Raw genomic sequence first — 143526 nt, 5'->3', positions numbered from 1 at the left:
AATGTACTGTTCACTATTATGCAAGTGGCTGAAACACACTACAAAGTGCAAAGAATGTAAGAAGGAAAGTGAGGATGAAAGAACACAGGAGCCAAGTATGATGTCATATTTGCGTCTCAATACTATGCTTGCAATGGCACACAAGACATTTTTTTTTGGAAGCATACCAATTTTAATTTGTAGAGAAATTATTATGCAATGGACACTTTGAGAAAATGTATGGTGTGCTCAATAAATGCATTTGATTGTTTGCTATTATTAAAATGTTAGTCTCTATCTAGCTATCTTTGCAGGTACAGGTTCAATGTAGTTAGCTGATGGATTGTCAACAAATAAGCAGTAGCTTCTAAAGCTAGCGGGCTAACTTGATAAACAGTAGTTCCTGTTTATTTATTAATGAATACTAACCACCTCGTAGCATACTTTTAAATGCCTTGCCCACTAGCTTACTTATTTATCTAGCAGAGTAGCAGAGTAAAACCAAGGGACAGATGTTATTATTGTGTGCTTACGTAGATACTCGAACAGCAAAGACACAGTTATTGAGCACAGAATAGATTTTTGTTTGCACAAATTAAATTACTGATAGTGTGATAATAATTTCTCCACAACATAACAGCTTATGTGCTTCAAAAATATTGTTTTGTTTTCTCTGATAAAAACTGTAAAGATTGAGGCACAAATGTATCACCATATAAGGGACTGAAAAACATAAGCAACCTGAAACAACCTGGCTCAAAATAGAAAGGATAAGATGAGGACGTGGACACACTTTGCACTTTGGTCTCCATATTTGCCAGCTCACTGTGGTCAGTAGTTTCACATTGTTCCCTGGAGCTGCACATATCTCAATACCAACACCACCCAGCTTGGCTCTGTAGAAACAACATCCATCTAAAATGGATGCAAGTGGGAATACTGTAGAACCACTGTATTGTTAACTGTTGACACATCTGTATACCTATTGTCAGCTCTTAAATGTTAGATGGCAAATGACTGTATTAAGGCAATAATAATATATAATTGAGTGTAAATGTATATTAACATAAATCAGATGCTGCACTGTCTGGATGAATGTTAGATTTTATTGTTTTAATTTTATGTAGATTTGTGCCTTTAAACCGTGATAAGCCTTCAGTTCTCTGATGTGTTCTTATGTATGACCTCTGAGTTCGTTGTTGCCAAATTTCTACAGGACATTTTCTTTTTTTGTGTGTAGCACAGTGCCACTGAATATAGCCTGATGTACTTAACTGTCTCTATGTTGGTATATGTTCCAGGTATTGACAAGATCCAGATATTTCTTTCTGCTATTTTTGTGAACAAATTATTGAGTATGGATCTCTCTGTCTGGGGCCTTTTCAATTGTTCGATATGCACAGTCTTTACTGATCTGAAAGTAGCACCCAAAGATGGTCATAATCATATTTTCATGGTGACATCAAGCTTGACTGGACTTTGTAGATGACATATTTGCAAACCATGATTTGCTATTGAAATAAAATACTGACATGTAAGTCACCATTGCTGTATTGTGAAGGAAATTGAATAGCAGTGTGTCAAGTATCAGGACTGCTGCCTTCAACACTTCTAAACATTAATAACTCCAGTATTCAAATCAATAAACAAATTCTTGTTGAAATGCATTTATTTGAAAATTGTGAGAGAAACTATATCTATTTTGGTTTGTCTGACTTTGTAGAGTCCAAAATAACATAATAAATTAAGACAATATCATAGTTACACAAAAATCTCTTCCTACAGCACAAAATAAACAGTCACAGTTACAAAAGTTGTCATTGTCTGCAGGGGTAAAAAAAAAAGGCCCATGTTCAAAGGCACATACGTTTGGAGACATTCACTGTCTAAATAAGATTTTAATACTTTAATTGTTCTTCTGCACCTTGAAGAGATTACATCTGTCGTGCAGCAGACAACAACCAAAATTAACCCAAAGGTTGAATGACATTTCACACATTCAAAGGCAGTGTTGACATCCACTTATCACTGTTTACAGCAAAATATCAGTTACCTTCTTTAGGCAAAAATTTTGTGATGAAATGTCCTCTCTTACTTTTTACTCTATTCTTTGTGTGCACAAGTTCTGCGGCCTGATGTTCAGTTTGTAAAAATAATTCGTTTAACGTCGAACTCTAATCAGGAAACACATTCAACAGGATTCGCAGTGCCTGGAAGGCCTACAGCAAGAGAAACATCCCAAAAAAAACTGCACGTTTACAAGAGTCCAGGCTCCACAAGTTCAAGTCGAGTCCATGGATGTGGATGAGTGACGTCCCAGCCTCATCTAAACTTGAGGTAGGCTGGTATAGAGTAGTTGAAGAGCAGGAAGTCCATTCGATAGAGGTTGTACAGCTTCTTCTGGTAGAAGGGACTGATGTTGTGGAAGAACTGGGCTGCCATGTCTCCTGTAGTCCTGGTGCTCTTGGATGAGGACGGGAAGCTGACCTGGTCCTCCACCCCTGCCAGCTGTAGCACGTAGCGGGAGTCCTGCTCCAGCGTCTCGTATTTACCCACCACATCGTAGTGGATGAGGCAGGGGTGGCACAGCGAGTGCACCCGCTCCCAGTGCTCATTGAAGGGCTCCTCTCGCTGGGTGGCTGGGTCCACGAGGTAATACACAAACTCCTCAAAGGAGACATCGTTTCCTCTCTCCAGGGCTTCCGGCTGTGGGTCCATTCTGTGCCGCCGCACTATCTTTGTGCCATATCGTTTATGAAAAGCTGTGTTGTAGCTCCGTGTAAATTTATTGCGGTATGCAGACACCAGCCGCTCGAAGGGCTCACGTACAAAGACAAACTTCAGGTAGGAGCGCAAGCGCTGGTTAATTTGGGAGGTGGAGTATTCTGACAGAGTGCGGAGGTTTCCTGGGACATGGGCCTCATTAGCGGGGATTGCCAGTGGGTCTCGGAGGGACCCGGCGACCCCTGTGAGAACCATGAGCACCCTCTTCCAGTTGGTGCAGGCCACTTTGGGCACGTAACAGTACAGCAAGCTGTGCTGATCGTCCACGATTACATGTTTGAGGTCCTCAGGGATGAGGACTCTGCGTTTGCGGGTGTAGGAGTGGCAGGCTTCTTCTAACACCTCCCGTCGGCCCTGATGGATTGCCTGGACTGGTGACTCAACCTGCACCAAAAAGGAAAAGAGGAATTAACAAGAGGAACTATTGATCAGAAATAAAACCTAGAGCTTAAAATTTTGGCCATTATTAATAAGGTTACATGAACATCGTACTCTCCATGTTTAGTTTCTGAGATTTGGGAGCACGGCATGGAAGAGGAAGTCAGATTAAGCAAGAACCACCCGCAGGCAGCAGCGTCAGCAAGGTTTTAAACAAACCCCTTGGTTAGTGAAAGAAAACAATGATGAATGGTAAGACTATCAGCCAAAGTGCCCGTAAACATCCCTCTGACTTCCTGTCTAATCTTTGAACTACCACACTTGTGTGCACAAGGCCATACAGCTGCATTTTAGTAGTCATCAACTACTCCCAAAAAGTAGTTGACTCATCAATTGATCAATTGTTGTCAAAGAGGGGTCAAATACAGTGAGTACAGGGTTAACTAATGTAGGCAGGACCAACCTGGTGGTAAGGTAAAATAGCAGTCCTTGATTGGCTCTAAGAGGCTGCTTACAATCTGATTGGACTAAACCCCTGTTCACTTGTCCGAGCTGGCAATACTGTCTGACTGCAGTAACAACACGACTGCTTTCTTGTACTGACAGCAGGAGTCCTTTTCTTTAGATACCTTAAAAATCTATTTATTTAGCACGCCATTAAACATAGAAAGTAATTGAAAGCTTATGTCATTTCTGTGTCAGCCATACTGGGGCCATACCGAGAAAATCAGAAAATAGAAAACAGAATGTATAAAATAAAAGTTTACCAAGTGGAGCCAATATCCTGTGCCAAGATCTACTAAGTTCTCTGTGTGCGAGAAAGTAGATATTTCTCCTCAGGAGGTCTTAATCATGGTCAGATACTGCCTTGATAAAATCACGGGTCAGCCAGTTCAGCTTGGCCTCCGCGTGGCACAAATGCCTTATTTACTTCTTTCATTTACTCAGCCTGGCTCACCAATGCAGCGGTTGGAGCCTCGAGTCTCTCGGTTTGACTCGGTGCCTGACACTATGTGTGGCTCTCTGTGTTTACTGGCAGACACATTAAGGATACACCGGACTGGCCAAAGACTCTTGAGCCAACACTGACCCTTCTCTCAGCAGAAGTTTGTGTACTATGTGTGTACAACACTGTCTTTCCACCTCAGATTTGAATCCCTTCATGTGAGCCATAAGCACCATTTAGTAGCATTTTCTGAGGATCTTTAAAAAGCAACCAGTATGCGCACATATACATTTCAGCCAAGATTCAGTGGGTAACCAAATCCATGCATTGCACTTTCCACCAAGCCTAAGGCAACCTTATCTATGCAAGATCTTTTTGAAAGCAGTGTAAAAACAGAAGCCCCCCCCCCCCAAAAAAAAACAAAAAAAACAACCTCAAATGATAATGTGAACACGGGGTTTGTAGTACAGAACCACAGGGAAGTTTCACCCAACTCTGTAATTCCCCTCAGCTCTGTGCGCCACATTATAGAGTCTTTCAACACATTTTTTTCCTTTTTTTTAGATTTATGGCTCCAGATTTTTCTATTTTGGTTCTTTTTCATTACTCTCATGATCATTTTCAGGTGCAGCAGGTACGTGTAATAAACCTGCCCAGCACCAAACAGCACACAGACATATTTAGCGACTTGCTGGTGAACACAGTAGAACATGTAGCAGCCAAAGAGTCAGATATTTTCCTCAGGAGTTGGAGATTACAACCAAGGACAGCGAACATTGGACTTAATGTAATTTCTTCAGGTGGCCGGAAACACGACTCCAAATGAATGCTAATGTTGCTTCCTGTCCACCTGAAGTAGAAATAGGCAGGTTGCTGACATGACCTATAAGGTGAGGTGAGTGTGGTATTTACAGCTTGTTCCACTGCCCCAAAGTAGCCAAAAATAAAAAGTGAAAATGAATAGATGTCTGACTGTATATGGTCTTCTTACTGTGTGTCAGATGGTTTAGGCTGCAGGTCTAAATTATCTTTAAGAAGCCAATCACTTTTGACATTTCTTCATCACGCTGTAATCCTTAGAGGTTAAAGCAATGATATAGATGTGTTCAGTGGTCTATACAGCTGGATTTATTCTGTCATCTGCACAGGATGCTGGTCTGCAGGCCATTATCCTTTTCCTTTCACGTAATTTCCTGCTGCACATCAGAAAAATGCAACAAGCATAAAGAAATGAAGATGAAAGCATTCACATACTGTCTTTACGTATGTCAATACAACAAGCAATTTTGAATTGATCCTCCTCACTTCCCGTTTCCATTCTGACAGCTTAGCGGCTTCCTCTCACCGGGGAAGCGTTTAAGTGGAAAGGAACAAAGGAAATATCACAAGCAATTAAAAGTAAATGATGTCCGCTGGAGCTGCTTTATTTTCTGGCATGTACACATTCCTCTTCCTCACAGGGAGATTTAACTGGAAGCAGCTGCTACAGAGCCGCTTTTACTGCACTGAGTCTCCAAGAGCAGCTCTGACATAGATGCATATGTGAAAATATGTATGGATTTATAGAGAGATGAAATGGCTGTTAAGAGCCCCACTCAGGGGTGTTTATATTAGAGAAAATCCTCTTTTTTAAAAAGGCATGTTGAGTTTTCTGTGTAATCAATATGACATTTTTTTCCAAAACACAACAGGGGCTGACTAGGGAAATTTAACATCCAAATACAGCGTGTCATCACCCAGTGATGCATCCATCCATCCATCTATTGTTGCTGTTATTAAAGGGAGAAATGCAGGCGCGCAGAAATGAAGTGAAATGGGATAATAAATTCAGGCTGGAGAAACTCCCGACAACAATGGATATAAAGACTGCTTGTGGTCAGATATCAGTGTAATTATAAGCTCCAAACACATCTCACACTTTTCACTGCTTTTCCCTCGAGCATTCAGTGCACATCCACTGGTAGACGCCGGGTAAGCTGGACTAATAATTAAAGAACGCTCTCATATATTGCATTACCTCACAGATAAGTGTAATGTCTAGTGCCATGGAGGACAGCTGTTCAACATCAGCACTCAGACATGAGGTACTAAAAGAAGATCGGAGGCTACAAATGATGGAAGAAAGGCTTTTCATAAAAAACATTTTGTTGTTGCATAAGATATGTTATCGTGATAAAAAAAAATACAATGAAATAATGTGTAGTGTACCATGTTTACTGTCTTAGTTTAGCATGTTAGCTTGCTAATAATTACTAATTAGCACAAGCAAACACAAGTAGCTGAGGCTTGGATAAATGGACAAATTGAAATATTGACTTTTACAGCATACAAAGTTGAAGAATGACCAACATTATCACAATTCATCCTGAAGGGAACATGAAATGAAAATCCATTCAATAGCTCTTGAGACATTTCACTAAAAAAGTTAACGTCATGCTGGTGCTAGCAGAAAGTCAGTGGGATTTATCCTCTGAGGACCTTAAGTGTCTGTACAAAATGTCACAGCAACCCATCTGACAGCTGCTGAGATTCCAGACTGAACCACAGCGATGGTCTGATCAACACTGCCATCCCAGAGTCCTGTTAGGAGCTTGGATAAAAAGCAGTTGTGATAGCACTAGCGTCCCTCACACAGCCAAAACAAATCTAAATTTTATGCAGTTGTAATGCCCGCTGAGTTCGCTAGTTAATTCACTCCTTATGTGCCTACAGTAGACAAATTGTTCATGTGTTTTTATGATACTGCCTCATATTGTATGTAATCAACACATGGGAAAAAAAAAAAAAGTCAAATGCCTGCGTACACATACTGTTTCTCTCGCTCTCATCAAATGCAGCTCTACAGTTAATGAGCTCTTACTTGTCAGCAGTCTGACAGTGCTGGTACAAAGCCATGAATCCTCCTCAATAAATGTCACTGGCGTAATTCAAGAAAGATGGCTGACCTTCTCTGCAAGGTTAAAACAAAGTCAAAGCAGCTGCACCTGAAAAGTATCATCAAGACTTCACAAGGATAAGAGGCTATGTGAACTGTGCATCAGCCGCTTAGTTACTCAGAACAGGAGACACTTCCCTGAAGGTTCAATGAGACAGGTCTATAAGGGCTGCTGCAAGACAGATGGAAGTCACAGGACTGGATTTAAGAGGCTGATGGCTGGAAGTTATGCATTTATTCCTCTTACATGCCTCTGTGCAGTCTGACTGAGGTTCCTACATGAAGACTGAGCTTATTCTACACACAGTGACCTGGACAGACGTTTAAAGACCAGTGGCTTGATGACTCACATCATCATGCTTACATGCTCACAATGACATGTTTAGTAATTGTAATATTTACCATCTTATCTTAGTGTGTTAACTTGCTGACATTTGCTAATCACCACTAAACACAAAGCACAGCTGAGGCTGACGGGAATGTCAACTGATGACCTGATGATGGCGCCAAATGAAATGTCAGGGGATCAATGTTTTTTAACAATTCATCCCCTGGGGACCATGAATGAGTGTACCACATTTTACAGCAATTGAATGGGGACTGCTAATGGGGACAAGAGGAAAAGTCAGGGGATCGCCACAGAATACACAAGAACACATCCAAGGGAACCAGCTCACAGCAATCTGTCCCATCATTGCCGAGATGCTTCAGTCTGGAACAAAGCAGCACACTGTCATCTCTGTAAAACACATCCCATCATTTGACTTGTTATACTGTCCACTGCCCTTAATGGCAAAAATGATCACTACAGCAAAAATACACATATTCCACAAACTATAGTCACACTAGAATGAGTCACTTTTAACCAAAGACCAGAGTTTGAGTGTGTCACCTGGTTTCTGGACATTTCATTCATGATTCACCTGCTTTAATGACCACTTTTTTACAGTTCCTCCTCAGCAGCTTCTTCTCTCGCTCTCCCTCTGCTATTCCTACTCTCTTTAGACTGTAAATGCGGTGTAACACCCGAAACCTCATAAAAGCCGTTTCAATGTCAGCTTACCGCACTCACCAGTTAGCGATTAAATGTTTAGACAAACATGAAGGAACCATCAAGAAGTCTGAATAAAACCACAAAATAACATTTCCACAGCAACAAGCTTGTGAACTGACCTTCTAAAGAAATTATGTATATGCAGAAAATTTCTCTAAACCATAAAGGTTTGGTTCAAATTACACCTTGTGTACTCTGCCATTTTTTTTTTTCTGCTTTTTCAGGTGAGATTTTTACATATCCGTCTCAAACCTCTGCTGAAAGCTTGTCTCAGTAACATCGATGGTAATGGAAGTTCTGGTAATGGAATATGGGAAAATTCCATCTGAAAAACACAACAGCAATGTGTTTTTCCAGAAAAAAAGTCCCAGCTACAAAAAGATAATGCACAGACCTCACTGTGAACAGCTTTTATTGCTCTGCACTAAACTCTACCCAGAGATCAGTCCCGATGCGAACCGTCCACAGACATGATGTCATCACTCGTTAAACAGGACCATGGTGGGCTTTCTCACAATACCAATTACCAGAATAACAGCAAGCAGTAATAATACACGTAATAATTATAGTAGGCATGGATTTATTTGGCCCTAAAACTACATTTAAATGTCAATTAGGGCTATAAAAAAATCACTTTACACAACTGGACATTGTTCATTGGAATACTTTGTTTTTAATACTGCGTTCATAGTTCACCCCATGCAATTTAAATTTGTTTTAAATTACTTTTTCACAAATATTGAACGGATACAAGGTCGTGCTGCCAGGAGCGAAAGGTGCATGGGATAAGCTGGAGGTGCTGCAGCGACTGCTACACACTGTGTGCCCTTTCTACCCACCTCAGCCTCTACCGGCACCGATACATCCACTGTGAAACTGAAACACTTGAAGTGACTGCATTAACAGCTGCTGCAGCCATCAGCCCGTCACACTTCCTTTGGTTTCTAACCCTGCTGCTGTTCCTCCCAACTGAAAAATATGTACACCAATATTCATGAGGGCTTTGCATTGATGCTTGATTGTGGGAGTGTCGTGGAATATGACACTCAGACACTCAGACACCATTTCTGTCTTCAAAAACCTTTGGTACAGATCCTGAAGCCCAAGGACCCCCCGTGGTAAAGGGAAGATGTCATCAGGCTGGGAAAAAAAACTGCAGGAACAGCTAGAAATTAACCCAGTCGTGCACACACTAATGATAGCAAACAGTGTGTGTTTGTTCATGAGCTGACAGCAAAGAAATATTTCCAGTTTCTCCACAGATGTTAGCCTCGGTGTCTCTTGTGAGTTGATCACACTGTAGATGGAATGTTATGGGCTGTTAAACACTCAAACAAGTCTTATAATGCAGACACAGTATCCAGCAGGTAGGCTGGGAAACAATGACACACTTGGCCGTGAATGCAACATAGAGGATTGACAAAACAATGTAGGGCTCATGAAAAAGGGAGAAAACTTCATTAATTTTAAAATAACTTTGAAAGAAGTCCCACAAAGAAGGGTTACATTTGTGTTCATGGCGGTTAGCAGCATTTATCACCCACCTGTGCACTGAAACCTGAGCTCATTCGGCCTCTTTTATGTTTTAAATCATGGCAACATCTGATAAAGCTGATATGGTATTAGAGATTTGAAATATGATCTGAATCAGGATTTAAAGCATCTGTTTGTCTGTCATCATTAAGTCACTGTGTCAGCTTATTGAATATGACAAAAAAAAACAGTAAAAAGTATGTTTTAGTTCATGACATGTTCTGAAGTGAGCTCAACCTGGAAGGTCACCTGATGCAGCTGGTTATGACTGAATTTTTGCCTCTATACACTGCAGCAATCTAATCTCAGTTTTTGCATTCATGTATCTGTTAATGTGTGCTATATTTGAGGAAACAGAATGATTTTCATACAGGCTGACATGAATGTAATATCCAGAATAAGGGAGGTTCTGTGGTCTTGTGCAGCACACAACACACTTTAGTGCTGTTGATCCGGGCAGCCAGTTGATGTTTTGGGCCACTCACAATTAAATTCTCACTACCCGTAGACCTAATTTTGTGTGTCTGTTAGCATTAACATTGCTATGACATATGATGCCGGCTGTGAACATTTATTAAAACCTCTGTGAAGGGATGAAAGGACGGCATTGTAGGTGGGAGGTAAGTGCTGTCATAGACCTCCTCTGTCGAGGGACGGCTTCTCGATTTTTACGAAAAAAGCCTCTGTGGCCAAAATATGTACGTTCTTGTGGCTCCAATTAGGGTGTCCACAAGCTTTAAGAGTATCCCTCAGATGCTTGTGCTCTGTCTCTTGGGCTTGGGCACCCAGAGAAGCAAATTACTCTTGTGGGGTCTGTCCAAGATCGTACAATGGACGACAATCATGTAAAATCTGCATCAGACTCTTCTATACTATTAAACATATGGGGATGCTTGCCTGTGGTTAGTGCTGTCTGCCAGTTATGGTCTGGCCTCTCCAAGCACCGTCCTTAGATACCAGAGACCAGTGCCAGGAATACATATGGAGTCAGGATCATAAACTGTCCATCCATCATTTCCTTTGCCAAGAGTGCTTGTCTGAATTTATCAATCCCAGCTCAAATTGAGTTTGTATTCCAAAATATGTACAGAAAGTGTTTTACCAAAAAATGTTTGACAAGCCTGAATCAATACTTATAAATAAATATTTAACATTTGCAAAAAGAGTCCAGGCTAGGCTTTAATAAGGAGTCACACTGCGGTGTGTTTGCAGTAAAGCTGGGGGTCGTGGTAGGAGAGGACTGACCTGGTCGCCATCATAAAGCGTCTGCAGAGGACTCCTCCTCGTCTTCTGCCCACTGCTTCTTTCACTGACCGGCTCCGAGGCTGAGGAAGAACAACACATTTGTCATGAAATCTGACTGAAAGAGTCTCCAGAGCACAGATGTGTTCAGTCACAGCAGCGATTAGATGAGTGCATATTCAACAACAATAATTATTTGTGGCATATCCTCGAGTACAAATCAGCCCTTTTGTCTGTCATAGAAAATATATAAAAGTACAGTTTTTGAATTAAAAAAAAAAAGACTAATTTGTTCTTCACAAGTTTTCTTCCATCTCTTGAGTATCTGACACGCCTGTAGGTTTGAAAGATGACTGTAATAAGCGTGCGCCTATTAATACTAAACACGACAGGGTCACATGTGAAGAAGCAAGTTGCTCATTTCGCCTTGTTTCAGTACAATCATGACTGGAACATATTGATCATAGATGAACAGTGGAGAATGAGCAGTGGTTACGCTACTTTTTTCCACAGTAAATGTAGGTCATGACAAGAATCCAAGTGACAAGCGTCCAAAGTGACCACAGCCTCTGTTCTTTAAAAAGGAGAAAACCTTTTTGTATCCACTAATCAGTCCGAAGGCCTCAAAGATAGATACTGTGTGGTGTTCCACTTTAAAGACTAGAAAAGACTATGTTATAGATGTAAAACAGTAGAAACTGTAACAATACAAAAGAAAAGGTTGTGTCTGAACAAGAATGTTCATTTTCTTGGTCTGTTATTGCAGAAGTCCAAAATACAGTGCGGGTAGCTAAGGTGCATTGTTGAGTACAAGCTTGAGCTCTTGTTTGCCAGCATGAGCTTTCACCTCAGCATCAGATTACACAGCTACACAGAGTTAGAGCCACAGTACAGTTTCACTAAAAGAGCCTTGGATTTCAATTAGGCAAACACGTCTAAGAGGCCTCTAAGGAGAAATGTGGCACTTCAGCTGTGTAATCTAAAGTTAGGTTCACCTCAAACCTGCAGAATAGATCTTTTGTCTCCCTGCTGCAGATGTGCTTATGACTTCACAGGCTCCACTACACTCCTAGCTGCTATAACTTGCCTCATCACTATGGTCTCTGGTAAACCAGTCATTTCGGGTTGACAGTAAATCCATTGATAGCACTCTCATATGGGCCAATTAAATATGGAGCTACAGCCAGGAGACGGTTATCTTAGCTTAGCATAAAGACTGGAAAGAGGGGAAAACAACAAAATCATGTTGCAAGCACCTCTAAAGCTCAGTAACTATCACTTCACACCTTGTTTGTTTAATCTGTACAAAAATTACAATCTAAAATTACAATTTATGCATTTTAGAGGGAGTTATGTGACACACATCCTGGAATATTGATGCTGAGCTCAGCTAACTGTCTCCTGGCTGTAGATTCATATTTGGTAGACAGATATGAGAGTGGTACCAGTCTTAAGATGTAACCTCCTCTGCAAGGAAGCACATAAGCATATTTCTCAAAATGTTGAACTATTCCTTTGTGAGACAGAAATGGTTATTATTTCTACTGATTCTCTGATATTTCCTCGCTTTCCTCTCAAATATTCTGCAGTAACACTTGGAGCTGTCACTCTAACTGCAGATGAGCACAGGCAGCAGGTACTGACTGGTCCTGATACACTGATTTTCAAACATTGCCAAGACACTATGAACATCTCCACTCCTCCATGTCTTTTTTCTTTAAACAATTCCTCATCCTTAAAGGCATCACATTGTGGGCATGCCAGCCACATGTGATCTATGTGATGCTGAATCAGCACACACAGGAAGCTGTGTTGTTCAGAGAGAGGCTTGCAGCAGATCTGTGCCACGTGATGTAGCCCTGTGGATACGGCTGGTTTTCAGCTCTAGATACTATGTGTGATAACTGAATGATAAAAGCAGGCTGGCAGCCTATATCACATGGCAATAATTGCATTCAACATAGTTATGGTCCCTGACTAAAAGGACTTAATAGAGAAAAAAATTAAAAAGATCCAAATATGCTGGTGCTGGTTAGTTTAGCTTGAAAGTTCAATATTTTTAGGAATGTGCTTGTTCTTTTTCTTGCCCAGAGTTAGGTGAGAAGATCTAAACCACTCTCAAAACTGTCTGTTAAACATGAAGCTAATGCAGTGGACAGCTTAGGTTAGCTAAAAGACTAGTAACAGTTAGCCTGGATTGGATCTGAATGAACACCCAAGGACAAGATGGTAACTTGTCAATTGCAAGGCAGCCACGCCCTAAAGCATACCCTGTTTTATCATCTATTTTACTCTAAATTTACAACATGAACATCATGCTGAATTTAAGAAGACTTGAGCTTTAGTAGTGACTGAGACCATAAATTCATTAGGAAAATGTCTACTGAGGTAATAAATCAAGAGAGAAGTAGGATCAATTTCTTATACGCTTACACGCAATCAGACCTCTTTTTGCAGCCAGTGGAGTCGCCCCCTGCTGGCCATTCCAAAGAACACAGGTTTAAGGCACTCCCACATTGGCTTCACTACTCAGACCTGCAAGCTTCATCCACTTGCATGTCTGGCACAATGCCCGCTTCAGCACTTTGTTCTGTATTAAAAACATCCATTTAAAGCAAAATCCACAGAGAGTAAAAACATACAAGTTCCTCCTGTATGTCTTGCCAATGCTTAAACAATAAAACAACACCTGCTTCCTCACTGAGAGGAAAAGCTAGTTTTCACTGGAGTAAACATCTGTAGACAGAGGCTGCGAGCCCGACATCAGCAATCCAACTCAGTGTGGTGTCAAAGACGTGTGCACTCTACAGATCTTCTGACCGCTGCTCTGCATTGCCATCATTCAAACTAATGTAAAAGTACCATTAATTTCAGCACGTTTTATTGCTTTCAAAGAGCATTATTAAATAATCCATATCTTCCCTGCAAGCAGTCATTAAGCTCCAGAGTTGCTGAGACAGCAATAACATTTGTCATCTGTATAACTCAATTTACAAGAACACAGGATTTGATGCTATTTAGCGCCATTCACACAAGAGCCCAATTATGCCAAGAGAATGATGCACTGACAGTTTTGAGACTGCAGGGAGACTCAGCTGACTGACCGGGTATGTGTGTGTGTGTGTGTGTGTGTGTGTGTGTGTGTGTGTGTGTGTGTGTGTGTGTGTGTGTGTGTGTGTGTGTGTGTGTGTGTGTGTGTGTGTGTGTGTGTGTGTGTGTGTGTGTGTGTGTGTGTGTGTGTGCCTCTTTCCACACTGTGGTGTGATTGGGCCGGTCACGGGTGCCAAGCAGCTTATGAGCTGTAAAGCCACCGACACACTCGAGGTGTAGACAGCCAGTGAGACATGTACAGTACTGAATGTGTAGTTATGACAAAACTACGACAATGAATCGAGGATACAGGGTTCTCAGTGTTACAGGACTGGACCTGTATCTTGTAAACATTAGCCACCAACTACAGATCACATACTGTGGCCAGCTCAAAACTACTGCCAACTGCTTTCCATCCATCACAGTGAACTTGGTGTCAAGGGAACTCTGTCTTGGCAGCTGAACTGCAATCAGCTTTATGCACAAAACAACAAAAGTCGCAGTATTGAATCCTTTTTAGAGTCTGTGCTCATTGCTTTTATTCCAGGCTGAGTTTCTGACACCACAGCTTGTGAATGCAAAGTTTTTCAGCTGTCCACTCTCACTCTTTCAAGTTCAGTGTTTCCTGAAACCAACAGAGGGATGCCTTTCAAAAGCATTTCAGCATGCAACTGCATTACCAAGAGACGACAAAGTAACAACAAAGGGTTTAAGTGTAAACGAGTGTACTGAATTAAAATGACACCAACAAGTGTTTCGAATGTAAGACATGAATAAAAAACTGTGAGGTGTATTACAATAAAGGCCTGGTCCCACCAGAAAAAGGCTCAGTGAAATTAATCCATGCAAGACTTTGCAAAATATTTCCTCCGAGAAGTCTGGTGATGTAGTGACTGTAGTAGCATGTGCAGGGCTGGGCAGTGCGACACATAAGTCACACATGCTGTTAAAAAAACTGGTCTGTGCAATGAATGAAATAGCCACAGTAGTAGTTGGGAGACAGTCTGAGGTGGTGCTTTAACACTTGTCAGGACGAAGCTCAGTTTGAGTGTGGTTGTTGCCAAAGCCCAAACAAGTGGCTGTGAGGTGAATCAGTGGAGCATCGCTATTCTGCTCGGTAGTTGTAGTCAACTGTGCACTTAAAAATGATATCCCCGGCTGTGCAGAGTACAGGGAGGCTGCAGCTGCCAATGCACCTACTCAGTCCTTTTAATAAGCGACATCTACTCACAGATGTTAGTCATGGCCAGTGATGTGCATCTGCTGTATTCTGTTAAAAACACAAAAATCTTTTGGATTCTAGTTTTGAGTCATTACACTACTTCCTGTGTTTATACTGAATAATCAATATGAATTTAATATAAAATGATATTGCATGTATGTTGATAGAGATTAACTGAGATTTATACTACTTTTTTGAAGCCTTATACATTGTTGTTTTGCAAAGAAAGAGGTGTTACGTTGCTGCAATTTACTGTACGGGCAAATGAAGAAGACGCCTGTGTCTGCTTGCTAAGGCTTGGATGGTGCCCTCTATGCATCATAAATGTCCTCCAGTCACATGCCTGTTTGAGTGATGAACTGTGCTACTTGCAGTGTGTTGTTATTTGTGTTAGAGATGGTAACAATGTTTTATACTTGTGCTATAATTTGTGGTTTGTGCTACAAAACTTTTAACCTCTGTAGCATCAGTGCTGGGTGCAAAAGAAAGTTAACATACAGGCCTGATGGTCACGAGCTGGATAACAAGTTCACACACTTTATTCAACACGTATTCCACTGAAATAAGGTTAAATAAACATGAATGGCGCAGCACAGCTGATAAGCTACCAAACTTCCTCTATGTTGGACCCTTCTGCTCTCTGTCCCCTCAAACTTCAGCACTGTTCGGACAGCTTGCTATTGGTCAGTGTCACAAATTTGCAGGTGAAAGTTCACAGATCTTTAATTGGATGTGGAAAAAAACAGCCCCGAAAGCTGGTGTGTCCAGGCCTTCATGTTAATCATTGCACATTTTGGTGAAATTAATCAATAACTTACTTACTGAGTAAATACTTGAACCACGGTAAAATGTCTATTATGATAAGAAGAAAACATGACAGCATGGTCATTTGCTGCCAGACAGCTGCTCAACTGTCTATCCTACACAGAAAGAGCCAGTTTCATTGTAATCAAAGCTAATTCTTGAAACACATCCATAATCCCCACTCAGTGGACTCACTTCTGCCACAATGCCAAGCTATGGCTCCTTACTGGATGCTGCTGATGCTGCTGAAGGAAGATTTTGTCCTTTGTGTTGAGTGACTCAGGTGAGCTGTGCACTCTGCTTCCTAACACCACTTCCTTATGGAAAGTACCAGCGACTGAGGAACACACTTCCAACATGACCGCACCCAAAGCCTTCTTTCTGAGCACACTTAAATGAAACACCAGTCAGAAGAGGTAACATCAAGCTGAGATGGCACTGACTGGGCTGAAAGGGCGCATTGTGTGGCATCACTGCTAATGTAGCATTAATCAGCAAGAGAGGAAATCCACAATCCACATTTTGTCAGGAGGTATTTCACAAAGAGCCAGATAAAGACGTCAGGGTATTAAGTGACTGAATTGTTCGAGCTGAGCAGCTGGATATCAGGTGAAGCAGATAATGGGAAACTGTGCACATTGTCAAGAAGAAGACTTTTTTAAAATGAGTCTGGAAAAGTGAAAAATACTCCAAAGACATGCACAGCTTCTCAAGCTATGCACTCAATCCATATGCTATGCTAACTAAACACTGTCTCAGCAGTCAGCTGAAATTCCACCCCTGAGGAGATTCACCAACCCCACCTAAGGCCTATTCAAAGAAAGGAGCCGTCCTGTTGGTTTAACCCTGTCTGGACCCAACGCTGCAGCATTCCTCCTGGCTCGTATTGAAGTGAGCGAGGGCTCAGGAAATGCAAAATATAGAAAGGCTGATGTGTGTTCCTCCTGTCCAGGCCATAAACGGAGCTCTGTGTTTAGGTTCCACTGGGAAAACTGGGGCCCCCTCCCCCCTCCTGGGCCTCTCCTGCCAAAGAGCAGCTTTTACTGAGAGACACACTGTCCCAGGGAAAGCCTGATCCTTTAGGCCACAAATGTGTGTGTAAAGGGTGTTAGTGCAAAAACAGAGGGATGTGGGTGGTGTAGTGTCTGTTTATTTAGCCTTAGAAGAATGTATGCAGATGTGTGATATGAGTCTTTCTGATCCGAGGGTCCATGGGGCCAAAAGGGTCTGATGTGCACTTGTGGGCTGGCACGTTAGTTGGTGTGCTGGTTATCCAGTTGCCTGTTGCAGCACACTGAACACTGCATTCAAACAGTTACAAGTGCAAAAGTCTGCAAATTAATAGGGTGATGAGGAGAATCACATGTTGTGCTCTGACACATGGAGCTGTTGCATAAGCAGATGTCACAAGTAGGGTTGGGCTTCTTTCCCACACCGATGCTAAAACAATACCTTTAAAACAGTATTGGTGAGTAAGCCTGAGCTGATAGTGATTTAGAAAAATGCCTAAATCTGCAGATAAAGAATGGCTTTATGTTATCGCAAAAGCAAATTTGAACTTGAAATTGAACAACATATTAAGATTAGCAAAATCAGCGTTACATTACTAACCTGAGGAATGGCTGCTATGATCGTCATCAATGGTCCCCTCACGCTGCATCCCATTTATCCCATCTGTCACAACATGCTTCATGACGTTTGATGGGTTTCCTCCTTTACATGCAATTGTTCTTAAACATTTGTTGCACAAAACAATGTTTGAATCCTTTCGAGTGAAATAAAGTCACGGTAGACCATTTGGCTTCAGGCATTTTAACCGTGTTTAAGCTAGCTACTAGCTAACAGTAGATACCTGCAACCAGGAGGGAGTGCACCAGTGCAACTACTCCTATAGACAGCACAAAAATGAGAAATGTGCATTGTGAGTTGGTCCAGTGAAGATCTGCAGCAAATTTTGTGCCAATGCATTAAGTAGACATAGAAATATTTGGCTGGATAATTGAGTACTTTGACCTGATTATGTGGCTACAATGAAAGGTCAGTGGGATTCATCCCCTCGGGACGTCGACTGTCTGTACCAAATGGCAATCCATCCAACACTGACATTATTGTCAAAATATTTCAGGCTAGACCAAAGTGGTGGACTGACAGCTAAAAACTTTTTCGGTGCCACACAGCAGCCCTTCAGTAAAACAATAGAATTACATAGAGTGAAGGTCTTATTGAGCGATATCAACGCTGAGAGAACAAACGTGCATATCGAATCACTTGAGGACTCCGGCTCTGAAAGCAGATGGTCTTAATGGAATAAAGAAACACGCTCCAGAGTACTCGCTGAATCATCGGCTCCTGCGGCTCTGTGTCATGAATACGCAGCTGGCTGGAGCAGAACAGGCTGGAACAGCAGGGCCACCCTGACCTGTCGTAAGATGGGCCCGGGTGGCCAGGAATCTGACAGCAGCCGGAATGATTTCCACTGGCAACTGCGGGACATCACATGAAGATTAGGTCATGCACTGTTCCGTTGTGGATGTTTTGTTCTGCTTTTAATTGGATAGTGTCACATCAATAGGTCTTCACAAGGCTTAGGTCCAAAGCAGCCCTGGAGCAACGTAGTTTCTTGTGCTGCAGGTGTTCCAATGAAACTGGAGTGCAGAGCAGTTCATCTTTACGACTGTCATGGCCTCAAGTCAAGCCCAGACAAGGAAGGTATGCGGTGGGGTACCTCTCCAGTGATAACGACAGCAGCCCCAAGCCCCGAGCCATCATCTCAGGATCTCCTTGTAATTAAATAGCTAGAACCAGCACCTGATAACCATCAACTCACATCTGTATCTGCAAATGTTGCTGGTAACATATAGATCAGAGTTCCTGAGTTTTATTTGCAGGGGGACGTACAGAACAAGACACTGACTATAAAACTCAACATACTGCATTCCAGGGCATGCTGCACCACAGACTTCCACCTCAGTCCTTGTTTCTGTGCAGACTTTGTGGAGAATCCACAGCTGCGCTTGTCGTAAAGCCCCACACTCCTGAAGAAATGCCCATCTAAATGCTTCATTTCTTCAGGAACAAAGTCAGAATTTCCTGTAATCCTCAAAAGATTGACAAAAATCTGCCAGAGCTGAGACAGCTTGAGATTTGTAAAACACAGTTTTCTCGCAAGAAATATCTAAATATCAAGGTGCATCGCCTGGAGTGAAGATAATGCATAAAACATGTTGATCTGTATTGGAAAGGAGTGACATAATGTCAGACCAGCAGGCCCAGTTTTCACTTTTTAAGAAAAACTGAGATGTGGGGTAAAAAAACAGATGTCATGACTGACTAAAATGGTCCATTTTTCCATGTGGGAGGTAATTCATGTTCAGCAAAACTACTATTTCCATCCTCTGTGTCTATAAGAGTGCAGCATACACGACATGTACAGTAAACGCACTCTGCAACTATGTTATTATCCTAAATTTAGATGAGTGCTGTGAATCCTGTCTGCAAGCAGAAGCCAATTTAAAAACAAGGCAACGTTATAGCGTGGAACTCTGACTTGGCAGCTCATTGCTTTGTTATGTGGCTGCTCTCTTGCAGCTTTATATAGTCTTTGAACAAACACTATGACCTTTACCCCAGATGGAGCAAGAGAAGGCAGGTGAAGGTGTTTGAAATGCAAATAGGACAGAGCGGCTGCATAATTAAAACCAATTTAAACTGATTTAAAGCTGACAGACAGAAAAAAAATTACCCAGATGATTCACCATTCATTGACACAGTGCTGGTAGACCTGCTTTTATCTATGCATTTGATGACTATGATGACTTCCTCATGCGTCTGGTTTTGCTCATCGTCAAAAATGTACCCCCAAAGTCTGTAAAATGCAATTAAGCACATGAAGAGAGTGCGGGCAGTGTATCTGGATGTGAAGCAAAGTCAGCAGGAGACCAAGCAAACGTGGCTGAACGTTTTAAACAGAAACTAACAGAGGCTGCCACTTCTGTTGATTTTAGTATTAACAATAACCTCCTCATGTGTTGTGCTGTTGTTCAATCACAGCTTCTCCAGGAAGAAACTCTGCTGTCAGTCAGGGGTGATTTGGCCCTAGTTTCCCCCTCGGTGGACACACTCTTTTATCCTCCAGGTACATCTAAAGAACAACTTATCTTGAGAGTGTTAAACTGTGATGTGCATCACAATTTGCATCAACAGTCAAAGTCAGTTTTTACTGCTTTGAATTATCGCGTTTCTCCGTCACAGTCAAAGGGAAAGTGATGCAGAGGAGGGCAATTCAGGGGGACAAGGCACATCAAAGCTCCTGAAAATGAAGCATCACCACAGAAAGAACTCCTGGAATGCATCAAACATCAAACTGATGCGCCGTGCACAACCATCCAAGGAACTCAAGGTATTTTCTTTAACCTTGACTGCTTCAAATAGCCACAAAACTTCACTCACAAGTGGTGTAACAGAACACGTCAAGTGGACTTTTCAGGAGTATGATGGTGTGGAATCCTTCTGGCCTCCTCAATAGGCCGTTTTTCACGGATTCCTAATAACCCCGAACAGCCTTCGCCCCATGCCACACATCACACACATCCAGAACTGACTGACCTCTCTCTTAAAAGCCCTGGGTCCTCACAGTATGGCCTATACATGCTTATTTGGTCCATGATATAGCTGGGCATGTCTGAATGAGGCCATTGTATGTGGCAGAGTGGGACCTGGAAGAGGAGGAAACCGATCTCAGCGAGGGCCAACGCCGCTCCCAGCCAGCTGCAGCTTCACCCAGCCTTCCTCCACGTAGCAGAGGAAGCAAACCACTAATCAGTATTGCAATGAGACTGTTCCTCAACCGAGATCTGGGGTTCTCAGGGAAATCCAGACACTGGGAGGGATGAACATCATGTTAGGGAGGGAGGACACAGTGGAACAGGTCAAAGACACACACACACACACACACACACACACACACACACACACACACACACACACACACACACACACACACACACACACACACACACACACACACACACACACACACACACTGGAGAGGTGGAAATGAAGAGACAGAATGGGACCACAGCTGAGATCAAACCAGAAGCCCATCCTGTTAGACAAGCTAGACATCACATAAAAAACATATTTCTAATGACCATAATGTTTTAAATGCATGAAATCTACGTGCAAATATATATGAACTGTTGAGGAACAAAAAATTCTGTCTTACGGGACTTTCATTTTCTAGATCCAACTACATTTTTTAAATACTTTCATAGTTTCCAGTTTTAGTGTTGCTGAGATCAGTCCAGTGTGAACACGTCTCTACATCCTGAGACACAGATCTTATCAGTAAATTCTCATATTGTTGAATGTATTTTGTTGCCAATAGATGGGAAAACTTAGACTTAAAGACTGAATCTTATTGGCAGAGGAGTGGTGAGGAACTGATTGAATCAGCTGTGATATCTGACATACTTGAATGTATTTTGGTGGAGGCGTGCTTTCCTTTTCTTCACTACTACTGAGGCATTGTTATTATTATTATTAGTGATACAGTGCTGAGCACTGAACACTATTGTTCTTCTGTGCGCTTCTTCTTCTTCTTATTATTTTTTTTCATCTTCCGTACTTTTTTTGCCGCGCTACTAGTCTAAAACGATAGCGAGCACCCAGGCGAATTATATATCAAAACGTGCGGCTCGATCGGGAATGGTGTGCTATTATTTTTCTCTACAGAATACGCGTTTTTCGCGTCGTAAGACGCGAAAAACGCACGAAAAAATCCCATAAGAAATGAATGGGACGAGCCGAAAAATGCGAAAAAATCTCCCCCTTTTTCAAAGGGTTACTGCTCGGGCATACTTTTACCTAGAGACGCCGTTCCAACTTTAAAACGTAGACACAAGTCTCGTGTATGGGTGTAGTAATTCTCGTTTGGATGGGTCATATAGTTTTCGAGCAGTCGCAGTTCAATGACCATGAGCGTTTTGGGAGAAATTCTGAGTTTATAATGGGTGTGTATTGCACGGAATGTTCGCGCTAGAGTGGAGGGGATTAACTGCCAGAGTGGAGAGAAGCACTGAAAATTGTGTGAAACTTTTGTCTTTCCACGCTCCCCCAAAGCACAAATTTCGCTCTACGTGCGCGAAACTTTCCAAGTTTGTAGTGCCACTTGCGCTGATTCTCACGATGTGCCTGGCTAAGCGACAGGACTTACGGTTTTTGAGTTGTGAGCCTCTGAGCGAGGAGAGCGCCTCTAACCTCGCCCATAAGGTCCAATACAAATGAAAAATGGGAGAGACAGAAACCAGCCGTTTTTTAACTCGCTCTAAAATCCGCATTTTTCAGCCCAGCGAAAAAAGAAAGTGATCAGAGTGTACAGCAAAGCCTTGTGGCTCTCACGGTGAAGAAATTTCGGCAATAGGAGTTTCGGTGTCGGCGTGAGAAGCGTTTGTTCGGAGGGTGCGCAGAGGCCAAATTCAGACGTTTCTCAGAGTCTCGCAGACCCGCAGGTGGCCTGATCTCAAGTTGCCATGGCAACCTCTGAGCCTAATTGCCTCTCCCACACACACACATATGTAGCATGAGCTGCAGCTGTGCAGCTCAGTCAAATGATCAGTTCTCCATTAAGCTCTATAGTGACATGCTAACCAGCCACAGCCAAGCTACCTACTGGTGAGTTGTATGTGTTAGTGATGTAATGAGTGATGTTGGCCTGTTAGCGTTAGCCACAATGCTAACATGCTAATGCTAACATGAGGTCCTATGAACTTGTTGGTGCCTGGAGGTATACCTGTTGATGTCGGTTTGGCGTGCTAACATGCTAATGTTAGCATGCTAATGCTAATATGCTAACATACGTTAAAATGAATGTTCATCGCATTCTAATGGGGGTTCAGAGGTTTTTAATGTGATATTTGACATGCTAATTTTAGCATGCTAATGCTAACATGCTAACCTTGGCTAAAATGATTGGTAAGGCATTATAATGATGTTTGAGACCTTCTCAATGTGTTTTTTGATATGCTAATGTTAGCTTTGCGTTGTGTTTTTAGTACTGGACACTGACCTCTGTCAGCAACACGGCCCGGCGTTTGCGCACTGTATCACTCTCCAAATTTCCCGCCGAGGGGAATTTGTCTAGTTGGCATTATTATTGTGATGAGTAAATATTTGTAATTGAGGCTGAGTATATTTGTCGTGAGGTCATAAATGACAGAAAAAATGGATTTTGAATGACTCGTAGACTTTCAGCTCACCTGGCCTCAGACTGCAGTTGAAGTAGAGGATGACCATGATGAAACATCCCAGACACAAGGCAAAAACCATCCGAGTGACTTTGGGTTTCCTCATCCTGAGTCTCTGGAGACGACCCACAAACCGCGCAGCTCATGCGAAGAAGACGCTCTATTTGTTCTCGCGGCGGTGTCTACTTTATCCCCGATAAAAGCATCGATCCGGCGCGCTGACCTTTGCTGCTCCTTTTCTTCCTGTACATCCTCGGATGTCCAGTGAGGGAGACGCAGCGGTGATGGAGGACAGGACGGAAGCAAACGGGCCAGGCTGCTGTGATGGCTGCTCTGTCTCCCGGTCAGTGTCACATAGTGTGCTGCTTCACGCAGACCAGAGCAGACTGCAGGTCTGTCCGCGGGCAGAGGCCACCGCTCTGTTTGTGTAAGGGGTGACTGTTAACCCCCCTCTCCCACTGCAGCGCCTCAACGAATCAGAGAGGAGCTCGAGACAGCAGCTTGTTACTACACCGTTTCCGCTTCGACCTTTCAAAGTAAAATTCCTCCCCAGCAGAACAGTGTTAGCCTAAGACAAGTGAATTAGATATGTTTGTGAGGATGTGCCACTAAATGACACTATTAATACAAACGTGGCCATTTAAAGATGTTCTGCATCACTTCCTGTGTTTTCATATTTTCAGTATATTCCACTGTATTGTGCTCACTCAGTGAATATCTCTGTATCTGCTTCATTTGCTTTGAGAAGGCAGACTACACATGATGAAAGAGGTGTAGTGGTGGGATTCATAAGAGTCATAACAAATTTACCAGAACTAGCTGTGAGGAACCAATGAACCCTCTGTTTATTGTTTACTGGCCTTAAAACAGTACAGATTAGTAAGTAGAAAATACGTAACTAAAATGACTCAAAAGCTGTTTAAAATGAGAGAAACCAAACTCCAGAGGAATATAGGCCAACGTGTTAAACAAACAAGCAGATTCATGTAAATGAAATTGTATTAAAGTTAAAGATGAGCTGAAGATGTGTAGTAAAAAGTACGAATGTTTGAAACTAATTTGATGAACAAATTTTTTACGTAATGTTAAAAGGCCCAGTAAGCTGCAGATTGAAAAGCTTTATGTCATTATATCATTTTACTACAGGCTGGATGGAATTTTTTTCTCTCTTTTGTCCCAAATTGTTTGTGTGATTATAGTATTCATGGACTGAAATAGATAAACTTAAAATCTGATGATCGTTGGGACGGTATCACTGAGATCTACATCTCCAGCAGATTAACACAGTCATGGCCATAGACCTCTGTGGGGGCGTGACTCCCGTCCTCTGTTTGTGGGTATTTTATTTTATGAATTAAATCAAGCATTGGACAGTTGTGTACATTGGCACAGGTAGTGTGGTTGTGAACTTGTGCATTTTCCTGCTTTTATTTTGAAGCCAAAATGAGCACATTTCCGCCGTCATTCTGTTTGACTCTGGCTGTCTTTATACAGCTTTAGTGTTGCAGACATGCACTTTAGTCCAACATATGACAAACTGATGGATTGTTCTGTTATGAGTCATCTGTTGTTGATTTCTCCACTCATCTTCTTAACATCACTTCATCACTCACCATTAAATCAATGTCTCAGATTAATTGCTTTATTATTATTTTTGTATATCTAATCATTTATATTTCGTCCTCCTGAGTTTAATTATAGGCTGGATTATCCAATAAAAGTATGACAGTGGTTCACTCAACACAACCAAAAACAAAAGGTCAGACAGTGGTCAGGTCACTATAACCCATCATTAGCCACACTGACCTGAACTGTCAGTCCAGGAAAACACAGCAAATCCTGGTCGTTCACTCTTGCCAGAGTAAAGAAAGAGGATCATTTCATGGGGTAAGTCAAATGGAACAAATGTCATCCAAACCTTAATCTCTTGATACACTTGTGAGCTTTGACTCTTGCAACATAGTCGAGCAACAGTAAATATGAGTCTAAGATGAAAAAAGTAACTCATAAAATGCAGCCATGTGTTTGACAAGCAACCTGTCTGATGGAGGCATCTTTGGCAGCTTAACCTCCACAGGAGAGAGCACATGACTGCAGCAAGTGTGACTTTAATCTGACGTGTGATACGACTGCTCCCATTCTGAACCTTCAGGCTTACGGCACCTTGTAGCTCCATCCACTGCAGGGCAGGAACTCGAGCTTAGCTTATTAGAACAGGGAGGACGTCGTGCAGAGCTGCTTTTGACCTCTGATCTTTACCACATTCCTCATGTCCATCTTTCCAGACATCATGGATCAAATCCCCGGGAGAAGTCAGGATGGGTTAGGAACCACACGACTGATCAAACCCCAGACCTGACGGTACGACAGTGTGAAGCCTGTCAGTGTTTACTGTCCGAGAATGGAATGATGAATGTGGGTTACGGCTGGTCAGGCGTCAGCACACATCCCCTCAGCAGCGGACCAATCAGACAAGAGGTGTCGAGCAGAATCAATACATGGTCAAAGGTTACAGAGGCGCTGGCTGTAGGCTTAGAGGAAAGTCATAAATGAGGGGAACCGACTTTCTCTCCCTCTAAGCATGGATGAATTACAAATGGGCTCACAGGGGTCAGGAGGCCCCCTGGTATTACCTGCAAAATGTTACTCAAAGAGAGGCAAAATGACTACAAAGAAATGCAAATTGATCATAAATAGATTAAAAAAACACACAAAAAAACACACAGAGATGTGAAACAACTAAAAAGAAAAGCAAAACAACCACAAAGAGATGCAAAACAACTAAAAAGAAACGCAAAACAGCCAAAAAAAGATGCAAAACAGGCAAAGAGACACAAAACAACAACAATTGGCCTCAAAATGACCACCAAGAGAGGCAAAACAACCACCACAGATATGCAAAACAACTGCAAAAAGATGCAAAGGAACCGTAAAAAGATGAAAAGTGACTACAAAGAGATGAAAAATGATCCAGAGATGTAAAACAACCACAAAGCGCTGCAAAATGGCAACAAAAAGATGCAAAGTGACCATAAGGAGGTGCAAAATGATGAGATGCAGAACAACCAGGGACATGGGATATAAAATGACTACAAAGGGGAACATAATGACCACAAAGAAAAGCAAAAAGAGATGCAAAATGAGTGCAGAACGATGCTTTTACATGTCTGTGCCCAGCTGCCATTATCTAATAATCCATCCATATCTCCAAAGCTACTGTTAATGAGAAACACAACACAGTCCTAACTGCTTATCAGGGGAACAGAGCGTGGAGCTCAGCTCATATTCTCCTGACAGTTAATGAGGGCGTAAAATTTTATGACACTCAACATAATCCTCCATTTGACCAAGTCATGAAATGTTGCTTGTATTTGGGAAACAAAAGTAGTACCCGAGTTCATTCAGCTTCATCAGTAGTAACTGGACTCAGGAAGCAGCAGAATGATTTCTGAATACAATAATTCTCCCTCAAATTTGTTTGACTACTGCATTATAGTTTATTAAGATATTAGTATTGGCTGCTTTGTGTTCCTGCTCTGTGTATTTTAGCCACACGTGGCTCTCTGGATGACAGTGTCAGTCAGCTGGTCCTTCAGACTGAAATACAGGGGTTTTATTTACCTTGAACTGGTGGTGCTGGTAGTTTTGAAGCTACTTTGACACTCACTGTGTTGACGCTCTGCGATTTTTTCCGCCAAATAGGAGATATCACAGCACTCAAAAATTCCCAACATCTTCAACCCAGAGTTGGAAGTGGAAAGTTGACATTTTGTCCCACCTGGGTTCTTCTATTGTGCATTGTGTTTATACACCTCTGCAGAAGTAATGATGTTCCCATCATTTTAAACTGTACTGTATGTTATGTGCTAATTAGCAAATGCTAGCATGCTAACATGCTTTACTGGTGGTGAATGTGGTCGACATCAGCCTGTTAGATTTGTCAGCATGCTGACGTTAGCATTTAGCTCAACAAACTGCTCCAAAGTACAGCCTTCCAGACCCAATAGCAGGACTGTGAACTCTTTCAGCCTCCTTTTATCTATGCCTGTACGCATGTGTCATTTGCTTTACCGCGTCGTCTTATCTACTGTTCTAAAGTTAGGATTCTACATGTCAGTGTGCTGCAGATCTGCTCAGCTCACTTCTTTCGAAATCCACACATCCAGATTTTTTTCTCTGTCAGACTTGTAGTCTTCACACCCAACCAACGCTGACATCACTTGAATGCATTTATCAGACTGTGCTCAGGTCCCTGTGGAGCCACAAAGGGCGTTACACAAGTTTTTTTTCACATACAGCAGAACCACAGGACCACAGACTTTGATGTGAAAAATGGATGCAGTTCTCCTTTAATATGCACAGTCCCTGATCAATAAACACTCACTGTAGATAAAGTAAAAGTAAGTAGCAGTAAATAACAGAGCAGCACTGAGAATATAAGAACACAGGAGTACTGTCTGTCCATCAGTGTGCTGGTGTGTGTGTGAGTTGAGAATCCAGTGACATAATGCAGAGAGAGTCGAGGTGTGTTCCCTCTGTCAGTGTCTGACGAGTCCACGGCTCAGCTCACAGGTGGAGAGACACCCCACAGTACATGCTGAAAGTCATCCTCTCCCTCTGTTAAGCCTACCCTGAAGATTCATTACACATTTTCTGCAGCAGAGGAGGAGGAGGAGGCACAGGAGGAGGAGGAGGCACACACTAGTTAATGGGGAACATCATGTACAAAAGGAGCAGAGTGTAGCAATGCAAAAGAAAAGAGACTCTAAAATAATTGATGATGTCTTGTTCGTGTGCAATGTGTGTGAAAGAATAGAATAATATGTACTTTACTCATTTAAAGTCATTGTGATGTAAATAAGTTCATGACAGCAGAAAGCATTTCTACTGTCTCCATTGTTAGGTGTCTCACTGTTTGAGGTCATAATGGACTTGGGCAAATTATGGTGTAAAGTCTAACATGCTGTAATGTATATAGCAGTATAATATATGTAGTACATATAAATATGGTGTTCAGCCCAGAGAAAGGCGCCCTCTAAAGGCTTGCAAGGTCACAAGAAGATGCAGACATTTGTGAGACTGGGCTGCCCCCTACAGGCCAATGACTGCACGGCCACAGTGTGTCAATCAAAGCAGCTGTAGATCATCTACATCAGTCACAAGTGAACCTGAAATCAGACTTAGTTTGTCTAATCTGCCTTTTGTTAAATGAACACAATGCATCATCTTAAATTGCAGGAGCCCATGTCGACCACAAGGAGAGGAGGCGTGTACTTGTTCAGGGATTGTTTTCTAAGGGTCAGATTCAAAGTGGATCACACAGATCTTGTTTCCAGTGAAGTAACACGCCACAGTTTGTAACTCCTGGAGCTCATACCCTTTGTTCCTGTGTTAAATGATACTAAAGTGTTGATCAAAATGAATGACCCAGCTATGTCATCCACCTTTGACATGATGGAACTCAATATTTAATTTTTTTTTAATTGTGATTGCTTAAATGCTTAATGGATCCAGAATTGAACCGTGGACCATCTGTCTTTACAAAGCTGTCTGTGATTTAGATTTATTTATTTTTGCCCTGTAATTGTGTGAAAGGCAGAGAGCCTCCAGCTCTGTAGACTTATCTGATTCTTACAGGAAATTAACACAGAAATGTTTCCAGGTAAAACCACGACTGGCTGCATGACTCCTTTTCAGATAAGTTCATATCTTATCAGTCAATAACATTACACAGCTGTTAAACTAGTAGAGCAGAAACTGTCAGCCCAACTTGAACTAATTTCATTTCACTGGGTTAATCATTTCAATCAAACACAACAACAATGATTTATGTATCCACAGTTGTAATGGATGTGGGATTTCATTACAATTGCTCCTGCTGGCAACTGATGATAAGGAGTGTGTTGTGAAAATAGCAAGTCATTGTGAGACAGGGATGGCTTTTGACTCCTGAGTGATCACACGGCGTCGCAGAGTGAGCAAAGGGTTGAGTTTCCTTCTGGCAACTACAAGCTTTTCCAGGACACTTTATCCCGAACTACATCTGCAGCAGGAGCCAAAGGGAGCTGCCTGCTCGCTCAAATGAGGCTTACATTAGTGTCAATTTAAAACAGCATTACAAAGCTCTTTCTACAGACAGATAATATCTGCCCCGAGGCCAGAATGGAGTCCACTGTGTGCTTCAGTGCCAACATGAGCTGTTGCAAATGTCACTTCCTTATTGGAGGGTGGTTGAGTAAAAAATGTAGTTTTTGCAACAGTAGCAGGTTGATTGTTGCGAGATATTCAATCCATCCCACTGCACGATTCCTGCTGCTTCTTTGCAATGTTACTCATCTCAGACAAAAAACAAACTTACCTGAAACACACGCACAGATGTTGTGTTTTTATCACTTGTGGGGACATTACACAGACTTACATTCATTTCCTGGAGCCTTACCCTGACCCTAACCATAACCACTATTTACCTATTCCTAACCCTGTACCCAACCTAACCTTACCTAACCCTGCACCCAGGTCTCTCTCTCTCTCTCTCTCTCTCTCTCTCTCACACACACACACACACACACACACACACACACACACACACACACACACACACACACACACACACACACACACACACACAGTCTCGATATGAACAACAGCGCCATCACATGCTTGTCCTCACAATAGCAAATAACAGAGACAAGCGTAAAAAGGACTACATCTGTATGTTTCTGTGTCGTGCTGGCTGTGAAAACAAATCTCCCTCTGAGACAATGAATCTGAATCTTCCTATAGTCTAAGAAATAGAGTCAAAGAGTACTAACTGGGCTACAAGGCAAATAACTTTGAAGAACATTGTCACCGCAAGAGGCACAAAACAACCAGACACAGTATTTGTGTTCATTAGTTTGACACTGAAACCTGGGAATAAAAAGAACACAAAAGAAGCCCAGATACACTGATGATGCACTACTGAGGCCATGAGGGGACAGTGAGACCCCATAGCATTTGCTCTTTTTGATTACACCAGAGTGGAAAAAAACTGTTCTGCACAACTGATTTTGCTTTACGAAAGGGAGCCAAATGAACTGTGGCTGTAAATTCATTGTAAGTGTAGGTCACATGGACGCATAAGTTGCTGTTAAACCGAGTGGTTGTAGAGACGTGCAATAAATTCAGTGGTTGATATCTGTCTTTAAAAACCAGCGTTGTCATGATCAGTTGGCAAAATGAGTTACTTCTTCCTAATTCCTTTGGTTGTGTGAGGATGTAATGAAACTTTACATAAAGTGAGTTGAACAAGCGTTACATAAGTGGCCGGAGCTCGGGCGCCTCTCAGCTTTGAACCCCTCAGCGCAGCCTCACAAATGTTTAAACAGGCCTCTGCTTTGTGTGCTCATCGAATAACAAACACCAGTGAATCAATTAGCTTATATCACTGATAGAAAATGGGTTTCCGCTAAAAAAAACCCCCCATCAAAGCCTGAGTTGTCATGGCAGCCTGTGCAGGTGACAGTGTTTTCAGATGCGAGCTGTTGAATCCAACAAAGGCTTCACACCAGTCCAGACGCTATTGATCAAAACCGCCACTTGTGGAGGCTGAATAGTCCGACGGAAACAAAGACACCCAGAGGAAATGATGCTATTATTTCCCAACAGCACTCTGATGTACAGGACATGAATAGGCGACGGGATGATTTTGATCCACTGTACCTGTGAACGAATGTCCAAACGCCTTGTCTCTTTGTTACTTCTTACTTTGCACACAGACATCAGTAGCGTACGGCCTAAAGTGTTTAATATGAAATAAATAAAACGTTATGGGGTAAACAATGTCAAAAATCCAATGAACCAACTATTTAGTGGATTCATCATAGCGACAGTTCATTTCTTTAAACTATGGCATTCCTTCATTCTTATGACCTCTTTTCAGTACATTAGTGATGTCGAGCTGTCAAACAGGCTCACAGCCAGCTGGACAGGAGCAAGCACTCAGACTGTCCTTTGGTTCTTCTTTCTCTAAGAAACATCTTTAATCATCGTAACAATGCTGCCAAAATACCTCAATCACCCAGATAGCTGCTGCCAAAAACACTGGCTCTTCACTTTGATCAGCAGTAATGATGGAGGTTCGGCCAGCTAAGTGGTGTTTTCTAGCATGGAAACAGCCTTTAGACACTAGGAGAGGTCAGGAGTGGTGTGTAGAGAGTGAATCCACAATCATTTTAATATTGCTGTTGCTTTAGCTAAAAGGAGCTAGGTAGCAGTTGCTGAGCCTGCCACTGGAGGCAGGAGCATGTGATGGGCTGAAAGGTGAGAGCCAGTGACTAGTGATGCCTTCACTGTCACAGAAAGTAATGCTATGAAATAAAACATTTTGAAATAACAGGGAAAATGCCTAAAGGAAATTAAAAGAGGGCATTTTGAAGCTTTGTGTCAGTAAATTTAAATAATTTCTTAAATCATTTCACAACATATTGGTTTATTGATATATTTTCCACAAAGCATTAGTCTTATTATCAAACACTTCAATATTAGGCTACATACCGGACAATACAGACAACGGGGGGGGGGGGGGGGGGGGGGGGGGGAATGTAAATTTAAATATTTGTAATGTAAAAATATATTAAAAACTTACCATATAACCAGTTTATACAAATAGTCCCAAATTAAATGTCTCAAAACCCACAGTTACAGAAATCTTTGTTGTTGTAAATCAGAAAATTTTAGCCGCGCAGGTGGTGCAATAAAACCCACAGAGCAACACAGGTTCCATTATAAAAACGAGATAACCTCTATAGCTAAATGGAATACGTATGGCTCGTTTAAATCCATGGATCCACCTTTTGTACTGTTGCACTTGCAGAACAGGACACATTTCACTGATTGTATCAGTTTTTATTGAGGAAAGTGGTGAGTCGGTTTCTAAGAACAATGACTCAGCAGAAAATGTATGAAAGGAAAGTCAGAGTTTATGGCTTCAGGTCAATCTGAAAGTGAAAAAATCTGACAAAACCGATGGTGAACTCATCCTTTATTAAATCTTGAGAGAGAAGTAATCTACAGTGGTTTGACACCAACAGAGTCCTTTATACAGATGACCAATGCCACTCACTGACAGCAGCCAGAAGAATGATACATTTTACATACACATAATGCAGAGGCAAACAGCAAGATCCAACAAACAAGCATTAAATTAACTGAATAAAAGCTTGGGATGTTCTTTAATAAAAGACAACATCCAGTACAATTCTGGCTGTATTTTCCATTCAACTCTATCCTATAGTGTTGCAGCACATCAGGGTTTGAAAGGCATGCGTCTGTCGGCTCCATATCTCTGCAGACTTGTTTGGATGAACGCTTTGGTAGAGAGTTCTCTTTAAGGCAGAAAACTCTGATGCCTCTACACAGCAAAGACAAATATTGACAGTAACATGTATACACCTGTTTCACCGTAAAGACCTGGTACGAGAAATGTGTGGATGAGGAAGGCTCAACAGAGGAGACATGATGGCATTTAATCCACACACACACGCACACACACACCAGATTAAATAATGTTTCCATCACAAGCTGGATCAGAGTTCAGAGCCATGCGGCCAATCAAACCCTGACTGTGTGCCTACTTAAATCCATCAATTTCAGTCTGTATGTCGTCTGTACACTTGGGGAGAATAAGAAGTGTTTGAAGTTGGGGGCTGGACGAAAAATTAGGACCACCACCGGGTACTTCTGCAGAGGGACATCGATCCTAGCCCACCTCAGTATTTCAGGTTACGGGCCAGGACGTCACAAACAGCCCAAACACACACGCGTACTCAACGGCAGCGTGCGTGTGTTGGTGCTCCTCTGAGAAGGACACACAGGTGGAGCCCGGAAAAAAATATCAGCAGAGTAACCCCGCTGTTCAGCAGGCTGCGCTCATATCAAACCACCTCAGCCAGAGCCGGACTCACATCCTCTGCTCTGGCTTCAGTCAGTCACCTCTCAGCTCCCAGCCAGCCTCAACAAGGGTCTTCGCCGGCCATGTTCAGACGCCGGCCATGGTGTTAGCTTTGTCCTGAGAAACGACTGCCCTGAAGAATGAGCGGGTGGAGGTGAGGCTGAGCTTAAAGACTGACTGGGAACTGAGATGACAGGGGATGGTAGGACAGTCTAACATGAGAGCAGCCCGCTAAACGAGCAGGGTTTAACCTCAGCAGCCGGCCTGAGTGATGTTTCCACCGGAGCTCTTGGTCACGCCCAAAGTGGTAAAGATCTGAAGGATAAAGGGGAGAACGCACATCAGGCAGTGCAGCTTTTACAGGTTTTAGGAGTTTTTAAGGCTGACAGGAATTTCACAATTCAAAAATACACAACTCACTGGTTGAAATGAGGTAGTTTCTAGGTGAAAAATGCTGTTTGGTGTTTATGGTTCAATAAAGGAATCTCAAACTTGGCCTAGGGCATAACCTGGTTAAATTAAGTGTCCTGCATTAATATGAAAAGATGATATGCGACCACACTTTGCTCAAAAATGGAAATTCATGTGAACATCAAACAAGAGGCAATTGAGCAGCTTAACGTGCTGCAATTATCTACCACTACATTAACATAATGAATGTATAATGCTGAGATCTTTAATTAAGCTAATTAATGCAAAGCACAGAGAGAAGATATCCATGATGATTCATCTTAAGATCAGCAAAAAAACAAACATGAGTAACACACCCTTCTTCAACATGACAAAAAGAAACTCAGGCCTGTTGAGACTGTGGCTGCCATGTTTTAGGTTTTATGTTCGCCAAAACAAAGGTTTGTTTTGGACAACATGCTAAATATTTAAAGCGAAAAATCTACACACACAGTTCTCTGTTTGAGTTCGAGCTGCATTCTGCTACTGCCAAAATCTATTTTGCTGTGCAGAATTTGGCAATTTCCTGCTCGTTCTTCCTGGTTACGCAACAGGACACTAATGCAACATGCTGAAAAATTTGAATTACCTCTCTTGCTCTTAGATTACTATTTTAAGGCTAAAAGTTAGCCATGCTAACCTCAGGCAAACAAATGAACTAGGAGCCCTGTTTCCATGGCAACAAGCAGTGAGTGTTTACATGCAGACTAGTATCCACGTTTCAAGCCTGATCTGGATCATATTCAGGATATGATGTTTATACAGAGCATAAGACACCAGGCTAGTTATCTCCCTGTGAACGTGACAGTTAGATGCTTACATTTGCAACACATAACCAGGATATGCCAAAATCATAGTAACCAAGATACTAATGTGCATGTCAGCACAGTCAGGGATACCTGTTGATCAGGCAAAAAAAGGAAAGAAACAAGTAATTTGTGGTTTTCTAACAATATTGTGGAGCAAGTAATGAGGAGAGTTTTAGAGAGTGCAGTGACCTGCTGGAAATACAGAGGAGTGAGGACGTCCTCAGTCATTTTGGTTTGCAAAAAGAAACCATTCAGAGCCTGATGAGTTAGCACAAGAAATTAGTACTGCCACATTCAGAAGCACTGATTTTATGCTTCTGTCCTTATATCCTTATAAATAATTGTGGAATTCTCATAGTAAAATGTCCCAGAAGGCAAACATTTTCCAGTCAGCCACAGCCAAAGCCTCACAACTTAATTGGACTCATTTTACTGTACACTAGAATTTGACAGAAATCTACATCAGATCTGGCACGTAATGACAGAGTTGACTTCTTACCTCAGCACAGGTTGGGTGGATGCCGATGGTGCTGTCAAACTGCTCCTTGGTGGCACCACATTTCATTGCTGCACCAAAGCCCTGCGTCACCTCTCCAGCATTTGGACCCAGATAGTGGAACCCGATGACTCGATCCTAGAGGGCGGCCGTAACAACACAACACCATCATGCATGGGACGTTCAGAGCTGATGAAACACTGTAAAAATAGAACTAATCTTACGCTGTCCAGTTTATTGCAGATGAGCTTGGCGTAGCACTTGTTGTTGTCTCTGCCGGGCACAGTGAACTCCAGAGGCCACAGCAGACTGTGGAACACCTGAACATAGAGACCACACATACGCATTACATACGCAATGAATAATATTGATAATAACTACTAAGTACTTATGCAGGTTTTTTAATATTTCCTAATGAAACGTCCAATAACACACACACACAAAAAAAAGACAAGTTTTGCTGTTCAACTACATCTGCAGCTTAAGTCTGTCTGGACATACTGACGAGCTCAGATTACTGTAAAATTGGCACGCTGACCTTGCCTGCACAAACAAGTAGAAGTGACGATGGCTAAACTGTAACAGGCACATTCAAGCTGCAAGCAGCAACTAGACGGAAACCGCAGACAGAAACTAATCTGATTGGACAAATTCTTTAACCGTTCAAAGGCAAACTCAGATAAATCCAACAAGAAGACAATCATTTGTTGCAGTCCCATACAAAACAGTTTAAAATTTGTTCCACCGCAACCAACTATAAACAGTAAAATCTTGCTTTTACATGCATGGGTAAAAATAATGATAATAATAATAAAACAAAGGGTACATTTTCTTGATTATTTATATAATTTTACTTAGGTAATATTTTCAATGCAGGACTTTTAATTACAAATTTGAATACTTTTTGATCATTGAACACACCCCAGCTTGCATGACAGCTTAAAGGTTTACAAACACGACCAGCTGAGTCAGCGAAGTGAGAAGTTTTATATTAAAGAGAAATACTGCAACCATCTTTCTAGGCTACTCGTGTATTACGGTATTACAATGTATAACTCTCGAGCCAGTCACAAGGTTCGCAGTCAGCTGAACCGGATGGTCAATAAATTATTTAGATGACTGTGTCCCTGTGTGTGTGTGTGTGTGTGTGTGTGTGTGTGTGTGTGTGTGCGCGCGTGTGTGTGTGTGTTACCTCGATGTTGTCCTGCCCATAGAGCTCAGTGGCTCTCTCCTCCGACAGACCGCAGGCTCCGTACTCCAGTGGGGTGAAGACAGTGGTGGGAACGTTGATGTAGTCACACTGCACAAACACAGAATATTAATTCCCGTTTGGTATATGAAGCCGCCTGCTGTCACAGGTCACACAAAAGTTCCAACTTTTCCGAACACTACTGCCTATAAATTTAACATCACATCAGAATTTGAGACTCCACGCCAGAAACAGAGTCATTTCAAACTAAAAAACTAATTCTACAATCTAAATTAAGTACAAATAAAAGCCACAACCATGGTAAGATATTCACCTCTTTTACTGTGACAATCCTACATCATCACTAATGCAGCCAATTGTTTTTAAACGGAGAACGACTGTGTGACAAGTTGGACCGGGAATTTCTCTGTGCTTCACTATTTAAACTTATATTCAGGATGCAACAATTCCATTTTACACATCAACTCTCCATCTACTTTGATGCACCATTTTTTTTTTTTTTCATTTCCACACATTTTATCACTGGATGACCATATTGTGTGTTTTGCTGTTAATGCAAAGTGTCATTGTGATGGTTTGTTGTACAGAGTACACAGCTCTAAGTTTCAAGTTTCCTCTTATTGTTATTATGTTTAAAATGGAACATGCTAACAGCAAATCAGAGAATTTGCAGGTCTAAAGCGTTTAGTGTCCATCCATCCATCCATTTTCTATGCCGCTTATCCCTTTCGGGGTCGCGGGGGGGCCAAAGCCTATCTCGGCTGTCAACGGGCGGGAGGCAGGGTACACCCTGGACCCTCACACTCACACCTAGGGGCAATTTAGAGTCACCAATTAACCTAATGAGCATGTTTTTGGTCTGTGGGAGGAAGCCGGAGCACCCGGAGAGAACCCACGCATGCACGGGAAGAACATGCAAACTTCACACAGAAAGGCCTGACCCGGGAATTGAACCTGCTGCGCCACCGTGCAGCGTGTTAAGTGTCTTTTATGCCAATGTACCTTTAATTTTGAGCCCCCGAAGAGGCGTCTAGCCAGCAGCTTGCCAGCCTGGATGGCTACAGGTGTCAGCTCCCACTTGCCCTCCAGAATGTCTCCAATGGCGTAGATGTGGGACACATTGGTCTGCTCCTCATCGTTCACGGGAACTTTTCCATTCCTGGAGGATGGCACAGAGAGGTCAGTGAGGAAGGAACAACGCAAACTTCATTTCAATTTTAATGCCTTGTTGGGAGAGTGAAATTACATCCTTTTCCACTACTAAATAAAAAAACATTTGGATTCTCATTATTTTTATTCACTATCTATTCCAATTTATTCTAATTATTTTGGGCAATTAAATGATATTTGGCACAACACAGCACCTCTATCAGTACACCTCCTATCACAGGGCAGAAATCAAATTAATTAAATGAATTGGGTCTGAAGTCACGTCAGCCAGAATGGGCAAACACAACTGTAGTAGTATTTTTATAAGTCACGCTATATTCTAGTGCACAGAAGCACAACAATCAACCCTGCTATCGGCCCCTGAACCCAGTGGTCCTCTGACTGTGTGTCGACTTTAGCTGAATACTACTTAGGTCATAAGACTGGGGCATATGACTCACCCAGTGCTCTTTTAAGCTGGCCTCATGCAGTCTTAATCTCTGTCGGCCTCATAGGCTGAGCCATTCAGTCATTCACAAAATAGTGGAAAGACAACGCCCTCAGAGAAAAGGCTACACTTTCTAGGTGCTTATGATTGGAATAAATAATCAATAATCAAAACATACAAATTAAAAAGATTGTTTTAACTCTAGTTTTCTAACTTTACATCTGAAATTAAAAATGGGCAGGAAAAAGGAACAACAAGAAATGCATTGGGGGTTGACATTAACCCGACTGAGTCTAATCAAAATCAGAGCATATAACACAACATGACAACACCAGCGTGAGAAGTTCTTACACTGAGATAACTGACTTTACGCGTCCGATACACTGTACAGAGACAAACAAGACACCCCTCCTCTCCCTCTACCAAATCCCCAAACGCACTCACACACCACCCCTGCAGAGAGCCATGGGGTGGCAAGAACTGCTGAATCACCATGACTGTACTGCGAGTCTTAAAGGCACAGGCCGCCCCATCTAGTGGGACAAAACTTACTGAGTGGGGAAAAAAAAAACAGACAATATCAGACAATAAACTATAAACTTACTTGGGGTTGACTTTGACCCCTGCCTTGTCCAGGCCAATCTTGTCTGTGCATGCGTCTCGGCCCACCGCTATCAGCACCTGAAAAACAAAGAAATGGGTGGTTGCGTTTAAAGGAAGTCCGCAGGTCATTTCCCACAGGGAAGCTGCTGGTGTGTTATTTACACAGGAATGGCTAAATGTAGGCTGGGGACAAAAAACAAGGAGTGGAAACATGAGAAAAGAAAAAGCTACGGGAAGATATCAATTTCTAAATTGATTAAAAAGGATAATTCCACTCTTAAATCCTTTCACACTGTTTGGTAATAACCCCATGTGGCAGCTGAACATTAGAACATAGCAGCTCACTTGCTTTTTGATACTGGCACCAAAACCTGGTGCTTAACTTTTATAACTTTTATTTTTAAAGATCAAATTACATCAAAGTCCAAATCAAAATCAAATCATGAACCAACAAAAATCAACTCATTATTATTAAACATTATTTCATCACTTATCCTCACAGTAATATAGTTTTCTAAAAGTTAATTGGTGTTTCATATTACAAGCTTCGATTTCAAAAGACCCTTTCTTCAAAAGTCTGTTTTCACATCAGCATTTTCCCAAAGACACTTTTGTCATGCTACTTTCGATATCATAGTGTCACTTTTCAGTCAATCATACTGCCTCTGAAGCATGCAAGCTCGACAAAATGCTACCAAATTTAGCCAGTTAGCTCCTGTCAGCTAGAACAACAATGGCAAAGTAGTTCTGAGTCAACCAAACTGGCTAACTAGGTCGGCAGGGAAGAGACCACATTAACCTTTATGATACTTTTTATAATGGCCAGCAATGACTGGTCTGTCAGCAAAGTGGGGAGCAACCGTAGCGATGGAGTAGACGACATGGAGAGCCTATGGTGGAAAAACATAAGAAGCATACAAGAAAAGTTTCTGATGCTCCAGATAACAAAGAAAGAGGAAGATTGGGAGAATTCGCTCCAGCAGGTGTGGGAGATGAGGGCGAGCTCACCTGTAGGCATGCGTCATAATCGCATGTCCACAGTGTTTGTAGAGGGGGCAGACAAAAGTAATGAACTGCAGGTTTAAGAGAGCCAGGGGGGAAATGTGATTGGCTGAAAGGTGAGAGGGCAGTGACAACGGCATCATCAAGAAAAGTGACATGAAATAAAAAGTGACATTATGATATCGACCATTATGAAATAAAAACTTATATAATGAAAGCACAGCTATTAAAAAATCTGAAACATTCCCAAATATTTTTTCAGTTATTTCAAAATTTGTTGGCCAATATATCGATGATTATTTACATCATGTCTTTTTCTATTTATTTAATATTGAACATCATAGAAAGCTGGCCCACAGCATCACAGACAGGAGAATGACAGGAAGAACAAACTGATCAGTACATACCGTGTTGTACTCTCCCTCGATGATCTCATCAGTTTCTGTTGACTTGGCTGTCACCTTCAGCCTGCCAGGAGTGCCTGCCTCCAGCTCCTCCACCTGACACACACAGACGCAGGGACGTCACAGAAAAGAAAATTTTTGTGCTTCTGTCACATGTCTATCTGATAATGCCAGGTACAACAACAAATCTGATAGCGTGCAATGACACACATATCAAAAAGCCTGCTGACAACATATTGCCTGAGCACAATGTGGTTTAATTCTGCATCAGTTAAAAGGCTGTGAGACAGAGAGTCACTGGGAGCATATTTACTCCATGACCAAAGTGCGCATGTTGTGGTTGTATCTCAGAAACTGAATGTGTTGGTCATCAACCATAGAGTTTCTCTGTGAGGTGACCAGGTTGCCTCTCTGACCAAAGACACGCTGGACAGGGGCTGTGGACTGCAGGGTGGTGCTGTATTTCTTTAAATTGTCCAATTAAAAAATTTGAAACAACGCATATGCTGTAATTTTGAAGGGCCACACCCACTGCACTCCACTGCAGCTCAACATATTGAAATGAGCACCACACAGGACTTGAGTCAACACTCACCTTTATAGGGACATATTTGCGGAGGAACTTTACACCGTGCTCCTCCATGTGCTCTCCAGCACGGTTGGCCATGTCCTGGTCGAAGCCCCTGAGCAGGATGGACCGGACCATGATGGTGACATCGAGACCCAGGCCAGCTAGGAAACCCCCGCACTCCAGAGCCACGTACGACGCCCCGATCACCAGGGTCTTTCCCGGACAGTAAGACAACGAGAAGAGGTCGTCACTGGTGGACAAACACAGACAGACACACAGGGGATCAAAGAGAGCAAGGGTAAAACATGAAGCCTGAGTGCTCTCCAGTTACTGACGTCTCAAATGGCCATTTGCCTCTCGGCGATTATGGCAAGCTAAGATTAATAACATCGTCCACATAATTCCACAACGGCATTCCCCTTTCCAGACTAGATGGCCTATCCTGAAAACAGCTAACATGCCTACATACAGTACACTGTGAGTACGTATGTACTATTAAGTGCTCAGGCTGGGGTTCTGCCTTGTGTCACACAACAACCTTTGGTTTGAGGCTTTGAGCAGTATGAAACCATGTGTGGGTTGCCAAAACAGCATCGTAATCACCAAAGACACCTGAGGATAATCTTACACAACATTTATACAGCTGGGAGATTAGTGCATGTCCTGAGGCACAGCCACCTGCGGAGGATACAAGCAGCCAGATCATTAAAGGGTGTGTTTGTGCTTTCAGACATCAAACACTATGGCATGAGACACCTCTTTAGACACCTGCTGAACCCATTTTCTGGTCTAAAAATGAGCTCTGGACGGGGCTTCCACTAACACAGCATGTCATTAGGTGGGGCTCGTGGTGTCCGAGCCACCGTGCAGCTGGCACTGTGCTCTCACCTGGTGATGCAGTACTCCTTGTCTCCAGGAATGCCCAGGTAGCGAGGCCTCTCGCCTGTGGCTAAGACAAACTTAGCTGATGTGTAAAATGTCTCTTTCCCACGTTTGTTTGTTGCCTGTAAAAAAAACAAAACCAAAAACTTGATGTATCAGGCGCTACAAGGAACACACAGCTAACAATATGCATTTTGACTGACTCTTATCATTCATCAGTCATGTGCAGCATGTTTTTAAACATCTCCCATTTGCTTTGGTTGCGGCTAGATCTATTGATAAGTAAAAAAGCTGACAACAACAATGACAAAACAAAGAAAACAAAAAGATCAGCTGCCTAAACAGGCTAGACACCATTTGAGAGCAGAGAGCTTATCAAGATTAGTGACGAGTAGATACAGAAAACAGTCTGTTAAGTCTCCTAAAACTGGATCCAAACAAAGCAATCCCAATTCAAGATCTGTACAAGTACACTGAAGGTCCCTTGACATCATAAACACTCACCTTGATTTTGTGTGGTTCAATGAACTCTGCATAGGCATTGACATATGTGACATTCTTGTCTCTCAGTGCCACCCGGTAGCCCCAGTTCAGTGAGCCAATGTAGTTGTTCACTGCCGTCTTCATCGTGTCCCAGTTGTGTTTCACTGTGTGTAGACAGATGGCCATCAGTGGAATCAGTGAAAAGAAAGCAAGTGACTAGCGACAAAGCTTGCCTCTGATTTACCACAGCAAGCTGGTCCGATGTCCCCCCTTCGTGACCTTCTGGGTCTGTGCCCGGAGCCCTCACCTGTCTCTTCAAACTCCCAGCCGAACTTGCGTGCGTCTTGCATGGCTGTACCCAGCAAGGCAGTCTGGTGCATCAGCTTCTTGGGAATGCAGCCCACATTCACACATGTTCCACCGAGACCTGATCACCACAGCAGAACTCATTAACGACTGAATGAGATTCAAATAAATACTGCATCACAGGTATCTGAAAGTGGAGGATTCATACCCCAGGAGGTTCCCTTTGGTGTAGGCACCACATAGTCCAGCACCATGACCTTCTTCCCCAACACAGCAGCTTCCTATTGTCAACAGAGCCAACGTCATTGCAACATTACACAAATCTGTACTTTACCAATAAGTGTCTGAAGTCTGTAAGCAAGTGGAAACGGTTAATGGCTCAAACATAACTGCAGTTACTGATTACAGTATTTCGACATTTACTTTAGTTTCACTCTGATTCTGTTCAAACCACACAATTGCACAACAGAGCAGCATCCACTGCAATTAAGTTTCAAAAGGTAACGCTGTGAATGTGTTACTTGATTCTGTCACCTTTGAGCAGGCGAGACCTCCAGATCCTCCTCCAATGACGATCAGGTCATAGTCATAGGCTTCATTTTCTCCACTTAATAGCTGCTGCAGGCTGCCGTCTTTATGAGCCTGACAGAAACATTAACACAACGATGCATCAATATAACACTTCTATACGTTGATTGTGTAGTGAGTGTCTCAGGTGTGGCCACAGTCACACTTTCTGCTTTTGTTTGCACAGTATTCAGCCAACTCTGAACCCACGTTTCAGCACTTCTAAGGATGTCGTACTAAATCCAAGTTCCAGCCACTTTCAGGGGAAGGAATGACACAGCTCATTTGCAACACAGCAAACAGCACAATTATGAACACAGGACAAGTGTTTGGATAAACAATGAAGTTTGCTTCATCACAGGAAAGTTCCCAATAACTTTCAAGTAGTGTTGGCATTTTCAAAATAACACTTGCAGTAGTGAGCTATTTTTTTACTCTTTGTAGCTGGAGAGCTGGTCAGTGGTGTGGAAGTGCCTCTGGTGCCGGCTCATACACACTATTTTTGCTCAGAATTTGTCCCAGTGTTCTGGTTTATAAAACACAATGGAAAACTAAGCAAAACCTAAAACCCAGACCTTAAGGGTTCTACAGATTCAGGTTATGAAAGCTCTAGACTACGGATTGGGAAGTTCTCGTAATGGAAAAGAGCCAATAGCTTGCAACGGATAAGTTCAAATGAAAAAGTTACTGTACTGTCCCCATCAACACTTCAACTCTGTGAAAAGGTGAAACTACAATTGACCACAGTGCACGCGGGAACTGCTGATATTTGATTGATTTTAATTGATTTGATTTGATGAGTTCCCTGCATTATAATTAAGTCATTTTTAAGCAAATTAAACACTAGTGGGCTGAGCTTCAAATGTGACATGAACCAAACAGGCTCTTTTGTACAGTCTCTGGCCTCTGACCAAGCCACTTGATTGAGTAATAATCGTGTAATGAGGAGATTGGCAACATTTACAATGATGTATAACACAAAACCTTGAGCACCAAAGAATAAAATCCCTTGAAAACAGTCTCTTGACACAAATTTGTTCCTCACCTGCATTGTTTTGTCACAGCCTCCAATGTGCATCTTGTTGATGAAGACATTAGGAACAGTTTTCTGTCCACTCATCTCGAGCAGCATCTCCTGGTAGTTACTTCCATCCTCTGGACAGAAGGGATAATGTGTTATGTATAATACATGATGTACATGTATTTGTTTTGAATGCTTGCCCATTGTAACACCTTACTGACAAACTGAAAATGACATATGCAAATAAAAGGGAAGCATGGCATGAGATGAAATATTCAGACATCACTCATCATTTTCAGTATCAGCAAATCTCAAAGTCTGTCTCTGTGCTAATACCACAGACACTTACAGTACAAGCACAGAGGTCGTGTTCAAACAGTCGGCTACTTTTCAAAAGGTCATATGAAGTCAGTTTAACCAGTAGGAGTTTATTAATAATGCAAAGCTGCTGCTATGTTTACTTGCAGTTTAATAGTCCCACTAATTAAGTGGATCTTTGCTCGAGGTGTCTGGTTATATGATTTTAGTGGACATCAGCCAATCAATTTTCCACAGCTGTGGTGTAAATCAAGACTATTATCTGTAGTAATAACAGGAAGTGTGATATTGTATCAGTTCTGGCCACCAGCTGTGATGCAACAGGTTGGTCAAAATCATACACTGCACAGTGGAAATACTCTTTTCTGTCTTAGCAGCAAGCCATAACCGTCTTAAAGATGATTAATCCTAAACATCCCTCCATACTCCCTTCAACATACAGCTGAGACTCTGAAAGAAAGAAAGCTGGAGCACAGAGGTTGGAGTTTGCTGAGATATGGCACAAGGCCAAGATATCTTCGGTGAGTGACTCAGCAGGTTTTGTGTTGCTGCAAAGGAAGCCTGCTGCACAGTCTGGGATAAAACAACATCCCCGCTACGCCATGCAGGACGATCATCTTAAATGTGTTTGCAGAAAATTGTGTGTGGTTTATACCACACTATAATTAAGTTGTAAGTAGATACGAGGACGTTTCTGTTTGTTGATGTACAGTATTCATCAACTTGCTCTATAAAATCAAGAAAACTGTACCAAAGACGAAATCTTGTACAACATACGGACAGTACACCATTGGGTGCACAGCCCAGTTTCTGAGTTTGAAAGTGCTGACCTGCTTCTCCAAGAAAGCTGTATCTCCAACCTGCCACTGAACTTGAGAAAGCAACATGACCTGTAGCTTTGTACTGATCACCTCCATCTTACCTAAGAGGTCCAGCTCCACCACGTTACACTCGACTTTCAGCTCTTTGAACAAGTCTTTCACCTACAAAAGACACAGATTGGACAAAGGTTTCCTCAGTTAGGGGGTGCATATACTCCTAATACACAAGACACCAATTTAAGCCGAAAAACCTCCCGTTAGCAAAAAGTCACTTAAAATTCGCAGAGATACTCCATATTCATAATTTACATTAGTTACGTTTACATTAGTTGTTTCAGTAAAATCCTGTAACCACGTTGTTACCTAAGCTCCTCTGTGCGTAACATATGCTGGCGATAGATAGACTTGAGTAACAAGAAACCAAATTATAAAAGCGATAACTTTCCAGAAACAAGTGCTGCTTTGTAAACATCGCGCGTGCCGACAGAGCGTCGTGTAACTTTATTACGTATGGATGTAACCACCTGTAAGGACGTGCGTGCACATTAATCGGGTAAAACGTTTCTGATTTAACGTGATATAACGTGTCAACCTACTAAGGTGAATTCTGCTGAAAGGCTCGCCGTTAAATGTTTTGTGTGATTTGGCTAACGTAAAACCTTGTACAGTATTCAGCCGCTGACCGACTTCACACTGCAAGGGCAGACCAGCAATTAGACCAAGCCCGTGTACTTGGCGATGGAAGATGGAAGTTTTCGGCCGGCATCAGTAAAGTCCCCCCGCTTCGACAAACACCTTACCTTGACACAATACGGACAGTAACTTTTGCTGAAAACAATCACTTGATTGGAGTCAATAAGCTGCTGTATTCGAGATTTGAGTTCCTTCTTCCCGGTGTCATTTTCGATGGGAGGCATTTTGAAGGTATTTCCGTCTGCCTGGGCTGGGCAAGCTTCGATAGACGGCTGTATAGAGAATGAGGGGGAAAAAACAAATGAAACCGCACCAAGTCTCTCTTAGTAAATGTATGACTGTCCCTCGGTACTTCCTGCAAGAGAAAATACCAGAAAGCAGATGAACGGCGGTTCTAACCTCGGTTCCTCTCCTTCTGCTGTCAGCGGCTCCTCTCCCGACCGCGCCAAACGTCGCTTACCATTTCTTGTCTCACTGCTTTAGGTGCACTCGATTACGGTCACCTTCTTCACCGCATTATCGGTTGCTCATCATTGACAACAGGGAGAACTCCGCCCGCACGGCCAATCCCGTGTTTCAAAACGTATCTTCCTACAAAAAACGTCAAAGGGTTGCCTATTTACATGCCGTAAAAGCACAAAAACTATTATTCCCCAGAAATAATCGTATTTAAACAAAGGTATTTACTTTGACTCGTATTTACATAAAAAAACATAGACCTCATACTAGTCGGGGCGATGATAATGGAAATACGTGGGCCTACAGGCGCCTGTGTAAGACAGCTAATCCTAAATTAACAAAGAAGAAGAAAGATCATGCATGTGTTATTGTTTAATATTGATAGCAGCATAATATAAAGCCGATCACTGATCATGTGATTCTGATTTCACATTTCTGACCCTACGTACCTCTACTTGTGCTGGTCCATGAGCTAATAGTCTGTTATATAGCGCCATCTGCCGGTGAAAATAGATCATGGCAAGTCACAGGTGCTCTGCATCCCCATAATAATATAGGCTGTCTCATAAGGGGTCTCCTCCTCATCTCCTCATATTTATATTTTCTTAATAACTGTTCCCATGATCTTCTCAGTGTTTTCTTATACAGACAACGGGCCTGATCTTGAAACACTGTAATTAGCCGATGAGTGAAACCACTTATTAACTCATTTTATTAAATAGTGATGGGAAATGTTATTAAATCATAGACTTATACTGTACAATATACCACTATACTTATGCATATACTTTCCAATCAGATGGTCAGTGTACTGTGGCATAAAATTTTCTGTTCCGTGTCAATGGTGTCACTCAAAATTGTAGAATAAGACAAAGAGCAAACATTAAAAAGAAAGAAGAAGACAAAGGGCTCTCCAGCGATTTCGTGCTACACTTTCATAATGTTGAGGGACTCACAAAAGACAGGTTAATAAAAAGAATGATAAAAATTAAAGCAGCAGCAGAAGAAACTATCAGATTTTTAGTCCCAAATATGAGCCAAGATCCAAAAACCTGGGTCCACTTCCCATAAAACAACCTGATAGCATATTTCGTTAGACCCCATAGGGCCAGTGACTGTCTGTTAAAAATTTCAAGTCTCAGGCCCAAACCGAGATAACACTGATGACATCATCAAGTTATGTTTTTTATAATTCCCATAATAATTCATAATTCCCTTCAGAGGCAGAGAAGACATTATCTAACTCTTTTACAGACTGAGAAGCACTCTTCCTGACAAGTAAACAATAAATGTTTAGAATGAGTGGAGTGTCCATTTAAGAAGATCACAAATAAAATAATTGCAGTGACATATGAACTAATCTTTACCTCTTGGTTGTATTTGTTATTTGAATCATTAAAGTTGGGGACATTACATAGACTAAGATTATTTTCCTGGAGACTTACACTAACCTTAATCTAACTCTAACCTTACACTGACCTTAGGCCTTATGCTGTGGAAGGCAAGTCCCCAGAATGAATTATTTTTACATATCTGCAATCTTTTTTTTAGAACAAATGATGAGTGGCTTCCCCATACATGTTTACATTTACACATTTTTAACCCACATAATAAATGAACTGTAGGTTAGCAGGAGGTTTGGACACTATAGTTCAGTCAGTGTAGTTGTAATTTCTATGGTACATCACTGAAAATGTCCATTCTTAATATGAAGTGGCCTCAGGCACACTGGGTTGGGACATATGTTACTCATATTACAATTAAGAGAAACAAATGTGTCGACAGCGGCCCACTCAGCAAACAACGCTCAGGTCACCAACAAGAAAATAAATCGGTTTCAGTTATGAAATACGGGAAATTAATGTTAGAGAAGGCATGTATGTCAAAACGTCATACAGATATTTTACAACAAACTACAGTTGAGTTGAAAACCCGTGGTTGCCATATAAAGCCATGTATAAATATTTATTTCTGATTAATGATAAAAAAAAAAACAACAACTGTGTTTTTGAGGAACATTTAAAGGCAGCATGTCAAGGCAGCCACTGCCGCTAACGCGCGGCTCCCCCTGATTACGTCACACTGCTGAATCAGGTAGGTGTCATCAGAGAAACGTAATCTGCACGCATAATTTCCAGGTGAGTTGGATGACTTCCACCTTTCGCGGAGAGCAGCTGGGGGCGATTTCAACACAGTTCACGATGATTATTCAACAGATGAAGACACACAGAGACACTCCTCAGTCATTCCTTTAACGAGTTTGAACAAGAGCAGATGATGATGGTGGTGGTGGTGGTGGTGGGGGTGTGACGGACCTCGTTCTCAGCTGTGTTTAACAGCGCCTGTTTGTGTGTGGGGGTGTGTATTTATCGGTCCCTGCCTGTGTCTTGACACTTGCACTGTTGCTCCACCTCCATCGCCTTGAGCTGAAGCCTCAGCTGAGCCGCAGTGAAGCACTTTCTGAGGAAGGAGCAGACAGGAGGCGGACTGGTGAGGACAAACCGAGAGACATTTGACGATGGCAGAGAATAAGATGGGCCCTAACCTCCAGGCTGGAGCTGGATTCCTCGCCAAACGGGTCCAGAAGTCTTTGAATCGAGCTCAGGAGAAGGTGAGGCAGGGGAATCAACTTTGTAAAGTGACATTTGGGTGTATTAAACTTCAAAACCGTACACTAGAGGCACTGTCATCAGTTTGGTAAACCACGAGACAAATTTATTTAAGATTGTTTTGTCATCCAGCCTCATATCCTGCGGGGATATAATCTCAGTAGGAGCCCAGCTGTAATGTGAAACAGACTTTTCTTCAGAATGACTCTAATCAGGTTTTCTTTAGCAGCAGACCTGAAGCATATCTGAAGGGGACGTAGCTTAGTATAAGATTTCCAAGAAGGCTCCTAAACAGGGACAAGTAGCTCCCTCAGAGGGCGAATGCAGCCGCTGTGGCTTTAGTAGAAAATGACAAATGAGAGAATTGAAGAATATCTTTATTGCTTATGAAATGTGTTGCTCTGCAGCTGCAGTCCTGGTACTTTTCCAGTCTCTAGTTCCGTTATCTATCCGAGTACCAAATTGTAACTCATGATGAAATACTCCCAGGTGAGAGGATAAAATCAGGTCAAGCCTATTTGCTGGACCTCATCATAACAAAGAATCAGTGATACTGACTGTAAGAGGAAAGGAAATGCTCTCTACGCAGACTATAAACCACATACTCAGGCTTTGTGTGCTATGTGTATCTACTTCTGAGTGATTTGAGTGTGAGGCATTAATAAAACAGAAACGTGGACTTTCCCACTCTGAGCATCGTGGTGTTGTTCAGCGCTCTACAGCTGTGTGCGGACACAAAAGCTGCCACTTCCTGACTGTGCACTTCCTCTTGCTTGCTGAGGCTTTCTCACTTAGTTGGTGGTTGATTTCGCTGCTCCACTTCAAAACAGCAGCTACAGAAGTTTGCATATAGTCTGATGCAAGACAAAGCCTATTTTGGGGATTCAGGGCTTTTTTTATCATGGAAAATGGCAGGACAGACATGATAATGACAGCCTTTGTTGCAGATTCATAGTTGAAGGTCATTCAGTGTGGGATTAAGGCTTTCAAACAGCTGCAAGCAGTGGACTGTGAAGGACACTGTAATAGTTGGCCATGTGTGTCTTGTTTAGAGGAGGCGTAGCAGAATGTGGTACTAATGTGTCCTGACATTATCTTATTGTAGATTCAGTGTCTGCAGTACATAAACTGTATGTTGACCAATAAGAAACAAGGCACTGCAGTGCAGGGATGCCCAAGATGTGTTTGAGGTGATTTAGAGAGCACAGAGAAGTTCGTTTTTTTGAGAGAATGAGTTGTTCAGTACATATTGTCATCACAATTCTTAAAAAATGAATGTATGGGATCCTTTATGGATTGCAAATGTCAAAGTTGGTTAGCCAGACCGATATTGGATTCTTGTGGCTGATACAGATTTTGACATTTTTGAGAGTTTAAAAAAATCTGATGACAATAATTTATCACAATACAATGTCATGAGAAGGATGTCTTACTGTTGGAAAACTCAACTTGTCAGTGCTCTGTATTGCAGTTTCTTGTTTTTGGCTGACATTTACATCAGTACCGACATGTCTGCACTAATCTGATATGAACCCATATTAGACCTCTGTAACACTCTCGAACTGACAATGTGCAGTTTCAGATATGGGATCAAAATAGATGCAGCAGAACCAGAGATATCAACTTTTTTATTCGATGCATTCTACTTCCTCGTCAAAAACCTGGCACCCACATTACCCACAATGCAACTCAGCTGCTGACAGTTCAGTCAGGTTCAGTTCAGGTGTGTTCTGCTAGTTGCAGCTAATGTAGTCATGACGAGTGGGTTCCAGAGGTCTGATAACTCCTCACCTCCAGGTTTTATGACATTTACAAAAGTAGTCTTCAGATGCTGACTCAAGTGACATCACTTGAGGATGTTTGTCAAACTTCACACAGCCGCCTCTGGAGGTGTATACGGCTTTATACAATTTTTCCCACATATGCAGTAGTACTCCCCAACACCTATAAGTAGAATTTGATGAGTAAAATCAGTTGAGTTATATATTAACTAGTTAAGCTTGAGTTATCAATAATGCTTGAAACTTTGGTCTGTCTAATGTTGAAATTTGCTTTATTGTCCTCTCTCAGGTTCTTCAAAAACTGGGCAAAACCATGGAGACCAAGGATGAACAGTTTGAGCTATGTTTCCAAAGCCTCAACAAACAACAGGTACACCAACATGGAACCTTTTTAACGTGATAGTCCTTGCTATTTACTGTCAGTGTCATAGAAAGGTCCTTTAAAGTTTTTGCTTCAATCCTTATTTAGAGTTAAACAGCTCAGTTCTTTCCCCTTAGCAGAAATCTCCAGTTAAATGGAGCACTGCACAGTCGAGGAAAAAGAATAGTGTTTTGTTTTTGCTTTTGAGATGCCAGCCCACAAGTTCACACAATCAGCTTGGCCTTGAAAACAGGAAATACTTGAAACAAGATGGAGCTCTTTATCATTTTCTCATCCATTCTGCATGATTACTGCTTTATCTGTCTTTTCTAGATACCTAAACACAAACATTACCCTTGATACTAAAAGATCCATCCATCCATTTTCTATACCGCCTATCCCTTTCGGGGTTGCGGGGAAACTAAAAGATATGCAATGGATATAAAGCTATCTTATCCATATTACCATGAACTCATTGCTTGGGCCAGTTTTTGAAAGCATATATAGTGATATTATGTAACATTTGAAAGAGGAAATAAAACAATCTTCCTTTTACAAATGAAATGTTGAAATTTTGAATGTGTTGAAAAGCACTAAAATGCACCCTTGTCCAGTGTCATACACTCAGGGGTTTTGTTGCCGCAGCCTCACTTGGTCTGGTATGACCATTAGCTTGTGGGCTTATGTTAGCAAACTTTCAATAAATATTGCTTTACAATGGAAATGACTGAATCAGCACGCCTATTTTCTTCTTGTGCTTCTCTTACACTATGTTTTAGCATTCATCATTATTCTGTAACACGTAAGGCCACAACTTCAGCTGTTAAACAAAAGCTACATTTGTTAACTTTTAAGTTGCTCAAACCTTAGTCAGTGTTGAATGCAACAACTACAGTACATATTGGAGGGAAACTGACAGGGAGCAACAGGAAGGAAGTCTATGAGCTGACAAGACATGCTGCTTTCACTTCACCACTACTATCACCACAATGCTGGGATTGGAGCTGGTATTGCGGGTCATATGAAGCAAGTTGGAGCAGAAAGAGTTAGACTGCAAACAGAAGCACACTGATTTCATCTCTTTAGGTTGTTAAGGAAATGACGAAGCATAAATGGCTCAGATCTGACATAGAGATACTGTTACTGGGTGTAACTGGTGTAACTTTTTTTCCTTCGTATTTTGCTTGCTTTGCACCCAGATCGATGGAAACAGGCTGTTTAAAGATGTCAAAGCCTACCATACGGCAGTGAAAGGTAGGTTCTGAAAGCATATACAGATCCACAACACAGCGTTCACAGAATGCCACTCATTGCTCAGGAGAGTTGAATAATAGGGAAGTGACTTTCCTCTATTCTTGGATCCTGTGTCGACTTTTGCAATTCTGTCTGTGTTGCTATGTTGTACGAGAACAAATAAAAATCCTGCAGTGAAAAAAGCAGACTCAGCATTGAATATGTGACTCATGTGCAAGAAACTGTTGTTTTTCTAGTGCTGTCAGCTATTGCTCCTGCATCGTGAGCTCCAGTCAGGAAACCAGTGTTGTTCTGACCTTCTCGTTGTGGGTGTAGCAACAGCGCCGCAAACCCTAGAAACAATACCACCACAATGTGCTGTGCTGCTGATGTTAGATGATAAGTTGATCCTTAAGGAGTCATGGTATATTTTAAGATTAGTTTTTTTTTTTTATTGTCCTCCCACAATTTCCTGTTCCTTTGCACAGCCGTGCATGAGACGTCCAAGCGGCTGTCCCAGACTTTGCGAGACATCTACGAATCAGACTGGAACGGAGCGGAGGACCTCTCTGTCATTACAGGGGTATGTTCATCGTGTGTTTGTGAACGTCTGCTCGAACAGTAATCTGAGGGCTACTCATTTGATAAGATCGGTTTGAGTTCAGCAGGGCGGACTTATTTTCAGGAAATTCAGTTTCATCAAGCAGGTTTGTAGAAGCTTTATCTCAGACACCATGAAAATATATGCATCCAGTATAGAGTGGTCCACATTTCGCCACATTTCACCATGTACTTATAGTACAAGTCAAAGGAGCACCAATCTGATTTTTATTTATTTATTTATTGGCCACTTGAACTTCAGAACAAGCTGAACGTCACACATGTCTGACAAATAATGGCCTTATAAAGTAATGTTAGCAGTCAGATACGTATTTACAGATCCAGCTGCAACATAAGCGTTCATTTAGCATCATATATCTGAGTCCATTATTTACTGTCTTTTATCTCTGCGAGAATACTAGCTTACTAGATACTAGTACTGATTCCAGAGAACTTTCTCTCTGACTCTGCTCTCTGCTGGACTGTTACAGTACATGGTCATCATCTCTGTTTCTCACAGCAGCAGGATTTACGTTGCTACAAAGGAGTCTGTGATCACAGGCACAGCCCTCTGAAAAAGCAGATTTGGGAGCCAATAGTCTGGTCTCAGCTAAATTTATATACGACAGGCAATGAAGAAACCCCAACACTCGATCGACCAATGGTCAGTCAGTTAGAGAGTTTTGCGTTTATAGTGCTGGCCCTTGCTTTGCTGCAGTCCAGCTGTTCAGCTGCAGCACATTAAGCAGCATGTAAACGTACCTGCAAATCTCCCTTGGGTCTGTGTAGATACTGATTTGCTCCTTACTCTTCAATACCACTAATGCTGTGGTTGCGTTGCATTGATATGGTACCAACTGTGTCTCTTAGAGTGAGGACTTGCTGTGGAACGACTATGAAGAGAAACTAAGTGACCAGGTTGTCCGCACCATGGAGAACTATACAAGCCAGTTCCCTGAGGTCAAGGTAACGTGATGCTTTTTAACTTGAATCAGTTCCTATTAAACTGCATGCAATGCTAGGCTAAACTGGCTTTCAGTCCTCTTAGATACCACCAGTCTGATTCTGATGACTCACGAAGAGATCATGCATTGTCTTTCTGATGGACACCATGTTTGCTTGTTCTGTGTTTCAGGAACGAGTAGCCAAACGCGGCCGCAAACTGGTGGACTACGATTCAGCACGACACCACCTGGAGGCTCTACAAAGTGCCAAGAAAAAGGATGAAGCCAAAATAGCGAAGGTAGCATTAGTTTCACAGTACACATAGCACAGAAATGATAGGAGCGGTTTCAGTTGTAATTTTTTTTTTTTTTTTTAATCTATTTTCAAATCGTCATTAACAGGCAGACGAAGAATTCAACAAAGCCCAGAATGTCTTTGAAGAAATAAATAAGGAGCTGAGGGAGGAGTTGCCCGTTCTCTATCAGAGGTACGTTTGACCGGTCACAGCTTCAAATGAACGTGGTTTTAAATAATAGAGGAATCTCATAGCGGAGTCTCGGATCATGACAAGATAAGTAAAGGGTCAATATCTGTGCATGAATAAACAGGTTAGAGGCTGACATACAGGTGTACTGTTGGGTGTTCAAGACTGACAAGACATACTTGGGCTATTTGGAACACACAGTATGGGAGAAGTGTATGCAGAGAAACTTAAGTTGTTGTATTACAAAACATGTACATTTTCAGAAATGTGTACAAGTTCCAGCTTTTCTAAACCTTTCAGGTAAGGGTTCAGATTTTGAGTGGGAATAACTCTGAAATCCCACACATATGCATTCCTTAATGTTAATGTTAAACTTGACTTGTAAGGTCATATGGATGAAGTGAAAGAAACAAACTGAGAGCTGTCTTTGTCTCTGTAGCCGGATAGGTTGCTATGTGACGGTGTTCCAAAACATATCCAACCTGAGAGATGTCTTCTATAAGGAAATGAGCGTGGTAAGATATGGCACAGGTCATTTTATTTCCTCGCTCTCATACCACTAATGTAAAGTGTTTAAATATGTGGAAAAAATAAAAGAAAAACTCCTACAACTTCATCTTTGAATAATGCAGTATAGAGGTTCTTGTATTTGTGTTGCAAGTCAGTTTATGTGCTTATGTGTGACTTCATCTTGAAGCTGAACCGTGAGCTGTACAACGTGATGAAGAAACTGGAGACTCAACACTCGGGAAAGGCTTTCATCATCAAGGGTCTGAACAGGTAAGGCTCTTCATCAGGAGTTCGTGTTGCAACATGAATGTCTTGTTTAGTAAGTAAATAACACACATACCTAATGCTGTCTATCTGCCAATTATGTTCAGTATGATGCAATATAAATATTACGATGCTGTATGCAAGGCCAAAAATGAAACAACATACTTTTTCTTCAAACAGCACATCAAGCAAGTCAAAGAAGAGAAAGTCCATAGTTATCTCCAACCCCATCCCTTGTAACACAGCTTTCCCGGCTGACCATGTCTCCATCCATTCTTCCACTGAAAACGGAAAGGACACCATCCCTTCTTCCCCTATCCACCGCACTCAAAGCATTTCTGAAGACACCAGCCTACCCAAAGAGAGTGGTGTCTCATCCAAAGATGTCAACTCGTCAGACTCCGATCTCAGCTCCAGCGGCACCAACACCCCGAAGAGGCAGTCAGTATGCGACAATGAGAGCGGCGACAGGAGCACAGGCAGTCAAACTCCAGAGGAGGTGACGGCGGAGGCAGTGGCCGAGGCGGAGGCGGAGGCAGAAGCAGAAGCAGAGGCAGAACTTGCTACAAACCAATCGGATGACTCCGGGGTGGGAGTACCAAAGTCAGAGGCTGCAAGCCAGGAAGTGTCCAATCCGTCTGATTCTGCAGATAGTGACGCCCCACAGAGTCCAGAGCAGGACAATGTGAGTGATCCACCATCAGAGGAGGCCAAGCCCAAACCTGCACCAGTTCCCGCCCCTCGCGTCTCCTTCCGCTGCAAAGATAGACACCCCCTCTTAAGGGCTGAGGAGCAGGAGGAGATAGAGGAAGCATCAGTGAAACAAGAGACAGCTGACTCAGGAGATGACTCCAGTCATGACAGTCCTCCAGGCTTCCTTTACAAGGTACACTCAACTGTGATTTAAAGACTAACATTTTGGTGAATAGAATTGTTCGCTCTCTTTCTGAGGGTGGGATGAGAAACAATCAGTCACATGTTTTGTCTTAACAGAGTACTCTGAACATACCATATCTTATTTCTTTAATCCATACACACAGAAATGTAAAAATGATTAGTTTTATTTTATATGGCTTTATAGCTCGGCTTTGCTTGTGTCCCCCAGCTTCCATGGAGACTTACCATGTTCCAACTCCAGCTCTGTACTCAGCCAACATGAGACTGATACTGACTTTCTCCAAACATATTTCTCAGAATGTTTAAGTTTTCCTTCAAAGTAAAGTTACGTAACAGTGACCACAAGTGTCGATTACAGGATAATGGTAAATGCTAAAGCCCAGTATAGCAACAGCATAAGTACAAAGGAGTCATGAAGTCAGTGAACTGATTGAGTCAATGACACAAATATTTATCTAAAGTCATAAGCTACTGGTCATACCAAACCAAGTGAGACTGTAGCTGGAAAACCCCTGAACACGTTGAACTCAGAGAGTGTGTTTTATTGCCTTCTGACAAGATGAAGTAGCTTTCTTTAAAAGTTGCAAAGCCTCACTGAAACAGACTGATTACATTTACATTGGCCCATTTGGACCAACAGTTAAATAAAGCTGCATACAAGTGTGTAAATCATATGAATTCATTTAGCTTGAGGACCTCTCATACACAACCAGTGTTCTGAAAGAAGAGTTCTTCTGTCCGCTCAGAGGCTGCAGATGGAAAGTATTCAGTACCTCAATCTAGTACAAATCCAATCAATGGACTCAGACTTCCTTAAAAAGTTGTTGTCAAACATCAGACTGCACTCATCTGCACTCAAACGCATCAGATAATATTATCTGTTCAGTTAATTTTGCTCAGATTATCATTGGTGAAGCCAATATATGGATCTGGCTACTAATGAATGCATTATTAACATTCACATATAAAAATCTGCTTTTTTCTTTAAAAACATAAAGTGAAAGAAACATTTAAACCCTTTTTGTTGTTATATGCAGTGTTTTTGCACGCAGTGGTATCTAGAGTTTTTGACCCAGAACAGTCATAACGTGAAGTTCATTTCAAGGATTGGTTCACCCAAATGACAGAATTAGCTCTAGAGGCATCTAGCTTTGCACATGGCTGTGGTTTAATCTGTCAAGCTCCTAAAATATCTGCCTCTGAGATTTCTGCCTCCTCTGCAGTACAAAAGAGGTGAATACAAATCTGTTTGTGGTTGCACACAACGTTTAGAAGAACTGCTGTTGAAAACTGAAATGTAATCTTTCATCTATGTGAGCACCACAAACAACCAAACAAAATATGTTTACCTTCGTTGTATTGGGGAAATGAACTGGCCGTCAGAGGTCAAAGTAGTGATGTTCAGTATAAAGCTTGCATTAATGTGACCTGTGCTGTACACCAGGGGGTGGCATTGGAGAGCCAAGCAGCTTCTGATGACGGCCTGCTCCAGTTTGACGAGGGAGACGTCATCCTGGTGCTCGCTGACACTCTAGAGGTTAGTGTGTTTTTGTAAAGCCTGGAATAATCCACATTTCCTGTAAGGTGTGCTCATTTTTGTTTTTCTTTTTCTAAATCCCAATGTGTAGTTCAGACCAATTTGAGCCATATGTGCATCCTCTTGGTGATGTATTTTTAATCACATCTTTTTTTTTTTCTTCTTTTTTTTTTTTTTGCTAAATGATGTTTTTTTTTTGTTTTGTTTTGTTTATTTTCCTGTAGGTAACTGGCCAAACAGATTTCCTGCAGTAGAAATATCTCAGTTGCATGTTTTCACAATCTCTCCTAAACACCAGCAGCTATATTCTCAAAACATTTGAAGGCTGAATATCTAGTCAAAGCGTCTGAGTGCTTAAAGCCTCATCAGTGTTTGGGAAAAAAGATAATGAATTTTTAAAAGCAGATTTTGATGATGGTTGAATATGAATAAGGATCTAATGAGCTCAGCAACACCAGAGATGACTGATTGCTTTTGACACTGGAAAAATGCTCTTGGCAGTGCTGGTGAACTTGGAATATCTCAGCTGTCTGTGAGAATTATTCATCAAACCAAAAACGCACTCTTCAGTTCCACATTTGTTTGACAGTTCATTAAGTGTGTACAGTAAATAAACAGCAAAGTAAATGAATAAAACAAATTTTCTGGCCACTGATGAATTAACTGGAGAATAAGTGAGAATCATCCCATCAGTGAAGAGTTAAGTTAAAAAAACAAGTCCATGTTTGAGTTAGTGTCATATATTAAATCAGATTTGATCTTTAACAAATGGTTTGATGTAATTTAATGCAATTTTAACATAGTTTATTCTTTAATTAGATTTACTTCTTAATCAAGATTTCAGTATAACACATTTTTTTGAGTCTTATTAAGAATTTAATTTGATTTTTAATTTAAATTTATAATGTAATAAAATAAGTTGAAATTTTAATTTAATTTAGCATTTAATTTTAAAATGTTTCATCTAATCTAATCTGATCAAGTTCTCTCAGCAGCTTTGTGATTCTTACTAATGCTAACTTAAGACAGTTTGTGAATACAGCCCCAGATTCTTTTTCTCGCTGCCTACAAAGCAGGAAGTCACATTAAAAGTCAATTCTAACACTCACACACAGAGTATCTGATCACAGGGTGGATTTGTTTTCTTGAGATCTTACATGCGTTACATGTGTGTGTGTCTCGCAGCAGGAAGGCCTGCTGAGGGGGATCAGGGAGGAGAGCTGGACCCAGCACCGGGACCTAGAAAATCACTCTGGGATCTTCTTGGAAAAATTCATCCAGCCTGTTCAGCCAGAGTGAGGCAATAGTCCCTCCTTAATCCGTAATACTTTCTCCCTCCATCGAGCAGTTGGTGACTCACACACACACACACACACACACACGTTAACACACACACACACACACACACACACACACACACACACACACACACACACACACACACACACACACACACACACACACACACACATTAACACACACCCACGCACAGAGGGAGTGAACCCATATGTTTTGGGTGCAGAAGCTGTACAAACAGATGACGTGACAAACACGTGGTTATTCGCATGCTCCGATGTTGCAACTTGTGGCACAAAAGTGAACATTTTAGAACATTTTGTGAGATGTTTGGATTGTGGAATGTTACAGTATTTTGCTCTTTTTGTATCTTCAAAGTCTTTATGTGAAACACTGTGAAACCAAAAATTTTTTTATACTGATGATATGAGCTTGTGTAAAATTTCCTAATAAAGATGTAAATAAAAGAGAGATGGTTGTCGTTCTCGTATGAACAGGTTCCATATCACGCCGTTTAGGCAGCTGATCTGGGAGTTTCCAGGCTAAAAGAAACGGATAACATAAGTAAATTTGATTTGCATTTTGTAAATAAAGGAAATCGGTACTCCATGAGTCCAGATAAGCAGCCCGAGCTTGAGAGAGGACTACGATGATTCACCAGAATGGAATGTGAAAATATTGTCGAGACCTGGAAACTGAGACACGCTGACTGATTGAATGTGAGTTTATGAAAGAAAGGTCTGTCTTGTATAAGAGCCTACTGAGCTGGTGCTCACTTCCCCTTGTTTAGCAGTTCTGCTGTGTGGAAATGAGAAACTGAAGGGTTTTGGAGTTTCTGCATATCAGCAGATTATACACAGACATAACCAGTTTGTTAATGAGCTCGCACCAAAAGGGGGAGTTAAAGGACAGGATACAGGAAACTGCAGCTGCATGGCAGCCCTGCATCATGGCTTTTTCATGGGTCTTCAGACAGCTTGCTGTGATTTGCCAGTTGGGTTTTAGGCCAGGGTTTGGTGTGGTTACAATCAAGCCAAATGGCGGGGACAGTCAACATGCCCCCACTCCACCAACCTCAATTTCCCACGTATCAAAAGGACTGACACAAGGAAGAATCAAACATTTAGTCTGAAAACAAGACCAAGAAGAGTGGGCCGCCATTCCTGTGGTGCTTTGCACCACTGGGCTTTTGAGGGAACACTCTTTTCAAACAGCATTCAGGGTGTTCGAGCAAGGCAAGGTGGCAGAGCATTCCTATACTGCAAATAAAAAATTGATGATTTCTGCATAGATATTTGCCATTGCAGGTAGTTGTCATTTCAAGGCAGCTTGGCCAAGTTTCATGCACTGATTATTAAGTTGTAGATCACTGCTGTGAGACTAATCACCTTTTTGTAAAGAGTCTACAGCCATGCTAGCAGCTCTCTGATGACCCGTGTAGGCATTGGTGCTTTGTGCTATATGCTGATGTCAGCATGCTAACATGCTGATGTTAAACTGGTATAACATTTACCATCTTCACCATCATAGCTTGGTGAGTTAGCATGCTAACCTTTGCTAAGTGGGTCTAAATTACAGCTAAGGCTGAATGTCATCACTTAAGCAAGTATTTAGTCTATAAACAAATGTTTATAGGGGGTGAACTTTGAACCTCAATCAACACAAAATAAAGCATTTTTTATGCACAACTGCACAGAGCATTTTGAGGAACAAGGTGAAGGTAACTTTGTACCAATGATCTTGTGAAATGACTTCAGGTTATCAATGAGGCAAACTTCTGCAGTGTGGGACCAGTCCTTCAAAATGTGTGTTTCAAAGTAATCAGTAACTAAATGCAAGAGCTGCAGTTGATGTCGTGGAGGCCGGAATAAAGGCTGGAGTGAAAGTGTGCCTGGGGACTCTTCTGTTCCAGAAGAGAATATACTGCTGCATGACTGTCAAAGTCTCTATCATTGGAGTAAACTTAATTCTTCTCCATTCCTGCTAAATGAAGTCACCACAGTGACACAGGGACTTGCTGTAATTCTGGCCTGACTTGAATTAGATCATAATTCCTGGAAGAAGAGCATGAGAGCAGTTAAAGTAGCAAAGTTTGTTTTGTGATTTTCTAATAAAATAACATCTGGACATTTAGTATCTTATAACTTACACGGCTTCTAATTTACAGTGGTTGTTTTTGCCAGTGATATGGAGAAAGCATTTTCCTTCTCTGGAACACTTTCCTGAACACAGTGCTAAGATATTTACCACAATTAATGGTGCTTTTACCGTACAGGAAGTCTTTTCAGATGGATGTAGGCATGACTCCCAGTTGATAAAATAATCCTTTCTGAATGCCACAGCAAGGAAATTTGCAACTAAGATGTTACTGAAAAAACAATTTTTAAAGAGGTGAGATCAACAGGCAGATTTTGTTGAGGGCTCATCCAGGACGTCTCACAATCTAAGCAAGAATCATACCCCTGGGTTGACAAGCCACACAGCAGCTGCTTTTAAATTTCCTTGGTACTTCTCAACAAAAACAGAGTAATGAAGTATTTATGTTGCATGTCCTCTCTGAGCGTACTCCTTCCTCAGCTTCTTTAACAAAAACATTCTAATCTTGGTTTCATTCTTTCTGTTGCAGTGAAAATGTGCCTGTGATTGAGGGACGGACAGAAATTACTGCAGATTACTGTAGACACTCCTCAGTGGAATATTTTTAAGGCAACTTGTGGGAATACACACTGAGAGATTAGGACAAAAGACAACGACATGCAAGGCCTCTCTGAATGAAGTCCAACTGAGATTCTGTTATTTATAGAGTTGCTCATTCACTGAGAGGTTAATATTGAAAGGTGATATTCACAGTGGAAGACTCTGGGCTTTGCTCCAATATGAATATAATGCATTGTTACTTCTCCTTTTCTCAACGAGGGGCCTTTATCTGGGTGAGAACATGTCAAAGATCTGTTTCTTCTCCACCAGCCTCGTGCTGGTCTGCTTGTTTGCGGTGTGAGTTTTCCTCATGCTCCTCTGGGGAATAGGTGTGTAGGTCAGACGGGGCTAACTGCTGTATTAGTTTGGGTCCATTAACAAGTAGTGTTGTGTTGACATGGGAGATGATAGATAAACTTGTGCAAGGTCTCCGGGAGAGCTTTGAAGTTTCAACCACTGCTCGGTCACATTCATACAGATGCATGCATTTCAGGGTTCTACAGTTCAACTTGACACTGCTGTGTATTTCCGAATATTTTCAACAAAATGAAAAGTTTCACTCAGATAGTGTAAAGACTGCAGAGACTCACTTATGAAGAGTGAAAAAGCATGAATGAGTTACTCTGTGGACAAGACCTTTGACCTTTATTCCTTCCTGTAATGATATCATTTTTCCTCTTCCCATGTACTAAAAAAGATTAGAGGTCAGGGAAAGGTCAGAGGTCACGCTTAGCAACACAAAAGCATCCCTGGAGCTGGTTGTGACTCTACATTTCAGCAGGGTGGAGGCTTGCTCACACAGGAAATTTTGATCACACATGAGGTTGATGGGGGAAATTTTGTTGGCGTGCACAAAGCTGTTCTATATGTTCTACCCCTTTTGAAAATGTTTTTAATGGAAGTATTAGTTGAGGATCTTCAAACCTGCATTAATTGTGTTTTGCCACTTGGGGGCAGCACAACAAGATGTACAACACTGACATACTGTGTGCTAAATTGTCAGCTAACTTACGACTTACTTGCTACTTGCAACAGAACAGCATATGCTTTGATTTGGAATTGTGTCTGTGTCCACCTGATGGACGCAAGACCAATATTCACTTTTCTTTTAGCTCTACTTTGGTATCTACCAACTCCTGAGTTAAATACAGTCATGGAAAAAATTATTAGACCACCCTTGTTTTCTTCAATTTCTTGTCCATTTTAATGCCTGATACCACTAAAGGAATATTACCTGAAGAAGAGAATGAACACAACAAAAAATGCAGCTGATTCCATAATATTTTATGTCCTATTTGACATGCTTAAGCTAAATTGTATTCCCAGGGTATATAAGAGGCCATTTCATGTCATAAGCAGCACTGCACATGCAAAGGCCTAGAGTGGTTTCCTGCTTACATTCAAGCGGTAGCACAACTCAGCAGTTGTCAGCTCTCACATAATGCCTAAAACAAAAGAATTATGTGAAGCCACAAAGGCAGCCATCTTGGCACTGCTGGAAATTGGCATGAGTGAGAGACAGGTAGCCAAAAAACTGAAGATCTCCAAGACAGCCGTTCATTACACCAAGAAAAAGCAAGCCGAACATGGTACTACCAAATTGCTAGCTGGTCGAGGCAGGAAACGTCTTTCTACTCTACGAGAGGACCGTGCTCTCATCCGTTCCTGTGTCAGGAATCATCGTCAGACCTCCAGGGACCTTAAAAATGAGTGGGCACTGTCGACAACTGTGACTTGTTCAGCAAGGACAGTTTGAAAACCGACTTCTTGAAGCTGGCCTGAAGTCACACAGGGCACAGAAGAAGCCCTTCATCAACGAAAGGCAGAGGAAGGCCCAGTCACTCTTTGCTAGGGATGACAAGGATTGGACAGTTGATGATTGGGCTAAGGTTCTCTTCAGTGATGAATCCAGTTTTGTGTTGATGCCCACGACAGCCAACTTACTGGTTAGGAGGAAGCCCGGAGAAGCTTACAAACCAGACTGTCTTGCCCCTACAGTAAAACATGGGAGTGGATCGGTGATGATCTGGGGTTGTTTCAGTATGGGTGGACGGGTGAATGAACCAGGTCACGTACAGGGCTACTCTTGAAAACAGTCTTCTTCCATCAGCTGATAAACTCTTCCCTGCCTCGAATGACTGGATTTTCCAACAAGACAATGCCCCTTGCCACACGGCAAGGTCAGTTAAAGCCTGAATGGAGAACCAGAACATTCGAACCATGCCTTGGCCTGCTCAATCAGCGGATCTAAATCCAATTGAAAACCTGTGGAACATCATCAAACTCAAAATGGAGAACCACAAGCCCAAAAACAGAGCAAGTTTGTTTGAATTTTTGCAACAGGAATGGGCTGCTGTGACAGCAGAACAATGTCAGAAGCTGGTGGAGACTGCTGGTGCAGTCATCAAAAACAATGGTTATGCAATCAAGTACTAACTCCTGTGTGTATCATATGACTAAGAGACAGAGGAGAAAACATGGAATGCCTAAAAGCACTGTTTTTTGCAGTACAATGCCATAGCTATTGATGTAAGAACTTAAGTGATTTTGGTTATTATCAAGAAAACCATGGAAAATGGCTAGATATCAGCTCTTAAATTTAACTCTTATGAGCTATTTTTGTTGTTATCATTATATTTGTCCAAACAAATGTACCTTTATTTGTACCAGGCATTAAAATGAACAAGAAATTGAAGAAAACAAGGGTGGTCTAAGAATTTTTTCCATGACTATAGCTTAGCTAGCTGCTAACTTTGTCAGATATGTGATGTTGGAAAGGTAGGCTACAGTGGATTTATTATTTAGTATGTTTCCTGAAAAAAGCTGCCTTCTGCTGCTGGAAATTAGATTGATGATGATGGCGAAAGTGAGCCACCACATTTAAGTTGGGGGCAGTAAAATCAAACAATGGGTTGAAATACTGATGATTCCCTTTAAGTTTATCCATAAGAGTGACACCTTTCACATGCAAGTCATTTGATCCATTGTCAATGTAAAAATATTGATTATCACAGCGTTAAGGGTTGCCTGTACAGTTTTTGACATCTGGTAGCACCATGGAGCTATTTTTCTGTGACAGAGTCCCTGTTTTGTTTATCTCATGTACATGTGCGGGTGATGAAACAAGTTCAGTGGTTTCAAAGTATACCACTGATTTACAGATGGCAGTAACATGACAAGATATGTTACAACACTCCAAAAAAGATGGGGAGAAAAACACTACAAGCTGCATTCAGGGGTGTAAACAACGCTCGATTTAAAATACTTCTCAAAAATTGGCTTTGCAAATGTTTTATAGGAAGGAAATGCACTCAGTAGGCTTGTTAGACCTCACAGATGTTTTACAGAATAACACTGAAGATAAACACAGCTAGTTTGTTTACAAGAAAACTACACAGGGCACCTTTTTACACTTGTTTTGTCATCCATGATGGCGAACACAAAACCTAGTATACCATATATACACACAGGGGAAAGCTTTCATGAATTAGATATACTGTAGGTTGATATTAAGTAGATCAGCTGAAAACAGAAAGCTGCATGAAGGGTATAACCTTAGTATACTGTGGCTCTGTAGTGATACAATAATTCCTTTGGCACTGATCCCTTATCTGCTTTAGCAAATACAGTTGCATAAAATCATGATGCTTGGTGTCTGAACCTCTGGAGGCACACATTAGGAGCCTTGCTATTGTTTTAATTGTGGTAATCATGTGGCTTCCTGTGTGTGTAGGTGGCCTTGTGCATGCATGTGTGTGCAGGGAAGAGTGCTCTTTCCTTCATCTTTCAGTGCTTCAGACAACATGCAGACACTCCTAGTAGGTGTGTGTTATGTCTCTTATCACCTTTACTCTGACATAATGCAGACAGTCATGTGTGTGTGTGTGTGTGTGTGTGTGTGTGTGTGTGTGTGTGTGTGTGTGTGTGTGTGAGAGAGAGAGAGAGAGAGAGAGAGAGAGAGAGAGAGAGAGAGAAAGGGAGAGAGAGAGAGAGAGAGAAACAGTGTGCACTGGGGGGAGTCGGGAGGTAATTTTGGCTCTGAAAAGACATAAATAAAATCCCCCACATGGCTGGCAAGTTGACCAGTGGAAAATGAAACCCTTTAAACTTTACAAGCATCCACATAGCAAAATAATTGCAGAAACAGTGAAATAGGTGTTCCAGTTTGCTCCTTTTCTCAGGCTTTTCCAATTAGCCTGCAGATGTAACTAGCGCAGCAGGTCTTTGAGCTTTTGCAGCTTCAGTGTGCTCCTTGTAGCTTGGAACATGCTCTTTTTCCAGATTCTTGAGCCAAATTACTAAAGGTCACACATGTTCACTTTTCCTCTCTTTGAAAATAAGGTAAAACAACACACTGTCCACACTGAGGTAGGGAGTCCAGACATCAGACAGCCAACACTGCACAGACGTCAACTCCACTGTTTGTCCTCTGTCAGTTGCAGCTGTCATTCATACCAATCAAAGCTAAATCTGCCTGTGATGCAAGTCTCCATTTCATATTTGAAACCCTCTAAAATATAAATCTGATGCTTGATTTGGACCAGGGAAAGTATTTATACCTGATCAGTAAGCTTAAATACACAGCCAGGGATTTGATGTTTGAAGGAAACAGCACTTGAACGTACTGTTACTGTAATTTGACATATTTCAGGATGTTGACATATAAAGAAGAAGAAATGGTTCAAAAGGCTCAGCGCCATCAAAAGTTCTCATGAAGAACATGTTAGCAAGGAGCCAGGAGATGCAGCAGAGTATTGGCGTCCATTTGAAGCCTTGTTTCAGGCCACATGATGAATAAATAGTCACTTTTTATCTTTGGTTGGGTCTGTGCCAACTTCCAAGAGAGATAGATGCTAGATGCTCCACAAATTAGCTATTTTTTTTTGCTAACTTTGTCTGTCACTTGCCACTGGAGCTGTGCCAGTCGTGTACAATGGGCTTCTCTAAGCTTTATGCTAAGAACAGCTGCCTGCCGGTTGATGAGAGCAATGAGAGTGAACCAAAACAGTTGCAGGCCATAAAACCAAAACATTGAGCAAAAAGATGGCAACACACTGCAGACCTGATGGAAGTCCGTAGGTTTGTAACTATGAGAGACACATTTCACATTGTGAACCATTGTGTATATGAAAATATTGATTAGTGCAGAATTAAATTGTGTTTATTTTAAAGGTCCAGTGTGTAGGATTGAGGGGGATTCATGAGTAGAATGGGAATATACTATTCATAAACCTGATTTCATTAGTGTTTAATCACCAAAAAATCAGGAGCTTTTATTATCTTAGAATGAGGTCTTTATATCTAAAGAGGGAGCGAGTCCTCTTCTATGAAGTCCACCATATTGCACTACTGAGTTTTCTACAGTAACCCAGAGTGGACAAACCAATCACTGTCCCTACAGAGCACCTTTCATGTTTTCAGTGGGCACTGAAGGGGAGGGTGAGGTGAGGTATATGCAATCTGCAACCTCACCACTAGTTGCCACTAAATCCTGCACACTGGTACTTTAAGTAACAGCGTTTTCCAAAGTTTTCTAATATTTTTCTCTTAAAATAATAAGCATATTTTCTCATCTTCCATGCAAAATGGGAAAGAGTTAAGTTCTCTTGTAACAAGCTAGTATGTTCAATATGCAGTTCCCATTCAGGAACCATGTTAGAGTTTCCCACAGCACTTGAATGCACCAACACAAAAGCTGTTTCAGAGTGGGCTGCTCTTTTTCATGTTTTGCCTTGCAGCAAATTACACAACTATGACAAAAAACAAATTGAACCCATTATTTATGTCTTTGTAGGTGGAGTTTCGAAGTGGACAAAAATGTGGCTGCCTAGGCAAAAGGAAAAACACCATCAGTCAATGGTATGCCTTGGCACTGTTTACAGTAATGCTAACTGTACGAGGTACAGTAAAAGGATAACATAAACATCTCCTTTAGAGGGACACTACATGTTATTTACTGGCGGGGAGTATAGGATTGCTCATTGTAAGGATTTTGATCAATACAAAATCAGCTGTTGCTTCAAGAGGTAGCTATCAAGACATCAACTTCACCTCAGAACTAAACTTCAGAGTTTCTCTTACAGGTGTATATTATGAAAATGTCTGTGAATGCAGCTATTGAGCATCTTTAAAACCTGTACTAGGAACTATAGATGGTTGCTAAATGTTGTGCCATGGAATATTGCAGTTCACACTTCATACCAATAGAGGTCAATAAAGGTCATAAACTGGCTGATCTCTTCTTAATCACAAATGGGCAATCCTGTATAATATTTTATAACTTATAACTTGCAAGGTATTGTCTCACAACCATGGCTCTGACTGTAATTTTAATCATTAAGAACCTGTTTTACAGCCTGATTTTACAGTGAACTGTAGGGCAGCTAACAAATAATAGTTTAATGACTCCCATGCTGTTTCTAATAACTTGTCAAAATGTGAGGAAGTGCATTTAAATTCCATATTTTTATAGTTAGAAATGTGGCTATTTAAACCTTTTCATGCTATTAACTGCTGGATAAAGTAACATGCAGCACCCAGCCCATTATCACATCCACTGGCATCTAATTGTTGTATTATCATTTTGCTACAAGTCACAGTGTACTGCCTCTGTGCCATGTGAAAATGTCTTTCTACAGAGAGAAAACTCTCTTTGTCCAAGCTCTATTGCCTTTGGCAGCAAATGTTTCTTGACTCACAGTTCCTCAAATGTGGGGCCCTCTTTTCCTATAGGCTTCACACACACACACACACACACACACACACACACACACACACACACACACACACACACACACACACACACACACACACACACGAGGAGACCTACAAATAATCACGTACTGTATGCTTGCCTGCCTGTCAGTCTGCCATGATAGCAAGTTCAGTTCCAACCAAGTGATGAGAGACAGAGCTGGAGATTGATGTCTGTGTGTTTTCCAGGTTTAGTCACACTGGATTGTGTCTCGACATGTAGAGTTTGTTAGCACAAAAACAGAATTTTCTGACAGTAAGCGCCCTGAGAAGATTTCCGATGTTTGACCTTATGTCTTAATCGTTACATTCATGTCTTTCTTAACAAACTCCTTGTTATTCAGTTTACATCAGATGGACTCAGATGTAAAACACTCACACCTATATGACATTAATGCGGACTGTTTTGAGTATCAAAAGTAAAACAGGGACAAAGTCACAAAAAAGCCTTGACTGTGAAGTCCAGAGTGAAGTCCTGAGTCAAGTCTCCATTTTTATATTTCAAGTCACAGCAATGATAAGTGCTTTTCAAAATTTGTGTTTAGTACTTTCAATTTATGTAACATTTAAATGTGTACCTTGGTATATTATTATTGTAACACGATTCCAATTATTTGCCATGCTTCAAATTCATCATCATCATGTTGATTCTTTGTATAAATTGGTACAGATTGTTACTTTAAAACAGCTAAAATGTTTTTTTTTTTTTTTTAAATAATAATATATGGAATGACAAAGGGCGGCACAGTAGCGCAGCAGGTAGTGCGCATGCCTCACAGCAAGAAGGTTGCCGATTCGATCCCTGGGTACCCTGGGCAGGGCCCTTCTGTGTGAAGCTTGCATGTTCTTCCCGTGCATGCGTGGGTTCTCTCCGGGCACTCCGGCTTCCTCTCACAGACCAAAAACATGCTCATTAGGTTAATTGGTGACTTGTCCTTAGGTGTAAGTGTGAGCGTGAGTGGTTGTTCGTCTGTATAGGTTGCAATCGGCTGGCGACCGGGCTGCGCGTCTCTGGGGGATAGGCTCCAGCCCCCCCACAACCCCGAAAGGGACAGTCGGGTATAGACGATGGATGGATGGAATGTGAGGGGTGTTGCTCATTGTTCAGCCTGCTGTTGTGGTTGTATAAATGTAGCAATTTTGTAGCAAGCTAACTTCAAAGCTGCTGTAGTTAATGTCATTACATTATACAACGCTGAATGTAATAACGGCTTATAATGAAAGAGGTTGAAAGTGACAAACTTGCAGAATTATCACCTGAAACTGCAGCTCCTCTAAGCTTTACTGAGCTTTTTATTGAGCTATACCTCATTGTTTACCTTTCTGACTGCAACTTTATTGTTTTGGTTCACTCTCACAGCATCCTTTTTGGTAAGAAAGCTTTAAAAGCCCACTGTACACCTGTTCAGCACCAAACAGCACACAGACATATTTAGCAACTTGCTGGTGAACATCGAGCAGCAGTTAAGAGCACATTTCCCTCAGCAGTTGGAGGAAACCCAAAAACAGAGCTAAAAGATGGCTAAAAGAGGCAGACAGAAACAAGAGTGGAAATAAATGATAATGTTGCTCTGTAACTGCAGGGTGTGTGAATAAGCTCACCATGTCAACTGAAAAGGTGATGATATGTCAATACTGTAGTCACAACTTGTTTCTACTTCCCCCAACGGCCTCCAAAAATCAGTTATTGTAGGTTAAATGAAACGTCATTGTAAGACTGATGAAACAAAATGTTTTCACAGCACAGTTTGACTCATAGTAACAAAAGGAGTAGCCCATGTTAATGTGAAGGAGGCTCAGTTCTATTCGGAGTCCCAGAGAGACTCAGAGTCCTGGAACTGACGAGCATTGTTCCTGATGTTAGTTATAATATCTGCCATGGAAACCACTGGAAATGTCTTATTCTGTAATACAGGTCATTCACTCTGGGCTGTAATCAATACAATCAGAAGAAGCTGCATACATGTCTCAGTGTGTGTTATCATAGTGTATCTAACAAGCTGACCTCAATGTGTTTGGAATACTTGATGAGTTTGTATTGACTATCATTTTCCATTGTCTGTCTCCTTTGACATTAGTCTGTTTTTGAGATTGTTTGTCTTGGCGTCTTTTACAGAATTATCATTATTTTTTTTTTTCTTTTTCATTGGGGACCAGACAGCCTGTTAATGTATAAAGCTCCACCCCAATGAGGCTGCAATCATTCCCCCTCCCTCCCTCCCTCCCTCCCTCCCTCCCTTCTGGCTGACTCTGTCCTGCCTTTCTTTGCGTTTCACCATTCACTCCGGATCAGTCCACCGGACCTGTTGGAGTCGAACGGAGTATTCAAGACACCAATTTATGATCGCGACCCAATCTGTCCTCCATAAGGAACAGCACGGATGACGCGTGTTGCGCTTCAGCTATTCAATGAAAGAAGAGACGCGCAAAAGAAGAGATGGGCACTGCTCTTGGACTTTCACCTACGCCGTCATGGGGAAAATGTTGCGAGTCCACCGTGTGGGTTGTACCTGTAGTGGCGGTTTTGGTCCAGCTTTGCGCTGCTTTTAACTTGGACACGGAGACACGCGTCGTTTTCAGCGGCGCACCGGGCAGTTACTTCGGCTACTCAGTGGAGTTCTTCAGTAACTCATCCAGGTAAAAGTCTTTCTACATCATCACAAAGCCTGATGGTCTGCCTCACTGTTAATCAGTGGGAGAGAGTTTACAGCAGTTCAAAATCACCACTTTATAACAGCCTGCACTGTAATATACTGCACGGAGTGTATGAATTAAGGAACTAGCCTCTGCAGTGGTACTGACTTATTACCTTAAAGTCTTCTCCCTTATACATTACATTGTACTGTGGCCTTTACATTTCGCCTCTGTGATGGCATTCTTCCAATATTCCTACAATATTCTGGTTGTGTCTGTGCTTCTGCAGACATGCAGAATATTTTTTATATTCTACAATGTATCCTATCCGTACAGTAGCTTTGGATATTCATGTAGTGTTTTATGTTGTCAGCTTTCAGAGTAAAGTGATCTCAGCAGGCAGTTTGGATAAACTGATGATAATATACATTCATTCTACATTTTGTTTGTAATTCTACTACAAACTTTTGGACACAGTGATACAGTGGTGGAAATGTTAGGGTGTAAACTGTAAACTGTCACTAATATACCATCCATCTCTCTCTCTCTCTCTCTCTCTCTCTCTCTCTCACACACACACACACACACACACACACACACACACACACACACACACACACACACACACACACACACACACACACACACTCACACACACACACACACACACACACACACACACACACTCACACACACACACACACACACACACACACACACACACACACACACACACACACACAGTCTCTGGAATCCAGCCCATGTATGATTGGAAACAGAAAGTCTGTGTGTGATTCAGAGAGGAGGGGGTTAACCTACAGCTAAGTAAGAAATATGCTAATCTGAACATGCTAAGGGGACAGTGGGGGTTTCCTTCTGGTGTTTTTGGTGACAGATGAAAAACTGCCCAGTGAGATGAAGTCAAACATCGCACATCTTCTTTTTCACCTCCAGACACAGCGTGTGCCATCACCTGTGTTTGCTCGCCGAGTGAACTCTATCTGTCCACAAGTGTGGAACACACACAGTCCTAATCCACAAGTATCTAGAGTATGAATGATGTGTGAAGTATATTAACAGAGGCTGATGGTGCTCCGTCCATGAGCTGCACACAGACAGTTTGTGCTCCTCATGTGTTACCATTAGATTTCACAGAGCCATGCATCAGACCACCTGGTGATTTTGGAAAAAGCCAGAAGGTCTTTTGATAACACTTAGGGCTGCTGCTGTTCTGAAGGTATTTCCACTTAAGTGACTCGTCTAAACATCTGATGGAAGAAATATTTCGTCTACTGCTTGTTACATAAATGAAAAAAAGATTTCAACCTGTTTGCCAAGTTCTGCTTCATTTTCCCTCATCCAAACAGAGATGGTAGCCGGAAATGATGGAGGCCTATCTCTTTGCCTTGTGATTGTCATTTATGCCATTACATATCGATGTTATGTTCTAGTATCTTGTGTTCTAATATAAAAGGACATGTTCCAAATTTGTTTGTGTTCGAAGAAATGACATCCAGATGTTTAGAAGAGTCTTTGGACTTTGGAAATAGCATTAAGTTTTGTCAAACAAACCTCTGGGTCTTTCAAAGATCACAGGGTGTTTATTTTCACTTGAATGTAATGGTAACACATGAGAGGCACAATATGGGACGGCACACTGAGACCAAGTCTAAAGACAATATTCAAAAAATACCTGACGATGGATGATGGTGCCTTAGCAGTCATAACTAATAAGTAATAACTTACGGGCTCTTTGTAGTTAGATAAATCTGTTTCAGTGGATTTGTTTTTAAATGCTACTGTGATGGAGACTGGCTGTGCTTCAAAGTCTCCACTCAGCTGAAACTTAGAGAAAACCACTACTGACTACTGACTGACTACTACGAGTGCTGAAGCTGTTTTACTGTTTGCCATCATCCCATAATCATCACTTGTTGCCACAGTGACCATTGTTCAGCCATTACATCAGTATCACTTTAAAGTACGCAAACTGTTTTGTAGCTAGCCAGCAGGCTTAATTAGCAGACAGCCTCCAGTAAATCTACATGAACGGCACTCTGTTAGCATAAATCACACGTAGGCACACCAAGCATTTATTCATACACAATTTTGAAATACTGGTCCTTTACATTTTAAGATGAATTTTTAACTCCAGTTAGAGATAAGCTCATAAAATACGTTTGCTGTAGCTGAATCCATCAGTATAATGGAGTGGTTAGAGCGTCACTTGGATATTAATGTAGCTTCTTTCTTCATCACTTCAAGACATAATGGCTTACTGACCAGATACAGTATCCCTCTATTAACCAGCTAACTGATTGAAACATAGAACAATCTGATTGATCACCTTCAGTGTATTTAAAGTCTGTTGAGACAGTCAAGCACATTTCGGCTTGTCCAGCCAAAACACCCTCTCAGCCAGCTGTTCACAGCTGCTGTCGCTGAAGAGCTGATGGCCTCTAGGATGTGTTACATCCTGAAAACTCTTTCTAAATAGTAACAGAAATGTAGTTCATATCTGTTTCATTTCTTTATCTTTCTGTGTGATAAGCTTCTGGAGCTGAGTGAATAATATTTGGCACAGCTGCTCCTGTAAAACGTTAAACTGCTCAGATCTTTGCCGTATAAATCCCAGTCACACCTTATCAGCTCTCTGAGTCTCAGTTTTCCCTCACTAATATCCTCGAGGGCTCACCAAGTAAAAGCAATGTTGGTTTAATGAATGTAGATATTTTCCTGTGAGGAAATTGGTTAAGATTCTGTCCGTTTGCTTAACTAAGCTCCTGGCAGTTGGAGGGCATGTTGTCAGGTAATTACTGAGATGTTGATTTAGACCAATTTGAACAGACTAAGCCCCCCTCTGCCTGCCATAACTGCTGACTCTGAACAATACCACATTCTGTTTTTGGCCAAATTCGTGTATTGAGACAGCCCGAGATTGCTGTTGAACATCTGCATGCGGATTGAACAGTTCTTGTTTTGTGGTGGATAAACAGCACAGCAGGAAAAGGATGCTTTCTTGAATGGAGGACATGTTTTCTTCTCTGCTGATGGGATTGTTTCCGCTGGTTGTCATGCATTCTGATAATTACGGGGCTGTTGTTAAGAGTGGCTCCTGTTGCTTACCATGCCATCTCTGTCTTCAGCGTCTCAGGACATTTTAAATCAGCAGTTTAGGAGGCAGGCATCAATGTGTCGGCGCTGTTTCACTTTCAGAAATGACTGAGGTTCTGAATGTTTCAGCACATTAACTGGACCGGGAATAAGGCACTGAGGATTTGTACTGAACTGAAAACAGTGTGATATAATACATGTGCTGACATCAATCAAACTGCAATGTTAGAATTTCACTGCCAAAGAGAAATCTACAGATTATTACTTATTTCTTTGATTTCTGAGATCTTCCTCAGGCTGGTTGACCACTAAATGTTTTTTATTTCAGTTCTTGGCAGCTTTGAGGAGCCTTTAATCTATGCATTGCATTGTGGGACAACAGTGTACATCAACAATAAAGTCCAAAATCTTTTTTAGCATGCATAAATGGACTTTTCAGCCATGCTAGTGTCATGACTCTAGAGATGAAGATGTCGGTCACTCGGTCCACCACTGAAATGTTCAGAGCATTATTGGATGGATTGCTGTGAAATTTGGTACAGACGTTCAGGCCGCCCTCAGGCTGAATCCTACTGACGTTGATGATCTCCTGACTTTTCCTCTGGTCCCACTATGAGGTTGACATTTTTGTTTTTTATTAAAATATCTCCACAAGTATGAGATGGATTGTCATGAAATACATTATACATACATTTATGGTCCCCAGATGGATTTTAAAAACTTTGATCCTCTGACTGTAGCACCAAAGTCAGGCAAAGGTTTCTGTTTGCCTGATACTGCTGTACTTGGTTCAGTCATCTTCTCATAATTGAGACAACAGTAAAGAAAACACACTGAGTATTGTGTCAGATTATTCTGGGCCACCCACATATTATGTATGAGTTTAATGAATGTATTTACATGCTGACCAAACAAAGCAGATATTCGGGTTGGGGGTCTGGCTCATATAAGAATCATATCCTGTTTATTACAACAACCCAGATAAAATCTTGAGAAACCTGAACAGGGTTAGTGGGGATTCAGAGACTCTGTTGCTTTCCAGAGACATGTGTTGTGTTCATTACTGAATTTAATTGTACTGAAGATTATATCATTATTCCTCAGTGGTTCCCATACTTTTTGCCTTGTGCCCCTTAAAATGAAGCAATGTCTACATGGGGCCCCTTCTTACATGTTTAATATAACTATACACAATGAGCAGTCAAACCAAAGCCACTGTTCCTTCTTAGATAGTTTTATTTTGAAGGGATTTAAGTGTTCAGAATTTAGAGAAAATGAGATGAGTTATAAGAGAAAGGAAAAATAGTGAGGAAGAAATGTTTTGAGTAGGTTATCACGCATATGAGCAGTTCAATTGAGTAAGACCTATCATTAGGATATGACTTGTTTCAGAATAATGTGGCTATGTAAATGCATTCATTGGAGCTCATAAATCCTTTAGTAAAAATTACATGTTGCATCCTTGACCTCGCCATGCCTCTCGGCCATTTCCCTGTTTGCAGATGTTCCCATTGAACGTGAGTTAAAGGAAAGGAATTCTTATTTCAAGTCTCAAGGGAATATCCATCATCCCACTGATATTGTCATGGAGGCTGTTGTTGGCTATTAAGATTTCATTACAAGTGCTTCTTTAATTGGCTCAAAGGTATATCTTACAAATCCACATGTGCAGCCCTCACAGGGGTGGTAGTGGGTTAAAAGTCCTGTACCTTTGAAAGAGAAGGCCATTGAAAGCCTGCACCCTCGTCAGCTGAGTGGCTGTGGAGTGAGTGGTTTATAAGGAAAGCTCATCCAGCCATGTAAATATTCCTCTTGTGCTCTCCAGACAATTTGGGGGATGGGGGGGGGGAGTCTGTCTGATCTCTGCTAATGTCATCAGTCACCAATGTCTTAAGTTGTGCCATTTGCTCTGGGCCAGGCCTTTTTAGCAGGGCTGTCTGAAAACCTTGACAGTGTAATACACACTCACATACACTACACACACTTGCACATGTGTGTTTCCATGTGGTAGCGTGTGCATGATAGTCACACATGCATCCATGCAAACAAATGCAGCGATAATGTTTAGCATGTGTTTTGCTGCGTCTCTCTTGAATGTTGCAGTTTTATTCATTTCCAGACAGTCATCCAGTGAAAATATGCAGCGATATCTCCGGATACTTCTTGTTTAGTCTCCCAGTCTTCATTTCCTTACACACTTTCTTTTGAAACCTTTTGGAGGTAAAATGCTTTAAACCACCTTCCTAGCTAACTTGCAGACAGTCTCAGCAAGAATGGCAATAGCAGTTATTGTATTGTTATATGTATTTTTGAAAAACCTGAGAAGTTTGGTAGTGCAGTGGCAGAACTAAGTTTCATTTGAAATAGCCTCCCTTCATTGCTAGAACAATAAAAATGATCTCTGTGTGGATCACAGTGTAAACTCAACAGAAACCAACACCAAACAAGCAGTTCCAATGAGAGACTGCGATTCATTATGCTATAAAGAGCTACAATAATTGCACTCAAGTCACTACCACTCAAGTTTCGTAAGGGCCCCTGATGACATGTAATCATTCAGTCAACTGTTGTAGGTGCTTCAATACAGTAACTTTGTAGCAAGATTTGCTGCTCTAGTCAATATGTTATAACAATGAATTACATAATTTCTTTCTTTCTGATGCACCTGTAAACCTGCTCAGCACCAAACAGCAGTCAAAGTGAGCCAAAGCGAGTCAAAGTGATACTTCTCTGAGAAGATGGCCCAAGACACCAAACACAGAGCGAAATGGAGAGTGAATATGGAACTTATTCTGGCTTTATGGCCTTGGCCTGCTAATGCTGTTCCATGGCAGCTGGCTGTATAAACAAGTTACTGTTTGCTAACACTGGATCTACTTTGTGAGGTGACAATATGCCAGTGCCCTGTTTACAACTGAGGTAATGGCTGCAAACTGATCTTTTAATGTACTTTAAACATCCATGCAAAACATTTGAGGGCCGCCTTTAAAGGCGCCATAAACAGGAACTCAGGACGATGAGAGAAGTCAGCCTTGGTTTGACTTCTTTATGGTCGTGCTTAGTGCTGTTTGTCTGTTGTTGTAGCCTGTTGTTAGTATGTTCATGACACACACAGGACTGAAATACACACACAAGCACAAACACTGTACCTAGACATGCATTAGTGGAGGATGTCAGAGTGACATAATCGGTGCCCCATCAGTTAGGGGTTTGGTGCCTTGCTCAAGTCAGGCTAGATGACAATATGAACACCAGTCTGATGCCTGTATGGCAAGAATGAAGCTACAGCCAGGAGACAGGAAGCAAGAAGGCAAAAAAATATTTTTCTTTTGACAAATTCGAGACATATGTATGAAAACTTGTAGGTATCAAGAATCAAACCAATCACTGCTGGCACATTTACCTTTCAGCCCGTTTTTACCCTTCAAAGTCTTTGTCCAGATTCCTACTCATTTCATCCGCTGTGTGTATGACATGTTTATAAGACAAGTTAAGTCCATATGATTTTAGAGGAAAGCAATTGTGTCTTGGTGTAATGTCAGACTTTTCCTGGACTCAGTTCTTTACCACAATGTAACATTTTGTTTTCCTTTCTGCTGTCTAGTATCAGTATTTTGATCGGCGCTCCAAAAGCCAACACCAGCCAACCAGGCATCACTGAAGGAGGAGCTGTGTACTTGTGCCCCTGGAGGCAAGCGAACTGCAGCATGATCGATTTTGACAAGCAAGGTAGGGTGCGTTGTTAAATCGAAATTGATGGTTGGCTTTCTTTGTACCCACACAGATAAAAATAGGATCTGTGAAAAAACAAGCTCAATATTCAAAATCCAAGGGTGAGAATTTTCCCTACATCATAAGCACAGCAGTAGTTGGTAACTCACATTGTTCCAGGATATAAAAATGTCACTTTCCCTAACAGCACTGTTAAACAGTGGAGACAGGCTTGTGTGGTAAACTCTTAGCTGTCTCTTACTAGCCATAAAAGTAACTGAGAGAAGCTGTAGGTAGCATCCTGAGTTAAGCACCACTGGTTTGACCCTGAGGTCAGAAGTGCAGCTCCCTAGCGCGCCTTGGTAACCAATTTTTGTGGCATGTTCCCCTCTCTGCCTCTTCACTATTACGGTCCAATTTTGAAAACAAACAAACAAACAAACAAACAAACAAACAAACAAACAAACAAACAAACAAACCTCTTTACCCAACACTTCTCTGTTTTGATTTAGACCAGCTCTGATTTCTCTCCTGTGTTTTAATGGTGACTGATGATGCTAAGGTCTCCAATTTGGGACATGGGCAATGTTTGCATTGCTTTTGCAGAGCTTTGATTTCCTGCTGGACTCAGGCCCAGTGTTGTGAGCACTCTTTAATTAGGCTAGAGTCATCATGGGGACAAGGACCCCAGAGGACCTGGGCTGCCCCCAGCTCTGCCAGAAAAATAATCACCTCCATCAGAAATACAGGAAGTGATAAGGACCACTGTTTGAGGATCACAGGGTCTCACTTATCGCACCCTCTCACATGCTGATACCAAATGGCGGTTTACACAGATTGAGAGCTGCGGCTGCACAAACTCTGCTATACATAAATACACACCTACAAACTGTTTATAAACTGTCTCTGCAGACAGCCTCTGAAACACGATACATCACAGAAAAACATGCAAAAACCACACTTATGTTCACACACACTCATATCTGCACACACATGCTCACAATTTTACACTCAACAGTCTTGCTTCTCCCATTGCAGGCCCCAGGATTCATGGTGTGTTTGAGGACACAGCCCAGACTCCATTAACCTAACAGGCACGCTGAGTCGTAGTCAGGAGAGTTTAATGTCACCACTCTGCGGACAGAAAGCGCATTTATCAGAAAATACGCCACAGTAAAGCTTACACACTTACAGGCACATTCAAGTATGATTTCTTTTTTGTCTTTAAACTGGGACGTTGAAGGCATCACGCTTAGTTAAATCACTTTTTAAGGACGATGAATGGCAAAAGTATTTAATGATTACTGGTTTTACTGTCGACATCAAAAAAATCCTGCATGTAGAAGAAATTAGGAACTGACAGCCAACCCCAACATCACAGACTTTTATTTAGTACCTGGACGAGAATGTAAACTGGTTTTCCAAGTCAGCAATGTGTTTTCACAGCGTTCCATAGGACATAAATGTAACCTGGCTCACCTATCTGGCTCAGATGTGAAGTTTGGTGGACCAGGAATAGCAATTCAAGTAGAATTATTACTGCTTTATTTTTCAAAATTAATTCTTATAGCAGCATGTTGTTGAAAGCAAGAATCATGGAGGTGTAATGCTGCTGAAGTTGCAAAAGTAAAAACCTTTGGCAGGCAATGATACACAAACACACATGCACGCACACACACACACACATGCTCACACACCTCTAGTACTCCACCCCCTCCCTCATCACTGTTCCTTGCCTTCGTACTGCCAGGGCCTCTTCTTAAAACAGTTCCTGAAGATGAAGTACAGCCGTTTGGGTTACAGTAAAAACAAGGTCCAAGTCCCTTTGAGCTGTTTGATGTCTGCCATAGCATGGAGGATGGATTAAGACTGCAGACCCCAGGAACAAGGCCATAAAATATCCATGTAAAAAGCCAAGAACATGTGGGGAAGCCTTTCAAATGAAGCCCTGACAGCACAAAAATCAAACACTGATGACTGGGGGATCTTTGACTCAGTTAAAATAGCAACTCCTGACATCACTGAAGTTTCTTGTAGGTCCCCATTTCTGTGGAAAGTACAGCAGCTATAAGTTATTCAGTCACAGAACTCTGTGTAAATACGCTCTTAAATGTGTTTTTCTCCTCTATGTTCTCGTAGGTGATCGATATTTTTATATAAATGATGTGAACACTCAGGTCGAGTTCAAGTCCCATCAGTGGTTTGGAGCTACTGTGCGGTCCCATGGTAACAGCATCCTGGTAAGAATGAATCTACTGTTGACAGATGTGTTTCAGTTCGCATTGTCATCAAACAACAGAGTTTCATTGTTGCTCTAGTTTTGGGACTCCTTGTGGGGTCGCTTTATGTGCTGCACAGAACAGGCAGCAGAATATTTCTCTGACTGAATCCTGTGTGCTTTGAAAATGCAAAACAAAATCAAACTCTGACAACTCTCTTACCATATATTTTGGTAGTAAGAATATCACTGTCCAGGAGAAGTCAGTGACAGTAACAGTAACCCTGCAAAAGCATCCACAGTTTGCACATGGTGGCTGCATTCATGACATCATGCTAAGGCCAAGTCAACAGCTGTCATCCTCACTAGTTGATAATTCTTTTAGAAGACGTGGAAATAAAGGAACAGTATTGCAGGGTAGATGAGTTGGCACTGCTAGCATAATCTTGCCTCAGTTAACACTTGTTTTGCATTTATTGTAATAACTTTCAAACAATATGCCTGACTTGTACAAAATAAACACCAACCCATGAGTAAGGCATATTACAGATATATTTCCACAAATCAGATACAGAGCAGCACACAGCTGCTGTTTACAAGTTGGCTAATGTACAGTAAACATCTGATATGTCATTCTTGAGCAGGGATATTTCTAACAACCTGTTATCCCACAGAGTCTAGTTGGCTCATGCTGTGCTACCCCCAGGTCATCAACATAGGTACTTCAAAACACGCATTGTTTCATCCGTAACTTCCTGGTTGGACAGCTTCAGCATGTTTAGAAGTTAGTTGTTCAGCAATGATTGCAGAATCCATGTTTGAGGGAGGAGTTTAGCGAAGGGTTCATTTAACTCTTGTGAGCTCGAAGATGTGGTCAGGTTCTTTTGTCATGGGCCTGTCTCTCTGTGCTTTCCAGGCTTGTGCTCCCAGGTATTACTGGAGAACTGAGCATGACACACCCCTGGCCGATGTCACAGGAACCTGCTACCTCTCTGTAGACAGCCTCAAAACGTTTGTGGAGTACGCCCCCTGCAGAACAGGTGAGTTACTGCAACGACAGCTAGCCTCCTGTGGAGGTCTGGCCAACGAGTTAGCAAATTTAGCATTCAGTCATATCATGAGTCTGCCCACCTGATCAGTGTAAGTTATTGACTCTTCTTTTAGCCAGACTGTAAACAATTATAGGCTGAAAAAACAGCTGTGGGCTAATTTGGGCTAGTCCTGCTGATATTTCTGTTGCTTTGGAAGTGTTAATGTCTTTGTTATCTTGCTTCAGTCAAAATGGGTGACTTTTCATAAAACTTGCTAACTGATGGCATTTTTGTTCATGTTAATGCCCATGCTGGTTTGGTCATATTGTGAATCAGTGTTGTGCCTGAATGTGTTTATTGAACGATAGTTCATAAACTCGTTCATATTTTGGGCGAACGTGAACTGAACGTACTGTGTTACTGCCTGATGAACGTTACTGTGAACTCGTTTATTCTGGTGTCAGTGAACGGCACGCTCTCTCAGTTTAACTTTGTTCAACAGGGTGCCAGATATCTACAGAGCCCTCCAGGTGAAAACCCGGCTAAAACACACCGTAAACAGGCCTTAATATGTAGCGAGGAAAAAGCCCAATCTGGCAACACCAGCCACCAGTGTCGCATCGCGTCATCACAACAAAAAAGCAGCATGTAGGCGACAAAGCAGCAAGGAGGCGTCGTATGATCATTTAAACAAGTTTTATGACAAGGTCGGTGAGGATGGGAAAAATCTTACATTTCTGTGCAAACTTTGCCTACTGGCTTTCAAAAAGAAAATCCACACTTCAGTCACATGGGGTGAAAGCTGCAGCTGCTACTAGTGTGGACTGAATGGACAGAAACAAAGTGTTAGAGCAGCAATGGGGAAATGCTGTCCCCTCAATGCTAATGTAAAAAAAAATGTTGGATAAGGATTCAAAATTAGATATGAAGATGAAATCTGACACATAGTTATAGTGTTAAAACTGATAAAATAATTGCTGTCTGTGGTTCTATATGGGCTGTGGCAATAATTCTGAAAAATAATAGCTCGCAGCAACATATGGAAAAAAAAAAGAACTATGAACTAGTTCATTTTTGGAACGGTGAACTTAAAATTCAAAATTTTAAATTATGAACTATGAACTGAACTAGTTCTTTTTAAAATTTGTGAACTGAACTTTGAACTAGTTCATGTAGAAAGTGAACTTTCCCAACACTGTTGTGAATATTCCCCCTCGGTAATACCCGCGTAATTTCAATAAAATATGTCATGTAATGAGAGAATAACAGCAGTATGAATTTTAAAAATTTCTCTCAGTTGTGGGCCTAGCTGTCCTCTGCCGTGTTGGCTGCAGTGGTCTGTGTGACTGTGGGGTAAACAGGGTCTGTGAGCGTAACTGCACTTCTGGCTAACTAGCTACCCCCGTAGGGGCTTATGGAGCTTCTGAAATCCATTTGGGACACGTTTTTGGTTTGTCATCAGTTTTCACAAAACTGCCAATATTTGAAATCTATACATTTGATTTTTCGCCTCAGAAATTGTCAGAAGCAAATTTATTGCTGAAAACGTTATACACTTCCAGCTTTGCTCAGCTCTTTAGACTTATCAGCAGAAACACATTGAATATTAAAATAAAACTGTTAGTGAGAGAATGACAGTACATCTTTCACCCTGATGCTTTGCTGTGTTCTTCTGTTGTTTTCAAAGGGTTGGCCTGGAATTCAGTTTTGGGTCAATGAACAATTGACATGTGACAAAAATTACGCTGGAGATTGTTGCCTGTTCAACAGAACAGAACGTTTTGCTGTTTTAGTTTTCATGAAACAGGAACATTTATTAGTGTTGCCCATGTTTTGTGCTGTTCATTGCAGAAAGACATGGACCTGCTGGACAGGGCTATTGTCAGGGGGGATTTAGTGCAGACTTCACCAAGGTAAGAGAAATATTTTGAGTTTTTCCTGGTTTTTACATAATCGCATGGTAACTGTTTCTCAGTGGAGATTTCGCTGTGTACACCAGATTTACAGAGTTTGTTTGAAATTCATGATGACTGGTGGCACACAGACTCCTCAGCTCTGGCTACTGTTGTGTGTGTTACAGGATGGAAAGGTTGTACTTGGAGGACCAGGCAGCTTTTACTGGCAAGGTGAGCTCACAAGAATGTGGAACAGCATGGATTTTTAGGAGATATCTTCCAGCAGATTTTTCCTTTGAACAAATCATTGTAGTTTGTTGTTGACCGAACTGCAGTGGAGCAACTCAGGAGCCACAATTCAAAAGTCACATATCTTATACCTAAGTCACTTATCTTAACCTCTGACCTTTAACCCTTTGTTACCCATCCTTCCTACAGGTCAGCTGATCTCAGCCACCACAGAGGAGATTGTGAAGGCCTATTACCCCTCGTACTTTCTGCTGTCAGTCGCCGGGCAGATTCAGACTCGACAGGTGCAGGGAAGCTATGATGACAGTTATCTAGGTGAGGAAGCACACTTGAGTCAAATAGGATTATTACAATTAGATGTATTATTAATGTACATGTACTGCTACAATTGTGACCAACACTACTTGTACTACTACTGCCTGTAAGCAACGGGATCTGATGATCCATGTCGGTTGGTTTTTCTGTCAGTCTTAACTGTTTGGTTCAGAGCAACATATTTCAACAGCAGAATGTCATGAAATTTGATATGGATGTTCATTGTTCCCAGAGGTTAACAATGTAAATGAGGAATTAACAACCCCTGACCTTTTTCTAGTACCACCATAAGGTTTTCTTTAGAAGTAATGGTTGGATTTTCATTCAGTTTGGATTGGATATCTGTGGTCTTGAATGCAAGAAATATAAGAAATTTTACTGGCTTTTCCTAAAATTCTCTCATAACGTTCACGTTGCCTGAAGGAGGAATTATTTCCATTTTGTACACTCACCACTAACACCACCCTCATATCAAATTGTCATCTTTGTGCAGAGAAAATTGAAAAATGAGTTGGATTCAATTTCTTGACCTTTCCCTCTTGTTCCTCTGTCAGACCAAAATATCAGCGTACACATGACTCATGACATCACTCAAGATACTGAGTGATCTAATAGGCAGATTGCCAGTTGATATCCTGAGCGCAGGATATATATTGGGAAATATTGCAATTTGATGATTCTTTCCATAGTTATCCTCGGGACAACCTTTTGCATTTATTTTTAAGTATCAAAATAAATAGTGCGTCATTAACATCTTCTAAGCATTCATACTGTAAGGCTTAATGAACTTTTTAGCATCTGGGGACCGCTAGAAGAAGAGTTGGGGCCACACTGTAAGCAAGTATTGTAGCGTTGCTGAAGTATACAAATATGCGTCAGCCACCGTGACGGGGGTGGGACAGATTGGGGTGTGTCATGCTAGCAGTGACTAATGTAGCTTGTCGCCTCTAACTGAGTTACAAAGTCTGCACATTTCTGTCTGCACATCTTTAGATTTTTTCATTTTCAAACTTCAGACCCAACCGATGCTGACTTAGTTGACATCACTTTAGGCAGCTTAGCTCCCTCCAGAGCCATAAAAAGCTTTATAGAACTTTTTTCACATTTGCGGCAGAACTTCAAAAGACTGGAACTCTTCAAATGGAGGCTAGCGACTTGAAACAGCATCCGTCAATGATAGCGTAGCATACTTGAATCTCTGACAGAGCTCTTGCTGGTTGAGTTGTGTTGTGGTTAATGTTGGCACCAGCTTTTGAGAAGCAAGATGAATGGACAGAATAAAAAAGATGATTCAATTTTAATCTGTCCATTGTGATTTGCTGTAGAGGCGCAATGCTAAATTGGTGGAGTACTGTCTTAATATCGTCAGTTCATGCTCATCAAATGATGAAATGCTTTGCGACACTGCCGGTGCGCATGTTGTTGCATGTTGCAACAACATGCAAGGCTGCATGTTGTTTTGACTTTTAACAATAAGCATTATAACCCAATGGACATTCAAAGAGATTCGGGTGAGTTGTAAGTTCAGTGATGCATGATGTATCATAAAACTTTTCATTGTATCTACTTTCAACCTCATCTTTAGTCTTCATTCTTCCTGCAGGTTACACTGTGGCTGGTGGCGAGTTCAGTGGGGATGATGAGGAAGGTGAGGGTCATATTTACAGTACAGAGAGCCAAAATACATGGCTGAGTACAGGCTGTGCTGATCCCCCTCCCCGAGCTCTGTCGAGTATATAACTGCTCAGTCTCCACACACACGATCGTATTGTGACGGAAAGGGATTATTAAGTCTTTCAGGAAGCAAGAACGTTTAGAGACACAAAGAATGAAAAAAACAAATCTCATCACTGTGTAAACAGTGTTTTTGTTTATCGGTCACAGGCTTTGTTCAGTTTTTAATTATCAGTCTTGTTTTGAAATGAGCCCTCCTAACTTTTTGCTCTTTGCTTTTCTTGCTGCAGATTTCATCGCAGGAGTTCCAAAAGGACTCATGCTGTATGGTGTAGTAAGGAGTCCCCACATTTTTACTTCACACCATTTTACCACAAATAGTCTAGAAACCACAGAGCTGAATAAACCTTAGTAGAGTCATTCAGTATGCATTTTGGAGTTTTGAACCACAAGTTATAGTTGATAGTGACTTTTGTCTGTCTCAATGTAGGTGTCCATATTAGATGGGAGGGATCTGAAGTCTGTGCTCAACGTGACAGGGGAACAGGTATGCGCACATCTGGCTGGAGATTTTCTGGCCCTATTTTCATATGTGGGTACACATTTAAAATGGCATGTCTTAAGGGGGTTTGACGATGAAGGAATTTGCCCCATGGAGAGGAGGCCTATACCAGGGTCAGAGGTCGGGTTTACAGTATGCACAGCTCATGGTCTCTACAAGCTGTAAATCAAACCCAGAAACAGCAGAATAGGATAGAGTTCATGTTGTCACTGTACTGATTCAGCCTGTGCTTTTAAAATGGACAGACACTCGCCGAGTTTCAAGTCATATTGCTTTAAATATAACCCACAGATAAATCACCTTTAAGCAAAACATTAACTATTCAATAAGTCAGTTTAGCAATTTTTAACATTTTCAAAATTTTCACCTCTCATTTTAATAATACCTCATTATTGAAAATCATTTTTATTTCATGGCACTTTTCATAATGTTACTTTGTTTCACTTTTCAAAAGTGACATTATGAAATAAAATGTGGAATGAAATACAAGTGTTATTGGGGAAATGTAAGCAGCCTGTGGATTATATGTCAAAATGAGACCAGATGTATGTAGGAATGTTTGAAAAAACACTCATGCATTTAAGGGTTAAAGGATAAGTTTGCATTTTCTGAAGTCTATTTTAGAGTACTGACATACCCATATGAACTTTAAAAGGGTCATTGGTAAATGTGGTAATTATTCCTCCTGCTCATACTAGACACAAATGGATCCCTCTGCCTAGTGATTTCAGTGGGAGCCAGCCACGTCATGGGGGAACTTACTGTCTTATGTAATTTAACAAGGCATGACTCTGTACAGATTGCAAGATGTAAGAGCATGTGAGTATGCACACGTGGGAAAGCAGGGTCTGTGTGTGTTTTCAGTGTGGGAGGTCATCAGCGACTGCTCAGAGGTGTCAGTGTCAGGGTGGAGGGTGATGAGTAAACTGTTAAGTCATGGTGAGAGTGATCTGAGGTAAACTCCAGGCTAATGGACTCTCTGCTCTCTGTGGGTGAATGGTGGTCCCTCTGTGGGTGCTTGGACTATGTTGTCAAGAGTCAGCTGCGAAAACACACCAGAGGGTCTTGAGCAAGAGGCCCCGTTCATTTGGTGAATGAAAACTCAACTATTATCACTTGTTAAACTATATATTGATCCATTCAGCCAAGCATCATTGGCTTAACAACTCATTTTGAGTTCAAATTGCACACTTAATACGAGGATCAGGCAATTTGATGTGATAATGAAATGAAATGTGTCGAGCATCATAGATTTTACCAGACTGTTTATACCAAGGTAGCCTTTATCTAATATCTCTGGTGGCATCAGAACATTGTCGGCAAAGTTGCAAATCAATCAGCTTGACAACTCTGCTCTTGAGTTTTCAGGTATCTCATTTCCATTTGGTTATTTTAACTATGCATTGTTTCTCAGGAAAAAAAAAGAAAAAAGAAAATCCTGTTAATTATAAAATGATTCATTTCTTGTATATTAACCAAAATGGTATTTTCTTTGTAGGCTATATATTGTATACTTACCAGAGGTTGTATATAATATGAAATTCAGACACAATGACATTTTAATGAGCAAATGATTGCATTGCATTTTTATTTATGTTTGACACAGCGTCCCAGCTTTTTGGGGTTTGAGGTTGGATATGGACAAAGTTGCACCTGAATTGTGGCCAGTTTTGGAATGTGGAATTTTTTACTGCTTTAATAGTGTTAGTGGGTTCTGTTAGTGAGGGAGCACAATTAGGTAAAAGTAAATCTGCTTTAATTACATTTTAAAGCACCACACTGACATATCTTCACCCCATAAGGCTGATATGGGGAGCAAAAAATATTTGCTTATATGCTGTATTGAAGAAGACTTGAAACTAATGACTGAGCCCATAAACCCATTAAGAAACTGTTTACAGAGGTAGTAATTCAAGTGAGAAGTAGAGTCATTTTCACAAAAGCTAACATACAGTAAGACTTTTTATGGCCAGTAGAGTCTCCCCCAGCTGGTCATTAGAAAAAATGCAAGTTTAAGGCACTTTCGCATCGGACAGACCCAAAACCAAATGTCCAACAAAATGTCCACTTATTTTATACAGTCTATGGCTAAAACTTCTTAAAGTGGCAATAATGGAAATTTTCCTAATAGCAAAATCAAATGATTGTGAAAATGTGAAATGAGTCGCTTGTAGTGATGAACGTACAGAGAATGATCACCTCAATTTGCAGCTCTGCTAAGCTTCACTGAGCTGTATAGTTACTTTCAGCTCATTGTTTAGCTTTACAGCCTCAACTTAACTGTTTTGGTTCATTCTCATTGCTCTCATAGTGTCTTTCTTAACTACAGTAGGCAACAGTTTTCAGAGAAAAAGCCCTAAAAAGCCGCTGTATACTACCTGTTCAGCACTTAAACAACACACAGTGACTATCTGGTCAACATAGTGCAGTGTTTAGCAGCTAAAGAGCCAGGTATTTCCCTCAGGTGGAAGAGACCAAAAACAGAGCTAAAAGAGAAGGAATGATGGACTTACATTTGCCATGAGTGGTGACAAACACAGCTCCAAGCGAATTACTCTGTAACTGCTGGATGTGGAAATAAGCAAACATTTGCTAAACTGTTCACCATAGCAATTTAAAAGGTGATGATGTGTCGATGTTTTGTTCACAACTTATCTCCACTGCCTCCAGGCAGCCAGAAAAAAACTAATTTATTGCAGGTTTAACCAGTCCTGCCACTACTTTCATAAAAATTTCAGAAACATCCGAAATACGAGAATCAGATTGATCTGTGGTCAGCTTTTCTCCGCCTGCTGATCACCTCTCCTCAGATGAACATTCCTGGTGGTTCGGCTCTACGGGAAGTGTTGATCATATTTCTAAGAGTGTGAATATATCTGGCAAAGCAGTGCTCCTACCACGGTAAATTTGAACTTTGTTCTGAGCGAGTTTGATTGATGTTGATATGAGCTGTTTTACATGTGCGATACAGGAAAATAACCCCAATATTCAGTCTTGATTTTCACAAAGATCTCCAAACACACTGCTGTGTGTCTACACTACAAATCACTTTGAAGTGAGAGTCACCCAAAAATGTAACGTGAGCCTAATTTATCATACATGGTATGAAATTAAACCGGAAAAACCCAAGCCCCAGGAGAATTCTCTCAGAGTGAGTTTTAAAGTAGTTTGAGTCCACAATCCCTGGACCCCCTACCTCTTCTCAAGCTTACAGAAGCTCTAGCACTGAGCTCCATGAAAAGGGAGAGGAGGAGACCCCAGGGGACTGCTGGATTCAGAGATTGAGGAGGAAGGAAAGGAAAGCCTCTGGAGGTGGTGGTGGTGGTGAACGGTATGAAAAAGAAAAAGACATAGAGAAAGAAAAGATGGGGATCAATGCACCATGATATGATTACAGGCTAACTGGCTCTTGTTTGTAATGCCTTCCAGATGGGGTCCTACTTTGGCTATGCAGTGGCAGCCACTGACATCAACAACGACGGGTGAGTGACTGGAGGGATGGTGAGACAGATGATGGCAAAAGAATGGTTAAGTGAGGCAAAATGGGGACAGAAAGGGGAGAGAACTGTAAGCTAAAACAAGAGACTAAAAGTGAAGGGTGAGGTCACTGAAACAGAGACAGCAGTGTGACTTTTGGAAGTTTCCCACGCTTCAGTCACCCTGTCGCTGTTAAATGTGTCATGAAAAATACCCTGCACTCTTATTCTGTGAATAGTTGCTCTGAGTGTAAAGTTCTCCATTGGTCAATTTCACTTCCTCACTGCCGTCAGATGCACACCCTTTGACCCGTCCTATAATACATTTTTTAAGTTTCAGTGTAGCCTTTAAACTACTGTTTGTAACCCTGACCCCTTTGAACTGATTCTGCAGTTTGGTTTATAATTGGAGCCGATATTTAGTCTTCTTATATTGCTATTAGTGTAAGTGTTAGTATAAGTGAGTCAGAGGGACACATGATTTTTAGCCACTTTCATCATTCCAACATACATGTCTTTCAATAGGAAATATTCCCTTTTCTTTAATCACTAAACTTTCCTTACTTTCCTGTTTCAACCATACTATGAGATTCAGTGTTAACTTCTCAAATCCCACTGTCATGCTGGCGGTTTATACTGACTCATGTTATGCAACATTGTTTAAATGAATAGAACTTTATTTTACAGTAAACACTAGTGGAGATCCTTAAGTTTTCACCAACAATGTCTGCCTGAATCAAGGGGAAACTTGTATAACATGCTGCACAAGCAATTGAGAAGATATCCTTTTGATGAGTCTTTGTTTTCACTCAGTGAAATATCATGTAGCTTCACTGAAGATCTGGGGCAAACTAGTATACTATGATACAGCCAGACACAGTGGAACAAGATGATTGTTCCAACCTTAAATCTGCTTAAGGGGAAATACTGAGAGGGGAAAACTGAATGTTAGATCACTGTTAGATAAGACACTTAAATCCTAAAATCCCCCCCCCTTTTTTTATGTCCGTATCAATAACTCCTCTTTTCCTTCTTCTGCCATTGCTTGGGTCCCTAGTTTGGACGACCTGGTGGTGGGAGCTCCAATGTTCATGCGTAGAGGGGCCAATGGGCGTCTGGAGGAGCTGGGTAAGGTGTACGTGTACCTCCAGAGAGGCCCTCTGCTGCTGGAGCCAAGCCAGTCTCACCTCCTCGGTCGGCAGGCCTTCAGCCGGTTCGGCACCTCGCTGGCTCCACTTGGTGATCTCAACCAGGATGGATTCAATGGTAGGTGTGCTACATACAGCATACAAAAGAGTTTTGCTGACCCATGAAGGTTTAAATTAGGGGTGCAACTAACGATGACTTTTATTAGCAATGAATTTGTTAATAGTAAAGCTGCAACAATTAGTGGGTCAATCAATTAGTTCATTGACAAAAAAATAATCAGCAGCTATATTGTGCACTATTTGTACTTTGTCATACAAGACAGTAAACAGAGTATCTTTGGGTGTTATACTCTTGGTTGGACAATAAAAGATATTTGAAGTCATCACTTTGAACCATGGGAAATTACAATGAGAATGTTCACTATTTTCTGACATTTTATAGACAAAATGCTTCATAGAGTGATCAAGAGGATATCCAGCAGATGAATCAATAATGAAAATTATTGTTATTTGCAGCACTAATTGGTTGTTTATTCTATAACAAACTTACTTACGGCTACCTTTGTGGGGAAATTAAGAGAGAAAAATATCAGATTCAGATTGCTTCTTTTGTCTGACCAACAGTGTAAAAGACAAATGTGTTCCATTTACAATGTTATAAAGCAGGGGAAAGCAAATCCTCACATTTGAGAAGCTGGAACTCACAAAAGTTTGGCTTTTTGAAAATTTGATAAATGAAGTAATCAGCGATCAAAATGGTTTTCAATTTTCAGTCAATCTGCTGATCAATTTAATGTTTCAGCACTGCTTTAAACTAGCTCAGATACAATTCCAAATGTGAAAGATATTTTGGCAGCACTAACTGGTTTACTGGCTGAGTCTGAGTTTTATTCAATCAGGATTCAGCCAAAGTCTAAAGAAGTAAATCAAAATAAACAAAGGAAATCACCACAAAACAATAACTCAGGAACCATCAATAACTTCTTAACTGACCCACCAAACCGCTATGATTTGTCCATGTTCAGTTGTGTATACTATGCTATAAGCTGCTCTGCATGTAAGCTTCAGCTACATACACTGAATCTAGAAGTACATACAGTACATGTATGGGCTGATTTTACAGAGTGTGAGAAGACATGGGATTCCTCACATGTGTGTTTTTGCTGTTTATAATCAGACATGGCCATCGGAAGTCCCTATGGAGGAGACGACCAACATGGATTGGTTCTCATTTATAACGGTCATGCTGGAGGACTGATGGACACGCCCACTCAGACTCTCTCTGGCCAATGGGCTTCCAGCTCTTTTCCAGCCAGTTTTGGCTTTGCTGTGCGAGGCAACAGAGATCTGGATCAAAATGGCTACCCAGGTACTGCAGAAAGTAGTCCACCACCAGGCGTTTATGAACACTTTATCTTCTTCTTCAATATCTTCACTTAACTCACTTTGCCTTCTTGCAGATCTGATTGTTGGTGCTTTTGGGGTTGATAAAGCAGTACTGTACAGGTATGTTAAAACACACCAGAATACAATAACAAATACGAAGACAGTTCTTTTCATTCTTATCATTTCACGGTCTGTGTCTTCAATCAGGGCTCGGCCAATAGTGAGTGCCAGTGCGACTCTCACAGTGCAGCCTACCATGTTCAACCAGGAGGAGAAGACCTGTGAGGTTTTCACAGGGAATGAAACCATTGCTGTGTCTTGGTATGGACATCAACTATTTTCCTTAAAGCATTTCAGCTCCACAAGTATCTCAAAGGGAAGATTGCACAAGGTTTAATCCAAAATACAGTTTTTGTCATTGCTACTTAATGAATTAACAAAAGAGCTTAAGAGTAGTTGAAGAGCTCTGTGACAAGAACAGAACATGGAAAGTCTTGCAAATGTTATGTAACACACATCTTAGTTCAATTTCAGCTTTCCAAACTTTACCTCACGAGAATGTCAAATGACTTCATGTTTGCCAATTTCCTGTCCAAGCTGCTGTGAACTACACACTCAGTATTCTTAGATCCAGTGAAAAAAAGGGAAAATTCACCCTACTTTCAATGTCAATGAAGCTCTTTCCACAAGGTCAGTTTAACCATGGTATTAAATGTGGAACATTTTTAGACTGCTGTTAGAGGCATTTGCCAAACTGGCGGGCGTTTTAGTATCTGCCCTGTAGGTTGATAAAAGTAAGTCTTGTTTTCGTGTTTATTGGTGTTTTTGCTGCCATGGAAACAAAAACAAGATGGAGGGAGCAGAGGAGAGGAAGTGGGAGAAAGGTGGAGTAGTTGTATGGAAAGATGAGTGCAGTTATTAACATTGAAAAGGTTGGAAAAGGGTTGTAACTTTCTGGAAATGTATGAGATATTGTTTGGCATTAATAATACTCCACTTAGTACAAGGTTACCCTCCCTTCCTGTAAACATTTATATGACCACAAGCATATCAACATCTATTTGTTTATTGTAGTGCTGTCAATCAATTAAAATATTTAAGTGCGATTAATCGCACAAATGTCATAGTTAACTTGCGATTAATCGCAAATTAATCGCACATTTTTATCTATTCTAAATGTCCCATTAATTATCATTTTAATACTGTTATCAACCTGGAAAAGTGGATAGGCTTGCTTTGTGCAAAGGTTTTTTATTGAAAACAACAATGTGTAGTGTTATATTTCACACTAACATTCTCACTTTGAGCAGTCATTCACATTTGAATGAATCAAATCTCACACAGTTTAACACTGTCAATAAACAGATGACAAAAAAATAAATGCTTGGTTACAAAAAAGCCCCTTCAACAACCCTTTCTAAGGGATCAAAACAGGGTGATCCAAAATAAAGTTACAAAGAGCACATCATTGTAAACTAGGACTCAGCCTGTAGTGCAGTTAAACCATGGCTGAAACTTTCCTTTCTTAAGTTTCCTCTGAACATACAAGCAGTCAGACTATGATGCTCTTCTGTTCATTCACCAGAGGCTGATCAACCCAGCCTCTTATTTCTGTCCAGAGAGAATGAACATTACTTGGCTATGGCTGCAGTAAGCTTCTTTTTAGTTGCGGTATCCATATGCCTCTGTCCAAACTTTGGTCTTGTCAGTCGACCCATCGAGCAACTTTTTGAAACTAAACTTTCTATTCAGACTCTTGTTCACATCCATTTCGGCGTTTCACACTTGACATCCGCCTACACTTTCACAGCTAGTGAGCAGGTGAGACCAAAACATGCATGGGGCGTGCCTATTGTTTTGTTTCCGGTTTACAATCGGATCCCCTAGTTTTTGTAACATTACTAGCAGTGGCCACAGCTTATAAAAAACTACAAGTTCACTAGGTCACAAAGAACTTTAATCGCGCGATAAAAAAAATGATGCCGTTAAAATTGATTTGCGTTAACGCCTTAATAACGCGATATTTTCGACAGCACTAGTTTATTGTTTTTTGTTTTTTTAAAGTTGCAATACTTAAGATTTCAGCCCTGACTTCAGTTTAATTTAATGTCATAGCAAACACTCCTTGAGCAGCTGCTTTGTCAGAAGATGTATTTCCTGTGGCTCTTTCACATTTGTAATGTAAAGCAGCCACAGTTAGTACAGATGGTATATTTACATTAGCAGTAACAGCTTTGATATGATGTATGAGGCCAATTCATGCTTGTTGCATCCCTGTGGCTGCAAGGGTCAGTGTGGGTACTGCAGACAAATTTAGTCATGTCTGAGCAGGTCCTCACATGGACTGTATGCGCTGTGAGCATCAACAGCTGTGAGCGCCAACAGCCCATTTAATTCAGTCGAATTTGACAAAGATGCTCTTCTTGCCATGGGTTGCCCATCTTGTTTTATGTGCACGTGTGGAATGCAGCCTCAGCCGTCCCCATTTGTGTTCATTTAGTGCACATGTGTCAGTATGGAGAAAGCTTTAAAGAGTGCACAGTGAACAGCGAGGCTCATATCAGTGAGTTAACATTACAAAGAGTAATGCAGGATTACATGCCACATAATGTGAATCCCTTGATCTTAGGAAAGCAGTTTGAATCCAGCATGGGAATGGAGGACCACCACTACCACTACAGCCACTACCAATAAAAACTGCTATTTAGAGCGATATTTACTGAATGAATGATTGACTGAATGGGCCAGCCATAAATAGTATCAAACATGGGGGTTAAGTTCATGAAAATCTTCAAGATTATATCTTTAAATCAAAAGGACTTACAAAAGTACCCAAAATCAGTGGAAGCACAGCTCGATAAGCTCAGTCTTCATTGTTTTTCCTCATATTTTTGTCTGTTCAACCTCCAGTGTCAGCATCGGTTTCTGCCTGCTGGCTAATGGGAAGCACCTCCCCGCTCATCTAGGTGAGGCATGCGCGCGCGCGCGCACACACACACACACACACACACACACACACACACACACACACACACAGATGGTCTCTATTACCTTGCTTTCTTTGTGTAGCCACAAGTATGCTGGACCTCACTGTGGTCAATTTGGCAGTTAAGATCAAGATAAAAGAACAATCATTTAAATACAGGGTAACTTGGTGGGCTCCAGCAGTTTAGAGAAGTGTGTGTGTGTTTATTATAATTGCGTGGGTGTGTATTGTCTGTTCTCTCTGCATAGTTTATGTCATGTGAGCCACAGCAATACCCCTCAGTGACTCACAAAAATAGAGCAAAATGGCCCTTAAAGACACTTTACCATAATAATGTTTACCACTGTATGCGTGTGTGTGTGTGTGTGTGTGTGTGTGTGTGTGTGTGTGTGTGTGTGTAGTGAGGCATGCATGTAATATGTCTGTGCAAATACGTTTGTGTGCCTATGCATACATTAACATGCATTTTTGTGTTTAATACAGGCGCATACTGAATGTACAGACTATGCATATTCAGTGTTTCTTGCTTCGTGTGTGTGAGTATTTATATGTATATATTTTAAAAGGCTTTGTGGTGGAGGTTCAGTTGGACAGTGTGAAGCAGAACCAGAAGGAGTCCATCAGGAGGACTCTGTTCCTGGACAGCCAGCAGCCCTTTTTGGTGAAGACCTTCAGCCTCGCCAACGGAGAACGCTCGTGCCATGACACCAAGCTGTATCTACGGGTCAGTCACACTGGTTGTTTTTCCACCTTAAGGTCAGCAGGTTGGATGTACATTTTTGAAATGCGTCAAATAATAAATAACTATTTACACATACTTCTTTGAGGTAAATTGACAAGAATGAACCTTAAATACCTCCAGTAGCTCTGTGAGGCTGTACTCAGGCATGGTGGTGCTTTTACCTAAATGCTAATGCTAGCAAGCTAACATGCTGATGGTTCTCAGGTATGTTCACCATCTTAGTTAAGTGTGTTAGCAATACTGTTGATAACAGGGCTCCTGGTACCCTGTGGATTTTTTGACCACTTGTAGTACTATGGAGTAATGTTTGGGTCCCCATTTATTTGTTTGTATCTTGTGCGTGGTCATAAGCACACACATGCACATTGACAACCTTTTTACATAATGCACCAAGAAACATAGAAACCCATCAGAAAAAACAGGGACAAGAACACTGCACATAGTATCTGTGTGGACTGTTTGAAGGCATGTGTTTGCATGGACTCCATCATACAGCTCCTTCCAGATGACCACCTGTGTAGTAACATTGCACATGAGCAGTCTGATAGATAAACAGATTTTTCCTTTAATGTCAGTCATTTTGTGTCGTCTCATGATGATGAAAACAAAGAAAGGGGCTATGCACTGAATATTTCTTAAGCCAGTCATCTCAAGTCTATGCCTTTATATTTTAACAAATTTTCCGGTTCTTAATCCTGCCCCTCAGGAGCCGGTGCCCTGCTGGTTTGCATTTGAGCCATCTAATCAGAGACTATTTTGCACCTGTGACACCAGGTGAATGTTATTAGCTTGTTGGTAGGACAGAGGTTAACGTCATTTCCTTATAGACAGGGTTTGAAGTTGCTGTTTGAAGTGCTATTTGAGGTGAATGAGGTGAAACTACCACAGTATCAATCTTCTCATCACTTAGTGGTGACCTGATCAAAGTGAAGGCCTGCCAAAAACACATAAAGTCAAATGTGTAGATGTTCCCTCTAAGGACATAATGATCAGAGCACTTTGCTCTTTGACAGGATAAGGTATGGTTTGAGCAGAAACTGCCAACCATGCACTCACCTGTCAGTCAACACATGTGTTTGTATGCGATTTCTTCCTTTAGCTCTTTCTTTAAAGGGGCCACATCATTGTGGCTGGTCGAACAGAATTCATGTCATGTCTCAGAGAAATTTAAAGCAGACTAAATCATTTAGGCTGCATGTAGGTTGCTGTAACATCTGCTTTTGATTTTGTGACTTTCTTCCTCTACATTTACTTGGAACATGGTTTCACAGTAATCTGCACTAAAAGGCTGGAAATGACTACCCTGATGACAAATTTTTAATTACCTTTTGCTGAAGTGTCAGTTTGTTTCAGCAAAAACTAGCAAAACAGCGCATAAATACACCAGACAAAGGTTTCTCAGTCCATGGAGACAGCAGACAACATGTGGATTTGTGCCATTCACATTAGTTCCTCACATAGTTGCATCTCTCTCTCTCTCTTTCTCTGTTGCAGGCTGAAGAGGAGTTTCGGGATAAACTCTCTCCCATTTACATCAGCCTCAACTTCAGTCTAGATCCTCATGCCCCAGTGGACCAGCATGGCCTCAGACCAGTCCTGAATTATCAGACAGTTCAGCATATAGAGCAGAAGGTGTGTATATTAACTCATACTACAAAATCACTCATAAAACCAGAGACAAATAAAGGGTCTCACAGCACTGCACTGTAGATTGGTGGGTTCCAAACTTTTTTTTTTTCAAACCAGGCACCCTTTCATAGAGACTGTTTTTCATTATTATTTTTTTTTACAGTTTTGTTAAATTTTGCACATGGTGGCCACCATTTATTTAGCCGGTAGTGTAATCATCAGAAGTATATTGTGTGATTTGTGTACTCAGCTTGCTTCAGTATTGGCAATACGGACCATAATGTGAACTTATTTACACCTTATCAGCATGTATACAGTGACAAATATTCCATCACGTGAGCTAACTGGTCTTCATTTTACCTGCTGTGAACCTGAGAAACAGTACGTTGTATTACTATGAAAATTGGCAAATGTGAGACATTATGTCACTAACCTTAACTGTGGTATAACTGCTTATTTAAAAGGATTTTCCCTGAAAATCCAACCTGGAAATCCATGACGCACTACTCTATTTCAGTTCTTCTTGGAAGTTCTGCTTCCAAAGCTACAAAGAATATCTCTGTGTAGTGTAGTAAACTGTATCTATATATAACATTACCACACTGAACAAGCCCGCACCACTTAAATGGCCACAAGCCTTGCATTTTATGAATTAAACAGATACCAATGAAAGGAGCAGAACAGATGGTGTGATGAACATTTTCACAAAACTTGATCAAATTATCTAAAATCATGTACAAATAGCTGTTACAGAGTGGCTCTCTGAACTATACGAGTTGAACTTCACCCTGCATACCACAGCACATCTTCCACACTTCACGTTTTGCATGCAGGGGATTTATTTGACCGTCAAAGATGGATGTTACAGGCCACCATTTTGAAACTGAAATCAAATGTAAGGCCCCTCTATATGGTTAGAGAGTGAGGGTCTGCCCTGATAGAGCAAGAGCTGATTGCTGCACTCTGGTCTCCATTGGTAGTGTTTTTAGTTTCCTATATGAAGTGATGGAAGGTTTGTGGAAGACTAGCGAGTCATGGCTCTGCAAAAACACAGAGAGATGGCTGACAGCTCTGTTTGGGTGGGGCGGCACTCAGCTCTCACACATCTGGTTGTGGTTTGTTTATGTATGTTGCCAGTGGTCTCGTCCACCAGGGCAGAGCCACAGCCTGAAAACGTGCACATGTTTCTGTGAGTGATATAAGGTGAAGGGAGTGGGTGATGTGGATGTGTGAGTGTGTACATCATGTACTTGTAACTGGATGTTTTTAACAGAATACACCAACTTTTTTTGGCATAAAGGCCTTGAAGGCAACACTGTGAGTTTCATCTGTTGTTCTAGCTTCTCATTATGTGAAAGGAATCAATTAGCTTTTCATCCATTGATCAGTTGGCTAGAAGGATGAGATCATCACTGAGAAATACCAGCCATGTTTCCACTGGACTCTCCGGTGGACTAACCCTTCTGTTTACACTGTGTGGAGTGACACAGGGCTCCATGCTGACAGTTTAGCATACACTATGTTGAGTGAAAGTATAGTTGTGGACATCCTTGCTGCTGTGTCTCTCCAGTCGTATGCATTTGAGTGACTAACCCACCGCAGTGCAATGCTACATCACTGCTGGGTGTGGTCACGGTGCAACAGGCCACAGTTCTAACCACACATTTAGCTAAAATTATACTGTGTAAAGATTTTCTTGATGTCAAACCCTATTATACACACAATTTCTCAATAATAATCATATAATGTTATGAATAATTAGATTGGGATTTTAAGAAATACCAGGATCTCTATTCCTTGCACTTCACTCAAGCAGAGGTTTGACAAGAAAACGTAATGTCCATGTACATGATGAAAAAGACAATTAATGCTTGTACACGTCATGTGATGCAGAACACAATAATTCACTGCCAGTTTTATTTAAACAATATAAAGTGCTGAATCCTCTCAGTCCACAGTTGCTCTTTTGTTCCATTTCTGAGGGCCTAGTGCCCCTAGTGGTTGATGCATGCAGTACTACCAATTTGGCACCTAGCAATAAATGCAGTGACTTTGGACAGACCCTATGTTTCCAAGTGAAAAGGCGCCCATGTGGCTGTGTTCAGTGAGTGCGAGGCATGGTTGTATACTGGACCTAAAGATGGCATCCTTTCACTCGAATGAAAATTGCTTACCAGTCACATTAGTCAAAAAAGATCTGTAGCTTCCAGATTTACTTCCATGTTGTGTGGCCCACTATACGTGCTTGTTAGTGTTTCAGCCACACCGAAACATGAATGAGCTCTGAATCTGCCAAGTGACCAATCACCCATTAATCCCCATTGTATTTTTCAGGGAAAACAAACAAACAAACAAGCAAACCTAAAATAGCGATATATATCACTAATGAAACTAGTTTAGTTTGACTACATTTTTCAAACTTTCTTTTTTTAAATCTTTCATATAAAATGTCTAAAATACAAGATGTAACAGTATAAACTACAAGGGATTATTTAATCTGCATTGCAGGAGAAGGTAGTGAGGTAGTCCAGTGCTCAGTAGACACATGATTTCACACAGTGCACTACAGGAACTTTATTAATTTCATGTTGCTTCTCTTTAGAAATGTACAGCAGATACCGTTTAACAAAAACATTTCCAAATGGATATCATTAATAATAACTATTACAATAATTCTTAATTGTATTGTATTATTTATTAAGCTTATTGCGCCCCACAGTCACTAAGCATAGTCTTAGCATGCAGTGCCATAGTGCTCTACCAGGTATGATTCCTGTGTTCTGTTATCGGTCCACCTCTTGAAGTTGACCAACACACCAACAGTGTGCTCTGCTCCTTTAAGAGCTGGAGGGAAACATAGGTCAAATGGATCAAACATATGGAAAGATGCAGAGATGAAAGCAAAAAAGAGATGAAAGTGGTTGGAAGAGAGGGAAGATAAGTTGGGACTCATCACTTGATCTCAGTAAGTCTATTACAGAGTGTGTGTGCTCCTGTCTGTTTGGTGTTAAATGACAGATAGCCTCTTGAGTCTGGAGTAAATGTAAAACCAGGGACTTGAATGAGGAATCTCCACTGAGACACTGTTAACTATTCCCAGGCTGAGTCTTTGCTCTCTGTAGCCCTCCGAAGCATTCTTTTGGAATCTAATATTTCCCATATGTTGGAGAGAAGAGAGTATGGCAACAATGACATTATCGAGCTCAATGGAAGAAATGGTGGAGACAGAAAAGGAGAAGAGAGAATAACGCAAAAAGCTCCAGAGACCCACTGGAAAAGACAATACCGTCAAATCAAATCACATTTATCTTTTACTGTGGTTTTCACCGAGTCATCTGTCACGTAAGACTAATGACTAGATTAAGCTCTTTTCTCTTTTAAATGTGAGGTTTTCGCTCCTTTTGATCGAGCTTTTCCACAAAAATGTCATACTTATTTCGATGGAATTTGTCATCCTTTCATTCTCCTAAACGTCCACCATGTTTTCTCTATTCTTTCTTTTCTTCTTTTCCCACATGTAAAACACATATTCCTTTCATCCTGCAAACATGAAAGGATACTGCTTTCACACAGCTTCTCGGTATCTGGTTGTTGCAAATACTGTTACAATTTTGTGCATATATGGAGGATATGTACAGTCTATATCCTCTCTTATCCTCTCATTAAATCATGAGTCCAGTGTGCTGGCTTCTGTAAACATCCACTTCCTCGAGAGCTCTCCTCTCTCCATACCTTTGGGCTCTGTTCCCTGGATACCTCTCTCTCTTTCACCCATCATAACCATCCCTTACTCCTCCCCCTTCCTCCATTTATCTCTACCCTTCTGTCTTTCTCAGGCCCAGATTCAACTTGATTGCGGAGAGGACAACATCTGTGTCCCTGACCTCAAACTGGCTGTTTATGGGTGAGAGCAAAGCACCTTTCTATTGCTTTACCTGATTCAACAAACAAAACTTAAACCCTCCAGTCATGCAAAGCTAATCTGCCACAGTTTGCGCATCTGTGACAGATAACACACAATAGAGATTTTAACCTATACCAAGGAAAATTCTTATGTTTGCCATGCCAAACAAGTGGGTCTGGCGGGTCTTTCCTCTGCTGAATTTGAAGTGATGCATTTTATGTTTCTCGTTAGTGTGGAATGAATGCAAGAAGAACTGCAGTGTTAGCATAAGCAGTCCTGGATGAACAGACAAAGTAAACAAAACCACTTACAGGAACCACACACACACACACACACACACACACACACACACACACACACACACACACACACACACACACACACACACACACACACACACACACACACACACACAAAAAAAAAAAGCCACAGCACAGGCTCACAGTTTAAAGCAGTTGTAGTTTAGTTTTCTGGCCACTTGAGGGAATCAGAACAAGCTGTGAACACAACATTAGCATAAAGCTGATGTGGCTGTCAGCAAACAGTTGGCCAAACCTTCAGCAGACACAGAGCAGCATCAGCATTCATTAGGAGTTTCTCTTTCTGCTCTGTTTTGGTCTCCACCAGCCAGTACAGTTAGTGAGAGAGGAAACATGGGGACAGAGAAAGGTATGACATACCACAGCCAGTGTCCCTGACCAGTATCAAACCGTGGACTTTGCGGTCATGTGGTACGAGCATGAAGTGTCAGACTTCCAGATCACCCCAGTTATCCATGATTTTAAAGGTCTCATAAGTAAATGATATTTCACGATGCACACAATGAAAAAAATGGCAATTAGTTCTTCACATTGCGGCGTCTGCTCCTCATAGTCCTTTATTTTCAGTGTTGGTTTAGTGTTTTATCACACATATCTTGGCCAGTTAACAGACTGCATGTAAATCTTCAAAGGTTGTTTTGTAGTCCGTTAATGGCACTCTGTGAAGCTTTTGACCACTAGAAGTGCTGTGGAGCATTGTTTTTATTAGTGGTTCCTAGTTAATGTATCACATGCACACGCATTAGGAAGTACATGCATGCACATTAGCACATGAGAAACTCAATAAACATTTCTGTGGAGGGTTTCATGTATTCCACTGATCATTATGGCTTGCACGATAAATTACTGCAGACAAAAAAAATCAGCTTTCCAAGTCTTTTATGTTCAAGTAAATGCATTCAAAGATAATTTTTAGGCCTCGAGGACACACATTATGTCTTAAAACTGAATGTAAAGGTTCCTGTCTTCCAGAGAGTACATTTAAACCTGGGGTTAGTTTCTCCAGTGAGTCAACTAGTGATAATCAGTGGTACATAAATATTGTTGCCATGGTTAGCTGAAGAGTTTACTTTATCGGCAGGGAGGGACCGTGAGTTTGGTCAAAGATAATCAAAGAGAGGAAGCTTGGGAATAATATTCAAAGTAATAAACATGATTCTGGGAAACAGATCAACACAAATGATAAGACTCTGTTAACAACTCTTAACACTGTCCACTGTAGGCATTGTCGAGTACAGATATGAAGGAAAGATTTCTGACCCTTGGCACACTTATTATCGTTAATTAATCATGTAGCCTTGTCTGTGAATGGACATCAGCCAAAGATTTGGCAACGTCTCAGTCCATTCACAAAGTGAACACATGCTCAGACTCGCTCCTCCCAGTCAGCTCTGTTATGAGGAGTGTTTTGCATTACATGGACATGTGATTTCTCTTAGCTGCAGAAATACAATCAGTGCAAAAAAAGTCTCCCACGAAAACTCACAGATCTGCATTTGTAGTTGCATCGGGACCAAACTGGAATGATTCAGCACTTTCACTGAACAGAATTTCCCTTCACCAACATACCATGAGACACAGCACTTTTCTCTTACTAGCCAAGAATTTGCTAAGAGTGGGATGTTTAACATTCACAACCAAAGGTCTGTCACTGGTGTTTGAGTTGTAACCTCTGGCTTCAATTATGATTTTATTAGCTTCATGATCCACAGTTACATTTTCCCAACACATGAAACTCAGTGTAGTTAACATCTCAACAGCACGCTGCAGACTTTTGCCTCAGCATCTGCTTGGTGTTGGTGTTAAGGTATCAGTGTTGCTTCCTCTGCTTTCACTAAACTTGCCTGGGCCTAATTAAATTCATCTGGTGGCTGTCTTACCTAGCGAGGGGTCACTGCGTCCAGAGCCTCTGAAGACGGGGGGGAGGGGAGGAGGAGGAAATGGGGAATGAAAGAAGAACCCTGATTCTGACTTTCAACCAGACTCCTTTCTCCTCTCTCTGCTCAATAGAAACATGAATTTACTGCCACAAAGTGTAGCAGTTGGGGGAGGGCTGGAGTCGGAGGGTGTCGAGAGGATTTATCACTACACCACTGAAAGCGTGTTTGCACACAGGGGTGTCACTGTGAACATGCGGAATAAGGTGGGGGTCGGTTTCCTGAGACAAATCACAGTGATCAGATTTGGGTCATTTCCCAGGTCAGTCACAGACAGATATGCAGGAGAAAATGGCCTTTGGGGACTTTCTAAAACAGAGATGTATTGTCTGGAAAGACTTCACGTCCCTGCTTTTCATTATGTTTTACTTGCTTCTTGGGCATGTTGGTCAAGTTTCAAATGAAGACAGCAGCAGAGGTAGCACAAAGTAAACCGTGCCAGAGAATGGAGTCTGAAAGTGGAAGCTGCTGTTTTCAGTCAGTAGATAAAAAGGCTTTTCAAGACCGACAAAAAATAAAGGTCGGGTAATAGATACTCATGGGAAATACCTCTTTTAAAAAAAGAGCATACAGCCATGCCAGTGGCACCGAGGCACGGCTTTGAGCTAAATTCTAACATCAGCATGCTAATATGCTTACTATGCGAACATACTGAGGTTTACTGGGTATATTTATGATGTTCACCTTCTTAGTTTAGCGTATTAGAAGACTAACTTTTTGACTTTGGAGACTCCTAGTGGACAACACAACGAACAGCATAAACATTCAAGCACACACTCAAACAAATATGGAAAAGGGACTCTGAGAAACATCGACCAAACCCCCACCGCTGCACCTCCAGGATTCCCTCTTCTTCAGAAACCAAACCCAGCTGTCAGAATTATTTGTAGGATGTTACAGTCGCATGGAGAATACATACATAAGGGCTTTAAGATAGGATTACAGTAAAATTGTGCAAGCTGATTTATGACTCCTGGTTGTTGCTGTGACGAAGGAGGTTACTATCTTTTGCCATTAAAAATGTTTCTGAAGTTCTTTGCTCAAAGGGATGTGAAGTAAGTTAAAGGGCACAAAATGGTCATTATGTACATTAGAGGTGTTGATAAAGTTCCTCAAGCATTAACTTTTTAATTCTGCTTTTAAAACTCACTTTCCCACTTGCTGTGTTTGGTGCAAACTGTCCACGTCCATCTGAACGCCTTCCCCACATTTTTCAGTAGCTTTAAAGCTGCACTCATCAATCAGTTTATATCAGCCATGGATCATGTGTAACAGGAAAGGGGTGTCTTGCAGTGATGAACCCACAGACACTTAACAATCACCAGTAAGATAATTATCACCCTGCTCTGCAGTTTCCTTGTAGCATTTTGTCATCTTCCAGCTCATTGTTTTGTTTTTATGGTCTTCGATTTCGCTCTTTGGGCTCAGTCTCACTGGTCTCAACCTGTAGAGAACGGATCAGTTCTGACTGACTGTAAAATATTCAGAAGTGTCGTGATGGTGTTGTGGTTCTCCTCCCAGCGACCGAGCAGAGGTTTACCTGGGCGATGAAAACTCCTTGAGCCTGACCTTCAACGCCAGGAACGAGGGAGAGGGAGGGGCGTACGAGGCTGAGCTCTATGTGGTGCTCCCCCCAGAGGCCGACTACAGCGGGATAGCACGCAGCAATCTGGTGAGCAGACAGCTGTCACTGTTACTTTACCTGAAACTACAGATAAATATTATTTTTTCTTTATTGCTGGATTATTGTTATTTTCCAATTGAAGTAAATATCAAAGCAAATGTCTGGCTTTCATAACAATCTGCAGCATGTTTGCTTATTTTTTTATTTTTGTTTGATTTTTCAACAAAGCAGCACTTGAATGCAGCATGAATGTGCAGCAACTGATGTGGAAAACCCACAGTGTGTATATTCCCACCAACATCAGAGCAGAATAGAAACACAGCATCAAGGGAAAAAAAAAAACAAAACTGGACTGATGGCAGAAAACACATCATAAATCTCGTCATAAAATCTGTATAAAACATATTGGGATGCCTTATTCAAAGAAAGATCTAGTAATTGTATTATCAGAGTGAAGAGTTGAAGTATTTGTGTTTTCGTGTCCTGCAGAGCTTGACTCAGCTGACATGCAGCTACGAGGCAGAAAACCAGACCCGCTATCTCGTGTGTGATCTGGGAAACCCCATGAAGTCCGGTGCCAGCGTAAGAGCCAACAACACCCACATGTTGTCTTTGGACTTTCTTGTCTCAGTACAATTTAGTCAAGTCAAGCTGTTCTTGCGTGGTGTAATTCATACACAAAGTCAAAACGTGTCTACAGGCTCTGTTTATGACTGTTTACTATGTGTTGTGAGAAAATGTTTCTGTTTGGAACTTGACAAGCAAAAGCTGCTTGTCAGCTTTTCGTTACCACCAATAGAATCAATTGCACGTGCATGGTTAAAAGAAAATGAAATACAGGACATCTCTTTCATTTTTATGTGATTCATTGCATGAATTCAATACATTTTCTGTGGGCTATTTCCAGTTATGGGCAGGCCTTCGCTTCACTGTGCCCAGACTGAAGGACACTCACAATACTGTAGAGTTTGAGCTCCAAATACGAAGGTAGGTCTATTTTCAGTGAGTTCTGTACTGTATGGTTCATGTGTGGTGTCTGCAAGTCCTTAAATGTCAGAAAATGCATTGAAGTTAGAAAATGTTAGCAACCTTGACAAGACATTTTACGCTGTTCCATCAGGCGATGAGTGAATGTTGTTTCTGTCTTTCCACTCCAGTAAAAATGCGAATAACTCAGAGAGCGAGGTGGTGCTGTATGAGCTGGAGGTGGCTGCGATGGCTGATGTCATTCTGCAGGGGTGAGGCTACATTGCCAAGTCTTCCACTGCATCATTACATTCTCAACATATCATCATTCTTATCATAGTGGTTCCTGCCAAGATAATGTTCAAACTCTGTGTCTTTCTGATGCAGCGTGTCTCGCCCAGACAAAGTCGTCTTTCCCCCTCCTAACTGGAGTGTTAGGCAGAGCCTGAGGGAAGAGCAGGACGTAGGCCCTGAGCTTCAGCAGGTCTATGAAGTACGCCAAGATTTCCTACAAACCCTCCTTGCATGATGTGAAATTTTATGCATTTTTACAATACCTGCTGCTCTCCTGTAGCTGCCTGTTTTCAGTTATGTGTTAAATTAAAGGGTGGTTAGACAAAAATTGTGGTCTAGTGGTTATTTAGGGACTGTATGAAAAATATTATATTGATAAATTCTGTAAAATATATAATTGGTCCAATAATTGAAAGTTATTTAATCATTTTTATTAAGGTAACATTTACATTAAACATATTTTACACAATTCCTTAATATAAATATGCTTTTGAGATATCGAGGTGGAAGGCAAACACAAATCCATTATACTGTAAGAAAAATAATCAAGTAATCTTTATATAACCTGCATCAGATGTGCATTGCAGCTGATTTATTTCACCTCCTCAGGCCCTTTGTGCTCAGCAGCTAAGTTCAAACTGTCTCTCTGTCCAGTTGGTGAATAATGGTCCCAGTGTGGTCAGCCAGTCGACGATAGAGGTGAGATGTCCTCTCAGGGCTCACGGCCATGAGCTGCTCTACCCTGTGGAGGTGATCACAGAGGGGCCGCTCAGCTGCTCCTCCAAACACACCTTCAATGCACTGAAACTAAAGGTGAGGAGACACACGCACACACACACACACACAAACAGCGTGGTTGACATGGAGAGGCCATTAGCCTGTGTCTATTCCTGGCCTCATTTGATTGTGTTTGTTAATGACAGCTCCAGCCTCCAGCAGCAGCGGGTCCCACGTCACTGAAATCCAACACTGAGCATCAAATCCGGAGGAGGGACCTGTACAGAGACCTTCTGGCTGAACAAGGAAACCTGGTGAGACAACACGCAAAGAAAAGGAAATCCAGTTGTAATAAGTGAAAGAGAAAATGTATTCCACCAAGCAGTTGTAACATTGGTCCTTGTGTACAGTATCCATGGACACAACCCATTTACAGATGCACATACATATACATGATACATTTCTATTGTCTACAGTAAATGAGTGCTCCACTGATTTAGCATTGCACTCTCATAACATTGTGACATAATCGCAGGGGCAGTGGAAAAAAGATGGAGCAGAACTGATGGAGATATCTGTTTACTCTAAGCATTCGTCTTTCTTATCAAAACCTGACTCAACATCACTTTAGACATTTATCAGACATCACACGACTCCATCTGTCAACACAACAGGCTTCATGCAACATTTTCACAGATTCAGTATTACTCCTCAACACTGAGAAACAGACATTGACGTGTAAAATTGGTGGAATTCCCCTTCAGTTCCATAAACCTAACCACCCACTGAACCACAGTTGTACTTGCCTAAACTTTAGTGTATCTGAAAGTAGTATCCAGTGTTGTGCATGTTCACACTTCGCTAGAGTCCAGCTCAAAGTTCACTTCACACAGACTAAAATATATTACTTCACATTCATTTCTTTCTTTCTTTCTTTCTTTCTTTCTTTCTTTCTTTCTTTCTTTCTTTCTTTCTTTCTTTCTTTCTTTCTTTCTTTCCCCATGAGCTGCAACAGCTGCAGATCCCCAACAGTGTGGTCTAGTACAAGTCTGTATACTTGTTATTGGTGGTGACTTTTCAGAGATATTGTGTTCTCACAGGACGGAGACGTTACAAACATATGATGATTTTACTTGCAGTGGAGTATTGTCACAGTTTGATATGAGTATTTAAGCGAAGGATGTGAATGATTGCTCCACCACTGTTACTTATTGGAAAACAAAGGTAACCGGTTCTTTACAAAATGCTGAGTTTGACTTGGGTGGAGAAACTTTGTGGCTGTTGGCCAGGGATGCTGGAAGTCAGCCATAGCTGTGGTTGCTGATAGAAGGTCATTCTGTGTAATGACATCAGACTACATGCTGTGTGATATTCATGTTTTTTGAGAACGATTTCCACCATAGCAAACAGCAAACTTGAACACACTTTATATCAAAGCAGCCAAAGCAGCTACACAGTCAGCAGCACAGAACTACATGGGAACTGCGAGGAGATGAAGCGGATACGTTCCTTTGTTAATTGTGATCATTGCAGATATTTCGAATTACTGCTTCAACTCGATTCGTTGTTTCAAATTGGCTGTTGATATGACTGATGTTGGTTTTTCAGACAAGGTGAGCACAATGTGCATAAGAGTGTGAGTACTGATTTGTTCATCAAACTCCTTCAGAGTCATAGCTGTCTGAATTGCCAGTTGCAAGCCAAGCTGGCATGCTAGGTGCCGTGAAACAATGTGTGAGTGAGCAGAATTACGTTAATTAGTTGCAAACTACACTTTTAGTTCATCTTTCACCAAAAGCATGAACAGATTCAGTGAAACTGCTCATGTTTCTTGCATGTTCACTGCGGATATCAATTTCATATTTGTGTCTGAAATTGTTGGGTTTAGTCAAGTTTAGCACAAAGACAGAGCGAGGTGAAACTGTTAACCCTAGCTCCGTCGACGGTAAAAACGTGCTTTCTCAAAAAGTCTATTTTTGATGGGTTTACCTCTTCTCTTTTAGCTGCATGAGAACATTTGCTCCTCATCAGGTTTGTGCTGTTACCTTCATGTGTCCCGTAAAGACCCCAGGAGGTGTTTGTTTTTCTCCTTCTCTTTCCTGCTTGACTCAGCATGTGGAGGGAATCATGGTGACGCAAGTCTGTGGAGCTGTTCACTCCACAGCACACCACAACAGAGGCTCTTACATAAAGTCAATGGCTCTTGTGTTGGGTGTTCTTATGGGAGCGTATTTTCATTAGTGTGTGGCTCTTTACTGAAGTGTACTGTGCCTGTCAGTGGGCTTTGGACACTCATGTAGTGCACTCAAACCAAATATACAGTCCAATCAGATTGTAGGAGGAGGTAGCTCTGGCCTCTGAACACGAAAAAGATTTAAATTGTGATGAGATTATTTCTTTCAATGGAGGAAATAGATCTACAGTAATGAGCTCTGGACAACATCTCCTGCTGCTTGCTGTAATTGTTGGTGAGATGAAGTTAATTAGGTTTGTGATTTATGGGGTTGCTTTTGTGTGGCTTGCGTCACTTTCTGTAATGTTTGCCAGCTAATCTCTAATGGCATTCATATGAGCTATCTCCAAATTGAAGAATCTAACCACATGTTGAAGATGTTTCCAAACCTCCATGCTCCACTGTTTGAAAGCTGATGGGTAGAAAATACTTTGAGTTAGTACCAACCTAAAGGGACTGACTCTTGACAGACTCTCAGGTTTAACGCCAGAGCCTATTATGCATAATAAACATTCAAAATGTGTTATCTGGGTTTATTTCTTTGAAACAGTTCCAGTGTTAATAGAGTGCTATTCTAGCCTGGGATACCATTAACAGAAAGTCCTATGAAGAGATCCTGCCCAAACTAGCTAGTGAGTTCTGAAAGATATAGTGCAAAACACCATATGAATTAATGCTTACTGCTGTAACAAAGACAGCCACAGCTCACAAAAATGTAAAAGTGATCACTTCCTGTGTGGCGGAGGTCCCTCTGTGTTTTGAACATCCATTGCAAAAGCTTTTACTGGGTGAAAGTTAAAACGCTGCAGGGTGGCAGCCTCTAGAAATACAGAGTAGCAAACAATAAGATGTTTATGTTGCTTTAAAAAAAGTTGCTGATATTTGTCATAGAGCATAAGTTGTTAGTTTGCCTTTTTATATTGCGATTTCTTTGCTATTTATTGGCTGACACATACACCAATACCAATATATCTGCCGTACACAAACTGCTTGGTCAGTAGCTCTAACATCCGCCACGTGTACTGTCTATCCATTTACTACATCCTTTTTTAAAATGGATACCACACTAGTTTCCCTATATTTACCATACATTTTAATAATGAAGGTGCAGTGTGGACTCGTTTTAAATGGATAGGACTGTATAGTGCTTTCAAACACATACGTAGGCAGTGAATTGTAACATGTATGTGAAGAATTCTGATATTTCTGCAGAGTCCTGCAGAAGAAGCTACACCAAATCACATTTTGGTGTGAGACTTTGTGGCCAATATCTGCCAGACCAATCACTAACGAAACAAAATGGTTCTGAATTAGCGCTGTGCCATGTGTTTGACTGTGGCTCTGTCCCCCCTCAGACCTGCTCTGCAGTGGAGTGCTGGCAGCTGCGGTGTAACGCTGGGCTGCTGGAGAGAGGAGCCAGTGTCATCCTGACTGTTCGCTCCAGACTCTGGGCTGAAACCTTCATTGAGGTGAGAATACAGGGCACACTGACCTGCTCATAACTATTAGTACAGGAGACTCAAATCTAGAGGAAAACACAGGGCAGATGAAAAAAACAACATAAAGTCAGGCAATATGTGCTCTCATACTGCCCTCTGCTGGCTGCCTCTGTTGGGCAGGTCACCAAACAGCAATTACAGCTGTGTGTAATACTGCATGCTAATTCTATACAGTGTATACCACTACAATCGAGAAATGAATGTACCTTCAGGTTCTACTAACAGCAAATGATATAGCATGTCCAAGTCTGTATTAACCTTAAGAAACGCCAAGCAAAATAGTCTCCAACCAACATCTTCCTGGAGCCTTCTCACTACCATCAACTAATTTTTAAATTTGTTTTCCAGCTGTGGGCAGATCCTCACCTTCCTCTGTGCATTGCACTGGGAAGCAACGGTGCCCATCAAATGATGCTAACAATCAAACTCACATTTTCATGCATACTCCTTAGACAGGATGATTAAACATGATACAGTTTAATTAGTTACATATCTTTTGTATGACTAATAAATTCTATTCTATTGTGGTGGGGAAGGTATCAGTGTGAATTTGATCTGATTTGACACTTGTACATTAGTAGTAGTAGCGTTAATAGTTGCAGCAATAGTGGCATTCTGGGTTTCCAGGATTTCAGGACAGTGTCTTAATGTCACAAAGTCTAAATAATACATTATGTGATTTAAAATTCAGGGGAAGCAGTGAATATCTGTAATTTCAGGGGACTTTTTGGCTGTTAAGGGCAACCTTCAACCCTTCAGTCCAGCCTTTATTAAGATATTTGTCTTTCCAATTGTCTTTTGCTTGTCCACAGAGGGCCTATAAGCAGTATGTTTTGGAGTGCTCTGTTCAGTACAAGGTGGACAGGATGCCTTATTCTATTCCTCCCAAATTCAAACCATCGGGATCCAAAAAGGTAACTTTATGAGATTTTTCATTGGATCTTTACAATGTAATGAGCTTGTAAACTTCGGCTTATTATAATGTCAGTGTGAGTGAGAGCTGAAAGCTACGTAAGCTCGTCTGAATGCTGTGGCTTCCTGTTGTTCAGGTGGTGACGGCTGTGATGTGGAACAAGCCGGACAGTCTGTTCTTTGTTCCAGTGTGGATCATCATCCTGGCTATTCTAGCTGGATTGCTATTACTCTCCCTGCTCATATATCTACTATACAAGGTAACAAGCTGACAAATATTGAGGGGACTGTTAACATTTCTTGTTAGAATGGCCACTAAAAGACACAAAAATAGTACAAAACACTCAAAACCCATACAAACAGATCTAAAATGAATACAAGGAGACAGAGAGCGACCACAGACACCAAAACAGCTAGAAAGGGAAGAAAAGTTACAACAAGGAGACACAACAGGACTACTCAGAGACTCAAAACCACTACAAAGGGATGAAACATGAATATAATAAGATGCAAATTGACTACAAAGAGACACAACAAGACTACAAAGAGATGTAAAGTGACAACAAAAAGGCAACTGATCAGAGATGCAAAAAATGACCACAAAGAAACAATCACAAAGGGACACAAAAGCATCATGAAGAGACAATAAATGTACATAAAGAACGAAATGTCAACTCGCTCACAGTGAATTCTGTGGACAATGACCTGTTCTATTCACACATGGGCTCAGTTGGACATTACTCAGGCTTTGTACTAGGGAGCTGGCAGAGTTAAGTCCAGTTAATATCTCGTTCGGGCTTCTGTAAACATGAAACCTCAGTGAGTTAAACCCATTAAACAGATAGGGAACATTAATTTCTACAGATTATGTGAAATTGATCTGTATGTGATCTTCCTCTCTCTGTGCTTCCCTCCAGATGGGCTTCTTTAAAAGGTCAGATCCATATGGTACAACCATGGAGAAGGCCCAGCTGAAACCCCAGGCTTCCTCTGAAGCTTAGATCCATGAAGGAGCCTCAACTGCAGCTGTTCCAAAGAACTGGAATTATTGTCACATTTGCAAACAAATAATGAAACTTGCTATTGATAAGCAGGCCACCCATGTATGAAGGGACACTTATGGGTGCTGTATCACTGGAATACACTATATCTGGTGCTGCACTAAAATGCCAAAGCAGGAAAGACTACAGGGGTCATGCAGTTGAATGTGCACTGCTGTTTTGGACATGAATTTGTATTTGCATGAAATCAGAGCACGATTTATGGATCTTCTGTAGAAAAAGCAGCAACATGGATTTGCTACTTAGAAGCTCATCCCCATGGAGAAATGTTTTGTTGGAAAATACTTTTCATTCTTGATATGCTGACCAGGAACATGTTTGAACTTTGCCCATATTGATACAGGGGAAAAAAAATGCACCTCCAACAAAAGGCACTAAAGTTACAGTATTCCTTCATTCCAAAAAGGCGTATTTTAAGCCATGTTTGCAATCCTAGTGTTTGATATTTCTTGAAATTCCTGCTTTTGTATGATTTATACACCACTTTTTATTTATGGCACAATGTTTTTCCTATTGATTGTCGAATGTTGTACTGTACTGTCTGCAGGACAATCCTGATGAAACTGCAATGTCAACTTGAATTATTCATCTCCCATATTGGGAGGTATTTTGTGTTGTAATGTATGTAATGTATTCATTGTGTTATGACCCATTGGTGTTATGGCCCAGAATAAAGCCTAATTTTGTATACCCACCAAAAATAATGATATGAGTTGTAAGTAAACAAAATAAAACAGAAACCATTGCTACTGAAATTAGATACTGTACTATACTGTTTGACATTAAAGGCACAATGACCAATGAAAAATCAGTAACATGTAGATTCAGCTTTTTTTTCTTTCTGTTTTGAAAACTTTTTTTTTTTTTTTTTTTACTATTTGACAATGGAATAGGTCTGGAATGAACATTCCAGACTTTTTCTCACACTTAATCTCATGATTTGAGTTGGCAGACAATGAATTTGCATTTTATGTTTTTTTTTTTTATCAGTTTTTCATATTTAGTAAGCTAAAAATGAATCATGCTACTCAGTCAAATGTGTGAGCTGTCCATTACTCCCTCTGCAGGTTCGAGATGTTACAACAAGAATCCAGAGCTTGTCTTGTGACGCCATAAGAGTGCTTTCAGAAGCATCAGTAGTTTAAGCTGACTGCCAACAATAGCCCAGGAAAGTGATGAAAACGACCCAGATGTCAAGATGAGACATTTAGAATCTTATTCAGTTCAAATCTGTATATAGAAAATCAATGAGGCTTCCCTCATTTGAAATTATGTTGACATACAGAGAAATTTGCCATCTAAAAACAAAAAAAATTGCACACTGAGATGAGGTGGTATGAGATCATTGTCTTAAACTGTGCAGGGCTATTGCAAATGTCGGTTTTGAAAATATGTTGTAGATAATTCCATGTGTTTGGTGCTAAAAAGATTAAACTCTCAAGAATTCAAGCATAAGGGAGTTGACAGAGATAATAATAGGGTCCTGTGGTCCAGTTCAACATAGATATTATATAAGGTTGCAAATGTCCAATAAAGGATTTATGTATGAAAAGATGTTTATCATGTCTCTGTGACAGAAAGGGCAAACCAACTTTGTTGTACAGAATACAATAGTGAAAATAAAAATCTCTGCGAATGAACCTGAGAGCAGAATGATAAACTGAGTCCTGGAAGCAGCAGCATATCTGTAGATAATATCATCATAATCAAGGACTGATAGAAAGACTACCATGGCAAAGAGTGAAATAACTATTCTGGACAGAAAGTGAACGTTATTCATGAAAGGGCTAATTTTTTGGGCGCATGACAATTTTTAATTTCCAGGATAAACTAGTCATCAAGATTCTAGACAAGGAATAGGAAAAGCTACATTTGACAGTGGACCTAACACTGGGAAGATCACGAGGAAAGACTAAGCATTCTACAGATCCTGAACAGTGTGGACTTAAAGCTCAATGAAAAAGTAGCTGAACTACCTGGGGTACTGAATCAAAGGAGGTTGGATACCTGACCTTTGAAAAGTGAAGGCCATTACAGAGCGACAGCCTGTATTTGACATACCGAACCTGTAGAGATTCCTTGGTATGGCCCATAACTTGAGGAGGTACCTGCCCAACTTGTCAGAAGGTAAAACCTGTCAATGGTCTGTTGAAATGTGAGGCTGTGTGGACCTGGAATGCAGTAAGAGCCGATCCATTTAACTAGGTAAACTATATTTGTCTCCTACACACCCATTCTTGCATTCCATGATGTAAAGAAAGCCACAATAGTGAGCGCAAATACAAATAGTTATGGACTGGTTGGCGTACTGTTGCAGCAACATGTTCATGGATCGAAACCACTTGTATTCTTCTCAAGAACACTGCACGAACAAAGACAGAATGCCGAGCAGCAGGTTAGGCCTGTACTGGCAATTTTGTGATAAAAAACACAAAGTCGTTCGTTGTCCTTCTGGGCGTTTATTCTTGCAGACATACTCATCCTTGCCATCTCGAGTGAGATGGCAAGATGTGAGCCCAGAACAGGGAAAGTTGTCAGGTTAAATGCAATACATTATCTTGTAAATAGGATGACATTACCATTGGAGCAATGTCAGCACAATAGGTACGTCATAATGTGTTGTTTAATCAGGACAATGGTCAATCAGCTGCTTTGAATGCAGGATGTTCCCTTAACCCAGTGTTTCACTATCTGCTTTAAGATAGTGAATACTTATGACTGAATAAAGAGAAGATGAAATCATTTGGTTCACGATTGAGGGTCAGAGAAGATGAATAACAAGAAATCCCATTACAGGCCCATGATTTCCTCATGGTAGACCAGCGGTTCGCAACTAGTCTGGCTTTGGGACCCACCATCATCCCTTATTGACAAGCCACGACCCAAATTGAGGAAAAAAGATGGTACTCTGCTGCATAAAAAATCCCTTTCAAAATAAAAGCACTGGATTTTTTTTTTTCTTAACATTTGTTTGCCCATGTAAAGGCCCGCGACCCACTGAAAATGGGTCCACGACCCAAAAGTGGGAGTGCAGCTTGTCATTAAGGGATGATGGTGGGACCCGAAGCCAGACCAGTGGAAGAGTCATTGGTCTAGATAACTTAACAATTCACACAGACCACAAGCCTCTGGTCCATCTGATCAACAACAAAGACCCCAATATGGTTCATCAGAGGTGCCAGTGCCTGCTCATGCATGGGATGAGGTACAACCCCACTGCAGTATGAGTAAGAGAAAACACTGATAGTACCCGACACACTATCCAGGCAGCTTTTATCAGTAATGCAGAGTGAAGTGTCTTACCTGTGAGGTTTCTGTGTTTGAAGCCCTGAATACATACAGACCATACCAAGTATCAGATGACAACACTGCTACCTTCAAGCCCCTGGCAAAAGATCAGAGTAGACATCTGTGAATATGCAAAGCAGAACTACTTGACTATTTTTGAACAGTTCAACATCCACATCCAGCCCTGAGGTCCTATCTGATCTAGATGGATTGTGGAACCCTCGCACCACCTATGGCCAATTTTCATTCCTGTATGACAACTGAGTGAGACAGAGTGTACACAGGCGAGCAAACAACCATCACCACCCCAGCCCTCACCCCAAAATTCACCTGTCAGAGACACAGTTCACACAGAGATTTGGGGCATCTCCCTGATTGAGCTTATCTGGCATCCAAGGGAAGAGTCATCCATCTCCTGGAAAGATTTAAGCACTTTGTATTTGCTTGATACATAGCTCACTAAAACTCTGAGGGCAATGGAGATGACTGGGCAGGCTACCCCATCACCTCAGGTTAGGGACAAGTATGAAAGAAAAATGTTGATGTATGTTGTTTAAAGTCCTACCTTGTTCCTAAGTTGCCTGCTTATGAAGCATCATTGAATATGTTATATTAGTTGCTGAATGGTCTTTGAACCTAGACTGTTTGGACTATGGTCATTTACCTGTCCATGTGGCTCAGTTGATGAAGAGACACTATAAGAGACGTATTATTATCTGCATGCATGTGTTATAATGTCTGTGACTCAAAGGAGGGGAGATGTTTTGTGAGTGGACCATCCAGGGACTTTTTCTGGTGTATGTCTACATGCACAGTGATTAGGCTACCATGTATGTCTATGTAACATAGAGTGTCTCATAGGACGTAGTCAATCATGTTCCAGTCAAGCTGTATCACTGGTTCAGCAGCTGTCATGATAAAAAGATGTTAAGTATGGAATAATGTAGTCCATACTAAAGAAGAGTGGTGAATGTTTTTGGTTGGTGTTGATGTGTTGTGCTGAGTATGTGCATGTGTGGTTATGCTGAGTTCTGCTGGATGGATGCTCCCTCCCAACCTGCAGATGGGGTGTTTTGTGTCCCTCCTCCTTCTCTTCTCCCTCCCTGCCCCGTTCCCTCTCTCTCTCACTGTTTGTGTGTGCTATAAAAGCCACACTGTCACGAGGTCACTATCTTGCAGAGGAGCTCAAGAAGAAGACTGCACTTGCTTTTCCGTTGCTGTGAGTAACATTTGCTTTCCTTATGTATTGACACAGAGCAGAAGGTATACAGTAGAGCATGACATTAATGTGCATGTACTGCATCTTTTATGACGGTGACTTTGAGTCTGCAGAGGCAGATGACTCAGCCGTTTCAGTCTGAAGTCTCAGTGAGCTGTGAAATGCGGCAAAACATGCAACCAAGTAGCGTTTAATGTACAAAAATCTTCACACAACGTAGACCTCCACAGACAAATTTCTAAAAAGAACCAAATCTGCTACTTCCACTTTTCAAATAGTTATTATTGTTTGTGTGAGTTATTTTAATGTTACAGACCCATATAAATTATATAGAAAAGTTAAAAAAAAAAAAATTCAAGTAAATTACATTTGAGTGTCTACATTGGGACACGCTCAACATAGCCTTCAAATATCCCCTTGAACCAGTTTAATGCTATCCCAGGTTGTTTTCCTGCTGACTGATGTCTAACTGATGACTGGTTGATCCTCTCTGATACCTCCTATTCAGCATGTAAAGAGGGGTGGCTTTTGCCCCATTTATTGTGCTATGCAGGGTATTAGTGTTTAGGTTTGGAATCTGTGTCCCAGATTCGACCCAGAGTCCCAATCTGGGTCAGACTGTTTTCATTTTTGACCTCTTCGTTCCTGATAGCGCCAACACTATGCTTTTCAGTAGCTATTTGTGTAGCCAAGAATTGTTCAAATCCACTATAATTTATCTTAAATCCTACACAACAGTCGTTCTAAAACAGTCAGTTGTTTGCATTTGTATATGCATGTGCATTTGAGACATTAACATGAAGACATGGTTTCAGATGCAGTTTAGAATGAACTAAATCTGGTGGGAGTGGACAGGATCCGGATTGCTTGATCGAAACTGCAGCAGAGACAGTTATTGATCTATGTTGCTGTTTCCTGTTTCTCTTGTGCAGGCCTTCTCCTTTCTGTATAAATTGCAACCATGGCCAGAAACTTGCTGAAGAATCCCAGTGGAGAGGGTAAGATGCAATTTTCTTCATGGAGGATTCGCAACCATCTAAGTTGTGACTAGGTCAGAGGTGGATCTACTGAGTTTTCCAGCTACGAACACAAAGCTGTAACAGCAAATTAATCTAATTTGCCATCACTATTAAAGCTGCAGTAGGTAACTTGTATAAAAGTAATTTTTTTGTCATATTTGCTAAAACTGTCCCTCTGCCCAGACAGCAGTACATGAAACATGTAATCTGTGAAAAAAAAACATCCATTGGTCGATTGGTCCCACCTACTGCTCCTACTGCAATTTGCAAGAATCTACTGCGCCCGACAAAAAACAACCAATCGGAGCCAGAGGAGCGTCTGAAGGAGTCTCTGACATCTGTCAATCACTACTCACACATGCTGTGAACCGCCCCCTCCCTCCGCTCACACTGCTGGCTGCTGCTCAGTGAAACAGCTCTGTGAGCGGTGTCAGGAGGCTAGTGAAAGCTATGGCGGAGCAACAGCCATCGCAAAGGAGAAACTGCCCATACCGCCACTGCCAACAACAGCATATACGGCTAAGACAACAAATAACCATGAAGCTAATATGGTGATTGTTATAGTAACACTCCGCAGTGAGGGGGAGTGATGTGAACTCGTGTTGGTTCAAATTTTCAGGCTTCTCAATCTTACCAACTGCAGCTTTAAGTCCCAAAACCGTCCTAAGTATGAATGAATAATATTCATACCTTAATTTTTTTCAAGTGACTTACTCTGACTCAATGCAATTGAGATCAGCAGGCTGCAAGCTTCCAAGGCAGTGGGAGGGTTTTTTTTTGAGGTTTTACAATGAGTAAGAATTGGCCATTTGTCGAAAGTCACTTCAAACAAATTGGGGACAACCTATCATCAGTGTAATGGCTAGCTGCTGCTTACTGCACTCTGCTCTTGCTAATTTTGGTTACTAGCTGCCATTAGCTAGTTAGCTCAGTTAGCTGTGCGGCTAGTGCCCCAATTGCCACTGGCCTCAACCGAGAGCTTGAAGCACTGACGGACTGTTGATGTTTACACTATGGGCAACGTAACCAGGCTCAGCAGCCATCCTGTGAGCATGGCCTGATCAGGACTGAACAGACTCCAAGATGGACTGAGGCCAGTTTGATGACAGAGAATACAGTACAGGTGATTTACCGCATCTACATCAAGGACTCTTACACCAGGGATGACAAAGCCATGGCAGGCTGGGAAAAGGAGAGGCATGAAGTAGGAGAGGAGCGAGAGGCAGGTTGGGCATCAGCAGAAGGGATTTTCACATCTTGGTGAATTCAGGGTTTATTTCCACCAAACCAGAGTTGGTGGAACAGTGGGAAAGACAAGAGGTTTTAAGTGAGTTTTATTTTGCTTCTGGGAGTTTGAATGAATGTATGTGAATGTATTTTATATTGAGTTATTAAGCTTTCTTAGTTTGATCAAAGAGAGAAACTTGAATTCAGAATATACCGTAGTATTTGTATTTTTTTTGTATATTGTCTGTTTAATAGGTTGTTTAGATGACGTCACGTCACTCTTGTGGCACAAACTGCAGATGGAGGGCCAGAAGTGATTTTCTGCACAGGAAGCATTATAACACACCCTCAAAATGCCTATGTTTTGCATAGTTTACAGTTGCTTAGGTGGATGGAACCAATAAATCAGGAGGAGCTTTTACTGAGTACCAAACAGAAACTGACCTGAAAAATGTTGGAAAGCACTGTGGCACTAAAAGTTTGCTGCTCAGTGAATCCACAGGATAATAAAATTGAAGCACCCTTGAAAAAACAAAACAACTGTCATCCTGGAGCACTTTGATACTGAGGTCGTGGACCCAACCGCCAACAAGAAAGTTGCATGCCTCGCTACTTTTGTGTGCTTTCATTTGGTTTCTAGAGTAGAACTCTGAATGAGCAGGTAGTTGTTATATCTACTGCCTCAATAGCAGCAAAACATTCAGTTTAGCTGAAAATTCGCTCTTCTTCATGACGTAAAAGTGACATCCAACATATGTTCTGATTTTCTGTGTGTACTTTAAACAAAAACAGACGTCTTTGACATGTTGTCAGAGCTGTTACTTTTTCACAGTCTGTCGATAATGTTTGTTCTTTTGACTTTGAAAAGCATCTCATGCTCTTGATCACCTAGCCCTTTGAGATGTTGTGCATGCTCTGAAAAAAGACAGTAAATGGATCTTGGTTTCAGATTATTTTGCCAAGGTTTTATAGGTTTTACATTTGGAGAAAAATGGGAGTGGATCAGTTCTGGTCTTGAGCCCCTTTTGTTGCTGGTCAGACTTGATAAAAAGGTAAAAACTTGAGAGTGTACATAGTAGAAAATACATAAATGTACTATTGACAGAGACTGTGCAATTCCCCACCCAGAGCAGCTGGAATTCTGGGAGCTGACAGAGAATGGAGGCAGTCAATGGAAAGTGGAGGACATGCCAGGAGACTGCGGCTACGACTTCTGCCATGATGGAGTGACCAAATACTTTGCAACCTCCTTTGAGTAAGTGTTGATACTGCATGTGAACTCAAGTGACTGCATCAATCAATCAATCAATCAATCAATCAATCAATCAATCAATCAATCAATCAATCAATCAATCAATCAATCAATCCTTTTTTAGTCCCGCAAGGGGAAATTCCAATTTACAGTGCTTACTGTATCTACTCAACAACTGTCTCTAAAAGATAGGTATAAATGGAAATGGAATCTAGAAAAAAACAAAAAAAAGAAATTGAACAATATCTTAACTGATGTAAATGGTTCCACTATCATTCTTAAATATAAAAACAATAGGAATGATGACCACAGTTCTTGTTGGGGAACAAGCCAGAGGGGGCTGGGGGCCATTCAGGTGAATTCCCCCAAGACTCTGAGCCTGATCTGCATAAAACTTGCTCATAGAAGCTATTGATTGTGATGATCAAAAGTTATTTAAGACTGCAAGTTCTAAAAGAACAACATCCTCTGGGGTCAAAACAGATAGTATTGCATATCTAAGCAACAATCACTGCTATTAACATAGAACTTGGGCCAGTGGTTTCCCAAACTGGAATGAGACTTTGAGAAAAATTTGGCAAAAATCAGCCTCTGGAGGGTGCTGCAAATGTGAGTTAATTAATCTCACAATAGGAATATCATAATATAATATCCATCCATTTTCTATACCGCGTATCCCTTTCGGGGTTGCGGGGAGCCTATCCCAGCCATCAACGGGCGAGAGGCGGGATACATCCTGGACCGGTCGCCAGTCGATCGCAGGGCACAAACACACAACCATTCACAATCACATTCACACCTAGGGGCAATTTACAGTCACCAATCAACCTAATGAGCATGTTTTTGGTCTGTGGGAGGAAGCCGGAGTGCCTGGAGAAAACCCACGCATGCACGGGAAGAACATGCATACAGCATTTAGAAGGTGTTCAGATGGGTCAAAATGGACGTCTTGAATTTGGAATAGAGTATGGATTAATTGCCAGTCACAAACAAGGTTAGTTTAGCTTCTCAAAAAACGACTCAGTAAAGACATGAATTATTTCCAGACAGATGAATAACTATTGAGAACAATAGAAAAGCAACACATAGAAAAAATAAATAAAGAATTAATCATTTTCAAAGACATAAGTTCAGACAATTTTACATTTAGAGGATACACAATAAATGACTCCCCACTTTGTAAAAACCATGAACTGACAAATGTAAACAAACAAACTGAAAGCATATATAACATTTTAGAAGTGGGCTAAGATGATGCTTAATTAATCAAGAATGGTGAGAAGTATGTATAAAAACACATACAGCTACTGCATCCAGTTACTGGACAGAACATGAAGGGAAAATACATTTCATTACACCAATGCAACAAGCTATAATTTATTAGTGTCATCAATATACTGTATACCCCCTTCTGGGAAAAACAATTTGAATAGTTTATTGAAAAGTCTTGTATTTTGGATGTCGAATTTGCATTACTTGCCAAACTATACTTTCTGTAACAATGATATATGTTTACTTATAATTTTAAGGATTACTGCTTTGAAAGTTCTAACCTAATCATGTCCATGCATCCACATCCTGTAAAATTTAAACCATGGAGCCAATTACATTTAAGTTCAAAGGGAATGTACAAGCACTTCAAAGAAGATGGAAGATAAATACACATAGAGTATATCTGTGTTTTCATATAAGAATCTTTTAGCTTACTTATGTGGTCACACTTATTGATCTACAGTTCTTCAAATGTGGCTCTTGTGTGTTACTACGAAATGCCATTTGACATTAACACACATCTGCACTTAAGATGAGTAATCCAAAAGTGTTTAAAACAACATGAATATGGCAGCTTGTTGAATTTATTAAGTTAAAGCAATGGAAACATACATTTTGCTTAGTTGCTATGCACACTTTATCCACCTTGGTTTTTGGGGTTTGCCTTTGTCTGCTAGGCCCCCGGCCATTATTTGAGACCCAGCTTTTATTTGAGAAACCATTATACAGTTTCTCAGTTTGTCACATTATTTCTCATCTATTTAATACATATATTTAATTTTCATGTCAAAGTTTATTGACTGTTTACCAATCCTCCTGGTTTCTAACAAACTGTGTGTTGTAGGCTGTGTCTGAAGAGACAGGTGATCGACTTGTTAGAGGAGGGTTTCTCTTTTGAGCAGTTGGATGCCCAGCCCCCTGTCACAGTGGAAGACTGGTAAGACCGAGGACTGATGTACACCTCTGAAGCTTCTTTAAGTGACTAGTATCACTGATTAACAGGCGACTCATCCTGCAGGTACTCTGGCAGGAAGGATTGTGGTTGCACCTACCGAATGACTGTGTGTCTACTGGATGAGAATCATGAGGTCATACAGGAGTTCAAACCTGACCCGGTGACCCTTGATCCCGATTGTGACAACTGCTTTTGGAAACAGGTAGACAGGGAGGGGAATGCACTGTACACTCCTTGGCTCTTCCTGGATTACAGGGACATAGTCACAGGGGTCCCAGGTCCTTAATTCCTCTTGTGTTTGATAGGAATACACATTGTGAGTGGTAAGGACTCCCTGATACATAGAAGTCCATAAGAACAAATCCTTCAAATTAAGCAACATGTACCATGGAACGACATTTCCTGATCTGATGCACCTATTAGCAGGATATCATGACTCTGCACCATCCGAAACAGCTACAAATCACTGGTGAAAATAAATCGGTTTTGTGTTGTGACAATGCTACAGTTAAGATTTAGCAAGATTTTAGGAAAGACTGTAGTTTGCTATGAACAAAGTATGTGATGGATATTCAGACTGAGATTGACAGCACTGACAGGGTTTTGTTGTTTAAGTTACTTGTGAGACAATAAAATACGATCCAGGACATCTTAACGTGTGTAAAGGCCTGTCAGAGGCCAAAACACAGCAAATCTGAAAAATTATCACAGCGGCAATTGTTTTATCTTTTGTTTGCAACGATCATGAGATAAACAGCAGAAATAAAATGGAATCGTACAATGTCCACGGCCATGTTTAAACACTGATTCTTAAACTGATTTTCTCCTTCTGTCATAATTACTATGACCACTGGAAGCTACTGTCACATAAAGGCATGTTTTAGAACACTTACTAAAACACTTTCTCTCTCTGTTTGAACTCCAGGTCAGCCATACATTTTCTAACTACGGCCCTGGAATGCGTTACATCTCCTTTGAACACGGAGGACAAGACACAAAGTTCTGGGATGGCTGGTTTGGAGTCCGTGTCACTGGCAGCTCTGTTATTGTCGAGGTCTGAGCAAGAGGAAAAAGAGTGAGAGCAGAAGGGACCTGTGACGTGATGTTTCAAGAGGACCAGCTTTGCCTTATGCCCTTACCTTACACCTTTGTATACCATGCACAATGCTGCTCATGCTGTGGAAATGTACTGCTGCTGCTAGGAAGATCCTACTTGCAAATCTGGGAGAAAAACTTGTGGTGGCACCTCAGATTTACTAACCTAAAAATATTAAAATTACTGCTTGTAACACAGTCATTAATTATAGTCTATTCACTCTGCACAGTGACTTACCCTGGTGTTAAACTAAATGACATGCTTTGTGGGTACGGGTGTTGTAAGCAGTCAAGTAGCTGATCGTTCAAATTGAACTTAAAATCATTAAAAAAATTGTCAGCTACATCAATGCCTGTTTTGTCAAGTTGGCCTTATATTTTCAGATCTTATGAACCGACTGTGACTATCCGTCATCCCAAGATGACTGAACTGTTATTGTAGATGCAGGGTTCAATCATGCGGTAGTGGTTTGTCCTCACCTTCAAGAAACTGATTGTAGGTGGTTGAAGAAATGAGGCAATGCACATGCAGACTGTTATTACCAGCCACACATATGGTCACAATATTTTTTTGGCACACAGTTGTGGAAAGTGAGTACAGGTAAGTAAAATTATTCATGTACTGTTCTTAAGTACAATTTCAAGGTACTTGTAGTTTACTTGAGTATTCCCCTTTTTGGCATGTGACATTTGCAAAAAAAAGCAGTTTATATCCGGGCCTTTTATCACATCTATGAATTGTAAACAGTCCCACCAAAGAGAGAGTTCCACATCAAACAGTGTTGGAAGAAGTACTGAGATCCCTTACTTGAGTAAAATAAACAATACATTAATGTAAAAGTACCTAATTTCAAGTAAAAGTCCATCCATCCATCCATCCATCTTCTATACCGCCTATCCCTTTCGGGGTTGTGGGGGGGCTGGAGCCTATCCCAGCTGTCAACGGGCGAGAGGCGGGGTACACCCTGAACCGGGCACCAGTCGATTGCAGGGCAACATACAAAGACATACAATCATTCACCCTCACAATCACACATAAGGACAATTTAGAGTCACCAATTAACCTAATGAGCATGTTTTTGGTCTGTGGGAGGAAGCCGGAGTGCCCGGAGAAAACCCACGCATGCACGGGAAGAACATGCAAACTTCACACAGAAAGGCCCGACCCGGGAATCGAACCAGCGACCTTCTTGCTGTGGGGCACTACCTGCTGCACTGCTGTAAATGTTGATGGATTATTGTTTGAGTTAGGTCAGTCCGATGGTTCCCAACCAAGGTCCTGAGCCTCTCCTAAAGGTCACCAGATAAATGATCATAAAATAGTTAATACAGTAAATCTACAGTACAAATTTGTGTTCTATTTTTTGGACACACAAGAAGACTCAGTCTATTTCCCTAATGCATGCTGGGTGTCTTCCCAACACACTTTCCAGTTTCAAAATAAGGGCACACTGTTATTAAAGATAAGTGCATCCAAGATTAACAAATCATTTCTCAAACTGTGTTCAAAGACCCAAACTAGCTGGATGAGAATCAACAGGATTCTATTAGTCTGTTCACAGCATGTTATCCTGAATTAGTGAAGCAACATCTGAAGACGGGCTCAGGAGATACAATGGACGATAAAATGAGATGACAGTAAATAACGTAACCACGGCCATTACCGACTATTTTACTTTAGTATGTGGACAAAATGCAGACAGTATCAAATAAAAACACGTCATAAAAAATCCACACTTTTATTTTCATTAAATCAAAATTGCATAACTCAAATGAAAGTGGATGACATACTGAACTAAATATAAATATTTTGCAGTCGCCAGACAAAAAGAAGTTTAGATTGCAAAACTTATGAAAGTGACAATGAAATACAATATTATTCATAAGCAGGCCAGTTAATATTGCAAACAATGCAGACAGTGGTCAAAGTGAACACCAATACTGGCATATGAAGAGAACTGTCTGTTTTCAAGCTACAGTAAGTATTGTTTATGGTCAAAACAACTTCTTGTTTTCACTGTCTACACTACACTACATCAATGTCTGAACTGCACTCTTTCAACAGTAGCTGTATTTTGTCAGTCGAGTCTAATATTTGTCCTGGCCAGCAGTCGACAGTGTGGCACTGCATCATTTAGATCCTCGAGCCAACAACGGTGTGGTCTCTCTGTAGTACTGTCATCAATGTCATCAATGCCATCATAAGCTGCTGCCTCAGTGTTGCTGCTTAACGATATAAGTGATCCAAATAGTGGGAGAATAAGAGACAATAACTGAGATAAATGTCAATGTGCACTACAAAGATATAAGTATGAGAACATTTGCACCTTGTCCAAATAATAAGGTAACAAAAGTATTTCAATTAATAACGACCTCCAATCATTTAATTTTTTCTTATTTAAACAAGACAAGGGCTAAGAGTGCACACTGGCCCTAAACTACACCAATAATGTCCATTCGTCATCTCTTGTGTCGACAAAAATATTAAATATGTCAACTTTTTTGACTGAAGCGCTGCACAAAAACAAGTACATTTCCTGCTTACATGAGATTGAACTTAGAAAACCAGCAAGGTGTTTGTGCTTTGGCTCCAGTCTTGAAGGCCGGCTGTGTGGAAGTGTTGATTGAGTTTAAAGCTCCAAAACTTAAATTTTTTTGGCAGTACTGAAAAAAAAAGCATGCAAGCTCACTTCAACTTTTACATTAGTGTAACAAAAGTTGATATTTCAGCACAGGAACAGTCAGTGACTTGATGTGTCAGGAGGAAATATGCAACTCTGCTTTCTGTTTGTACGATTTTTACCTAGAAAGCTTTCAGTTAATGATCACATCAACTTATTATAAAAACACTCTCTGACATATTCAGGTTCAGAGAATCAGAAATCTGAGCCAGTAAAAGAGCAAAGATTGTCTTCTTGAACAAAAGTAGAAGTATGTGGTTGTGTGTTGCTCATTGTGTGCATACATGGTGTGTCTGGAGGTCAGGTCCTGGTTCAGATGAAAGAGGAAGGCAGAATAAGCAGGAACTCTTCATTCTCCTTGTGACTGCATCTGTTTACAAAAGGCCTCAAACTGCTGCTGCTCCAACTCTGTCATCACCTTGTTTAAGGCATAAATCTGTAAATACAGAAGAGAGCAGACACAGTTGATTATACAGGATTGAGAAGTTGTGTGACATATAATACATTTGGCACACAAGCAGAATGAAGTCTCTTGGGGAGTGCCAGATTTAAAAATAGTGATGTTGGTCACCTCTGCTCTCTGTCGTTGTTTCAGCTCTTGCTGGGCAGATTTCTGCTTGGCTCTGTCTCCTCTGGTCGGGGTGGAGTTAAGCTTTGACTTGTCTTTGCGGCAGGCAGGCTCCATGTCCACAGTCCTCCAATCAACCTGGGAATGTTAAGTTATGATACTCAATCGACCACTTACTGTAAACAACAGAGATTTTTATTAATTTATTTTAGTTTTTTAAGGTAAACACCAAGCCCTTCGGTTTGCTTAACATCACTTGCATACAGCTAGCACACAGACGCGCCAGAGGCATTCAGAGCTGATGTGACTGATGGCCTCATGCATTTCTCTTCCTTTTTCTAGGAGACTTAATGCTACTTGTATGACGTTTAAACTAACTTAATGTTGCGTTTAATTCATAAACTCACAAAACGCACTGCCAAAAGTAACACCAAATTTGTAGTAGCGACGTCTGCAAAAGGTATTTTCTAAGACAGGTACGATACGGTGCCCAGATGGAAAGAATGTATTTCTTCAGTCATGAGACGCACATTTGCCCTGTTAGCTAATGTTAGATAGACAGCTAGCTGTGGTTTACTTTTTTAAGTCACAATTCAACCAACAATAACATTTTCATTCCAAATAATGGCGCACTTACACGTGAAAAGCAGTCAAATAATTTGATGAACGTCAAGTTAGCTAGAAATTTGGCTGTGGCTAGCTACGGTCAAAACAGCTGTCATACGGTGTTACGAATAAATAACTCCGTGTTTCACAGTAAAGCGTTTGTACATAGGTTCCGGCTGTGTGACATTGGTTCCGTTTTTACTTCTTTCGTGGTGGTTTGCTGCAGGACTTAAGCGCGCATTACCGCCATCAAGCGTTGTGGAGTCTGGAGTACTTCTGCCCTCACGAATTCATTATGTCTTCAAAATGATGTACTACTACTACTACTACTACTACTAATAATAATAAAGTATAGTATAGTTTTTAGTAAACCTAAAATCATGTTGGAAGTGAACTTTTTCTACATTTTATCACCATGTTTTTGTGTTTCATTGCCATCCGTTTGTAATCGCACTTCTGTGTGTAACTAACTTTTGTGTCATGTTTGTGTTGCTTTGGAAAAAACAAATAATCCATATTTTTCATATAAATATTCATTTAATGTTTTTTCACTGATGGTTATCCGTTTTGAATTCTCTCTCACTCACACACACACACACACACACACACACACACACACACACACACACACACACACACACACACACACACACACACACACACACCATTATTATTATTATTATTATTATTAGCATGATTGTGATTATCATTATTGTTGTTTTTAACTGGCCTGCATGTCTTCACTGTTCTCACTGGTATTTTTCTTCCTCATGTTGTTCTGTCACTGTTTTCTCGAAATAAAGATATTTTAAGAAAAAACAAAAAAGGAAAAAGAGTGTTAGTGTCAATAAAGATATTTAAAAAAAAACAAAAAGGAAAAAGAGTGTTGGTGTCAATAAAGATATTTTAAAAAAAACAAAGTGCTTTTGAAGGTCAAAGCCAATAGAATGGAGTCTTTGTGGCTTTGATGTAGGATTCTATAAATGTGCTCTCTGGCTGTTCTCCAGTCAGAGCATCTTTGAACTTGACCGAGGAGCATTGACATTATTGTTGGAGTACCACAGTCACATAGTTTCAAGAAGTATCTTCACAGGCGAGCACAGTCTACCACAGGCGAGTACAGTCTACTACAGGCGAGTGCAGTCTACCACAGGCGAGTGCAGTCTACCACAGGCGAGTACAGTCTACCACAGGCGAGTGCAGTCTACCACAGGCGAGTACAGTCTACCACAGGCGAGTGCAGTCTACTACAGGCGAGCACGGTCTACTACAGGCGAGTGCAGTCTACCACAGGCGAGCGCAGTCTACCACAGGCGAGCACAGTCTACCACAGGCGAGCGCAGTCTACCACAGGCGAGCGCAGTCTACCACAGGCGAGTGCAGTTTCTAACAGTTCACTACTGACAGTCTGATGGCACAGACAAGCTTCCCAATGATCAGGGGTCGCCTTGATCATCTGGGCCGTCTGGTCGTCGGCTCAGAGGTGCAACGTCTGCGAGACCAACTTCAATGCTATCAGTTTGCGCACGACTCAATGAACCAGGACTTGGTTCGATACAGGAGGGCGATGTCTGAGTGGAACGAAGAGCGAGAGAAGCTTTGCCACAGCGTGCAGCACCTGCAGCAGGACAACAGCAGACTGCAGGAGCTTCTGGAGCTCAAAGAGAGGGAGTTCCAAGATGAATTCAAGAGGACCAAGGAGATGTCCTCCCTCAAGACAAGCGTGCAGTCCCAGACAGAGCAGGTGGAGATCATCCCAAACCAGAGCGACGAGACACTCCACTTGACACTGGAGAAACTGCAGAGGACGCTGAACCAGGTGGTGCACGACCTCTACCTGAGAGACGAGGAGATCGACCTCCTCAAAGAGGAGAAAGACTGCCTGTCTCTCAGGCTCGAGGAGACAACAGCCACCGTGTCCCACAACAGAGCTGAATTTATCCGGTGCGAAAAAGCATGGAAGATCAAACACAACAATCTTCAGGAGAAGTTCAGAAAAAATCTGGCAGAGAAAGAGCAGAGCTGGGAGACGAGAGAGAAGGAGCTGGAAGGAGAAAGGGAACGTCTGGAGGAGCTCTGTCTGAAGGCCAATGAAGGCAATGAAGAGCGAGAGAAGCTTTGCCACAGCGTGCAGCACCTGCAACAGGACAACAACAGACTGCAGGAGCTTCTGGAGCTCAAGGAGAGGGAGTTCCAAGATGAACTCAAGAGGACCAAGGAGATGTCCTCCCTCATAGAGCAGGTGGAGATCATCCCAGCCCAGAGCATCGAGATACTCCAGTTGAAACTGGAAAACCAGAAGAGTGTCGTGCTGCAGAATGACCTGCAGATGGCGCTGAACAAGGTGACGCACCAGCTCTACCTGAGAGACGAGGAGGTCCACCTCCTCCAGCAGGAGAAAGACCGTCTGTCTCTCGATCTGCAGGAGAAGTTCAGAGAAGAGCTTGCAGAGAAAGTGCAGAGCTGGGAGACGAGAGAGAAGGAGCTGGAAGGAGAAAGGAAACGTCTGGAGGAGCTCTGTCTGAAGGCCAACACCAAGAGGAGGGCCTTGGTGTCCCGAAACAAATGGGTGAAGACTGGACTGAAAAAGGCGGCTACAAAGACAAAGACAACAGTCAAGAAAACGAATGAGACCGGAAAGGAGGAGAACGCAAACCCCGAACGCTCCGTCGGGGTCAACGAGACCACCGACAAGCTGCCGGGAGTCGAGGCTGAAATTCTCCACAGCGAGCAGACCGAACCCAACGATCTGCAGGAGAACCTCAGGGAGGAGCTGACCGAAGTCTGCCAGGCGAGAGCCGATCAGACGGAGGAGCAGGAGAAGGACGTGCAAGACGTCCGCCTCAAGGAGGAGAGTAAGAAGGGTCGCTTCGGGTTTCTCTTCAAGACTCCAAAGACAAAGGAGGAGAAGGAAGAGAAGACGAAGCTGAAGGAGGAGAAGAGAAGGGAAAAGAAGGAGAAGAAAATGGAAAAGGAGGAGAAGAAGAGGATGGAAAAGGAGGAGAAGAAAAGGGAAAAGGAGGAGAAGAAGAAGGCAAAGGACGAGGAGAACAGAAAGGCAAAGGAGGAGAAGAAGAAGGCAAAGGAGGAGAAGAAGAAAGCTTAAAAGCTCGTGTCAGAGGACAGTGAGGAGGAGGAGGCTGCTGGTTGTCGGCCCCAGGTCGGATAACGGCAGCTCCCTCTTCCTCCCCCATCACCTCTCGACCCTCCCTCCACCGTCCTTCCACCCTCCCTGCCGTCTCCATCGCCCCCCTTCCTCCCTCCACCCCTGTCCCTCACCCCTCCTCACTCCTCCTCCCCCATGGCCTCTCCGCCCCCCCTCCAACCCGCACCCCTCCCTCAGCCCTCCCCCCTCACCGCCTCTCCCCTTTAACTTTTAAAATTTAGATTTAACATTTTAGGTTTAGATTTAACTTTTAAAATTTAGATTTAACATTTTAGGTTTACATTTAACTTTTAAAATTTAGATTTAACATTTTTTCCACGCCGCCTTCTTTGGACAGCACCCACAGACACACCTCCACCTTGTTTCCAGGTGACTTAGATTTAACATTTAGATTTAGATTTAACTTTTAGGTTTAGATTTAACTTTAAAAATTTGGATTTAACATTTTAGATTTAGATTTAACTTTCAAAAATTTAGATTTAACATTTTAGGTTTAGATTTAACTTTTAAATCATTGCTAAAAGACATTGCTTTAATCAGGACCAAATAAAAAATAAAAATTGGATAAAAAGAAATGCACGTATCTGTCTCTGTGAATGAAGATGGACAGAGGACAAACAGCTGGAAGACATGATGGAGGCTGTGAAGTAGAAGTCCTGCTCTCTGTCATCAAATACTCATATGGTTCATTTAGAGAATCGACTCACTGTGAAGGTGAAAATAAAATCAGTGTTTCGTCGTATTTCACATGTTTCTGAAACTTTTCTCCTCCAAACATTTCACAAGGTTTAATTTAAGACCTGTTGAAGGCCCAAAGAGGTCCAATCAGGTCATCGGTGTCCAACAGAATGAAGGTTTTTTGGATCAGGACTTCATGTGACGACCCCTCAGATTCATCGGGTGACCCTCTGGTGGGCCCCACCCCGGTACATGTGCGTGTGCATATATACATGTACACACAAACATACATTTCTATACATACACACATACGTATATACGTACGTGTGTACATCAACGAGTGTGTGTTTACTGTGGTCCATCTCAAACGGTTTGACCGTTAGATGTTGAAGGTGTTTATCCAGAGAGGCTCAGGGACAGTTGGACAGTTGTCTCGTGAGGATTTGGCCTCTTTAAACGTCTCGGTGGTATTTCGTGGAGTCAAACTGTGACTTCCTGCAGCAGGGAGGTGTCTGAGGAGCAGGTTGCAGATGCTGCCATGTCTCCCTCTAGTGTTTGCTTCTGTAGCTGCTCCTCAGACTTCACATTCACGCTGTTGGTTAGAGTCCTTCAGCTCTGGTTCACTCGCAGGAAATATCAGATTTACATTCTTTAAACTGTTGCTGCTTTAATCTACAGAAATGCATCATATCTATAAGATCATCACACGTTTGCAGCGTGGCCGTCCTGTGAGAACCACGTATCTCACATATCTCGAAAACTTCATTTTAGCGCAAACATTCCACATCAACGCAGCTGGAGATACGAACTTTTCACTGGACAGGCAGGAATCTGAAAGGTAACTAAAGCTGTCAGACAAATGTAGGCGAGTAAAAGCACAAAGCTGCATGAAATGGAAATACTCAAGGTGGAAGTACCTCGAGTGTGTACTTGAGTGCAGCGCTTGAGTAAATGTACTCAGTTAAATTCTGCATGGCAGAATTGAGTTTGTTTAATCAATAGAGGCGATCGGGTAAAGACGGTTTCAGAGATGTTGGCAGGTGTCTCCTTTGGACGGGGCCAGGCCAGCTGTGTCCCCCTGTGTCCCGTCTTTGTGCTAAGCTAACCTAGCTGCTGACTTTATTTATCCCATAGACGTGATACCAAAAACCTGCCACCACAAGAGGGCTTACAGGGAGCAGAAAGGGACATTTTCAGCCTGAGAAGGATCCCGCAGTGAATACCACAGGACAAATCCAATCATCTCCAGACACACAGCGAGTGGCAGCTGCTCTCCTGGCAGATCTCCAAGAGGGAGTGACCAAGGGAGGGACGACAGACAGGAAGGAGGCCTGAGGAGGCTCGTCCTGCCGGCACGCCACGGCTCCCCAACACACCGTCAGTTACTCCGCTGCTGTTTTCCAGAGCTGAATGGTTGCTCGACCCGGTGTGAAAGTTGGCAGCCAGTGTGTGATGGTGAGAGGCCGCAGGCAGGCTGGCGACACAAGGGCGCACTGTTTAGCCCCCCAGGCCTCGTGCCAACACTCGACCTTTGTGTGCCGACCACACGGCTCTGTTACTGTACCGTCTGCTCAGCCTGGACGCCTCACAGAACCACTGCTTTTAGACCAAATGACAGAGACTTTCCACTCCTCCTCAGCAGCTTTAAAGTCTCATTCTGCTCTTTCCCGAAGCTTCAGGAGAGACTCGGTGTTCAAGTACAAAACACCTGCAGCTGTTTGACGTTCAGCAAAGTTTAGTAAGTTTGAACAAAGTTTGCAGCTGAAATATTCAGATATTCTGATCCTGTTGATTTAATAAGAAGACATTCAGAAAACAAACATCTGAACGCACTTTAAGAAGCCCCAGTGCTCAAAACGTCTTTAGAAATCTGTTTTATTTTTAGTTTACAGTGTTTTCAATGGCCACAGTCATCGTTCATGTTGAAATAATGTTTAAAAAAGGTATCTGAAGCTCTATGTGATGATGTTTTTCACTCACTGAGGTTTACATTCAGTTACAGGTGATTTCCACCTCCTGATGAAGCACATTAACATTAACCCTGCGAACACAAACTGCTGCTGCTTTGTCTTCGCTCTCTAAAGGTGGACGTCTCCAGGCTTCAGATGGTCTTCAGTCCATTTTCAACACCAACCCAAAAAACATGACATTAACAAAACTAAACTTCATAACTTTAAAGGTGACATATTATGAAGTTTTTTCAATAAGTTACATAAGTCTATGATTTCCATCAAACATGTTTCTGAAGCTGTTTGCTGGAAATAGCTTTCAGGAAAAGATTCTTGCCTCCCTCTATTTCCCTCTGTTTCAGTCCCTTTCAGAATGTGCTGTTTCTGGTGTCTGTAGCTTTAAATGCAAATGAGCTGCTGCTCTCCCACCCATGTTACCGTGGTAACGGGGAGAGCGGAGAGCGTAGGCTGATGTTGCACTACGCATGTGAAAGTAGCGGACATGGCGGCAGTAAACAGACCGAGTTCGTCAGTAGTTGAACCGTACGTGTTCGAACCTGAATCGGATCCTGAAGGAGGGGAGGCTCAGAACCTCAGAGAATTCAGCAGGACGCTTCTGAAAGGTTAGTCTAAAAAACGTCTTTCTATTTTTTTCTCTTCAGTATGAGCTCCGCCTGTACAGGAGACAGCATGAGAGGCCCGCAGTTCAGACAGTCAATGCTCACGCTAGGAAGCACCAATCTTAACTTGTAGCATACCAGAATGACGGGGAGAAACTCAGCTAAAAGCCTCTACCAAGCATTTGCACCCAAACGAAACATAATATATGGGCATGTTCCACTTTAGCGCGGCCGCTGATTTCCCCATGTCACACAAACCACACAAGCCTGGTATCATTTGAAAGCAGAGTCCGAAGGTCCTGGTTGTTTACATAAAGAGGAGGGGGTTTCTAGCAGTCACTGGGTTGCTGAGACATTGACCAGTCTAACTGCGCTGTTAGTTTCAGCGCTCCGTCTCATTTACACATGCAGGGGCAGAGCACACAGACGACACTGCTGAGCAGCACTACTTACCTTTCACTTCAGGCTGAGGAAAAGTAGCTAGCTAGAGCACACACATTCAAATGTAAAAAAAAAGGGGGTGCTGTTATTGACTGAAAATGCTGGTATGCAACGTTTCTTATTTCTTTAGCTTTATACATGCATGAATTCTTTTATTTTTATTTGATTGTATCAGTACACATGTGGAAATTGTGCAACAATGCAGTCAGAGCCTGAGAACATACGCTGCCAGGAGGTGTCACAGGTCACAGTATCTTTGCCTGCATTTGCAGTATGATCGCAGTGTATGATTGCAGATAACATGCCACTGCAGATACTGACCTTATGTTACGCATAACATGTTACAAGACGGCTGCAGCAAGGCCTCCAGGCATGATCACCATCCAGGTTTCGAACCTGTTTGCCTAAAGGTGCATACAACACTTACAGGGTTGACTACGGTCCTTTACAGCTATGGGGGACAGAGCAGTGAGTTTCATCTTAACCAACTTCATTGTTCATACGGCATAATAAACTAAATAAAGTCAGTCATATTTTTTCTTGAACATATAGCAAAGTTTTTCCATAGCAAATACTGTATATTACACACTTATTCACATGAAACACTTTATAGATGTACAGTAAATATTTAGTGACTGCAGTCATGAATATTTGTACATGGAAATACAGTACAAGTGAAGGAATCACTGAATACATATTAGAAAAATGTGAATACAGATGTTGACATTATAGAACCTTTTGACTAACATAATGTTCAATTTTCTCAGTTGTTACAGGTATCTAGCCTATATGAGTTTTGTGAGCTGGTGCTGGAGCTTCCTCGGCCAGAAGATTTGCGTATCATCCCATCACTCGTAGTACTTCAGATACGTTGGGAGTTTCCTGACGCCCAGGGAAGATACGCCCCCCGACTGCATCTCAACGTGTAGCTGGTGACCTCCTTGTCTGTCAGGATGTTTATCTTCAGAATCTCAGCTCTGTACTATGATGGGTCGACAAAGATCTTCTCCGTGATCATGTCCATCAAATCATCAATATACCCTGTCCAATACACAGATACACAGAAAAACGTGAATCATTAGTATCATTTATTGGATTATTCAACGACTGTTAATATAGTGACATTTTGCACTTTGAATTCTGTATTTAAGTGTGTAGTTTTTGGTTTATTTATTGTGTGACATGTACAATATAAATGTAAAAAAAAAAAGTTAACACGAATGTGGCCTCAGTCTTCACTGCACTCTCTCTTCATGAACTTTGGAAAGCTCAGTTTGAAAAGAGGATCCCCTGATGATGTGGTGGTTTGTCCTCTAACAGCATTCTTGCTGTAATGCAGTGCGAAATTATATTTTTATGATAACAGGCCATACTTAGGAGTAAAACATGACAGCACTGTTACAGTGCAAATTCAAGCACTAAAGGCTGCAACAGCTCACTGCTACATTTGATCAACAGCAGGTAACTGTAATGATGCACTGGCCTATGTAAAAAGAGAGAAGTGACATCAGTTTTATCTTATGTGTATAGCTATGCCAACAGCTGCATGCAGCGTAGAAAAGGATCACTCATAAATAAACTCCACAGAAAAAACGCTTGGAGTGTAAATTGTGCTGGGATGTAGCAGTCTCAACCATACACTCGTTTTGCCCTGGGCTTTTCTAACATACACCAGTTTAGAAGATATTTCCAAATGCATTACTTTCACAAATTCCAGAAGCTTAGACCCGGTGAAGCGTCCGTGCATGTATCGCTTGACCGACCTGGTCGCTGGATTTACATATGAAGACCGTGATGATTGCTAACTAGAAGCTAGCGGTTAGCGTTAGCTTGTGCTATATGGCGAAACGCTACTATGTTAGTTCGTGTAGAACTGAAAAATGAACACAGCTAAACATTTGTAAATGCTGGCATCTCCCTCGGACATACACCATGCAATAAGCAGGATGATTCATCATGTCCGGGTTTATTTTTCCATATCAACCTTCTCCCTCTTTCCGTGTTAACTTTACACAAAGTTACTGGTTCACGTTAATTCATCCCAAATCTGGCTTGACTGTTAATGCTCTGGTCGAAAATTATGAACGATAGCACCCAGTAACGATAGCACTAAGCTAGCTTCATCGGCATATAAATATCTTTAGCTTGCAATCTAAAGCAATAAGTATGTGAGTCCAAGAAATGTATATTGTATAAAATGGTTCGATTTTATGAAATCAATAACAGCTATGCACGTTATTATCGACATTACCTGTAAAGTCTCTTCGGGGTTGGCGGCGTTGCCCTACATGTTTTTCGTCTGGGGCATGCGCATGCGCAGTGACTGTGACCTCAGTGACGTCATTTCAGCGCTTTTCGAGTCGTACCCGCAAACTTGAATTCGTATTCACAGTGAAGACTTCGTAGTTGTAGAAAAATGAGTTGTATTTCAAGACTTTGCACTCACAGCTTTTAGACTCATACTCTGTAAAAACACTCGTAACCCGAACCCAATTTCACAGACTCAGGTATATGACAGCAGAATTTTTTCTTGTAAAACAACTTTTATGACACAAATTTGTTAACTTTACAAATACGAAACTTTATTTATGGACACGTCTTTTTGACAGCGATCTTACACCATAAATTTCAAAATAAAACTCAGATTCTGATGATCAATAAAACATTTTTTGGTTAGTCTCTCTGTGCTGCCCGGTAACAAATGGCCCCGGTGGTTGGAAACTGCTGCTCTACTGCACTGACTCTCTGTAACTGTTATCATTATCTGTGTGTGTGTGTGTGTGTGTGTGTGTGTGTGTGTGTGTGTGTGTGTGTGTGTGTGTGTGTGTGTGTGTGTGTGTGTGTGTGTGCGTGCGTGCATGTGACCTGGTATTTATCACGTTGTGGGGACAAAAATCTGTTTACACAGTCACATTGTACATACTTGTTTTTGTGCTTTTAAGTTGACAGGGAGATGTTTCGTTTCACCTCGACAAATTTGAACATTCAAATACACTGTGTAAGACGGCGTAAACATTAGTTTTGTCATTTCATTTTCTCACTTGGTCCAGATGTGCAAATTATGGAAGCTAGGCTTGAAAATGCACTGCAGTCTTTATTAGTTTTACGTCAACAATGAAAAACACGACATGTAGTGCTTATTATTGACAAGACACTGAGACCCAGCTGGCTCTGGAGAACCAATCAGGTCTATGGATTTAAATTATGGCATTTAAAGGGGACGTATTATTAATTTATATGCTGTATGTATGGTGTCACACCCATGTTAAATATCGCCAAAGCTTAAGGGGACTGCTGAGAGAAATGCACCCTGTGAGCCCCCCGCATGTAAATCCGAAACACCAGGTGACACTAAATGAAATTCATTTAAGACACTCTTCTGGTAAGGCGACAGTTTTTATCCTCACAAAATATTTCTGTTTCTATGTGGCAACAGTTCAAAAACAAGTGAGACTATTTTCTCCCATCGTGCAGGGGAGCGTTATAGTCAGGATGGCCGAGCGGTCTAAGGCGCTGCGTTCAGGTCGCAGTCTCCCCTGGAGGCGTGGGTTCGAATCCCACTTCTGACATTAATTTTCAAGCTATGTATCCCCACAGGCGTAATAATAAGCATATATAACTCTCTATGTATAACTCTACCTCTGATATAACGTACATAATATGGTACGTACGGATCAGCTACGAAAATATCGTAGTCTTAAAGGCAGTAAAAGACGCGAAATGACGATCTGTGTTGGGTTGTCTACTGACACAATTTTTACTAAGAAAATCGACGAAAGGGCAGGAAAAACTGGTGTAAAAGTCAAAGTCCATTTAATGTGAAGCCATGGTATGCTGAATTTAGCCCCAACAGCTCAAGCAATTTCTGAAATCTCTACAGGCATATCCAGTCATATCTGATAAGGTCTGATGATGGTATAGTGTTCAGAGACGTAATCTCAACATTATAGCAAAATCATTCCCATCATGATTCTTTCTATTTCCACTATAATTTGTTATTTCTTCCTTAAGTGCTACTTTTCTGGTTTGTTCTAAAGATTTCTTTAAAAGCAGTATGATGTGTTATGCTTACAGATTAAGCAAATGTGATAAAATAATCACTGATTAAAATACACATACTTTGAGGAAAAGACACACAAGATAGATACATAAACAGCGCACACTGGTAACTACAAATGATTTCCAGTCATTTATATTTAATCACAAAGTTGCCTGTTTTTCAGAGGCGTCTCTTCTCCACTAGATGGAGCTGTTGAATCCTGTAAAATACTTTTGGGATTTTGCTTGTTTTTCCTCTCTGTACACTCACGTACTCGTTCAGACATATTGCAGTGATGCAAACAGACAGTATTATTCATTTGACAGTAAAATTTCCCTGAAAAACCATAAGGAAAAGACTTTATCTTACTGTCATCATGTAACTTTCAAAATTGTTTAAATGAGTTGTGCTATGAGTCCTGTGAATCCAGTGACCCGAATTCGAGTCTCGGTGGAACCTAACTTCAGTGCCGATAAAGAGTTGCTCAATGGCTCCAAAATGCTATTAGAGATTGGAATACTACAAATGAAGTCAACAATCACAAAGGGTTTATTCTGTACACTTAACTGGATTATGTAACCACTACTTACTGCTAGAGGGCTTCACGTGCGGTATCAGTTCAGCCATCCACAGCAAACGAAACGAAACCAAAGACAAGGAAACGAAACCATCAACTTTCTCCGCAGCTTCCATCCGACACACTCCGCTGCTGCTGCTGTTCACTCCACACGGACGAGTCTCAGCCGTAGACAAGAAGTCATCAGCATGAACACTCTGAACCAGCAGTATGAGGAGAAGGTGCGTCCCTGCATCGACCTCATTGACTCTCTTCGCTCTCTGGGTGTAGAGAAGGACTTGGCGCTGCCTGCTATCGCCGTGATTGGAGACCAAAGCTCGGGGAAGAGCTCCGTGTTGGAGGCGCTGTCAGGGGTGGCTCTGCCAAGAGGAAGTGGTAGGACATTAACATTGATAACTTCAAAAGAGGACAAAACATTAATACGTTTTTGTGTGCGTCATTTATCATCTCTCTGTTTTCCTTAAAGGATCCAGCAGGAATAAGTAATGGATTAATTTAGCGGATATCACAGCAGAAACGACAAATGTTGACCAAAAAAAATGAGGATGACATCCTATTAGAGAGAATAGCATATAGACTGTTATTACAGATTATTTGAAATATTAATACCAACACCCAATTCTAAAAGCTGGAGTTGTTAAAGTTGGGTAAACCAGCAAGATTAAGACAGATTTTGCAAGTATGCAAGTGAAAAATCCCATCTCCTCCCCAAAAACACATGAACACCACTGCCTGACTCCTGCTGACTCACAACACTTGATGGAAATGGCAAAATTGTTGAATAAGTTCTGACCAAGTGAACAAAACTCATGTGAGTGTTTCCACTACAAAGCCAAAAGAGGAGAAGAAGAAGCGGTTTTCGCTGTCGTCCTCCTGGACATTCCCATAATAGCCTTCATAATCTTCATCTCCAGACAGCATGAACCCTGGCTAATACTAGCTGAAATGAAAGAACAATTCTAACCTGTCCAAACAAACAAACTTCTGCTCCTCTTTTTTTCTCTCTCTCTGCTTAATATAGCTTATGCTGCCACCTTCTGACAAACTGTGTGTTGCGTAGCCTAATTTAGCATTTTTTGTTTGTTGGTTTGTTTTTTTCTTTCTTGCAACATTTCAAAATTTTACTTAAAATTTACTTGACAATAAATGGAAACGTAAAAACCGTAGTCCTAGATGTGCCGCATTGTTTTTATTTGATATATAAAACATGGGAAATTATTTCTACAAGTCTTTCTTTGTCCTTTTAGACGTCCTCATATTGTTACTGCATGAATAGAAGTGCATCAAAATCCAGGCTGTGGCTGTCTTGATTTAGCTTAGCTCTGATAGCTGGCATTAGTTCAGGTTTGCGTTCGATGCAGCAGACCACTGGTGGACCAGTGCTACATCAGTTCAAAACTGACTTTAAACCAGCCCGGTGCTATGCAGAGATATTGTCTCAATGATCTGAGATCCAACTGTACAGTGGATTTTACTTTAATTTTCTTCAGGTATTGTGACAAGATGTCCTCTCGAATTAAAGATGAAGAGAAAGAAGGAAGGAGAGGAATGGTCCGGAAAGTTAAGCTACAAGGACCACGAGGAAGAGATGACAGACCCTGCAGTTGTGGAGAAGAAGATTAGAGAAGGTACAGTATACGCCACTCTTAAATGTCTCTCAAAAACAACGTACTGAAGGAGGTTAAATGAGTGAATCAGTGACCAGCCCTCCCATGCTTTGTAATAATCACACATCATGTCTTTTGTCTCCAGCTCAGGATAAAATGGCCGGTGTCGGGTCGGGGATCAGTGATGACCTCATCAGTCTGGAGATCGCCTCTCCTGATGTTCCAGACCTGACGCTCATCGACCTGCCCGGCATCACCAGGGTGGCTGTGAATGGACAACCGGAGAACATTGGAGACCAGGTGTGGTTGTTCAGGATTCGGCTTTGGTCTGGTGTAAAATATCTTGCCAACAATTGGACAGGTTTTTAATGAAATCTGGTACAAACATTCATGGCCCTCAAATGATGAATCCTAATGACTTTGCTGATTTCTGAAGATTGAATTATGTTTTGCGTTTTGGAACTCTGAAATTTGGAGACTTTTGCGAAGAGGAAAGATTAATGTGTCTTGTCAGGGCACCCATGAAGCTCACCTGGTAGAGTGTGCGCCCCCCGTGTAGTAAGGCTATGTTCTTACTGCACCGGCCTGGGTTTGATTCCAATGTGTGGCCCTTTGCTGCATGTCATCCCCTTTCCACTCTGTCACTCTCCCCTCTGGCAATAATGGTGAAAATAAAAGTACTGTGTTGCTATCGAGTTAGTTAGCTATGGGCTCCAACTTGAATCTACTGGAACTTTTGAAGAAATCTCTTTACATTTTTGGTAAACTTGCAATGTTATGTACACCGAATGAGCTATTAGCAGTACCTGCTTACAATATACCCCTGGATGCACAGACATATCACTGTATTGCTTTGATGCTCAAGAAAACGTACAAATGATTCTTGGGCACCTTCTGGAGTTAAAAGAAGCCTCCCATCTGTCCCTCTGTAAGCTGCTTATTTTACATACATGATTATATTTTCAAATGGTGTGTTTTAACAGTCTGAGCGTGAGGAGGACTAACCAATGTCTTTGGCGAACCTAACACTGTCTTGGATAATGAGTTTGGCTTGGGTTGAAAATTTCCCCATTTTGGAGCAGGATGACGGCAGCACTCTAATACATTACAGTAGCATCCAAGACATGCTTCCTCATAGTGGGACAGTACACAGTGGACGTGCCATTCATTCATGGTGGAACAAGGTTTGAGGGAAGAAAACTCCTACAAAACTTGGAACTCTAGGTCACTACTACAGGTAGCAAGCTAATTAACTGGACATGCTAACAGTTGTTGCGTGTTTCAAAACTGGTTAAAATGCAGTTCAATTCATTCATTTTACATTTGCTCTTGTATTTTTGATTTTGAAAAGGCTGAAAAATGACATCACCCTCCATATTTACAGTATTACTCCTAATATATCCCATGCACACTGCTTCATCATGTGGACAAATGCAAACACTGGCCTACCGTGCCTGGCTGCTGAGCTGTGACTGGACAATCACTGTTCAGGATCCTGTAATGGTCAGTCATTGACGACATACTTGAAATAACTGAAATAAGATCTTTTTTGGCCACATTCTTATATTTGTTGCACAACTAGTTGTAAGAATCTAAGATTTATCTCCATTTCTAATCCATCCAACAGTTTACAGTTTAGTTCTCTTACATGTAATGCCCACTACAGCCTCACAAGACCTTTAACGTGGGTAGAGTTTTACTCTTGTAATAATGTGTTTGTTCATTGTTTGAGTACCACAACCCCAAACAGTCGTTACTTAATAGCTGTACACTTTCTAACTGTATACTTATACTTGATATAATATAAATTCATACTTTCAGATTAAAAGACTGATCCAGAGGTTCATCACAAAACAAGAAACCATCAGCTTGGTGGTTGTTCCATGCAACGTGGACATAGCAACCACAGAGGCTTTAAAGATGGCGCAGGAAGTGGATCCTGATGGAGAGAGGAGTTTGGGTAAATAGAGTGTTTTTTTGTAAAAGGCCATTGAACTCTTTGGTGATTCAGATGTCAAATATAAATTCAAATTACAGTTACATTAATGCCTGTGAGAGCCTGTTTCTATGGCCAGACTGTCTCCACTCAGTCTGTACATTGTTACATTCTCTCTCTCTCTCTCTCTCTCTCTCTCTCTCTCTCTCTCTCTCTCTCTCTCTCTCTCTCTCTCTCTCTCTCTCTCTCTCTCTCTCAGGAATCTTGACCAAACCTGACCTGGTGGACAAAGGCGCAGAAGGGAACGTGGTTGACATTGTGCATAATGAGGTCATCCACCTGAAGAAGGGCTACATGATCGTGAGGTGCAGAGGACAGAAGGAGATCACAGATAAGGTGTCTCTTAGTGAAGCAATAGAAAGAGAGAAAGCCTTCTTCAGAGATCATGTGCATTTCCAGTAAGTTCATCCCTTTGGGGTAATTATGCAAACAGTGATTTGCAGTTTGACATGTTGTGCAGCATGTACTCAGTAGCTTTTTATTTTCGCTTGAGGATTCTCTATGATGAAGGCCGTGCCACTGTTCCTAAACTGGCTGAGAAACTCACCCTTGAGCTGGTGCATCATATCCAGGTGAATACTTCTTAGCGTTTCACCTTAACAGTTCACTACAGATTACTTTGCTCACATCAGATAGTAAAGGTTTGACCCCTGTGTGACTTGTAGAAATCTCTTCCTCGACTGGAAGAGCAGATAGAGAAGAAACTAATGCAGACTCAGGCAGAGCTGGACGGATATGGCAACGGACCCCCACCTGATGCAGCTGAGAGACTCGTGTTTCTCATTGATGTGAGTTTACTTGACACTTTTTACACTTCTAAAATACTGCACCTTCAACCCAAAACTCTAGTCAAAGTGATTTGAGCGTCTGGAAAAACTCATTTACTCTCTTGTTTTACGTGAACCTGTATTTTAGAAAGTGACAGCATTCACACAAGATGCTGTCAGCCTCACTACAGGGGAGGACCTCAAATATGGAGACAGGCTCAACATCTTTTCCTTACTCAGAAAAGAGTTTGTGGTATGGAAAGAGATCATAGACCGCTCTGGGGTAACATGTAAGTGCATCAACATGTACTTTTGATGGCTTTGTTGTTTCGTCTGTACTACAAAACTGAAACTCTCTTGAGTAAGATAGTAAAACACATTAGCAACCTATTTTAAAATTGAAATGATGGTCACTTTTATGTTTACGTTTTGCTCCAGACTGCTGTAATGACCACTGCCAAACAAG

The 143526-nt window shown here is 41.4% G+C and overlaps 8 protein-coding genes and 1 non-coding gene across 11 annotated transcripts in view; 6 read left to right on the top strand and 3 right to left on the bottom strand.

The window, feature by feature from the left end:
- LOC139351455 (solute carrier family 41 member 1-like) overlaps positions 1 to 1654 on the top strand; it is a 23681-nt gene extending 22027 nt beyond the window's left edge. Inside the window, exon 10 of the mRNA XM_070993364.1 lies at positions 1 to 1654. This exon is cut by the window's left edge and continues 207 nt beyond it. The gene's annotated coding sequence lies outside the window, so the exon portion shown is untranslated.
- LOC139351470 (carbohydrate sulfotransferase 11) lies at positions 1633 to 23684 on the bottom strand. The gene is made up of 3 exons (XM_070993400.1): positions 23224 to 23684; positions 10855 to 10934; positions 1633 to 3147 (listed from the first exon to the last, which is right to left on the bottom strand). Exons 1-3 carry the CDS (start codon positions 23315 to 23317, stop codon positions 2302 to 2304), a joined length of 1020 nt encoding a protein of 339 aa, XP_070849501.1. The 5' UTR covers positions 23318 to 23684; the 3' UTR covers positions 1633 to 2301.
- An 8532-nt stretch (positions 23685 to 32216) lies between these two features.
- Positions 32217 to 45869, bottom strand: txnrd3 (thioredoxin reductase 3). 2 transcript variants are annotated; one of them, XM_070958728.1, is made up of 17 exons: positions 45775 to 45869; positions 45483 to 45647; positions 44784 to 44844; positions 43568 to 43677; positions 42490 to 42597; positions 42164 to 42236; positions 41894 to 42076; positions 41671 to 41813; positions 41173 to 41288; positions 40309 to 40534; positions 39717 to 39809; positions 38309 to 38385; positions 37110 to 37266; positions 36090 to 36197; positions 35122 to 35217; positions 34901 to 35035; positions 32217 to 33457 (listed from the first exon to the last, which is right to left on the bottom strand). In XM_070958728.1, the coding sequence occupies exons 2-17, from the start codon at positions 45597 to 45599 to the stop codon at positions 33395 to 33397; spliced, it is 1866 nt and encodes a 621-aa protein (XP_070814829.1). In that variant the 5' UTR covers positions 45600 to 45647; positions 45775 to 45869; the 3' UTR covers positions 32217 to 33394. The 2 variants fall into 2 exon arrangements, with proteins under 2 accessions (XP_070814829.1, XP_070814830.1); XM_070958729.1 differs by having other exon boundaries at positions 41957 to 42076.
- Positions 45870 to 47967: 2098 nt separating this feature from the next.
- Positions 47968 to 58810, top strand: bin2b (bridging integrator 2b). 2 transcript variants are annotated; one of them, XM_070958958.1, is made up of 12 exons: positions 47968 to 48445; positions 50514 to 50594; positions 51785 to 51839; positions 52307 to 52401; positions 53289 to 53384; positions 53554 to 53661; positions 53765 to 53850; positions 54287 to 54362; positions 54545 to 54627; positions 54802 to 55507; positions 56963 to 57055; positions 58244 to 58810. In XM_070958958.1, exons 1-12 carry the CDS (start codon positions 48353 to 48355, stop codon positions 58352 to 58354), a joined length of 1683 nt encoding a protein of 560 aa, XP_070815059.1. In that variant the 5' UTR covers positions 47968 to 48352; the 3' UTR covers positions 58355 to 58810. The 2 variants fall into 2 exon arrangements, with proteins under 2 accessions (XP_070815059.1, XP_070815058.1); XM_070958957.1 differs by having other exon boundaries at positions 47969 to 48445; positions 58241 to 58810.
- An 11375-nt stretch (positions 58811 to 70185) lies between these two features.
- LOC139328709 (integrin alpha-5-like) lies at positions 70186 to 112744 on the top strand. Its single transcript, XM_070958664.1, has 30 exons — positions 70186 to 70438; positions 77154 to 77278; positions 79400 to 79500; positions 80395 to 80518; positions 82361 to 82422; positions 82590 to 82635; positions 82843 to 82968; positions 84572 to 84616; positions 84933 to 84976; positions 85133 to 85189; positions 88634 to 88686; positions 89738 to 89946; positions 91006 to 91197; positions 91289 to 91334; positions 91422 to 91535; positions 94125 to 94180; positions 94767 to 94924; positions 96437 to 96574; positions 100408 to 100475; positions 104254 to 104404; positions 104846 to 104938; positions 105264 to 105343; positions 105514 to 105594; positions 105710 to 105815; positions 106271 to 106429; positions 106540 to 106647; positions 109922 to 110035; positions 110878 to 110979; positions 111115 to 111237; positions 111895 to 112744. Exons 1-30 carry the CDS (start codon positions 70239 to 70241, stop codon positions 111976 to 111978), a joined length of 3165 nt encoding a protein of 1054 aa, XP_070814765.1. The 5' UTR covers positions 70186 to 70238; the 3' UTR covers positions 111979 to 112744.
- Positions 112745 to 116463: 3719 nt separating this feature from the next.
- Positions 116464 to 123716, top strand: fbxo2 (F-box protein 2). Its single transcript, XM_070959024.1, has 6 exons — positions 116464 to 116545; positions 117478 to 117543; positions 119920 to 120046; positions 122160 to 122252; positions 122334 to 122472; positions 123196 to 123716. Exons 2-6 carry the CDS (start codon positions 117507 to 117509, stop codon positions 123328 to 123330), a joined length of 531 nt encoding a protein of 176 aa, XP_070815125.1. The 5' UTR covers positions 116464 to 116545; positions 117478 to 117506; the 3' UTR covers positions 123331 to 123716.
- Positions 123717 to 125027: 1311 nt separating this feature from the next.
- On the bottom strand, positions 125028 to 126753 carry svbp (small vasohibin binding protein). Its single transcript, XM_070959096.1, has 2 exons — positions 126618 to 126753; positions 125028 to 126482 (listed from the first exon to the last, which is right to left on the bottom strand). The coding sequence occupies exons 1-2, from the start codon at positions 126729 to 126731 to the stop codon at positions 126396 to 126398; spliced, it is 201 nt and encodes a 66-aa protein (XP_070815197.1). The 5' UTR covers positions 126732 to 126753; the 3' UTR covers positions 125028 to 126395.
- Positions 126754 to 137560: 10807 nt separating this feature from the next.
- On the top strand, positions 137561 to 137643 carry trnal-cag (transfer RNA leucine (anticodon CAG)). Its single transcript has one exon. It is a non-coding gene; the product is annotated as a tRNA-Leu (tRNA).
- A 1167-nt stretch (positions 137644 to 138810) lies between these two features.
- LOC139351025 (interferon-induced GTP-binding protein Mx-like) overlaps positions 138811 to 143526 on the top strand; it is a 6279-nt gene continuing 1563 nt past the window's right edge. Inside the window, exons 1-8 of the mRNA XM_070992662.1 lie at positions 138811 to 139065; positions 140181 to 140318; positions 140443 to 140597; positions 142119 to 142257; positions 142493 to 142691; positions 142787 to 142865; positions 142959 to 143081; positions 143209 to 143350. Of these exons, the coding sequence (XP_070848763.1) occupies positions 138879 to 139065; positions 140181 to 140318; positions 140443 to 140597; positions 142119 to 142257; positions 142493 to 142691; positions 142787 to 142865; positions 142959 to 143081; positions 143209 to 143350 (1162 nt within the window). The 5' untranslated portion in view covers positions 138811 to 138878. The remainder of the gene's footprint in view (positions 139066 to 140180; positions 140319 to 140442; positions 140598 to 142118; positions 142258 to 142492; positions 142692 to 142786; positions 142866 to 142958; positions 143082 to 143208; positions 143351 to 143526) is intronic.

This window comes from Chaetodon trifascialis, chromosome 3, assembly GCF_039877785.1.
Source record: "Chaetodon trifascialis isolate fChaTrf1 chromosome 3, fChaTrf1.hap1, whole genome shotgun sequence".
Taxonomy (NCBI): Eukaryota; Metazoa; Chordata; class Actinopteri; order Chaetodontiformes; family Chaetodontidae; genus Chaetodon; species Chaetodon trifascialis.
The sequence above is the reverse complement of the archived record's forward strand: the minus strand, read 5'-3'. Positions and strand labels throughout refer to the sequence as shown.

Excerpts from the sequence above, each read along its gene's own strand:
- LOC139328709 (XM_070958664.1), top strand. The coding sequence starts at position 70,239 with ATGGGCACTGCTCTTGGACTTTCACCTACGCCGTCATGGGGAAAATGT. Across the intron at positions 82,969-84,571 it reads CTATGATGACAGTTATCTAG|GTTACACTGTGGCTGGTGGC; the intron begins GTGAGGAAGCAC and ends TTCTTCCTGCAG. Across the intron at positions 94,925-96,436 it reads ACACCAAGCTGTATCTACGG|GCTGAAGAGGAGTTTCGGGA; the intron begins GTCAGTCACACT and ends TCTCTGTTGCAG.
- svbp (XM_070959096.1), bottom strand. The coding sequence starts at position 126,731 with ATGGAGCCTGCCTGCCGCAAAGACAAGTCAAAGCTTAACTCCACCCCG. Across the intron at positions 126,483-126,617 it reads AACAACGACAGAGAGCAGAG|ATTTATGCCTTAAACAAGGT; the intron begins GTGACCAACATC and ends CTGTATTTACAG.
- fbxo2 (XM_070959024.1), top strand. The coding sequence starts at position 117,507 with ATGGCCAGAAACTTGCTGAAGAATCCCAGTGGAGAGG. Across the intron at positions 117,544-119,919 it reads GAAGAATCCCAGTGGAGAGG|AGCAGCTGGAATTCTGGGAG; the intron begins GTAAGATGCAAT and ends TTCCCCACCCAG. Across the intron at positions 120,047-122,159 it reads TACTTTGCAACCTCCTTTGA|GCTGTGTCTGAAGAGACAGG; the intron begins GTAAGTGTTGAT and ends TGTGTGTTGTAG.
- txnrd3 (XM_070958728.1), bottom strand. The coding sequence starts at position 45,599 with ATGCCTCCCATCGAAAATGACACCGGGAAGAAGGAACTCAAATCTCGA. Across the intron at positions 38,386-39,716 it reads TCGAGGGAGAGTACAACACG|GTGCTGATAGCGGTGGGCCG; the intron begins GTATGTACTGAT and ends TTTGTTTTTCAG. Across the intron at positions 33,458-34,900 it reads TCCACCCAACCTGTGCTGAG|ATCTTTACCACTTTGGGCGT; the intron begins GTAAGAAGTCAA and ends TTTATCCTTCAG.
- LOC139351470 (XM_070993400.1), bottom strand. The coding sequence starts at position 23,317 with ATGAGGAAACCCAAAGTCACTCGGATGGTTTTTGCCTTGTGTCTGGGA. Across the intron at positions 10,935-23,223 it reads CAACTGCAGTCTGAGGCCAG|CCTCGGAGCCGGTCAGTGAA; the intron begins GTGAGCTGAAAG and ends GTTCTTCCTCAG. Across the intron at positions 3,148-10,854 it reads CGCTTTATGATGGCGACCAG|GTTGAGTCACCAGTCCAGGC; the intron begins GTCAGTCCTCTC and ends TTTTTGGTGCAG.
- bin2b (XM_070958957.1), top strand. The coding sequence starts at position 48,353 with ATGGCAGAGAATAAGATGGGCCCTAACCTCCAGGCTGGAGCTGGATTC. Across the intron at positions 48,446-50,513 it reads TGAATCGAGCTCAGGAGAAG|GTTCTTCAAAAACTGGGCAA; the intron begins GTGAGGCAGGGG and ends GTCCTCTCTCAG. Across the intron at positions 53,662-53,764 it reads ATGAAGCCAAAATAGCGAAG|GCAGACGAAGAATTCAACAA; the intron begins GTAGCATTAGTT and ends CGTCATTAACAG.